The sequence below is a fragment of the Mustela putorius genome, unplaced genomic scaffold (assembly GCF_011764305.1).
Source record: "Mustela putorius furo isolate JIRA1106 unplaced genomic scaffold, ASM1176430v1.1 tig00000407_pilon_pilon_pilon, whole genome shotgun sequence".
In the NCBI taxonomy this organism is placed as follows: domain Eukaryota; kingdom Metazoa; phylum Chordata; class Mammalia; order Carnivora; family Mustelidae; genus Mustela; species Mustela putorius.
The window spans coordinates 22,865,852-22,971,773 of NW_025421373.1; the positions used below are offsets into that span (position 1 = coordinate 22,865,852).

At 55.9% G+C, this 105,922-nt stretch overlaps 3 protein-coding genes across 5 annotated transcripts; 2 read left to right on the forward strand and 1 right to left on the reverse strand.

Annotated features, from left to right (window-relative positions):
* Positions 1 to 9,873: 9,873 nt before the first annotated feature.
* On the reverse strand, positions 9,874 to 46,691 carry PDGFRB (platelet derived growth factor receptor beta). 3 transcript variants are annotated; one of them, XM_004737834.3, is made up of 23 exons: positions 46,218 to 46,691; positions 30,524 to 30,569; positions 29,151 to 29,474; positions 28,359 to 28,625; positions 27,508 to 27,635; positions 27,218 to 27,392; positions 26,431 to 26,623; positions 25,620 to 25,735; positions 24,168 to 24,291; positions 23,620 to 23,834; positions 21,110 to 21,204; positions 20,053 to 20,185; positions 19,457 to 19,561; positions 18,992 to 19,102; positions 17,834 to 17,993; positions 17,003 to 17,163; positions 16,340 to 16,458; positions 15,997 to 16,119; positions 15,162 to 15,273; positions 14,653 to 14,752; positions 14,043 to 14,148; positions 12,963 to 13,195; positions 9,874 to 11,829 (listed from the first exon to the last, which is right to left on the reverse strand). In XM_004737834.3, the coding sequence occupies exons 1-23, from the start codon at positions 46,245 to 46,247 to the stop codon at positions 11,664 to 11,666; spliced, it is 3,342 nt and encodes a 1,113-aa protein (XP_004737891.1). In that variant the 5' UTR covers positions 46,248 to 46,691; the 3' UTR covers positions 9,874 to 11,663. The 3 variants fall into 3 exon arrangements, with proteins under 3 accessions (XP_004737891.1, XP_004737892.1, XP_004737893.1); XM_004737835.3 differs by having other exon boundaries at positions 23,620 to 23,831; positions 46,218 to 46,690; XM_004737836.3 differs by lacking the exon at positions 46,218 to 46,691 and adding an exon at positions 35,293 to 35,548.
* Positions 46,692 to 56,497: 9,806 nt separating this feature from the next.
* On the forward strand, positions 56,498 to 73,118 carry CDX1 (caudal type homeobox 1). Its single transcript, XM_004737833.3, has 3 exons — positions 56,498 to 57,023; positions 71,181 to 71,326; positions 71,849 to 73,118. The coding sequence occupies exons 1-3, from the start codon at positions 56,579 to 56,581 to the stop codon at positions 72,053 to 72,055; spliced, it is 798 nt and encodes a 265-aa protein (XP_004737890.1). The 5' UTR covers positions 56,498 to 56,578; the 3' UTR covers positions 72,056 to 73,118.
* A 4,549-nt stretch (positions 73,119 to 77,667) lies between these two features.
* SLC6A7 (solute carrier family 6 member 7) lies at positions 77,668 to 96,047 on the forward strand. Its single transcript, XM_004737832.3, has 14 exons — positions 77,668 to 78,293; positions 83,395 to 83,578; positions 85,131 to 85,262; positions 85,449 to 85,683; positions 86,194 to 86,332; positions 87,067 to 87,201; positions 88,269 to 88,372; positions 88,510 to 88,634; positions 89,031 to 89,143; positions 89,381 to 89,512; positions 90,001 to 90,100; positions 90,288 to 90,388; positions 90,923 to 91,090; positions 94,353 to 96,047. Exons 1-14 carry the CDS (start codon positions 78,261 to 78,263, stop codon positions 94,560 to 94,562), a joined length of 1,911 nt encoding a protein of 636 aa, XP_004737889.1. The 5' UTR covers positions 77,668 to 78,260; the 3' UTR covers positions 94,563 to 96,047.
* Positions 96,048 to 105,922: the final 9,875 nt, after the last annotated feature.

Below are 105,922 nucleotides of genomic sequence, written 5' to 3' on the forward strand. Positions count from 1 at the left end.
GGCTCAGGCTGAAGGGCGTGCAATCCTTGAGCTCCAAGTGTTGAGTTCGAGACCCAAGCTGGGTGTATAGATTACACAAAATAAAATAAAACAAAACAAAACGTAAGTAGCACTATAGACTAAAGAACTGCAGCCTAAAAAGGGTGAATTTTACTGTTACTTAAACCTTAAACAGAACGAATGGAGAGGAAAAGTATAGGGTTGAGAATAGCCAAGACATTCTTAAAGAAGATGAAAGGAATGGAAAGCCTTGTTCTATTACGTATGAAGAAATACTATGAAGACAGTACGGTTGGGTTGGCTACTGACTCACAGACAGACAGACGGTACAAAAGGAAGATCCTAGAAAGAGATCTCTACATGCAGGCACTTGGTAAATGATGAAGGTGGCAGTGTGAGTTTGCAGGGTGGGGAAGGACAGCCTTCCCAATGGAGTAATCGGCTAGCCACACGATTTTTTAAAGTATATTTCTTCTACAGATATCTTTTGTCCATTTTTCTATGGGTTTTTGTCTTCTGTTGATATTCTCTATTATGTCTATTAACCCTAACATCATATATGTTGAGGTATCTTCCACACTCGACCGTTTCTGTTTGAACCCTCTTTTTTGGTGACTTTACGTACACGGAAGTTTTTACCTTATACGTTGTCAAATCGTTTGGTCTTTTCATTTCTGGCTTCTGGGTTTCATGTCTTGCTTAGGCAGGGTGAGCCATTTATTGTTTACAAGGCACTTTCATTTCCATGTTCTCACACAGGCCTGGGCCACCCGGACCCAGCAAGTGCATATTATCTCCACTGGAGAGATAAGAAATGGGAAGGTCACCGAGGGTAAGTGACTTACCTCGGGTCACCCAGTTACTTCGGGGAAGACTCAGAGCCAGTTTGGGGATTCTCACAGCCTTCAGTCCAAGGTCACCACTCCCTACTCCTGGGACCATTGGGCCAAGACCATTCCTCTCACCCCTCCACTCCACTCCCCAGCAGGTGACCTGTCTGCCTCCTGTTGTCGGAAAGCTGTAGCCCTTTCTTCCCTCCCTGGGGCACCTCCTGTCCCTTTTAGTGCTGCATTCTGGACTCCCTGACAGCCTTGCTCCTTGCCTCTCGATGGGCCTCCCATGGGTGGAGGCAGCCCTGTGCCCCCTGGAGGCACCGCATCTTGGGCTGGGTCTGCTGGTTCCTTAGCCATCCTCCTCGGACCTGGTCTCCAAACACATCTGGTCATCCTCATCAGATCTTCAGCATGTGCAGGGTCATGAGTGTGACATTAACTTTTTCAAGTCCAACACATTTGGAGGGAGAGACAGAGGTACGAGGGGGTAAAGATGTTGTGGAGGAAAAAGGACAGATCATCTGTGAGGGTTTAGAGGGCGCGTTGGAGAAGTCCTCCAGGCAGAAAGGGAATCTAGGAGAAGGACTGGTGTCGGGACGGAGAGGGGGGAAAGCAGGGCCAGTCAGAGGGAGGGAGTGGAGGTAGAAGTAGGAAGGGGTGAGGTCCGGGCAGAGTCCCTAACAATCCCACCTGGAGCTCAGACTTTATCCAGTTGGCCATGGCCATGGGCTCTTAATGGGAGCCTGTGGATGGGTGCCTCCAAGTATGGTCCAGGGACTCCGGCCTCAGACTCATACACATACCTGTTAAAATGTAGAATCCAAAGCCATCCCAGGCCTGCTGAATTAGGGGTGAGAGGTGGAAACCTGCACAGGAAACATCTCTGTGCACTCATGGTGGAGGCCACTGTCCTCAAAAACCCATGGATGGCTTCAGGGAAGCCTAAGAACCCTATCATGTTGGTGAAGTTTGCATCTGATCTCAGGATCTGGTGCCCGGCTTCCATGCCATTCTCACCAAGTCCCTGACTCAGGGACTTGGTAGACTCCTGACCCAGTCTAGCAGAGACCCTCTCCGGTGGAGGGAGTGAAGGTAGAGAAGGGACTTGGCCGGCGAGGTGGCTTAGATCACCTCCGCAGAACCTGTCTCTGTCGTTTCTGTCCTTCCAGCAAACACCCATCGCTCCTCACCCTCTCTGCCTCTAGGAGGGCTCCCTAGCCCTGACAGACGGGCAAGTGTCCTTCCTGTGTGTCCCAGGCTAGTCCAGTACTTTCCTCACTCGGCAAAGGTTGATCAGGACCTCACTCGGCAAAGGTTGATCAGGACCTTACTATGCGTCGGAAGCATCCCAATCCCTTTTTGAAGTTTTCTCACTGAATCCTCAGGCCTAGAGGTAGGTGTTGCTATTACCCCGAAGCTCAGAGAACTTAAGTCACTTTCCCAAGATCACCCAGCCAGTGAGGGTATTCCTGCCTCCTGAGCCCATGGTGTCCATAACCATTCTGATCCCGTGACTTTAGATATTTGGAGAATGAAAGAGTCCACGAGTAAATGCTATGTTCCCCAACTCTGCAAGCAGGACAGACTCTCCCCTCCTGGGAATGTGGCCTCAGAAGCCCCCTATTCTGAGTGTGGCTTGTGTGCAAGGCACCACGGCAGGCCCTTTGCACATTTACCCTGTTTCATCCTCTCAGCCGTGAGTCCGGTTCTAGTGATTATTCCCATTTTGCAGATGAGGAAACTAAGACTCAGGGAGGTTAGGTCACTTGCCTGAGGTCCCAGAGCCAGCAGGTGACACAGCTCTGGGGTTGGAACCAGGCAGCCTGGGTGCAGAGCCTGTGCTAATGACCACTGTGGACCCCAGCAGCAAACATGCTGGTCACAGGATGGACATGACCTGCGGTTCAGTGCAGTGATACCCAGCAAGGAAGCCGTAGTGATGCAGCCGGGAGGGGGAGGAGCAGGAATCCTGAATTGACATCACTCCTTCCTGCAGCAGAGGAACTTTAAAAAGGCTTTGCACGTCAGCCCAAGGATTAGGAAATCCCAGAGTAACTGTGTGGGACGTGTCTCGCTTCAGCACTGACTAAGGGCCTGGAATTAATCTCTCCGCCTGGCTCTTGGCCCCTGGTGCCTCCAGGCCTCACAGGAGGGACAGCTTGGCCCTCCAGATCCCTCAACCCCAGCCCCTACCCATGTCCTGGGATGCGGGAGGTTCCCCCCTCTCGGAGTGGAGGAGCCCCAGCCAGGAGCCAGGGACCCATTCTGGTCCTGCTTCTTGGTCCTGCTTCCACCCCAGGTCCTTGTCCTGCTTCCACCCTAGGCCAGAAAGGTCCAATCACCCCTCCCTCTTGCCTCTGGGGAGTCACTGGGCTCTAGCATCTGGTGTGGGACACGGTGGTGCACATTTCCAGCTCAGTTCCCTCCTCTAGCAGGGCTCACAGGAGCCCTGTGACCTGTTCACTGCTGGTATCTCTTCCTCTTGTCACCCACACTCCTTCTGTACTGCATGCTGGGATTTCAGCCCTGAACTCACTTGGCTCCTTCTTACTGCTGGAGGTGGACCTGCCTCGTCTGGACTGAGCTCCACACCCCATGCTCTCCCTGGCCCCCAAGTGCACAGCACCCCTCATGGGCCCAGCACAAGCTCTATTCTAAGGGGGTTACTGACACAGGGGCACAAAGAGGGCTCATATTCCATCACCCTGCCCCTTGGGCATGCCCTCTGTGCCCGTCTCTGCATGGCTCATCCCGTCTTACCCTCACAGCCACATGTGGGGATAGCTATAATTATCCCATGTCACAGATGAGGAAAGACAGGCTCAGAGATGGTAAGGGCCTGCCCAGGGTCACACAGCTAAGTGACGGAATGGCATTTGAACCCAGAAACTTGGTCCCAGAGCCCATGTGTTTAATCATCGGCCTTCAGCAATAGCTGGGGCTCTCAGAAAGGTCAAGGCTAGAGGGGAATGACCTGGGCTTTAGAGCCAGGGAGACCAGGAATCACATTCTCCACTCTAGGCTATGTGACGCCAGCCAGGCCCTTGGCCTCTCAAAGCCTCAGTTTCTTCACTGGTGAAGTGGGGGAAGGGTTACTGACTCAGATCCAGTGAGACCACAACGCTTGGTGCACTCGACAAATATCTAGCGTGTACTCTGTGCCCAGCCCTGGGGACACAGTGGTAAACATGGCAGTCATCATCCCCTGCTCTGGAGCTCCCAGCTTGGTGGCAGAGGCAGGAGAGGAACCAGGAGCTCAGGCGGTGGTAGGACTTCTTGGGAGCACTGAAGAGAGGAGTCAAAAAGGGGTGTGCCTAAGCCGACCAGAAACTGGGGGAGGTACAGGGAGGAGTGGGGAATATTCCAGGAAGGGGAGCTGGCATGGTTCAGGCCTGGAGACGGGAGAGTACCCTGGACATCCAGAGACTGAGGCGGTCAAACAAAGGACTGGGAAGAAAAACCACTTCCCGCTGAGTGATTGGGAAGGCTTCTTGGAGGAGGCGGCTTTGATCTGGGCTGGTTTGCCCTTTAGCCATAGTGTGCTGGGCATCCTCAGGGGTAAGGACAGCACCAGTAAAGGTACAAGGGTCAGGCTTCTGCACGGCAGAAGAAACAAAATGAGACAGCAACTACCAAATGAGAGAAAACATCTGCAAACCATCTGTCTGATAAGAGGTTGACAACCAAAATATCTAAGGAACCCCTATAACTCAACAGCAAAACAAAACAAAACAAAACAAAAACCCAAATGAACAAACAAAAACCCCACAAAGTATCTGACTTAAAAATGGGTGGAAGTAGAACGCTTGGTTGGTTGGTTGGTGGAACGCGCCTCTCTTGATCTCAGAATCGTGAGTTAGGGCCCCAAGTTGGGTGTAGAGATTACTTAAAAATAAAGCCTTTAGGGCGCCTGGGTCGCTCAGTGGGTTAAGCTGCTGCCTTCAGCTCAGGTCATGATCTGAGGGTCCTGGGATCGAGTCCCAGATCGGGCTCTCTGCTCAGCAGGGAGCCTGCTTCCTCCTCTCTCTCTCTGCCTGCCTCTCTGCCTACTTGTGATCTCTCTCTGTCAAATAAATAAATAAAATCTTAAAAAAAAAATAAAATAAAGCCTTTAAAAATATGGGCGGAGGGGCGCCTGGGTGGCTCAGTTGGTTAAGCCGCTGCCTTCGGCTCAGGTCATGATCTCAGGGTCCTGGGATCGAGTCCCGCATCGGGCTCTCTGCTCGGCAGGGAGCCTGCTTCCCTCTCTCTCTCTGCCTGCCTCTCTGTCTACTTGTGATTTCTCTCTGTCAAATAAATAAAATCTTTAAAAAAAAAAAAAAAAGGCTTAAGTTGCCCAGATTTACCATTAAAAAAATATATATATATATATATATGGGCGGAAGAACTGATTAGACATTTTTCTAAAGACGTATAAATGGCCAATGTGAAGAGATGCTCAACATCACTAATTATCAGTGAAAAGCAAATTAAAATCACACGAGGTATTACCTCACACCTGTCAGGATGGCTAGTGTCACAAAGGCAAGAGATGGCAAACATTGGCGAAGCTGAGGAGAAAAAGAACACTTACATCCAGCTGGAAGGTTGGAAAGCCTGTGGTCCACATGGGGGTAGAGAGGCCCTGGAGGATAGATGTCGGGGGCATAGCGGGAAACATTGGAACCAGGTCAGGGATGGCCTCGAAGACCACACTAGGGTGCTTAGACTTTGTGTGTTGGGCCGTGAGGAGCCCCTGAAGGTGTCTTAGCTAAAGAGAGTCCCGGTCATGGTATGCTTCAGGATGATCAATAACCTCAGACGTGGAAGCTTCCACCTTGTCCTTTCAGAAGGGGAACAAGTGCCCTTGAGAATTCTGTGATTTTCCAGAGCTCTGTTACTTCCCCATGTTTGTGACTTCTCTAGTTCCTTGCAGTGATTACCATGAAACCCGAAACCAAAAAGAGACTATGGACCTGCCCTAAGTCTGTCAGACGGAGAAGAACCCTAAGAGGGTATAAGGAGCTGCTGGAGAGGGCAGGCGGGATACCACCAGGAACCCAGAGAGAAGCGCCAGGGGGTGAAGCCAGTGGGAGGAAGTCCCAGGGAGACAGTCTGGCTTCTGTGGTGTCCCTCAGTCCCTGCTGGATCCGGAAAAGAGCCAGCCTCCTGCCCAGGCTGGGACCCCCTCATGAGGCCATCGAGGCAGCCATAGCAGATTTTATTCTGAGCTGTGGGAATCTGTGATAGCCCAGAGAAGCCCCGGGACCCCACTCCAAGAAGAGCCCCACCCAGGGATTCCGGGAACCACATCCTGAGTGGCAGCCAGCACGCTGATGCCGGGGCCCAGTCTGCTGCTCCCTCTGGGTCCGGGAAGTGGCCTTAGAAACTCCCAGAAGAAGGTGGTCGAAGGACACGGGACGGGCAGGCAAGAGCGTCCTGTGTGTGACCTTGGGCCAGCCCTCCATGGCGCTGAGCCTCAACTTCCTCCTCAGGAGCTGAGGGAGCCCTTGACTTATCTCCCAGGCTGATTGTGATCATCACATGGGACCACTGTGAGGAACAGCGAGGGACACGTGCAGGGCTCAGGTAGCCAGAGCGAGCTGGGTTTCCCAAAAAGCAGGTGCCCTCTGAATGTGGGCTGGAGGCCATCCCTAGGGGGGCCCTGAATATCAGCGTCGGAGGCAAGTTCCTGCCTTGGCCAGTCTTCTCAGCCCTCTGGTCACTCCACGGAGAAAGTCTCCACTTGGCGCCCTCCCTCTTTGTCTCTGTTCTACCCCTGGTTTGTAGCTTTTTCCTGCAAACAGAAGAGGCTCCGGACTTCCTTCAGGAAGTCAGGGCACCTGGCCAGAATTGAATAATGTTGTTTTCATCACTTTTCTGTTTGATTTTTTAGCTTCTCAGAAGCTTTATGATTTTACATAAAGGCAACGTTTGGATTCCAGTAACATTTCAAATGTTTATTCTGTTTCCTAAGCAACTCTGTGTCTAGGAATTTAACCTATGGAAATAGATACTTACAGAATGTACAAATAGAAGTATACTTTACGGGGGTATCTGGGTTAATGTCAGGTCTTGATCTCAGGATCACGAGTTCAAGCCTAGCATGGAGCCTACTTTAAAAATAATATACAAACAAGCAAACAAACAAACTTTATGAACAATGGTCATTCCAGCATAACTGAGAACCTGGAAACACTAAATGTCTATTACTAGGGGACTGGTCAAATAATGTATGGCTCAGGCATACTTTAAATTATGCGCAACTTTCACAATGAACACATTACTTTCTACACATACCACCAACCTGTGAGTATTCCCAGGATGTGTTCTTAAGGGGAAAAACAAAAAGTTGCAGAATGGTAGTGGTAGTTTTATTTAAAATTGTAATTATATATTTACACATACAGGTACAGATACAAAATGCAAATATTAGTGTAGCTGTAAGGGGGGCAGGGAGCCCCAGAAGGATATAACTGAAACATCAATGGTGAGAGGTGAATTTTCCATAAGATAAATTCCTACACACACAGTTGCTAAATGAGGAAAAGACATTTACAATGTTACTGGAGTCTAGAATACAAAATATACCAAGGAAAGACTTTCTATATTAGATATTTTGAGAGTGGATTTTTTTTTTAATTTTATATTTGACAGACAGAGATCACAAGTAGGCAAAAAGGCTGGAAGAGGTGGGGGGGAGCAGGCTCCCTGCTGAGCAGAGCCTGATGCATGGCCTCATCCCAGGACCCTGAGACCATGACCTGAGCCAAAGGCAGAGGCTTAACCCACTAAGCCACCCAGGCACCTGAGAGTGGATTTTTAAAATACCGGTGTATGTTGCATAAATAACTTTTATAGAAGTAATTTTTAATTATTATGAAGTTGAACAAAGAAATAAAAGAGAAATTTAGACCGTGTCCCCTAGGGCAGAGGAAGGACGTTGGTGGGGGTTATGAGCCGTGCATCAGCTGAAGGGTAGGGCCCCACGAGCAATGGCTCCTTCCAGTCTTTCCCTCTTTTTCCAGGAACAAGGCCCCGGCTGTGAAGAAGGCGGCGGAAGAATTGTATAGTCCAAGTGGCTCATCCGTCTGGGAGGAAAATTCCAGCTCACCGATTGCCTTGGGCCTGCCTGAGCAGCAAGGCTGGGAGGCAGGAGGCAGCAAGAGGTGACCTGCAGTTCTCCCCTCCCCCAACTCCTGCACGCCCTCCCCTAGCGCTCAGGTTCACTTTAGCTCTTTCCTCTTACCCGGCCCTTCCCTATGCTGTCTGGGCAGCACACAGGTCTGCAGTCTGGAGACAGGGGTTGGGACCCAGGCTTCTCCGGTCCCCAGCTCTGCAACCTTGGCTCTGCAACCTTACCTCCCTGAGCGCCGACCCGGGAGTCTGCCGGGATCCTGTCCCTGCCCCCCTGACCAGATGGCCTTGGGCAGTTCGCTTCCAAACCTTCTTGAACTAACTTCGAATGTAGTATGAGGACAGTAGTGGTGCCTATTCCCCTGGGTTGGTGTGAGGGTAAAATGAGAAAAGGTTCACCGACCTTTCCTCGTCCTTTCTCTCTCTGTGACATCATTAGCTCCATTTACTGCTGGAGAAATCGAGGCCTGGTGTGGTGTAATCTAGCCCAGGTCCCCTAGGGAGCAGGCCTGAAGTGAAGGGAGCCCAAGTCTCCTGACCAGGGAGGCTTTTCCCATGAGCCAGGATAATCCCCATCTGGAATGTGGGTTGTTTATTCTCTTTCCCAGGCAGATCTGGGGATTGGCTTATTCATCTTCTACCACACCCAGGGAAAGAGAAGGTCACAGGCTCGAGGCGCTCTCTGAAGCCAGGTCCCCCAGGAGGGTGGGCTTTGTGTGGCCAGGCCATGTGGCGGGTGGGGTTTTCCCCTGGCGGGTTCCACTGCCCCTGCGTTGGCGGCTGGGCCTGTGAGTCAGAGCTGCCCGAGTCTCCCCGTGGGCAGCCACAGCCCCAGACCCATGGCGGCAGTCCAGGGAAGTGTGGGCTTCCAAAGAGAGGTGCCCGTGCCCCAGAAGCAAACGGAGATGTCCCTTTCCCCACATCAGAGAGAGCAAGGGATGGCCAAGGTCACACAGTGAGGCATGATAGATAGAAACCCAGGTCTACCTTGGGTGACCCCTGCCAAAAGGCCCAAGTGAGACAGTCAGGAACCCACAACCTGGGTCTAAGACGCTTGCCCTCTGGCCCTTGCTCCCATTGGTTCTGTTGCCCTGGGGTCTGTCAGGCCTGGGCTGTGCCGTGCAGCCAACTGTGAAGATGGAGCTGGCAAGCAGGCACCAGGACGCCTGGCCTCTGCCAGCCCCATTCGACTGAACTGCTGTGGTCATGAGGGGCAAGGGGCCTGCTGGGTCTGCACCCTGCTGCCCGGCCTCGACCTCGCTAGCTCAATTGTGTCAGAGGCACAGCGGGGCCTCGCTCACTCCCCAGCCTCACCCTGGCCGCACCCACCTCCTCTCCCCGCCTACCCTCCTCTCTCTCTTCCTCTTCCTTCCCTCACTTGCCGTCTCTCCTCACTTCTTTCTGCTCCCTGACACCCATGGGTGCTTGTCTGCTCTGTTCCAACTTGAGACCCCACTGCTACTCACCCAGGCCTGGAATCTGGGCTGGAGCCGATGCTTGTCCCAAGCCACACCAGCCTCCCTCTAGCCTGCGAGTAGAATGGGGGGGAGGGCAGGGGGTGTCCGGGCTTACCAGCCAAAGCCAAAGCACATGGTGTGGCAAGGCGGGGGCCACAGGAGGGGCTCAGGCTTCTCTACAGGAGCCTGTGAACCGTCTGGCCAGCCCAGAGCCAAGCACTGTGGAGCTGGAGGGGCCTTCCCGTTTCATACCCTGGGAAGCCGTGACCCAAGGCCCAGGCTGTCCAGCCGCTAGCAAGCGGTGGAAGAGCGTACGAACCCCATTTTACAGATGGAACTGAGACTCCGAGCTAGAGGACACTGTGTGGGGACACTGTGGCTGGGCTCAGCCCCATCTGCCCCACTCCACTCCTGCCATCTCCATGGCACAGGGACTTAAACCCGCGACAGACCATGAAATCCATGAGTGAGAAGCACCAGGTTTAATATTAAAATCTTTCTCTTAAAAAAAAAAAAAAGTACACAGATAGGAAAATTTGATGGCATATAAAATAGCACTTCTGCTGTATAAATGTGAGTTAATGTGAGTCCTAAAAATACTTGTAAACCTAGGTGATTACATCTTTGGTACCGTAGTGAGAATTCCCTCCCTCTCCCGGCCTGGCAGAGGGGGCTGCCGCCCACTTCCGGCTCTCTTCCTGCCAGCAGTCTTGGCCACAGCCCTCACTCCCCTTGTTCCCCTGATGCCCACTGAGCCGGGGTGTGGTTGGCAGAGAGAATGCAGTGAGTGGACCTGGGCAAGGAGTGAGCCGTATCCCACGGGTACTCCCTCAGGAACTAGGCAGCTGCTGGGTGAGAAGGCAACCCCCAAAATACCCACCTTTTGCACCCCTCTCAGGTTCCCTAGAAAGGCTTCTTGTACTCTCTGGGGTCCCCCAGGAGCCCTCACTGTCCACGATGTCTGTGGCACAGACTTGGACAGCAGGTGCTGGACGGCCGACCGCACAAGGGGTCGGATCTGATCCTCTCTGCCTCCCTCACTCAGGATGGCTCCAGGGCTCACTGGTGGGTCTGAGTGGGGCCCCGTAGTCCTCCCATGGGGCAGCTGTTGGGGGCTTTCCAAGACACTGCCTGTCACTCCAAGTCAAGGCCTAGGCAGCTGGCCTTTTGGGGCTTGCTGGAGGTCCGGGGAAAGGGGCACGGTTCCTGGTGCCCAGAGTGTGATGCATGGTCTGGAATTTCCCCAGACCCCAGCTGACCCCTAGGATGGAAGTTTGGAGTGTTTGGCTTTGCTTCTTCTGGGCAAGTGTGCCACCCCCTGGAAGATTTGAGAGTGTTAGTGCCGCAGGCACCAGAAGTCAACGAGTCCACCTTGCTCATTTATCAACAGGGCAGACAGGCCCAGAGAGGGCGAGGGATTCCTCCAAGGTCCCACATCAGGTCCAATGAGCCTCCTGATGGACATTCCTCGCCGGCACATCTGCACGCTCCTTACAGATGCGGGGCCCGCCTGACCCTGGAGACTCTGGCGGGTGGAGTAAGACGAGCGGTGATAAGGAAGGAGACCCCGGCACTTAACGGGGCCAGGCAGACATGGACACAGGCACTTGTACAACGAGGTGTGCCCCAAGTGCCCGGGACAGGGCTGTGGGCCAGAGTGTCCTGAACTTGGCTCAGCCCCCAGCAGGGAGCATGGATGGCCCCAGACCAGCTCGGGCCTGAGAAAGTGGAAACTGGCATCAAGGAGACGTGGCTTCCCGATGAACATCACTGTCCGAGGCCAGGCCCCCGCTCAGTCAGGAGCCGGGGATGCCAGGGTCCCTTCCCCAGCTCTCTGGTGGATGAAAGTGCGAGGAGAGAGCTACAGCTCCTGGAGGAGCAGCTGTGCGACCAGAAGAACATTAATCTGTGCCTCCTGAACGCAGAGCATCTCTAGGGATTCCAGCCTCCCCACCTGTCAGCCAGGGCGAGAAGCCCAGATCGTGGGTCACCGGGCCCGGAGCTCCCATCCTGCAGATGGAGAAACGAAGCGCTCCGGGAGACCCCTGGCTCCCATCACATGGCCCCCCCAGCGGCAGAGGCCGGTCACGATCCCTGCAGCCTTCTTGCCTCCTAACCCACCCCAGTGGCTGGGGTGCCACAGGCCAGGGGCAAGAGCTTTCTAGAAAGTGACAGTAGATGGGAGGCCAGCCCAGCAGGCGGTGGGTGCTGGGAGGCAGAGGGAGAGCTTCGGGTGGGGCAGGGTGGGGCCAGCCCCCTACAGGAAGCTGTCCTCTGCCTCGGCCCGGGGCCCAGGGCAGCTTGGATCCAGTGGGGGCTGCAGCTCTGTCGGGGGCTCGGGCTGGGGCTCCGGCTCCTCTTGGGGCTCCAGGGGACTGTCACAGGAGATGGTAGAGGAGGTGTTGACTTCATTCAGGGTGGAGCTAGGAGGAGAAGGCAGGTGAGTGGGGGTCCGGGCGGGGGCCACATTAAGATAACAGCAGTGGCCCTGAGCTTTTTGTGCCTTCGAGCCCGCACCCTTTAGGTCATCCAATCCCTGTCAGGACTATGCGAAGCACCACGTCGATGGGCGCTCCTGTTTTCATCCTCAAGAGGACGAAACAGAGGCCGGGGGAGTTAGAGGCAGCTTGTGCGAGGGCGCCGGACAGGCCAGCGTTCACGCCTTAAGCTGTCTGAGCTCTGAGCTTCGCTCTTCTGTACACGGACTGCCTGTAGCCCCGCAACCTTTGCTCCTCAGGAAGGCAGAGAGGGCCTTCTAATTCTCCTGGTGCTCCGAGTGCCCAAGGAGAGATGGAGGCTTGTGGAGACAGGGCCTGGCCGGCCTCACGGCAGCTGGAGCCACAGCTGGAGCCACAGCTGGAGTTGGAAGCCTGCCTGCGGCTACTGCCACTTCACCGGAGAGTGGATCTGGTTTTGGGGGGGGCTGGTGTCTGGCCTTGTGGGGGACTCTCCTCTCCAGCTGAGGGAAGGTCCTGTCTGAACCCGAAGTCCAGGCCTTCCTGCAATCCCCGCCCACTGTAACTTCGCCACATCTCAAGGCAAAAGAAAAGCACGAATCTCCTTCCAAGTCAGAATTCTGGCCTCAACCCCTGTGGGCACCAGACCTCCTACAACCACAGCCTCCTACAGCCAGGCTCCCGGGGCCCTTGGGATGTGGTGCTGGAGCACGGAGCCCAGGCCAGGGCTGAAGTGACCCCAGAACAGTACACAGGTGCTGGGGATGCTGATTAGACTTCCTCCTTCTCTGTAGGGCCTGGATAGGGCCTCGGGAGAGGAGCGGGGACAAGGCTTATGGGGGCCACTTTCCAGGAAACTGCTACCTTGCAATTAAATCCCAGACATTCTGTCTCTTACCAGCCTGCCCTTTCCCCCTGAGCTCATCAGAAGCCAAATGAGTCCAGTCCTCCCTTCTGCTCACTGGCAGGAATCAGTACTCACCCCAGGTAATGGACTTCTAAGGCAAGCCTGGCGGCATGAAGACACACACACACACACACACACACACACACACACACTACACACACAATTGCCTTGGGCCTCAGGCCAGAGCAGCTACCTGGCAAGGCTGGGAGAACTCTCCAGTGGGCCCTCATCAGCAGCCTCGGGTTTTGGGTCAGGCAGGGGGATGATGTAGTCATTGTCACCCTCGTTGGGCTGCACAGCAGTGTAGAGGACAGAGCTGGTGTCCAGGGGCGATCGGAGGCCATGGAAGCCAGGCAAACGGGCTTGGGACCGAAGGACGGCCGGGTGGTCGCTCCTCAGAAACTCCTCATCGACCTGCTGGTACTTCTGCTCCACGGGGAGGGAGGGCCAGAGAAACAGCGAGGTCAGGCCCCAAATGCTGTGGGGTTCATGTACCATGAGACCCTGACCTGGCCCCTCCTGCCTTGTGTGAATTGGGCAACTGGTGCTCGGAGAGGAAGGGGAATTGTCCGGAGCCACACACAGCTGGCGGCTCTCCCAGGTGCCATCACACAAGACCAGGTGGGCTCGGGGGGCCCCCCAGGGAGGGGATAGTCAGCAGACTAGCGCCTGTGACCCTAACACTCCCCTTACTTCAGAACAGACAGGTGTGGGCTGTCACCTTGCTTCAACCTCCTTCACTGTGGCCTCAGCATCCCTAAGTGCTAAGTGGTGACAACCCAATCATCTCACTGGGTGCTGAGCTGTGACTAAACGTGGGTGGGAATGTGGTTAGGAATGGGTCAGGGGAAAAGGGGTGCGCACCACCCCTCCCTGTAGCTCCCTCTGGTGGACAGGCTGGGTTCTGCCTTAACTGAGCCCGAAGAGGAAATCGAAGCAGCATCAGGGCGGTCAGGCCCTTATCGGACATGCAGCCTAAGGTTGTTCAGATTTCTGAGGGAGCCCCAGGCCTGGCATGAGGAGGGATGCGGGACGAAGGGGGCTGTGGGCAGCGGCTTCCATGCAGGATTTCATTTCAAAAAATGCTGTGCTGTTAAAATAAATTCAACTCACAGCCCCAGCCCATCCCTTACTAGTACCAGCAGGGAAAATGAAGCCCGAGAAGCCCGAGAAGGTACAGGGCGGTCCCTCAAATACCAGCATGACACACAGAGCCTTGTACCCAGTGTCTGACTTCTGGACCAGAACTCTCTGTTTCGCTGCCTCAACATACCTTTTTGTACCCCTCACCCAGCAGCCTCTCGAGAAGCAGCACCAGCTGGGAGAAAGGAGGCCGGATCTCAAACTTCTCTTCCCAGCACTTCTGCATGATCTCGTAACTGGGGAGAGGCACAGAGGGGGTCAGAGTCTTTGGCTCCGGCTCTGCAGCCTCCCGGAAGGGAGTTGGGGAGGACCGGTGGAGAGGGATTGCTTTTCCTATCCCTTAGCAGTCCCTCCTCCCGCGGGCAGGTTCCGTGGGGTCGACCGCATCGGTGAGCACGTGGCCCAGGTCTGGCTGGTAGGAGTTTGCACGGTTCTCAGCTCAATGCCTGGCTCTGGATGGGCACGTGTCCCCAGCTGAGCCCTTGATGGTCAGCTTGGAGCCTTCCGCCCGAACTATGGTGAAAGCAGCAACCAGGTAGCCATCTGGCCTTAAAATGTGGCCAGCGCGAAGGGAAGCAGACCTGGGTAGAACCAGATTCCTGAGGACAGCCTCTGAACACCTAGATCCAGCTATATGGAGGTTTTTTAGATCTCTGGACAAATCCATTTTTGCCTTAAGCAAGTTAAATTGGATAACTATTGTCTGCACCGAAAAAAATCCTCGCAAAGGCTCCACTCACATCTCGTCGGAGGCGTGGGCAGGCTGGGCCATGCGGTACCCCCGCTTGATGGCATTATAGAACTGCTCGTTCATGGGCAGCTCTGGGTATGGGGTGCCACCTGCAGGGGGCAGAGACAAGAGACACACTGGCTCAGAGGTGCTGGAAGAGGGGCAGAGGGAAGCACACCAGCCCTAGAATGGACAACGGTATAATGGCCTTGGCATTGAGACTCGTGAGCCCCCTTTAGAGGCTCTGGACAGAGACGGAAACCCTCCCCAGAATCAGAGAACCAGAGAAACCAGAATCATCTAGGCTTTTAGATGTCACTTCCAAACCCATCCATAATCGGCTGGGGAAGTAAAGAGACCCAGAGAGGACAAGGGATTTGCTAAGGTCTTGTAGCCGTGAGAAAGCAGTAGAGAACTGTAACTTGCACCAGAGCCAGTCCCACAGCCCCACCAGGCTGGAGGCACACGGGGGCAGGGTAGGGGCCGTGCCCCTGACGGCTGGGGGCCAGGGGAGCGTACCCAGGGTGAAGATCTCCCAGAGTAGGATCCCAAAGGACCACACGTCGCTCAGGGTGGTATAGAGGCTGTTGAAGATGCTCTCGGGGGCCATCCACTTCAGAGGCAGGAAGGTCTGGGGGAGGGCGGCACCGCACTAAGTATAAGGAGGGCCAGGGCCCACTCCACACCTGGCAGTTTCCCCCCAGTACCTGACTCCCGGGCCCTGAGAACCCACCTCTGTAGGCATGCAGATCCCACAGGCATCCCAGTACTGGCCAGGGGACCGGAAGGCCAAGTCCCTCTACCCACAACTGGTAACATGGCAGTCCCATCCCTGAGAAAGAGCCCCAGGTCTGAGGTCCCTCTTTCTGACCCCAGTAGAGGCCCCTGGACCGGTTGGTAGAGAGCAGGAGAGCCAGAGAGAAGCCAAGGAACCCCCTGCTCTGAGCCGGCCACCTTCGATCTCTGCGGTCTAGAGTCCCTCCAGCTCTGGGATTCACCGTCCTCTTGTGGAAAATGGGAACATGAGTGGCTGACAGAATGGTCACATTTTAACCAAATACCCATTTGACCTGCTCCCTTTCCATGCTTCCCTTACGCCCCCCTGCCCCCGTCATGACTGGTGACTCTGAGTCCTGGGCTCACCTCACAACCTTAGCACTCCACTTCCCCACCCCCCACCCCATGCACAGCTGGTGGCTTCCCCTCCTGGGCCTGCACACATGGCTAGGCAGGCCAAGCCTGTCACCGCTGGACAGGGCAGGTCACGAGGCACTCAGTCCTCATCTCCCACGTGCCACAGCCACGTTGACCAGGAGAGAACCTGCTCCCAGGGTCAGAGGCACATGGTACTCACGCTGCCTTTGGAGATATAGTTCGAGTCTCGCATGATGTCACGAGCCAGGCCGAAGTCACAGATCTTGACCAGCTTGCCCTCACAGATGAGCACATTTCTGGCTGCCAGATCTCGGTGGACACACTGGGTTGGAGGAGATGGGAGCTGAGGCCTTGGGGGCAGTTGTGGAGAAAGACCTCCCCGCCAAGGGCTTGGGGAAAAAGGTATCGCCACACAGGTGAGGGTAGCCACCCAGTGAGGGCGTCCTCACCCACCACAGAGGACACAGCTGCCATACAGAGCTTTGTACTTGGAGGACCCTGGCCGGCTGGGTGTCCCACCTCCCCACAGTGACCACACGTACGTTCTTGGAGGCCAGGAACTCCATGCCATTTGCCACCTGGTAGCTGAAGCCCACGAGATCCGTGTAGCTAAGCACTGGGGACTCGTTGATCAGAGTGGCCCGACAGGTCCTCTCAGGAGCTAGGGGAGAACAGAAGTTCACCTACCACTGTGGGTCTCCACATGGCCCAAAGGACCCCTGCCCTTTTGCTCACTGAGGCCGACTCTCTGTTACAGGTAGCTACTGATCCTCTAAGTCCTCCAAAAAAAGGAAGACAATTTCCAAACATCTAATGCAAACCTCTCCTATCTCATCAGTGTGCTTTCATGGGCCAGAAAAGCCTTTGATGTTAGCCCCAGGTCACCTTTGCTCAGCCTGACCTGCCTGCTTCTCAGGGACCCTGGGTCAGCCCGGGAGCCTGGGGCCTCCTCTGGGCCCATGCCCCAGCAGGCCCAGGACTCCCTCCACCCCAACTCTTCCCGCTCTGGATCCAGATACAGAGGTTCATTCTGGGGCTCCCTCACAGAGCAGCTGTGTGCAGGTGGCTAACCCCAGTTTCCGCATCTTTGAAATGGGGACAAGCCACCTTCCTCCCCCTGTTGTTGCGAGCCTGGGCATACAAAAGGCTCTGATAGGAACACACGACTGCATAGGGGTGGGGGCCGTGCTGAGGTGAGGACCCACCGGTGGGGACGTAGTTGTCATAAGGGGCCATGTAGCTAGAGGACTCAATGTCTGCATATTTGACGCCTCCTTTCATGTCCAACATGGGCACGTAGTCTACCGACTCGTCTTTGCTCATGTCCATGTAGCCACCGTCGCTCTCCCCGGGCAGAGACACATGGCTGGGGGAGAGAGGGACGTCACAGGAGGAAGGGCCACAGGGCTTTCCTTTTGCTTCCTTTCCTGCCCCTTCTCGCCCTGAGGCCCCACAAGGCCCTGTCACTCATGGGTTTCCTCTCTCCCTCCACCACTCCTCTTCCTCTCGTCTGTCACCATTTGAATGGCCACGCAGTGCGCCCTTCCCCCCAGCCTGTGGGGTCCTAAGCTGGGCAGCGCTGTGCTGGGATAACATAAGACCCCGTGCATGTCCCCGGGGAGCTCACGCCTAGGCGTGATCACAGCACTCGAGTGCGAGGGTCAGAGGAAGGGCAGGTAGCACAGTGCCTTTCCGGGGATCTCCATTCGGCTGTGATGCCCTATGAGGGCCCAGCCACAGCCCAGAGTGGGCAAGGAGTCATCCTAATGCCTCTGCCTACAGTGCCAGCTCCCTGGAGAGCTAGGGGACCACATGCGCCCATGTCTTTAGAGGTGGACCAAGGACTAGAAGGAAATCGATCCAGTGGGGGTGGGGGGGAGGCAGGGGGCAGGGCTGAGTCTTCCTGTCTTTCGGTGACAGACCGACACCCCAGCTCCTAAACTGTATCTGCCCACCCTGGCCTCAGCTTCCGTCCTGGACAGGGAGGGAGTGAGCAGGTAGGTGCCCCGAGGGCTCCCCAAAGCCTCCTGCGGTACCTGGGCAGCGGAAGCCCGACAGGGAGGGCGTTGCTGTAGAGCTCAGCGCTGGGCGGTCGGCGCTTGTCGGAGCAGCGCTGCAGGAAAGTGTGCTTGTTGCGGTGCAGGTAGTCTACGAGGTCGCCGTAGCGGCAGTACTCGGTGATGATGTAGATGGGTCCTGTGGGGGCACAGGCTCGGGCTCAGACCTGCCGTCGGGGCCGGCGCTAGCTTGGAAAGGCAGTTTGGTAGGATGGCCAAGAGGCTTTGGCACCGGGCTAACCCCGGTTCTTTTCTGGCTTTGGTGAGCAGGAGGGAGATACTTATTCTCGCCGAGCTTTACTTTCCCCATCTGTTAAATGGGGCTAACCCCAGCCACCTCCCTGAGCACTCATAAGATAATGCCTTTGTCAGCTCGGCCCTGGGCCTGGCACAGAGCAAGGACAGGGTGGTAGATGTCACCCATAGGTTTTCAAATGACGGCGAATGCTGGAGCCCAGTATATAGAGCAAAGAAAGGCAACTATTACTTATCAGGTTACTGTTTCAACCCAAATACAGTACATTTATTTGAAGCCCGTCAGTGGGAACTTGACAATATTGATGAAGACAGACATTTTGAAATGGGTGATCTTGGGGACATAAATTGGCCTCTGTGTGCAGCTCACTTCTGTATTTTATTTTGGTTGCACAATACTGAGGAAAATCCCAAATCTCACAATAAGCTGCAAACAGTGATAATACTTCTTTTTTTTTTTTTAATGGCCTAACTTGCAGTCAGAGCTTCAAATAAACACACGGGCTGGGGAGACTTCATTCTATGATCTGAATGAAAGCAGCTCCCAGTCAGCTTGCTGGTGTTCCCCGAGTGTAGGGACAGAACTCACCTCACAGGGGCCAGGACTTAGGAGTTTGTGGAATGTATTGAGAAAATGTTAAAGAGTCAGAGGACCCCTGGGTTTGCAAACGGCTAGGTCCTTGGGCCTTGAAGGTGATGTGATTCTGTGGGTTTGTGAGTCCTGCCCCCATCTGGGTCTGTGGAATGAGGGCACTGGACGGGGTGGGTACAGACCCTCCAGCTGGAGTGTCCTGTCATCCCTGGACTGAGGAGGGGGCGGGGAGGGGCCAGGCTTGGGCGGTTGGCGTTTTCTGGAGCCCTCTGGGGGAGTGGTTTTGGTACCTCCTTTGGTGCAGGCCCCCAGCAAGTTGACCACGTTCAGATGGGGCCCGAGGTGACTCATGATCTTCAGCTCTGACATGAGGGCCTGCTTCTCGCTGCTGCGGGCTGTGGCTGAGGAGGGAGATGGGGCCTCAGGCCTGCCCTGTCCCTGAGGCCCCAAGGAGGCTGTTCTGCTCCATAACCTACTGTAAGACCCAGATGGCCTAGGGGCAGTGAGGACCCACGAGTAGGGGGAGGAGAAAGTGGGTGGGAGGAAGGTTAGGGAGAGAAGGAGATGCCAGGAGTCCGGGGCAGAGTGAGGAAGATTCTTGGCCAAAGCAGAGCCTGCAGCGGTGCTGGCCCACAGGTGACTGTACTGCTTGCGTCCAGCAAATGAGAGCCGGGGAGTGCCTGACTGTGTGGGGCCGGTGGCAGGGGACACGAGGGGGCCCAGATTTGATGGAGGGGCAGGCTCCCAGGACTCACATTTCAGCATCTTGACTGCCACTTTCATCGTGGCCTGCGAGTGACTCAGGCCGTGAGCCGTGGCCTCCACCACCTGCCCAAAGGCTCCGGAGCCCAGGGTGCGTCCTGGGGTAGAGACAATCCCTTAGCTCCTGGCCCACCACGGAACTACATACCCTGCTCTCTCAGAGGTCAACCCCTCCAGCCAACCGGGACTTAAGGTGTTCCCCTCCAGGAGTCTCCCATAGTGCTTTGCAGCCCTTCCTGATGTCTCATCTAAGTCCTGCCAGCTTTCTGGTCCATCTTTCGTCCCTGGAAGCCTTCCTCCCATCCCCAAAGGGAGTTCAGCTCCTCTGCACACCTTGGCCTTCCCAGCTAGACTAAGCATGGGCCTGACATGCAGCCTGTCCTCAATCCCTACTTCCCCTCTTGCCCACAAGGGGTCCGATCTCACGTAGTCATGGGATCACAGGACCTCAGCGCTGAACCCTCCCTGGGGTATCACCTTGCCCCATTGTATGGAGAGGGGCACTGAGGGCCCAAGAAGGCAAGACCTCAGACAGTCTTGCCACCCTCCGAAAGTGCCCAGACTGCCCTCGAGAGTGCTCTCGACTGACCGAGCACAAGCTGGTCCCTTGGCAGCTCCCAGGTGGAGTCATAGGGCAGCTGCATAGGATCTACATAGATGTACTCATGGCCGTCGGAGCTCACGGATTCAATCACCTTCCACCGGATCTCGTAACGTGGCTTCTGCAAGACCAATACCAGGGATAGCTCATCAGAGGAGGTCTGAGCTTTAAGACCCACCCGCCATGGCCCCTTATGAGCAGATGGAGCAGGAGACCCTGAGGCCCAGAGAGGGACAGAGGCCTATTTGAAGTCACACAGCAAGTTATTGATAAGGCTCAGGTTCACGGGCTCAGTGAGAACAGGTGTCAAGAGGCCCCAGCTTGGTGCTGGCTGAGGAGCAGCTAATAGCCCAGGGCCCGGCTCATCAGGACCTCCTTGCCAGCTTCTCCCAGAGCACTAGCTGCTTCCCAGATAGAAGTAGCGGGACAGGCAGTCCTGGGAAGTGACACAAGCTAGGAGCATTCAGCTAGATGTGGACAGCCCATTCTCCAAGCTGGGTCATTTGCAGTGGGAATCTCGGAAAGATGGAAGCACACGATGTTGAAATCATAGGATGTGAGAATCACAGGATTGGGCTCTTAGAATGATAAAATCATGGGTGCTGCAATCCTAACTCAAGAATCTTAAAACATTGGGATTGCAGAATGGTGAAGCCTCGGAACAAAATATTGAAATGACACGTTGGTAGGATTAGAATGCATTTCAGTAGAAGCCTGGGATCCTCTGGAGGTGAGACCTGGGAGAATCCTGGGACTCATGTAGTCCCCCCAGAAAGTGCCTTGCCCTGTGGCTGGGAGGGGCAGGGCTGAGGTCCAGGCAACACCCAGGAAGGCACAGCAATGGCAAGGGACACTAGCTGGCCTGGACCAGGCCCAAGATGGTCCTTGCTGTTGGGGGTAGAGGCAGCTCTCCATCGTTTTACACCAGTGCTCTGTGCCAGGCTAGGCCATGACTGGATCCTACAACGTTCAAGGGCAGCTGGGGGCTCCATGTAGAAAGAATAGTGTGCCCATGTGCACCCACCAGGCAAGGGTGGGAGCTTACCTTCTGCCACAGCATGATAAGGATGATGAGGGAGATGACTGTGAGGACCACCAAGGCCAGGATGGCCGAGATCACCACCACCTTGAAGGGCAGAGCTGCAGGCAGAGACAAGAGCCAGCCATAAGCAAACGGGGAGCTTGGCAGCTCCCTGGCAGTCCTCCCGTGTCCCCACTGCTGGTCCGGCAAATCCTCTCTGCCTGTCCTGCCCTCCACCAGCCATGGCCTGTGACGTCAGACTGCCCCGTGGTGGGACAGGTGGGGGTTTCATCCCTTATCTCATTCCCACTCCCATGCATGCACATGCACCCCTGAACCAGTGGGCGCCGGCAGACCAGCCCAGAGCAAGACAGAAGTAAAGCTTTTGTGTGCTGCCTGTAAGAACCCACACCCCTCAGTAACAATGGCACTCAGCTCCCTCTGGGCTTCCATATGCCTTCAGCCTTTGCTGGGCTCAGTCTGGCCTGTCTGCCATACCCCAGACTGGATACCAGCTCCTGATGACTGCGCTCACCTCGCCTCTGAATCCATGCCCTTGCCAGGGTGGTCACAGCTAGGACAGAGCCTAACTGAGTTCCCAGAGCCTGACGAATCCAGTCCATTTCCTACCCTGTTTCACCCGGAGTCGCCAGCAGCGTCGGGGTAGTGACGACAGTTATAAGGTACACCCCCCAGGGAACAGGGGTAACCAAGTGGGGCTAACTCAGGGCCCCCAAGTCCCAAGTCTCCTCCCTAATGCCTCAGCCTCTTTGCTGTACAATTTCCCATTCTCTTCCCCTCCCTCTGCATTCACTCTGGCCAGACCCTCACCTCCCCTACCCTGCCCCACTGGCCACCCATGGGGTCCCCCACAAACTTGTTCCCTCTTCTTCTGTCCCATACTTGCCCCTCTCAGTGCCCCTGGAGGCCCTGTCCCTCCTCCTCAAGGTCCCAGACCAACATCACTCTTCTCCTCCCTCTCCCCACAAGGTCACACATCTCAGGCCTGGGAAGGAAGTCTGAATCTTCTAAGGAGCAATCTGAGTAAAAAGAAGAGGCTTCGTCCAGCCATGGTAGTTTCCCTGTGCGTTGGTACGTGGCTTCCCCCTCGGGCAGTCTTGCTCTGGGCTGGTCTGCAGGCGCCCACCAGCTCAGGGGTACGTGCGCATGCGTGGGAGTGGGAGTGAGATAAGGGATGAAACCCCCCACCTGTCCCACCACGGGGCAGCGGGCTGGGAACAGCTCTGTGCACAGAGAGGCTCGTGTGTGTGTGCCAGACCAACCTGCCAACGCCTCCCACAGCCTTCAAAGCTCTGTTTGCCCTGGCTTCTGCCTAACCCAAGCCCCTCCTTTACCAGTCCTTTCCCTTTCTCTTGTTATCTCCCTGCTCCAGCCCCTAAACACACACATACTCTGGGCTCAAGCCACGCTGAATGCCTTTGAGTTCTCTGATCCCACTTTGCCTCTGGGTTCTTGCAAAAGCTATTCGCTTTGACTCGAACCCCATTCCTTACCAGCCTAACTTCCAGGTATCTTTCAGGTTTTGACCTAAAGATTTCTTTTTCCAGGACACTTTCCTGAATCCCCCAGCTGGACACAGAGCCCCTCCTCCCTCTAGGCTTCCTCGCCCCCACAAAGTACTGCCCCCTGCAGTGGGATTGCCTAGTTCCTTGGCTGCCTTCTCTCTGGACTGAGGGCACTAGAAGTGCCGGAGGGCTGGGCCTTCTCCAGGGAGAAAGAGGAAATGAATGAACAAATGGAGACCAGCACAAGGGGAAACGCACGCTCAGGGACTGGCAGGTAGCATGGGCACCCAAGCGCTGGCTGACACTATTCCCGTGGACAAGAGTTGTGCCTTTGTGTGTGTGTGTGAACCTGCTCACAGACATGCATGGGATAGCAGGCATCTGGGTGCAGAGGCTGTGTCTGCACGCTTTCAGGGGGAGGGGCTGCTGCTGCTCCATGTTCTGAGCCAGTTTGCACACATGCACAGGAATTACACATGCACTATCCACACCCTTGTGTGGGGATCGTGCATCTGCACATACACGCATACAGACACACCCCTGTGGGTTTATATACACGTCTGGGGATTGGGCATAGCCATATCCACGGCTTTATGCATGTACTCGGTGTAGTCCCCCAAAGGCAGGCAGCATGCGTGCTTGTGCACAAGCCTGTAGACATACACTCCAGCTTGACACGTGTATCTGGGGCTTGGGCAGTCTTCATGATGTGGTTTACAAATCTACACTGGGAGGGTCTGCCCTGTGTCCAAGGGTCAAGCCTGCTCCTGCTTATGGCTTAGAATGCACACAGAACATGCGTACACCCAGCCATGGCCTAGACACGTACACTCATGGGTGTACGCACGTGTGCCAGTCCTGCGTTGTTGCATAAGTGCACAGGGGCGCACGCTGGTGGGCTTGGCGAGGCCCCAAGGCACAGCTGGGCTCCCAGGCACAGCTCCAAGGATGGCAGGGTGGAGGTGGGGATGGAGGGTCTCCAGGAGCCACTCGGGCTGGAGGACTCACAATGCGGCACCACGGTGACCTCCTGCATGTCGTGTCCCAGCAGGTTGTGCAGAGTGCAGCGCACAGACAGCGGTTGGTCCACACGGCGCAGGCGCAGTGTGCTCACCACCTCGAACTCCTGGTCCTCGGGCCAGTATGTCACGTTAGTCTCCAGCTGGCTCTCCTCCTCCGAACTGTTCCCCAGCGGCGTGGGCGGCAGCTCGCGTGGACATCTGCTGAGGAAAGCCAGTCCGGTCAGCTTCCAGTCCTTGACTGGTCCTGAGCTCATTCCTCCTGTGCCCCCTCCACTGACCGGCAGGGGGCGCTCCAAACCCAGAACTGAGAGCCCGCGATCGCAAAATCCACTCCCTTCATTTGATCGCCTGAGTCAAGGTAAGGAAATGGGACATTGAGGTCATGCAGAGCATCTCCAAGAAGCCACATCTTCTAGAACGAGGCTCTAGCCTGGAACTTGGTGCCCAGAGAAGGGGCTGGAGGAGATGACCTCCACTGGGTCCTTCCAGGCCGCTGTGGTTACTCTGGGAGAGGGAGGCCAGGGGTCTGCTCACCTTTTGAGGTCGCTGCAGGTAGACCAAGTGAGGTGTGGCTGGGGCATGCCGCGACCGCGACAGCGGACCGTCTGCTCCCCGCTGGCAGGGTGGCTTTCACTCAGCTCCAGCACACGGACAGGCACTATGTGGAGAGGGCAGGAGGCCAGGAGGTGGGGAGGTCAGGAAGGAGACAGTGAGAAAGGCCCTCCAGGAGGATCTGGCCCAGGGTCTGGGGGTAAGGGGGGGGGGAGGGGAGCCTCAGGCTGCAGGTGAACATCAAATACCAGGAATCCCCGTGTGAAAACTGACAGGTTCCCCTTCTGGGCACTTCAAAGGGAAAGCCTCAGTAGGGTGCCAGTCTGTCTCTAACACCTCTCTGAGACTGCTAATCTGCCCTTTTAACAAAGACAGAGCAGGTCTCAGGGTCAGAGAAAGCCCTGGGAAAGCGAGAGCAGGAGAGCACGGAGGTAGAATTTAATAGCATCGCTTTGTTTTCCCAGAGTTTATTTTAGTGGTTGCTTTATATTTATGACATGTGATGCTGATTTTCCATCTACAATTGAGAGGTTAAATTCTCTTTCAAAATACATTTATTTTTAGAAAGTCAATTGACAAAACAGTAAGTCATTCGTGTGTCATTCCCCTGCTCAAAACCCTGCCGTGGCTCTGTCATCTCCGTCACAGTAAAAGCCAAAGTCCATACAAGGGCCCAAGGGGACCCATGCAATCTGTCCCCCCCACCCACTCCACGACCAGGCCTCAGCTCTGACCTCATCTCCACCACTCTCTCCCTTCTCGGTTCCTGCCACACCGGCTTTCTGGTGTTGTCCTGCCTTGCCACTGCCTGGTGGGCCCTTGCCCCCCAGAATCTCCCTGGTGAACACCCTCACGTTCTTTTAAGTCTTCACACAAATGTCGCCTCCTCGAGGCCAACTTGATCAGGCCGCTCCAAATCGCAACGCTCACCGCCCCATGCCTCATGAACCCTCTGTCCTCCCTACCCAGCTTTTCTCCTCCTTCAACGGCACTTGTTACCTTCTAACCTTCTGTGTCATTTGCTGGTTCTCTGCCCTACCGTGGAGTGCTTGTCCTCCCCCAGCAGGAGACAAGCAGCACAAAGGCAGGGCAGACTGGTGTGTTGGTGTTGCTCAGTGACTACCTAAGTAGTAGTCCAGTATGAGGGCATGTGAGAAGGACAAATCATGGCACTGGCACATGAAGGCCTGAGGTGTTAGGGACACCAGTGTAGCCCAGGCGCCTCCGTGGACAGCTTGAAGCCCAAGGAGGAGACATGCCAAGTTCACAGAGGAGCGGAAATGTTGGAGCTCGGCCTCGAGGCCAGCCTCCTGAGTCCTCCGCTCCCTCTCCTGCTCCCTCTCCTCCTGTGGGTGGGTGGACAGGGTAGGAAGGGAGAGGGAAGCAGTGGAGGGGGGGTTGGTGTGCAGGGAGGCAGGGTGCAGGGCTCCTCACCGTTGACCTGCAGCTGGAAGGAGAGCTGGGCCTCCGCGTCCTCATGGAAGACCCGCACGGTGTAGCAGCCAGCCTCCGCCACCTTCACCCGCACCAGCGTCAGTTCCGACACGTACCTGCGGAGCACAACGGGCCCAGCTGCCGGCGCTGGAAGAACTCCCACAGTCCCCCCACCCAGCCCTCCTTGGATGGACCTGAGAAACCAGGCCCAGGGAGGGGCAGGGCCTTCCCAACATCACACAGGTGTCGCTAGCAGATGCGACTCACGATGCCAGTCTCCTGAATCCCCCACCCATCGGCAGCTGGCTCCCCAGAGCTCAGAGGCGGTTGGGGAGGGGTGAAGAAGGTGGGGCAAGCACCCCTTCCCTCCCCCTCCACATCTCACTCCTGCAGAAAAGCCTGACAGGGCTTTATTCGCAAGGACGGCCCCTCATTGTCGGCCTGCTGGCCTCCTGCCTCCGGGCCACCATCCATGCATGGGTGGTCATGGCCCGTCCGGCACCCTCCTCCCTGATCATTTGGCCTTCTTCTCCTCAGCTGCTCCCAGCTGGCCCCACCCATCACAAGGACAACTGAACATCTGGGTGATCATCTGACCGGCGTCTGTTTCCCCCTCTAGACAGGAGACTCTAGGAGGGCTGGAACAGTCTGCTTGGAGCTCTGCAGCCTCCCCAGTGCCTGGTACGGTGCCTCGCACGTAGTAGGCTCTCAAGAAAAGTGTCTCTAGATGTGTCCCGTGGCTGAAGGCTGTGAGCTGCCGGGCAGCTGCAGAGAATAACGTCAAGAATGGAGCGGATGGGCTGCTGCTCACCGGGTCTCAGACACGTTGCGTGTGGACAGGGAGATCTCGCCAGCGCTGGAGTCGCCTAGCGTGCGGTTGTCCTTGAGCCACAGGACAGTGGGCGGCGGGTAGGCCTCGAACACGACCTGCAGAGTCCGGCTGCGGTGCAGCTCAGCGAATTGTAGGGCGTCCAGCTCTCCCAGCAGCCTCACGTAGCCACTCTCTGCAAGGGGCGGCCGTCAGGGGGCGGGCCCCAGGGGTGGGGCCCGGCCCGGCTACCAATAGGACAGCGCCTCCTGGGGGCGGGTCTCCCGGAGGCAGGGCATCCACCGAATGCAAAGGAGCCCAGCATTCTGGGCTTCAGGCTTTAGGACCTGAACCAATGATGGAAGTACGGGATCTGGGGTTGAAGTCGCGGCTGAGCCTGGACCAGGGACCGAACTGGGGGCTGATATTGATTTGGGGACCGGGTTTAAGATTGGGACTGGAGTTGTCATTCTCACTGAGCGTATTCTGGCTCAGGATTGTGGCTGAGGTGAGCTGCAGCATAGTTGAAGTTGAGGATGGGGCGGCCTGGGCCGGGATGACAGGTGGGTTTAGAAATCGGGTTGGGCCTGAGGTTCTGGCTAGGCAGAAAGTCCACCCTGGGAACAGAGTTGGATTTGGCCAACCCTGCGTGCTGGTTTATCCTGGAAATGGGCATTGGTTGGTACTGAAGCTAGAGCTGTACTGAAATGCAGCTGACAGGACCCTGGGGCCATGATAGGTCTAGGTCCAGCTCAGAAGGAGGGTCAGGGCTGAGCCCCAGGACACGCACCAACCACAGTGACATTGATGGACTTTTCATCCCGATGCTCATTCACACTTTCTGATACATTGCAGATGTAGGTCCCTGAATCGCCAAGCTCAGCAGCAGGGATGTGCAGGATGGAGCGTATGTGCGAGGGTATATTGAAGAGGAAGTCAGTCACTGGCTCCACCAGCCGCCCACTCTGTAGGGACAGGTGGGGGAAGCCCCCCCATCAGGCAGAGTCCAAGAAGTTAGGCTACAAGGCAAGATACCCATCCTTCCCTGGCCGTTCCTCCAACCCCCCAGCCCAGCACTACCTCCATGCGTGGGTAGGTCCATTCAAAGTTGACCACCTCATTTCCGGTCACGATGCACATGATGGTGATGTTCTCGCCCTGACGGACCACAGTTTGAACTGCATTCACTGAGACGTTGATGGATGACACTGGTGGGGAAGAGATCAGTTTAGGGCCAAGGAAGTCACCACCAGCCATCACACCAGCCCTGCGGCTTGGGGATAGGGTGGGGATTCAGAGATGGAAGGGATGACTCATGCAGAAGATCCATTAATTCAACAAATATTTGTTAACTATGTTCTGTACGCCAAGTACTATGCTGGGCACTGGGACTTTAGCAATAAACACAACAGACAAAATTCCTGTCCTCATGGATCCGACATTCTAAAATCTTGAATCAGTGTATTCTCTGGGACTCTAAGTACCAGAGAAAGGTATGGAGCACAAACCATGTACCAGGGAGCCTCTGTCTTTAATCCTCCTAATAATCCCACCAGGTGGGCCATCATTATGGTCCTCATTTTCCAGAGGACGAAGCAGACCCAGAGAGATTAAATACCTGGCGCAAACTCTCTCATATGGGAAGTGCACAGCTAGGACTCAAACCCAACCAGCTCCGAGGCCTGTGCCTTTGCCCACAACAGTGTGCAGCCCAGCCCTGCCCCTCACCCTCCCCATGACCTTGGGCATACTCCCTTCTCTGAGTTTCAGGCTTCTCACCCGTAAAATGGGGAAACACTACCTGCCTTCCAAGACTACAGTGAGAATGTGATGAAAAAAGGAATAGCCCACTTCATAAGCAGGGAAGGGCTCTACCCCTGCGGAGGGCCGTACTTGCCTCTGCTAAACATCAGGCCAGAAAGGGGGCTTACCCTGGAGGCTGTAGACATAGTAGGCTTCAGAATCCACTTCCCTGTCCCCAACGGTGGTTTTGCAGACATAGGTCTTATCCTCGAATGTACCAGAGAAGCCACGTTGGTGGTCGTAGGGGATGGGTAGTGGGATATCCACTTTCTTCTCATGCAGTGTCACCACGAGCTTCGGATCCGTCACTCGGCACGGAATCGTGATCTCAGTTATTTCCGTGAGGAAAATGAATAGCTCCTCGGGGTCAACCGGGAGAAAGCCCATCGTGGGATCTGCCAGGTGTGAGGGCCAAGAATGAGGGTCAGGGGAGCTGGTTTTCTGGCTATCCCCTGAATTTCTATGTGACCTTGAGCCGGTGTCTTCTCTCTGCCCCTCAGTTTTCTCATTACAGAATAAGGATGCTCTCAGAGGTCCCTTCCAGCTTTAACATTGGATACAGTCAGCACCAGGGTGGGAAAGAAGATAAGCTACAAGTCAAAGGGCAGCTGGTACCCAGAGCTTGCAGGATAGGAAAGATGAGATGTGGAGGCCCAAGGGAGAGCATATTGGAACCTGCTGAGAAGCCAAAATTCTGGGGAGCCAGGAATGGGGTGGGCAGGGAGCTGTCAGATCTCCCTGATCTGACTCAGGGGGCCAGGGGAGTGATCGTACTCCTGGCCCAAGCCAGGCTGGATCCCGTGATTCATCTGCATGTCAGAGCTGGCGGTGGCTCACAGTGTCACTAAGCACTCTCTGCTCCCCCCAGACACCTGCAGCTGACAGAAGTCAGAGAGTGAGCAGGCAGGTGGGGTGCTTACCGGGCACAAAGATGTAGAGCCGTTTTCGCTCACCAGGCTCCAGCCCATCGGAGCCTTTGTAGGCGCAGAAGTATTCTCCTGTGTCTATCCCAGTGACATTGGTCAGTGTCAGTGTGCTGGAGAAGGTGCCATCCTGGGTCTTGGCCATTTTCTGTGGGAGCTCCTGGGACATCCGTTCCCACACCACTGGAGCGGGGCCCGAGCAGGTCAGAACGAAGTTGCTGGAGACATTGAGGACAAGCTCTGGCCCCGGGGGTGTGATGACCAGGCCCCATGAGGACTGTGGGCCCAGCAGCAACAGCAGGGGCAGCAACAGCACCTGGCCTTTGGGAGAAAAGGCGTCAGATGTCAGCACAGGAACATCAGCCCTTCTCCTCTCGGCTGACCCTGGAGGAAGCCATGTCTGCACAGTCCTTGAAGACCATGCCGCCCTAATCTGACACAGACTGGAAGCCATGGCTTTGAGGCCAGCTTGCCCAGGACTCCTAATCTTAGTGCCTCTAGTTCCCAGACCTTAGAGTCTCCAGCTATGCTGTGTTCAGGCTGCGGGCATGTTCACCCAAAGGCATCAGGAAATCCGTGGGAAGCAATTCCCAGGCCTCCAGTTCCTGCATTACTTCCCAGGTCACTTTCCAAGCCCCTTCCCTGCAGCTGGCCCAGTTGTCCAGGTTCCACCCCACCCCAGGGGTGGCCTTGATTAGGGAGAGTGGGGCAAGGTAGCTCAGAGTAGGGCACACAGGACAGGAGAGACTCAGGGGCCCCCCTCCTGGGGCCTGGAGGGAACTGGGGTTGGATGCCAGTGTCAAGTGATTGGTTCCTCCTCTCCCTGCTAATGTCCCCTGGGCAGGATTCTGTAAGCCGCGTCCCCCAGACCTGCAGGTGCTCAGCCAGCCAGCCAGGCACCTGTCCTTGGTAGGCTGTCGGCTGGTCCCTCAGGACCCCCTGGTGGCCGGTGACCGTTCACTGCCTGGTTGGCCACCCAGCCCCCGGAGCACCGACAGCATAGAACAGGCAGTAGTGAGGGAAGGGTGTGCTCACAGAAGCCCAGCCAGGACTTGGGCACTCATAGCCAGTGAGGGATCGAGGCATGGGAGGGGAGCCCCAGACCGGAAGCAGACCAGCCAGTACTGAGAAGAGGTGGGACACAGGGGTGACTGAGCTGAGTGAACAGTAGAAGGAGGCCTCCACTGAGCACCGCAGGAAAGGCAGGAAATCGAGGCTCACGAGCACAACAGTGTCCCTGGGCTCCCAGGCCCCGGTGCTAGTTTAACAGCCTCGGCCAGCTCCAGGGTTCTGCTCAGTGCCTCCTGGGGGTCCCCTACCCCTTTGACAACAGGAGCTGGCATGACACTTGGAAGCCACAGTGTACCTACCTTTAAGGACAGGAGCTGGCCTGGTGCTCGGAAGCTGCATGGTGTCCTGCAGAGTTAAATATAGGGGTAAGGGCTGAGTGGGCACAGTCATTGCAAAATTGGACTTAGCACCTGGGTCCTGCAGAAGAAAACCCCAGCCCAGACCACCAAGCCTCCATGTCTATGGGGCTGAAGTCAAAAGCCACCCATGTCCCCTGATCAAGAGGACACTCGCCTGAATTCCCACCCCCTGCATGGGGCTGGGCCTCAGGGCGAATGGATCAAACTTCGCCTCTGCCTTTACTTCTCCAGTAGCCTTGGCTGAACCCAGGCCTCTCTGGGCCTTAGTTTCTCTTTATGTGCAGTGGGAGTGGGGGACTCGGGCTGGATGGTGTCCAGGGGCCCGCCAGCTCTAACAGCCAGTCATCTGGGTGACAGTTCCAATACCAAGCTCTTATCTGCCGGGACAAATATTTGGGAAAGCGTGATGAAAGGCCTGGGGGAGCAGGAGGGGAAAGCCAGAACCCAGAGAACTCCCACAGGCTCCAAAAGCACAACAGGAAGTGGAGGCGGCTGTGGGAAGGGAAGCGGGGGAGTCAGGACTGTGGAATGTGGGGGGGCACCCCCATGCCTGGGCCCCCTTTACTCAGCCCCAAGCTGCACAGGGAGGCCTAGGGGAGAGGGGCCAGGGGATGAGCCCAGGGGCAGCCCCACTGCACGGGAAGTCTTCAGAGGTCCTTGGAGACTGCTGAATCCAAGCTCCCCCACCTTCACCCCCAGGGTCCAGACAGGGAAACCAAGGCTCCAGATGGAAAAGAAGTTCATGCAGGATGACCCAGCAGAACATGTTCAGGAGGGAGACAAAGAGATCTGGAATGATAGAGGCAGAAAGAGACAGACACAGAGACCAAGAAGGAGGATGCACATGGTAAAGGAGGCAGCCAGAGACAGAAGAAGGACCACAGAGAGACAGATCGACTCAGGTGGGATTCTGCTCCATCCCTGCCCTTAGCAGCTCCATCTGCGGATTCCAGACAACCACCAATAGCTAAGCTGGCAAGGGTCTGCCTGCAGCATCGATAAGAAGGTGACCAGAAGGAGACAGGGGTCACAGAGCAAGAAACGTGGGAAGAGACCGCGTGACCAGGCACAGGGCGCCTCCCGGGCTGCGGGTCTGCTGACTTCCCTGAGTGGCTGCCGGGCCAGGCCTGGCTCTTCAGGCCACGCCCAGATGGCTCTTTACTTCCCAGTCTAGGGCTGGGCTCCAGGTCTGAGCCCCATGGGGGCTGCCTCCTGTGCCATCGCTCTCGCGGTGTCCTCAGTTGCCAGCTCAAAATGGGACGATGGGGAGTGGGCCACTTATGGGGGCAGCATTTACTCCTACTGCCCAGCCCCCCAGGAAGCTCTCTGAGCAACTCTGCTTTGCCCTTCCTCCTCCTCCCCATCCCTTCCACCAGCCTGCCTGAGGGTCTCCTCATTCCTCCCCATTCCTCTCTCTTGACTCTTCCAGAGACAAAGCCCAGCCCTCCCACAGCACCCCCACTCCCGTCCCTCCTGCCCCAACCTCTCCAGCTGGATGCCAGTCTTCCACCAGCAAGAGGGCTCAGTGCAGAGGCAGAGCCAGCAGCCCCCACAGAGGCCCATGTGCCCCTAGCTGGGTGCCCCTCTTGCTCCCCCCTTCCTGCCTGAGATCCCAGCCAAAGAAAATCATTAGCAGCCCAGGCTGGGGGAGGGGGTCATCTCAGCCTCCCTGCCGCTCCCCTCCCAGCCTCCCTGGCTGGCCACACTGTTTATTATTCTAAAGGAGGAATTTGGTCGGCTGGCCTGGAGATGGGAGGTCACTGCGACCAGGGCTGGCCTGGCTCTGGAAGGCTGGGCCTTGCAGGCTGGGCCCCCAACTCCCCTGACCCTGGCTCCTCTCCTGCTGGGCGTGGGGCCGGGGGCAGCTCAGAGTTTCTGAGACTCTGAGCCAAGAGGGGCCCTCTTGAACAGGCAGCGGCCCAGAGAGGGACAGAATTGTGGCCTAATCACACAGCAAAAAGGCAGAATCAGGCTAAGGAGAGGATAGTCTGGGCAGAAGCGCTCAGGGCCAGTGTAGATGCGCCAGGGATCTTGGACCGACTTCTCACTCTAGGAAATGAACATTTTGGCTCCAGTCACAAGGGATCTCAGACTCACCGTGAGACTCAGCAAGTCTCCTGCCTTCTCTGGGACTCAGTTTCCCCCCCATGAATACAAGGAGAAGTTTGGAAGGGGCAACTCAAAGAGCTACCCTTGTTCTAAAACTGTGCTTTTCATTTGCTAGAGAGAAGGTTCTGGTCACTGTTATTCTTGCTGGGGTGGTTTAGGGAGGTGAGGCCGATGAGAAAGAGGGGGCTACGTTACCGAGGCTGGAGTCACGTCAATCCACAACCCATCTCATTCCACAGGTTGAATTTCCCTGACCATTTGGTCACAGACACGCTGTGTGGACTTGGACAAATCGTTTCCCTCTCTGGGCCCCACTTTTCCCATATCTACAATTGGGAGTTAGCCGGCCTTTCAGGGGACTTTGAGACAAATAAACAGGTGATCTGGAAACCCAGGAGGTGGCAAAAGAAAAGGTAGTGTGGACAACAGAAGGACTGGGAAGAACAAGAGTACAGTTTGGGGGCCCCAGACTCAACCTCCCAGGCCCATTTTAGATGACTCCCTGATACCCCCAGTTATTTACCCAATGCCTTATGGACCTCTATGCTTCTCAGAGGCTGCTGTAGGGCCAGCCAACCCCACAGAGGCCCAAGCAGCTAATTCGGAGGTTGTGGGCTTGCCTGTGACAACTCCCCCTTCTTCAGGGGGAGAGCTGCTCTCCAGGGAGGAGTCACCTGGGACAAGATGGATGTCACAGTCAGGATGCAGGCACCCTCCTACCTGCCTGGGGAGGCCCCTGAAGCAGAGAGAGGGCGGGGACTCTCAGGGATCCCCTCTTTGCCCATGAGGAGGGTGCTGAGGGCCAGGAAGACCTCATGATTCCTCTTACTGGTGGAGGCAGAGGTCCAAAGATGGAGTCATTGTCCCGCTCCTCCCAGTGAATTAGAAGGACCCGTTTGGGGGAGCAGAATGTGGACCCCAAATCTGGGAAGCAGGCATGCTTGGGGAACCACTCTGAGCCTAGACTTATGTCTTTCCAGCTCCTGTGATTCTTTCCCACCACCTTAATCTAAATAAATCCAGTCCTCTGGGCCACATCCGCCAGCAGTAGCTTCCCTCCCTCGGGGTCCCGAGACTCCCACGACACAGGGAGGCCAGGGAGGAGGGCTCCCTGGCTGCCGGCGGTGGGGGAGGCTTGCACACGGCCAGCATGCTCTCACACACCCCAGAGCCCCACCCACGCACTCACACGCTGCTCGGAAACACACCCGTGTGCACCAGGCCATGTGTGTGCCCAGCCCTCAACGCAGGCACTGCACATGTGCGTGCCCACACAAATCCCACGTGCACACAGCTCCCCGGCACCCGGCACACATGGCCGCACACGCGCTCTCGGCGCAGACTGCTGCCTGTGCCCTCTCCCACACACCCATGGGCGGGGTGCACACGTGCCACAGATCACATGTGCACCCGGCCCCAGCCAAGCTGCACACGTGCAGGGGGGCCTGTGTGCATGCAGGCCTCAACACATCCGAACACACAGCCACAACACCCAATACAAGCCAGTGCTCACCAGCCGACTCTGTGGGCTACATCCAAGGGTCACTCCTGTTTTGGATGGGGAAACCAAGGCAGTGAACCGGTAGGGAACTTGCCTAGGAATGCAGAGCAGAGACCGAACCTCTGTCTGCAGAGTGCTCTCGGCCAGCCCGTGCCACCGCCGCCTTCTGTGTTTGGGCTGGGGACAGAGTGGGACTGGTTTAGCTGAGAGGCGATGGGACCTGGTGATAGAGGCTGGAGGGGCTGGAGTGAGAGGTAGCTTGCACGAGCCCCTACTCCTGATTCTGACTTGGAACATTGAGGGGGGACAGGAGTGTGTGTGTGTGTGTGTGTGTGTGTGTGTGTGTGTGTGTTGGGGATGCAGTGTCATTTCCTGAGAATGAGGCAAAGGGCCAGGATTGAGAGCTGCCATCAAGCTGCTTCAGGGTTTGGAGGGGCTGTAGGCTCCCGAGTGGATGGAGGGACCCTCTGTCTGGAGGCAGGGAATGGGCAGAAATAGCAGGGAGGTGAGGATGGGAGGCAGCCCTGCTGTAAGGAGGAGGGGGTGTTGGGGCGGGCAGTCTCAGGCCAGGGATGCTCTGAATAAACAAGATGCCAGAGGGAGGAGGAGGCCTAGCCAAGGAGTCACGGGGTTAGAGTCACAGAATATCAGAGCTTCACGGCCCTCGGGGATCATCTCTCCAAACCAACCCTCTTCCTGTGCCCATTGTACAGGTGGGGAAACTGAGGCTTAGAGAAAAACAGGGACAGGTGTCAGTGTTTTGCCCTAGGCAAGCCAGGCTCAGGTAGGTAGCTGATGGGGCGCTGGAACACACCTGACTGGGCAGCCCTGGCTCCAGCCCTATCCCCGATGTGAGGCCGGTAGCTCAAGACCCAAGGTTCAGGCTACCTTCATGGCCCACTCTGTGGGCAGTCACTCTTCCTGTCCTGTCCTCAGAGAAAGTGGCTAAGTTGCAAGCAGAAGTGGGGACACTGCTGGCAGCCTCCTCCTCTCTTCTGTACACCCCTCTCCACTCTGCGTCCCCGGGGACAAACCAGGACAGATTCCTGGCTGACGGGAATAAGGTTATGTGGGTTCTTGCCCCAGCTCTGTCACCCACCTGTCGTGCTGTCGTGCCCCTCACTGAGCCGTGGACTTCCCATCTGTACACAGGGTGCACTTCCAGGGCTGCCTGTGGCTCTCAGGACCCCACTCGCTCGGGGAAGGCAGCTGTGCAGAGCTGGAATGCTGGGATGGGGGTGGGGACCCGGGGAGGCGCCCTGGCCTGGATGTCATGACTCAGCTCAGGGAAGGCAGCCCGCCTGAGGCCTAGGAGTGTGTGGGGGCAAGAGGCATCTGGAGCCAGGGATGGAGTCCTCCCTCCAGCAGCTGCGAGAGCACATGAGTGAGGGCCGCATCGGCTGGACCTGGCAGAGGGCGGCCCAGGGGGCCTTACTCCAAGGAGGCTGAGATGTAGGTGTGCTCTGGCAGCATGGGTGGGGGGCCTTCATCCCAGGAGCCAAGGAGGACTGCAGACTCCCCTGGGTAGGGAGACAGTCGGGGTAGAAGCCTCGGAAGGGGCTGAGGCTGGGGGGCTCCCACCTGCCACCCTCAAAGCTAAGCCCCCCTCCTATCTGTTGGTGAGGGCTCAGCACTCCACCTCTACACAGTGAATCTCCCCACAAGCCAGAAGAGCCCCTCAGGGCCAGAGAGAGAGCAACCTGGCCCAAATCGCACAGTGATGTAGCTTGACATTCAGGCCTCATTCTGCCATGTGGCTCCAGACCTACAGGAACTTCTGGTTTCTGGGTACCTATGAGGTCCCCCAAACAAAGCAGCAGAAAAAAGCTAAGTTGGGGCCTGACCCAACTTCAGACGTTGGGCTTCAGACGTTCTGGAAGTCCAGGTGGGTAGAATAACAGTGCCCATTCCATGGGCTGGCATTCTGATCCCCCCACCCCCGCCCCCTTCAGCACAAGCTTGGTCACCTCTGGCTGTCCCATGGCACGGCCACTCTTCTGTCTCACCAGCTGCAGGCTGTCCCCTCCAAACCAGGGGAGCCTTTCTGAAATACCTGTCTAACCACCTTCTTCCCTGGCATGTCCGTGGCCCCTCACTACCCCCAGGACTGGGCTGGCTTCTTAACTCAGCCTCTAAGAAACTAGGCGCCCCGGCGGCGCTGCCGACAGCTTGTCATGACTGAGGAAGGGAGGTCGCTGCCCTCCCGGCTCCCTGGGGCCCAAGTGAGGCCCCCACGCTCTCGTCACTCACTGTGCGCTCCTCTCCCCAGGAGGCCTCCCCAGGGACACAATGGAAAGAAATGACCTATTTTCTGGAAGTTCAAAATAAAACGAAACATCTGTCTGGATCCAAGCCAGGCTGATAAAGAACGGACTGATTCCCCCCAAGCCTGAGCACCCCCCCCTGCCACACATCCCCTCCCCCGCCAGGGTGTGTGCACGTGGGGGTGGGGGATAACGCAGGCCCGGGACTTGGAACAGCTCGTGGGAAAGCACTCAGTGTGTGCTTCACGGCCACTGGGGGCCCAGGGGAGGGGGCCTTGGTCCGCACACAGGCTGGGAACCCGTCCTGAGAAGGAGGTCAGTGAGGGAGGGAGGCCTGCAGTGTGCTCCTGTCCCCCGCCCCCGGCCTCCCAAGCAAACGCTTCCTGCCTTCTCTGGTGCCATGCTGGCCTCCCTGCTGGTCCCCCCACGGCTGCCCACCCTACCCCCAGGGCTCTACGCAGGCCCCGTGGATCCCCCGACTGGAGTCCTCTGGATCCCATCTGGACCCCCCAGAGCCCCTGTGAGTTGGAACAAGGAGCTAGCTGGCCTTGAAAACAACAGGGATAACAATAGGTCTCTCTGAATTCTTTCGGGCCTCCCCCAGTACCTGGGCTGATGTCAGCGGAACAACCCATGACCTCTAGGTGGCGGCCCCCTTTCACAGAGGAGGAAAGCAAGGCACAGAGGGGTTAAATCATTTGCCCTTGGGCACGGGGCTTGCCAGTGGTGGAACCGGTGCTCCAGTGCTGGGCCGACTGACCACCAAGCACCCTGGCTCCACACCCGCAACACAGCCTCCCTGAGGCAGGAGGTAAAGATGACAAAGCCATGCCTGGCACCCAGCACAGGCTCCGTCCACGAGCCACACCCGCCTTGTTCTTTCCGCTCTGCTTCCAGACCTCGTCTGTCGGTCCAGGCCCTCCTTATAACGGGGTGAGCCTGAAGCCGAAGAACAAGGCGGGAGTCATACCACCTCTCACAGAGCCCTACGGCCCTGGGGCTGGGAGGGGCCCCAAACACTCGCCCCCACACGCCTCCCTCTTCCTCTCTGCAAACCAAGGGGTGGTCCTGTCCACAATGGCACACCTCCCATGGCCAGGGGCTCACCCCCTCATCCGTAAACCCAGGCCATCCTTGGAAGGCTCGGGACCCTCAGAGGTCAGGCTACTCAGAAATGTTCATTACACTGGGAATCTTGTTTTGTCCTCACAACAGTCTGTGACAATTGTTATTCTCCTTTCATGAGGAGGAAACTGAGTCTCAGAGAAGTCTGGTAACTTGCCCAAGGTGACACATTCAGTAAGCCATGAAGCCGGGGTGCAAATTCAGACCAGTCGGACTTCAAACCTGTCTTCTTAACCTTTCTGATGGGCGGCCCTGTCTCCCGCCCAGAAACAGGTCTGTCCATAGGGAAACAGGACTACACAAGGTTACCCTAATGGGGTCTGTACAGAATCCAGGCTCCCAAGGACTGAAGGATCCTGCAGTCTGAGAGTCCTTAGCCTTCCCTTGCTGCGGGGCCGAGTGAGCACGGGGCGTGCCCCAGCTCACCCAGCAATTTGAAAGTAAAAGCTAGGGATAGAGCTCAGACCCTTCCAGCAACTTCCCTGCAGAGCCTGAGGGTCAGCTCATGGGTGGGGAGAGGAGTCCTTGCTGAGGACAGCCTGGGTCTGGCACAGGCCGTGCCCCAGCAGTAACTGGCCTGCTCCGAGGCCCCTCATGAGGGCCTCCAGCTGGAGCACCCTGGCAGTCGGGCTAGGTGTGTGGCCGGCTCCAGCACAGGCCCAGGCCCGCTGTGCTTGGGGTCCAGGCCTACCCCTGCTGGGGCCCCAGCACCTCGGCAGCTGCAGAGTTCTGGGCCTCCACCATCCCTCGCTGCTCTCCCTGCACTGCCTTCCCTGCCCTCCCCCGGCCCCCCTGAGCCTCATCTCCGGCCGGTGCCATGGCAACGGAGAGCCCAGATCCTGGCAGCCAAAGGAGCCCCTGAGAGGGGTCCCAAGCTGAGGCTGGGGAGGGGGGTGCAGCAGACGCAGACAAGCAAACCTTCTGTTCCCCGGGCTGCTGCCAGCTCGGGATCAGCCCCGGGCCGGGGTGGGGGCCGCAAATAGAATGGGTTCTCAGAGCCAAGTGGGCAGGGGGCAGGCAGGCCTCAGGCCGTTTGTCCTGACCCACCAGCACGTGGCCTGCCCCCACCAGCCTCGAGCCCAAGCCCACAGGCGGGCGGAGCGAGGGCTCAGAGAAACCCTGCCATTAATTGGAGCCAACGTGGAGCATTGAGATTCCCCTCAGAGCCCTTGGGGCGGCAGAGCCAGAGGGGAGAAAACGCCCACATTTTGCTTCCCTCTCCCTTTCTCAGCGTCTGTCTCTCATCCTTCCCTCTCCAGTCCTGCACCCCGACTCTCCCACAGACAGTTACTCTGCTTTTCTGTGCCTCAGCGTTCCCATCTGGAAGTCGGGGCTCGTCACTGAGCTGGGGAGGCCACTGAATGAGTTCATACAAGTAAAATGCTTAGAACAGGGCCTGGCACACAGCCCTGTGCCAAGTCAGGGGCCTCGTTCTTCCTGCACTCACGGGAGAATAAGTCACTTACTCACTCACCCGGCCAGTGAGTGCATAGCTCAGGCCCCCTGGCCGGGCCTGTCAGTGAAGGGATGCCTGTGATAAATGAGATGGGAAAGGCCCTTCCAGAAGGACTTCTTAGGAAGTGTAGCTGCCTGTTATTGGTACAGCTGGCAGTCTCGGCGGGCAGGGGGTGTCCCTTAGCAGAGCTGGGAATTTAAAGGCCCACCGGGGACCAGAACCCAGGCCTTAATCCCAGGTCTGCCAACCACCCTTCCTGTACCTTTGCCTTAGTTCCTTCACTTGATTCCCCACAAACGAGGAAACACCTAAAATTTTTTCAGATGCCCCCAAATTCCTAATACAGAATTGGGCTTATAGTAGATGCTTAATAGATGCTTACACACCATAAGGGATCACACAGCCTTGTAGGGGTTGGCCCTTCTGGTCTTCAGGCATGTCCTCTAATGGCTTGGGGCTCACTAGGCTGGAGAGCTGACATGGGCAGACGATGGTGACTCTTTCCCTCCAGGGTGGTGATGGGATGGGCTAGGTTGGAGGGCAAAAGGGGACCCTGAAGCCAGCAAGCTGTGCCTGGTGCCACCCAGGGCACCAAAAGCACACAGGAGCCCAGCCAGGTCAGGTGCAGTAGTCCTGCTCTGAAGCCACTTAATCCAGGTCCAAGTTAAGTGCCAGTTCTCCTCCCTCATAACGGTGTGACCTCTCTGACTTTAACTTCCCTGAGTTCCAATTTCCAAGAAAATGACACAAGAGACTTCCTTTTCCAGACTTCCTTTTCCATTGCTCTGAGGGGCAGCAATGATGATGAAAAGCACCTGTCACAAAACAGGTGCTCAGTAAATGGCAAGTGTCCTGAATATGGGATTCTTCTAGCAGGGGAGGGGGTGTCCTCCACCTTGGCCTCCGGGATTTAGCCAGTTTCTTTGGTGGATGATGCCAGGGAAGGGTATCCCACAGTGGCTCTGTGTGGGAAATGGGAGATCTCAGGGCATCTGGGAGCACAGCAGGGGAAGAGCTCTGACATCAGAAATTAGGGCTCTTTAGCAAAGAGGTAGGGAAGGGCTCATGTCTGATACCAGAAAGAAAGGCAGAGGTCACTCTGGGTCCTGGGTGAGGATTCAGGCTTTGTTCCGGAGGCACCAGGACATTAACAGTGGGATAGGGGGTGGCTGGCTGCTGGCTGGGCAGCGGTAACAGGCCAGCTCCAAGCACTGCGGGAGGAGGGAGCTCCCCATCCTCAAACGGGAGTGACAGGGGCAGGTTAGCATCTGTGAGAGGGTATGGCAGCAAGGCCAGTTTTGGATATGAAACCATCTCAAACCCCCCACGGAGGCCCCGGGATCGAACCAGCTATGTAATTTGTGGAGCCAAGTGCAAAATGGACACACGGAACCCCGGTTCCAAAATCATTAAGAATTGCAGGGGTGTCTGGGTGGCTCAGTGGGTTAAGCCTCTGCCTTCGGCTCAGGTCATGATCTCGGAGTCCTGGGATCGAGCCCCTGCTCAACAGGGAGTCTGCTTCCCTCTCTCTCTCTGCCTGCCTCTCTGCCTACTTATGATTTCTGTCTGTCAAATAAATACATAAAATCTAAAAAAAAAAAAATTGCAAATGTGGGGGTGCCTGGGTGGCTCAGTGGGTTAAAGCCTCTGCCTTTGACTCAGGTCATGATCTCAGGGTCGTGGGATTGAGCCCCGCATCAGGCTCTCTGCTCAGCAGGGAGCCTGTTTCCTCCTCTCTGTCTGGCTGCTTGTGATCTCTGTCTGTCAAATAAATAAAAGAATCTTTAAAAAAAAAAAAAAGAAGAAGAAGAAGAAGAAGAATTGCAAGCATGAGGGGCGCCTGGTTGGCTCAGTGGGTTAAGCCTCTGCCTTCAGCTCAGGTCACAATCTCAGGGTCCTGGGATGAAGCCGCACATCGGAGTCTCTGCTCAGCAGGGAGCCTGCTTACCCCCCACCCTGCCTGCCTCTCTGCCTACTTGTGATCTCCGTCAAATAAGTAAATAAAAATCTTAAAAAAAAAAAAAAAGAAAAGAAAGAAAAGAATTTTAAGTGTGGAGCATCAGCCTTGCTCCCTGGACTCAAAGGGAGGCCAGCTGTCCAACCAGGCAGCAGTGTGTCTATCCGTCTCTCCCACGCATTATTTATCCATTCCGCAGACAGGTCGCAGAGTGAGAAAGGATAAGGGTGCAAATACAGGTTGAGGGGTGGGGTAACTCACCGTCTACTGGGTCAGAGCAAGCCTTTTCCTTCAAGCTCCATTCCCTGAGCTACGGCTGTGACGGGTTCCTAAAGCTGAGCCTCGCCCTATGGACTGACCCTGGAATCCCCCCATGCCTAAATGAGGCTCAGTTTCAAGCGAGGAGACCCTGAGCCGCCAGCTGGTTCAACTTCTGGGAAGGAAGGCTACTAAGGGCGGCAATGAGGATTTGAAACAGCCACAGAAGCCTGACAGAGGCTAAGGGCAAAGCGGGATGGAACATCTGGGGTCACTGAGTGGCACCCTAGGTCACCCCTTTTCTCATATAAAAGGAAATTTTGGCCAGAATAGAGAAGTGACGTGGGGAGAGCTCTGGGTCCACAAAACTCTACTCATGGAAATGGCATTTCCTCTTTAGCCCAAACTCTGCCTTGTGACCTCAGCCAGGGAGAACTGAGGCTGAGGGAGTCCCCCAGATGGCAGAGGTGATGGACAGCATGTACTTGGCTGGGTCCCAGGCTCAGTGCTACCACTGACCGTCCATACGACTGGACCTCTCTTCTGGACCAGCTCTTCTCTGGACCTCAGCTTCCCACCTGTACAACAAGGAAGTCAAACCAGGTGACTCCCGGAGTCTTTTCCATTTCTGACCCTCAGGGACTGACTCCCTGACCCTGCTGCCCTCACTTCCCAAGAGAAGCTGGTACCTCTGGCAGATGGAAGGTTTCAGGCTCCTGAGACATCAAAGAGCCCTGACCTGAAGAGAGAAGAAAGGGTACTAATGGTGCAGCTAAAGCAATACACTTTGATCTGCAGCCTCCTGAACTAGGCTGGGGGCAGGGTGCCCCAGAAAGCATCCAGGAAGGGGGTGGTCCCTGGGGTGAGGGTCTGGGGGTTTACAAAGCCATTGGCTCTGAGTCTGAAGTCTTGGGAGGGTCTTAAGGTGGCTCTTAAACTGGAAGCCACAAGTGTGTAAATTGCACACCCACTCCCATCAGGACCCCGCATCGCTTCCCTCACTTCTGGACCCCACCATTCATCCACGCACCATTGAGCCAAAGCCCTTCTTCCTCTTGAAGAAACCTGCAGCAGTGGGCCCTCGCCCTTGGAATGCAGGGAGATCTTCCTCCATTGTTTTCCATAGGCCTTCCTGAGGGTCCCCCAGGACACAGAGTTCATAGCCCCTATGCTGGGGAGCAGTGGGGACAGGGAGCACATGAGATTTGAAAAATCAGCCTCAGAAGGAGCCTAAAGGCTCACAGCATCCACCCATACACACCCCAACAGGCGTATATTCTGACTTCCTCCCTCTGTACCCCAGGAAAATGGGCACAGGGGCTCTGCAGGTACACACCCTTGGAGCTCCCCAAGAAACCGAGTACATTAACGAATGGGCTGTTCTAACTCTGGAAAGAGTTAGAAACCTCCTCTTTATAGCAGGTTACAGTTTTCCATTAGTGAACATCGATCCTGACCTCTTTCTCTAATGGGTGAAGAAAGAGTAAGAAAATATCCTTTCACTGTGAAGTTAAAGATACAGGATGCCTGTGTATCCAACAGGCTGTGTGGCTGGTTGGGGGCTTGGAATCCTGGAATTGTTTTCGGCCTGGAAGGAGCTCAGAGATCATCTCGTTCAACCTCCTGGGTCTTACTGATAGAAAACTGAGGCCCGGCTTAGGACTGACTCAGCCACCGTCACACAGGATGGGTTCCAGGGTCTGAGGACCACCTCTGGAACTCTGAGGGGTCCCCACAGCTCAGGCCCATTGTCAGAGTTTATGCTGGTTCCCCAGGGGTGGCCCGCACCCCACCCAGCCTCTCTCGGGCTCTGGGGTCACAAACACCCAGACGAAAACCCCAGCTCTCCCACTTCCTAGCTGTGGGAACTTGGGCAACTGATTTAACCTCTCTGGGCATTTCCTCATCTGTTAAACAGAGAGAGTTTATATCTACTGCTGGAGGTTGCTGTGACGATTATATTAGTTTGGCAAATATTTATTAAGCACTTTCTGAATGCTGGGCCTGTTCGAAGCCCCAAGGACCACAGCAGTGAACATCACAGTAATGGGATGGGAGGCACTATGAAAGCACTCAGGGATTGCTGGTCCCTGTTATCTCACCCTGTCCCCACTGCTCCCCAGCATAGGGGCTATGAACTCTGCCTCCTGGGCAGCCCCCAGGAAGGCCTATGGAAAACAATGGAGGAAGATCTCCCTGCATTCTGAGGGGAGGGCGAGGGCCCACTGCCTGCAGGCTTCTGAAATGTACAAGGACACAAGGTGGGCACAGAGGGCATTTCAGGGCAGTCAAAGGACCCTCTGCTTCCTTCTTCTTTCTCCACCACACTCAGCAGCCCATCCTGAGCAAAACACGAAGCCCCCTCCTCTAGTCCAGAAGGCAGCTGGTCTCAGAGCCAGACCATGCCTGGAAGGTGGAAGGGGCCTTTACAATACCTATGGTGTCCAGGTCCCTCCCGTGGGCATGGTCCTTTGTGGATCCCAGACTAATTCACCGCCGAGTCCCATGCAGGAGAAGGGAGAGCAGTGGCCCTCTCTCAGCCCATGACCATTAGGTCCAGCCCTGTGAGAGCCCAGCAAGAGCTGCTCAGCACCTTACCTATGTTACACTCGCAGGGCTTACGTGCCCCTGCTGCTCGCAGAGGAGGGAACTGATGCCAAGAGTTACAGAGCGCTGGCCTGGGGTCACACAGCCAGCCAGGAGCCAACTAGGGATTAATGCACAGTCCCCTGATGCCCAAACCTGATGTGGTTTACCCATGGTGTCCACTGCCTTCCGGATGTAGATGCCATCCCGATAAAGGACACGGGGACCTGGGGCTGGCCAAGCAATGGACTTGAGTTGAGCCAGGGCCAACGCCAGGTCTCCTGACTCTGAATCCATGGTGCTTTCTGCTGTCCCACATCTGTGGGCAATTACAAGTCTCAGCTCTTCTTCCCACACAGGAGGGAGGGCCGCCTGGTCACCAGTGAAGGGAAGGTGCTGGTCAGATGGTCTCCTTCCTCACTCAGGACCCGGCCAGACTCCAGGTGGACCCGGGAGCAGGTGGGGCCTGATGCTGAACTTCCTGCTGTGGAAGGTGCTGGAGCCAGGAGTAGCCTCTGTGGGAGGATGGAGAGTCTCTCCCTTCTGACCTGGGCCTCTGTGGGTAGGTAGCAGGGGGTTAAGTCTTTGGTTTCAAGCAGACCTGGGCCTAAGGACCAACTCTAACTGTGTGATACTGGAAAAGTCAGGTAGCCTCTCTGGGCCTTGGTTTTTCCTTTTCTGCCAAACAGGGTAACAGCCGTATGGATTCCCAAGAGCTGCTGCGGGGGTTACAAGGGGCATGGAGTCCTGGGCTCTGCACCTGGCACAGAGCAAGCGCTCTATGACAGTGAGCAACACGGCCCTCCATCCCTGAGCGTTGTGGACCCAGAGCCTCCTGCTCAGAGGCAGGGGAGGCCTGCACGACTTCAGACATCTGGCTAGAGGCCTTTGTGCACTCTGGGATTGCAGAGACAGGCCGGGGCTCTCCCCCCTGTTTGACATAGTAAAATGCCATTGGGAGGAACAACGTGATGTTCTGGGAGGGCACCTGAGGGAACCGAAGGGCTTGGTTCTGGTCTCACATTTAGGAACAGAAAGTCTTCAGTGAGCCCCCTCCTACCTTTGATCAGCACATTTGCCCCCTGCCCATGCTGGGGACAGAACACAAGATGGGGGAACCTAGGGCCCAAATGATCTCTGATGTACACACAGGAAGAGAAGGCCAAGCAACCAGGGAAAGGGCATGGCAAGCACTTGGAAGACTTGAAGAGCCTGGAAGGCTGCCTGGAGGAGGTGAAGTCGGGAAGGTCCATGAAGGAAAATGGAGGTGATGAGGAAGGGCATTCTCATGGGCAGGATTGTGCATACTCTTCCTGGGAACCCTAGGATCTGACTGGCAGGAACACAAGCCCCAAGTTTGGAGAAACAGGGCAGGGAGCTTATTATCTCCCGAGCTCTGCCACTTACTAGCACTGTGATAACAGTTTTGTAGCTGCCTTGAACCTCACACGCAAAACCAACATAAAATCCGTGCCCACCTCGGAGCTGCTAGTGAGTTACGTGAGATCAGGCCCATAAAGCTCTCCGAGGGGTCCTGGCATGCAGTAGGTGCCAATCAATGCAATGGCAGCTACTGTTAGGAGTTGGGGCTTTCTACACAGGAGAATCAAAGACGGGATCAAGATCAGATTCATGTTGTAGGACAGAGTCAAAGCAGCGTCCGGAAGGAGGGAGGCAGCAAGGCGACCCAAGAAGCTGCCTGGGTCCAGAAGGAAGGACCCAACAACCGACTCCACCCTTCTTCACAGAGGGGCCCCCCACATCTTTCGGCCAGGCCCAGGCCCCCAGCCGCACGGCCCCAGCTGCGTGACTGCTTGGCTAGGCCTGCCACGGCCCCCTTGTCTTCATGCTTTCCCAGCCACTGGGGGTTTAGAAGGACATCTTAGGAATCTGGAAAATCTGCAAATCCATTTAAATCCCCAGAGGTTGCCTGGCGGCCGACTGGCCTAGGGCCAGACAGATTCTTAAGGACAAGGCTTGGGCCCAGAGACAGGGGCCATGGTTCCGAGGTCCCCAAACCCCGGCTAGATCCCCTTTCCGTGGACCCCGCTTGCCGCGTCCCAACTCCCCTCTCAAGCTTCTTCCAGCTCTCCCAGCCCCCTCAGGCCCTCAGTCTGCACCCAGAAACTTCTGAGGTTCCTTTGATGAAAGCAGGGGGCAGCAGGGCTCTGGAGACCAGGGCCACCCACCCCAGATGCAGCCTGAGCAGGAGAGGAGAAAGCTGGCTCCTTCAGCCCTGACGTCGCCCACAGCCTCCCGGCCTCCTCCCATCTGGTTTTGTTAAAAATATTTTCCATTTTTTGACCTACCCAAGAAGGCGCAGACTGGATCAAGGGGAATGGGCAAGGGACTGGGGATCCCCTTCTCCCAGCACTTACCTTGCTGCTAATGCCTTCAGGGGTGGGCATAGTCCTGAGCTGTGGGCTGTCACCCCCTCCAGGAAGTCCTCCTCACTGACCTCTCATTAACAGAAAGACTTTGTTGGACCCCAAATGGGGCAGGAGCTGGGCAGGAGAGCAGGGAGGACAGCTGTAGTCTCCGGGAGCCTTGGGAGAATGGAGCGAGTGAGGGGCTGCCGGGGTGAGGAGTGGCCTCACTCCCAAAGCATCCTTCTGGAGGAGCAGGGCTGCCAGGAGGGGCCGCCCTGGGTCTGGCCGACTGGGCTGCGCTGCCCGGCACAGGCTGCTGCCCCGCGCCGCTAGTCAGAGGGGCCGCTTCTCTCCTTGCTGTCCTCCTCCTCTCTGCTCCCAACTTGTTCACAGAGGGATCCTGGGTTCCAGACGGGATGGGAAGGGACTGCGGGCGCTGGCAGCCCCACGAGCTCACACCACTGTGGGCTTCCTTGCCCCCCCCCACCACTTTGGGGGAAAGGCTGCAGGGCCGTCGCTGATTGGCTCCGCTGGAAGAAGGGGGGGCGAGGGGGCGGGGAAGGAGGACGCGTGTGTCTGTTTTCAATTTCAGTTTCTTCCCCCCCTCTCTTTCTTTTCCCCCAAGTTTCTTGTTTTTCTTCCTTTTTTCCCCTCTGCTTTCTCCCTCCGTCGCCTGCTCTCTCAGGATGTGAGGGGATGTTTAGAAACTCCGCAGCCCACGCCAACCGCTGAGTCACTTTTATTAAAAAGTGGCCTGGCCTCCCCTCCCTGATGCCTTGCTGTGGCACCTGGGGCGGGCTCCCTTCTCCGAGCCTATTTCCCCACGTATAAATGCAGCTCTCATAACCCATATAATTGATTCAATCAACATCCATTTATTGAACAAGCATGTTGAGCACCTACTATGTGACAGGTGTTGGGAACATGGTAGTGAGTAAGACACAGTCCCTGACTCCAGGCCTGCCCAGGCTCGTGAGAGATACAAGGAGGCACAGGCAGGTCCCCAAAGAAGGACAGGAGGCTGAGAGTGCCTTTAACTGATGCTTTTTGAATATCAGTCACTTTTTGGAAGAAGAAACCCAAGGCGGGTGTGCATTGGCGCAGAGAGGGAAGAGAGACCTGCTCCATGTCACCGGTGTGCTTCAGATTTCCAAACATATTCCTGCCTGTCCTCTCACAGGCCCTGGAGCATCAGGAAAGGATTATTTCCCCATTTCATAGACAATGAAACAGAAGCCCAGAGGCATGAATGGAGCGTCCCAAACTCACACAGCAAGGGCAGAACTGGCATGGAATCAGGCCTCCTGAGTTCCATGATGGAGCAGACACAGGGGATCTGACCCCACATTGCAGACCCGACTGGGGCTCCTGTCCCACCTTCTTCCTGGGGACCCTGTCCCTGCTCTCGCTCAGTCCCCCAACACAGATTTTTGAGGACCGGATGTTCCATTGCCAGCCTCTTGCCATTCCTTCCCTGCTAAGGTCTGCTGAAGCCCCTCCAAAACCTGGTTGGACCTCTTGTCCCACCCAATTAGTCCGCCCTCATTTCCTCAGACCAGAAGACATCTCTGGTCATAGACTCCTGGCCCTTAGATGCCCAAGGGCATCATTTTAAAAGGGTTTAGAGAGTTGAGGCAAATTGCCTTTTGCCCTGACACTGTATACATGGGGAAACTGAGTCCCAGAGAGGGAAAGAAAGGTATCCCAGGTCACACAAGTAGAGCCTGACTCTACCCAGGGCTCCTTCTGTCCTACCTAGTGCACCTCTGTCTACTCCCTTCTTCTCCTGGGCCTCACCTTGGGCCCCAGTTCATGAGCAGGAGTGTTTGCCTGAGCTGGGATTTTATGCCATCACAACAGCACATCCATCTTGAGGTCCCTTCTTGGTCTTATCTGAGTGGGGATTGAGAGGGGTCCCAGACCAGTGTGGTAGCAGTGGGGTCATGGGGGGAGTAGGGGGACTCCAAAGACCACAGGGTCAAGCCTACGCTAATATTTCTTACGCCCGAAGACTGTATGAGTCTTTGCAACTCTTAGCATTTGCCTTGGCCATTCGCTTCCAGAGCCTTGACCCAACGGCTAGGACCAGAACAGCTCCAGGGGTGGTAGGGGGTGGGGGATCAAGGAGGCATTTCATACGCCTAACTCCCAACCCCCAAACAAGTCTGGGAGTGAGGAGACCCAGCTGTGGAGTTGCTGTGTAGCTTTGGATAGATATCTTCTCCTCTCTGAGCCTCAGTTTCCCATCTGTACCTAACAGGGTTGAACCCACTGTGCTGGGAGGCCCTTGGGATGCTTTGTTTACAAGTGGCTTAGAGTTGGGTTCTGGCTAGAGAGAGGAGGCTGGTGGGCCCCAGGGCAAGGGGACAGCTGGGGGCCAGAGATGCAGCACAGAGGGGAGGGGGTGGCTGGTGGCGGCTCCCCCGGGAAGCTGGCGGCGGCCGGTTTCCGGCCAGCCCAGCCGTCCGGCTGGCCCATCTGGAATCACTTAGCCCCTACCACCATTAACCCTTGGCAGGCACCAGGGCTGCTAAGCCTCCTCTCAGCTGAGATGGGGCTGGGGGATGCAGAGCCCCACGGAACACCACAGGGAACGCACCAAGAGCTGGACAGATGACGCAGGGGGGGCGGTCATGATGGAAAGGGCAGAGTCCAGAGCCAGAAACAGAGCTGGGTTCAAATTCCAGCTTCTGCAAGGCCAAGCTGCATGACCTTGGGCAAGTCACTGAGACTTCCAAGCCTTAATTTCATCCTCTGGTAAATGGAGATGGTTTGAGGGATGATTTGAAAGACTACTGCAATTTGTACCACACTTAAAGGACTCAGTACAGTGTCTGGAAGTATTACCGACATACGGAGTTTCCCTCTTTCCAGCTGCAGCCCATCGCTGTGTGCCCCTGAGCTGAGCTCTTCCTTCTCTGGGCTTCGGTTTCCTCTGTGCACAGAGGGCAGTGCGGTACCATCAAGCTTGGGGGGTGGGGGATCCATATGGCCCCCAGCCCCACCGTGGACAGGGCAGGCACTGCCAAGATGCAGGGAGCCTGGTCCAGCCTGGGACAATGCTGACTTGGAAAAGCTGGGCTCACAGTGGGTGAACAGAGCATCCTGCCTGAGGTGGAGCGAATGGGGTCTAGAGGGAGAAGGGAGCTCTGGACCTTGGGGTTCAGCACCCCTCCTCCCCACTGCATGGAGGCAGGTCAAGAGCCTGAGCTCTGACATTGGAAGTTCCAGCCCAGCTCCTCCACTTCCTAGCTGCGTGGCCTGGATAAATGACACTACCTGAGCTCTAGGAGCCTCAGTGTTTTCAGCTGTAAAGTGGGGATGCATGTGTCTCCCTTGCAGAGTGGTTGAGAGGTCCACATAAGTGACACACCTGGTGTTTTATGCAAGGACTGGAGCAGAGCAAGGGGGCCCCACCGAAGGTGACAATTCTCAGGCGTCTCCAGGAGCCACTGTCACAGAAGTCCACCATCCGGGCTTCAGGGGAGCCCATCCAAATGCTCATCTTACAGCCCAGATGATGGCAGCCCGCGCTGGAGAGTGACTGAGCAAGGCTTCGTCATGTTCCCGTCCCAGAACGGAACTGCTCTTCCCTGAAGGAGGGAATCAGGCTGAACTGAACCCCCACCTCCCAGACCCCCACCCACGCTTGTCAGAGCCGGAAGCCGCAGCTCTCAGTGGGGCAGGGGGAGGGGGGCCCGGAAAGGGCTCCTGAGTGGGAGAATTCCCAGTAGGCCAGCTCAGCTCTCACTCAGGCAGGGCCAGCAGCCACCACATCTGGCTCTCCCACGCTCCCAGCACTGCCCCCCTCCCAGGCTCTCCAGGCCTGGGGCAAGGAAGCAGCACACATGTCCCAGGCATCAGCACTGTCATCCTGGATATCTGGGCGGGAAGAGTCCTAAGAGTGTGCCCATAGGACAGGCATGGAAACTGAGGCCCAGAGAGTGGAGAAGACTTCCCAAACTTAGCAGAGAGAGAGAGGTCCTGGGATGCAAGGATCCTGACGTCTAGCCCAGTGTCCTTCCACCCTGCATACTCTGAGCAGGTGTTACCTTGTACCTGCAGCTAAGGAGGCAGAACAGGTACACAGTGGGAATTGCCCCTTCCCACCCTGGACACTCAGCATGCTAGCTGTCCGGTTGCACAGACAAACCAAGGGGGGGGGGTGGACTTTGGGCCACATTCCTCCCCTAGATTTCTAGGACTGTTCTTACTAGGCCAAACTATAGCCACTAAAGTCTGCCAAGGTCCCAGGAGATAGGGCTTTGAGGCCCTGCCTGGCTTGGCCTCTCTCAGCATCCCACTGACCTCAGGCTCAGTACCCTAGAAATCAAGGGTGTGCTCTGGCACCCAGATGCTCAAGGATCCTCAAAACAGTGGGGCCATCAGAGGCCACCTATCTCCCCAACACTGGACATGCTGGGTCCCAGAGAAGGCTCAAACCTGCATGAAGGCACACAGCAAGTCTGGAATGGGATCTCTGACTCACAGGCCATGCTGTCCCTCTTGCCACTTATCCACGCAATGGAAATTAATTGAGCACCTGCTGTGTGCCCCACCCTCATGGATCTCACGAACACCAAAGGAAAGCACAAATTAATAATATCAAATTGTGTTTAGTGTGAAGAGATGAAGAATAATGGTAGGGCAGTTGGAGGTTCTTGTTTAGGTCAATTAAGGCCTCTCTGGGGAAGAAATATATCAACTGAGACCTGAGGTTAAGACACAGCACGAAGGTGGGAACAGTGTTCTAGGCAGAGGGAACAGCATATGCAAAAACTTGGAAGCCAAAAGGAGCTTGGTGTGTTTGAGCAGAAGGAAAAGAGTGGTGAGGTGCAGAAAGGAGACATTCAGGGTTATAGGCTGGAGAGGAAGCCAAGAGGCTAGGTCTCAGGGCCTTGTGGCCCCAAGAGGAGCCTGGCTTTATCCTGAAGGTCAGGAAGGTCCATGCCTGATCTTAAACAGTGACAGATAAGACCAAGTCTCTGTGGTGCACTCCGGAGGATGGGCTAACACAAGTGAGGTGGGGGACTAGCATGGAGGCTATCATGGTCGACCTTGGACTGACTGCCCTCCCCACAGCACTAGGTCCTTCTGAGAGGCTGCAGGAGTGCCCCGGCCAGGGAGCTGGGACTTCTGGGCCCCAGTCCTTGTGACATTCCTTTCCTTCCCTGGCTCTACTGTGTCTCCTCTGAACAATGGGTCAGACACAGTGATTCTTCGGCACTCTACCCCTATGCCTTTGATTCTAGCATCCCTTCTGAACCCTCAGCGGCTATGTACTGGGGGACTGCCTCCCTCCTCCACAGGGAGCAGGAAGAGAACCCACAAGTCTGTCCAGGGGTCACGACTGACAGCAGCCCGCGAGCCCTCTGGCAGTACCCTGCAGTCCCAGCAGGTGGCGCCCCAGCCTCTGGAGGGTGAGAGGAAAGGTGATGGAGGGGTCCAGAAGAAAAGGACACCTCCACAGGAGCCCCAGCACCCACCTGTAAGCCTCCCGTCTGCCCCCTGGAGGTGGGAAGGGCAGGAATTACCAGCCCCTCTTCCAGCCCAGAAAGCACTCAGCCAGGGAGCGTTCCTGGCCCAAGGTCACAGAGTGAGTCAAAGCCCTTGGGCTGGGACCTGGGTAGGCTGAAAGTTAGCCCACCAGCTTCTCTTAAGCAAACTATTTCCAGCAGAAAGCTCAGCCCAGGATCTTTCCTCTTTCAGGGCCATAAACCTGTTTAAAAACTAAGTTATCACCAAGATCTTTATGAGACTGTGCCTCTGCACTCCACCCCAGGAGGCCGTGGTCAGGCCCGAGGAGAGAGGGGCCACCACAGGAGCCAGAGGGAAGGAGGGTCCAATTAACAGCCTCTCCTGGAGATAAGAGGCAGTCAGAGGAAGAGGGAGGCTGTGACATGGACGGAAGCTTCTCCATACACACAGTCCCAGTACCATGCTGGGCCACTGTCCGACACATCCCAGTGGGGATACGGGGACACTGAGACCCAGGTGGGAAAGTGCTCAAGGTCACATAGCAAGTCTGAGGCTAAGGTGAAGCAGACTAGCCATCCCCAATGCCCAGCCCGGGACTTCTGAACAAAGTTGCAGTGTCCTAGGGAGGGGGGAGCTGGGGTGTCATATCAGGGCTGTCTAGGGTCTCTGGTTGCTGGGGGGCGTCCATCTAAAGGTGAGGCTAAGGGGAGAAGAGCTGAGGCTCTTTTGCATGAGCCAGAGAAGGAAGAGGAAGCAGATATTTGTATAAGCAAAATCCCAGGTTTAGGAGAGAGACACTCACACGGGTGCACTATCTTCCCAGGCTGGCTTGGCTGGAGAAGAAAGAAAAACTTCCAGACAGGCCACTCTCCTGCTCTGTGGCCTCAGGTGGGTGACTTCACTTTTCTGAGCTCCAGCTGCTTCATTGGCAAGATGGGGATAACAGGACCTTAGCTCACCCTACGGGAAAGAATACGCGCAAATGTCTTGGCCCTGCTCCCAGCACTTAGTGAACGTGTGCTCTCTCTCTCTTTCTCTCTCTCTCTCTCCCTTGGTAGTAGTGCTATTGTTATCATTGTCACTCGGGCACCAGGCGGAGGGCCAAACCCTGCATTCTCAGAGAGGTGGGATGAAGGGGCACTGAGCTGGCAGTCAGAAGACCGAGGTTTTCCACGAAAGCACTGTCCTGCTGTGGGACTTGGCAAAAATCCCTTCTCCCTTAGGCTTCCAGGCCTCAGTTACCCCATCTGTAGAATGAGTAAGTTGGCTCTCCAAGTGTCTTCCGTGAATGGGATGCTGTGAAGTCTCCTATCCCTGCTCTCCTACTCTAGGTGGACCAGGGGTGGGTTTGGAGGCTTAGCAGGGCTGGGTTGAGGACCCCTTGGGCACTCTGGTTAGGCACCAAGAAAGGCTGTTGGCATCAGGAGATCCAGCTTCTGTACCCAGCACTGTCCCTCTGTGCCCTTGCCTAGATCCCTGAACCTCTCTGTGCTTCCTCAACCAGCAATGAGGTGAATTTGCCTCACCCTCCCCAACAACAGGGCACAAGAAAGAGCAGGCCTAGGGCAGGGGGGAAATAGAGGTTTACCCCAGCACCTGTCTGTGGAGAGGGAGGCCTGTCCCAGCCCCTATCCTGGGGGAGGACAACACTGAGGGGATTAGGGAGAAGCTGGCATGGCTCCCCCAGGCCCTCCCCCATCTCCCAGCCACCATCCAATCCTGGGCACCATCTTCTATCATTCCTGGACCTGTCCACAGCTTCGCCGCTGCTCTAGAGCTCCCCGCCTGTCCTCTGGCTCATTCTCCACCGTCTTTCAGCTCCCATCTCCACCACTCAAAGCTCTCAAGAAAGCCTTCCCACACCTCTCAACAGGCCTTTCCCCAGGCCTTGCTCTGCCCTCATCAGACTGATCTCCTGCCTCCCATCACTGCGCTCCAGGTCCGGTTCTACAGACCAGGTGTCTCCTTGGGCCTCAGCACCTCTGTTGACACTGTCGCTCTGCCTGAAATGCCCTTCCCTATTCCAAGGGACCCTGACTCCTATGTCACTTCCTCTTGCAAGACTTCCATGTCTCCTGCCTTTGGGTCAAACATCCCCATTCTTGGGACCCTTACCAAGATGTCATTTTACCTTTGTTTGTGATTATTTGATTCATGCATGCTTCTCCCTGCCCTGCCCCCCCCACTGTGAAAACCCCAAGGGCCAGGCCTCACCCACTATCAAACACAATGTCAACACAAAGGAGGAGTGTTAATATGCCTCAAATGAATGAACACGCAAACAAAAGAATTCCTATACCTACTCCCAACCTTTGTGCTTTTAAAAGGCACCTAAAAAGCACCAATCCCTCACCCCCCAGATAGGCACGATTTCTGTAGCATCCTAGACCAGAGCCCTCCAGCAATCACTTGCATACTTCCTGTGACAATCAGCTCACTCTCTATTTCTTGACAGCCTATTTCGTGCTGGATGGCCTTTTAGGGAACACTTTATTATGGAGGGGTTGAAATCTATGTCTGTGCCTACAGCTTTCTCTGGGAGGTCCCAGGTGTGCCCTGCAGCCCTCCCCAAGCTCAGTCCTTCAGTCCAGATTTTTCTCTTCCTGGTCTGAGCAGGAAGAGAACTCAGAGAACTCAACTCAGAGAGAGAGAGAGAGTTGAGAGAACTCAACTCAAAGAGAGAACCCAGTCCTCCTGGGCCTCTTCTCCCTTCTCTGTGTACTTCCCATTTTTTACTGACCCTTCAAAAAGGTCAGTCCTCTGCGGAGCCCTCACTCCAGATGATTTCTGAGGAAATCTCACTAACATGTCCCCTTTTCAACCTGGGAAAGGGAGACTTTCCTGCAGAGGCAGCCCCGTGCACCTCCATGTGAGTGACAACCCAGGCAGCAGCCCCTCCCCCACCCCAGCCAGCCTTCATTTTCCTGCATAAACTTGGGCATGGTCCATTTCCTTTCTGGGCCTCAATGCTTCCATCTGTACATGAGCCCGAAGGGGAGCCCTGTCTTTACTGCCCCCATTCTGTTAGAGTACCATACCATCAGAACCCAGAAGTGCAAGAAACTGGCCAGGGCCAGCTTCCTGGGGTGGGGGTGGGGAGGTGTCACCTGTACAGTCACACAGGGTCCCGTGTTTAGAAGGGCCCCTTACATGGTTGAATTCTCTCCTGTCACCATCTTGAATTTCTTAATACTTTTTGAACAAGGGACCTCACACTGTTATTTTGCACTGGACCCTGTAAATTGTATCCAGATCCTAACACATCTGTCTAGTCTTGAACTGATGCCGACCTGCCCTATCCCATGCAGTGATCTGGGGAAGGGACAGGTCAAATAGATAAGACCCTGATTCTGCCCACCTTTGGGGGGCCTCATGTCCCTGCACATTTAGGGTGTCCTCAGGAAATGTTGGAGGATCAAACAAAATGGGGGGCTCTGTGCAGCTTATGGACACTGAACCCCCCCCCACTGGGGAAAAGAAACCCAGCACCCCAAGACTTCTTGACCCAGAGTCTTGTCCTTCACGAATCCTTCCCCAGATCTCTCAACCTTGCTACACACTCCCAGCTCCTCACCTGTTTTAGGCACATCCCCTTGGATAGCTAGGAAATGTTTACCAGTCTTTAACAGGGTAAGGGGATTCAAGACTCACTTAAAATACCAGTGGGCCCCAGCTATGATAAATGAATCAGGGCGTTTAGATCCTGATTCACCCAATGCAACTGTTACAAAGACATGTTTGAATCATCTGGAGTATTTGGCCTATGAACGGAGTGTTAGATAATACTCAAGAATTCGTGTAAATTTTGTTAGATGTGTTAATGGCATATTATGTAAGGAAGCGTCCGTGTGTTTTAGAGATGCATGCTGAAGTATGTAGGGGTAAAATGAGATGATGTTGGGGATTTGTTTTAAAATACTGTAGCAAAAAAGGGAGGGGAGTGATGAAATAACTTAGGAAATCTTGCTAACGGTTGGAGCTGGGTGATGGCTATCTTAGTGGTTCACTACACACTCCGCTTCTGTGTCTGTTTCAAACTTCTCATTAAAATAAAGGGCAGGTTTGGGGAGCTAAAAGGGTTCACCGAGAGAATTGTGAAAAATTCCCTAGAAGTTCCCGCAAAGACGCACATACACTTCCTCTTAAAGAGCTTTCTCAGGAGAGTCAACTCAGGAAAACGAATGCAGTCGAATGCAGCCTCGTGTATGTGCATATGTGCATTTCCCCGGGAAAAACATCCACAGCTTTCTTTGGCGGCTCCAAGGGGTCGTGACCCCTACCCCCCCCCCCCCCCCACCAAGATTAAGGACCTGTTACCTTCCAGAGGGAACCCTGTTTGAAGTCAGGTTGACCGGTCACCTCGAGCTGATCACTGCGGAGTGCAACACGGGGCCCAAGCAGTTGTGCGACGCTGGCCTGGGGTCCCCCCGCGCCGCCCCTCGGATCCCTTTTCTCCACCTGTAAAATGGGGCCACGGGCGGTGCACGCGGCCGGCCCGGCGAGGACGAAGCGTTGGTGGCGCTCGGCGGTCCGGCCCCCAGGAGACTCCCGCACCTAGCGAAGCCTCGGACTCCCGCCCGGGACGCGCCCTCCGCGCCCCCACCCCCTCCAGGCCCCGGCCAGTCCGCCTCCCGCTTGGGGCGGCAATTTGTCTCCTTTTGAACCCCCCGCCCCCGACGGGTTTCCCCCTTTGATTCGCGGCCCTGAGGCTCCCCCCGCTTTGAAATGCAAACCCGCCGGGGCTGGGGCCGCGGGCGCCCGGAGCTATAAAAGGCCTGGGTGGGGCGGGCGCGGCGGCCGGGCCCGCGAGTTCAGGTGAGCAGTCTGCTCGTCGGGGCGGCCGGCAGCGGCGGCTCCAGGGCCCAGCATGCGCGCGGGCCCCCGCGGCCACCATGTACGTGGGCTATGTGCTGGACAAGGATTCTCCGGTCTACCCCGGCCCCGCCAGGCCTGCGAGCCTCGGCCTGGGCGCGCAAGCCTACGGCCCCCCGCCTGCGCCCCAGGGACCCCCGCAGTACCCCGACTTCACCGGCTACTCTCACGTGGAGCCTGCCCCGGCACCCTCTGCGGCCTGGAGCGCGCCCTTCTCCGCGCCCAAGGACGACTGGGCCGCCGCCTACGGCCCAGGCCCCGCGGCCCCCGCCGCCAGCCCAGCCCCGCTGGCATTCGGGCCCCCTCCGGACTTTAGCCCGGTGCCCGCGCCCCCTGGGCCGGGCCCAAGCCTCCTAGCGCAGCCCCTCGGCGGCCCGGGCGCACCGTCGTCGCCCGGAGCGCAAAGGCGGACGCCCTACGAGTGGATGCGGCGCAGCGTGGCGGCTGGAGGCGGCGGTGGCAGCGGTAAGGACCCCTCCCTCGCCCGGCGCCTCCGGACCGTTCCCTTGAGCACCGGCAGGTGCTAGGGCGAGGCCCAGTCGCCCCCTATCTAACCCCTGCCCCGGCTCCGAAAGGGTTCCCACTGGGGCCTCCCTGACCATTCTGGTCCTGGGGTGCTTGTCCCTCAGCCTGCCCCTTCCGAATCCCAGCCTGCTGAGCCTCGGTAAGCGCGGCCCGTGTCTCTGTGTAGATTAAGGGAGCAGAGACCACGAGACGTGAAGAAACGCGCCTGTGGTCGCCTGGCCAGGCGGGAGCTAGAGCGCAGCTCCCAGACTGAGCCCAGGGCCCTTGAGCATCCCTGGCCCCCGCTCGTCATCCGCAGCTTCCACCCCTGTCCCAGCCCCAAGAGGAAGCTGCCAACCGTCCCCAGAAGGGGCGACCTGCTGACACAGGCCGGCCACTTTCCTGTCCAGGTCTCAGCACCCCCATCGGTGCTGGGGAGAGACTGTGGCTCCTAGCCTTTGGACTGCAAAAGAGCCCTCTTTGGTTACACTGGTGTGGGGGGTCCCTACCTTACCATCCCAGGGCCCTCCCTGAACTCTTGACCCTGGGGGAGGGGCAAGCAGGAGCAGTTGGGAAGGTGGCTACTGTTTGGCTCCTGAGACTGTGAGCCTCCTGCCCCCAGGCAGGCCTCTCTGATCCACCCTCTTCAAAGGCAGAGGAGGGGGCAGGACAAAGGGCTGGCTTTAATGAGGGGCGGCCTGACCTCCTTTATAGGTCCCCCCTTTGTCATGTAACAGACTGCGCCTTAGCTCGGTAGTGACTCCTGTTGGCCGGAAAGTGAACACGATACCCCATTGTCCTGACTGTGTCCGGCCTGTCCTGACAAAGGCCACCTGGCTTTAGGGGCGGGAAGTCGGCCTGCCCACCCTTTGATGTCCGCCCCCTCCCCCTCTTCCCCCAGCTGGGAGGGAGCCTGGGACTTCCCCCACCTCCTCTCTCTCTTCCATCCCGTGTCCCCATACACACTCCTCACTCCTGGGGCAGATGCTGGGGAGGTCTGGCCATAATCAGAGCACCTTCTTGGGAGTCCCGGGGACACAGAGGCTCCTGTCGGCCTCCGGAGGTCTCTTCTTTGCGTGACCTTGGCTAAATAAGGACAGCTAATGTTATGGCACTTACTAACGGGCCAGGCACTGCTGTGATTTCTCACAGCACTATTGTAGGTACCATTATCATAGCCATTTTTAATGTGAAAAATCTGTGGCCTAGAGAGGTTAAACCCTTGAGGATGTAACCTAGAGAGGTTAAATCCTTGCACGAAGCCATATGACCGGTAAATGAGGGTGGGGCTGGGACTCGAACCCCAGCAGACTGATAGCCAAGCTTGTGTTCTCACCCTCTCAACAATAGCTTCTCTTTAATTGATCATCTTTCCTGGGTCTCAGTTTTACCCTCTGTGACATGATAGGGAAGGGTCTTATACTTTTGCTGAAGTTATAGAAGGAGCTTTTGAAAAATCTGGTGGAGAAAATACAAGTCTTCTGTCTAGAAAGGAAGTGTTACCTAATTCTGCAGACAATGTGAGGGGTTCTAGAAGCTTCTGAAAAACTTTCCATTAACTCTGGTTGAGAACCCTGCATGAGATTAAATGAGAGAAGGTGTCTGGGGCCACTGACCCCCCCACCCCCCTGGTTCTGTGTCCGTCCCCTGGAGAGGGAAGCCTGCTTTTCCTGCACCTCTATTCCAGTGTTGTGCCTGCTGATCAGGCAACTTTGGAGATGGGGATGAGTCCCAGATGCAGGAGGAGTTCCTCAGGAGCGAGGACCTGGAGAGAGTGCGCCAGTGGACCTCAGAGGACTGGTGGGAGCCGTGGGGGAGTTTTTAGGCTATGTGACTATGTGACGTCAGCCAAAAAACTTTTTCTTTCTGGATACAGGAGCCACTTGCAAACACCGCCCAGCCTCTAGTCTCAAAAGTCATTTGGAAACTGTTGTCCCCAGGCAGATGGGGGCCTAGCAGTTTGTCTGCCCAAACGCCAAAAAAACCTTTCCCCCTTTATTTCCAGAAAGTAGAAAGAGAGAGCCCAGGGAAGTCTGCAGGCTCCCAAGGAAAGGGGCTGCCCCAGAAACCAGGTTAGACCATTCTGCCAAGAACTCAGGACCATCAGCTTTCTAGAAGCTAGAAGCTGCTGCCTGTCTGCCCAGGGCCATCTGATGTATGCGCAGTTTACAGGAGGTTGTGCCCCCCCCCCAACTTTGGCCTCAGTTTCTCCTTCTGGGCAATGAAGATCCCAGGGTCTCTAGGATGGTGCTTGTGTAATGCTGTTCTAGGATGGCAAAGAGAAGGTCAGTACACGCCAGTGCCCACCCTGTGCCCCTGCTCCCCACAGCAAGTGTTGCCGGCCACCTGGTCTTGCGGTACCAGGTCTTCTTACCTGCTGCTTTTCCCTCTTCCTGGAAGCTCCTGTGCCCTAACTCTTTGCAGGCCTACCTTGTTCTCACCCTTCAGGTCTTAGCTTAATGGCTGTCTCCTCAGAGAGGTCCTCCATGATTTCTCAAGGAAAGCTCCCCCATACATATCGATAACCTTCGCTGTGTTTCCTTCAGAGCACCAGCCCTGATTTCAACTTACTTCCTTATCTGTGTGTCTGTGCGCTGTCTACTTCCCCACCCACCCACCCATTTGACCCATCACTACCTTCCAGGAACCACTGTAGTGCATGACATTTAGTAGGGACTCAGTACATTTTGTTGAATGAATGAACAGGACAAGTGTGAGGAACAGCAATGACAACCAAGAGAAAAAGGAAGAGATGAGATCTTGGCTTTGACATGTTTCTGTGGTCCCAGCCCTAGGGATGGGACCCCTGACCGTTGAGCTGAGCAAGTTCATGCCAGAGATGGAAGACTGGTTGCTCCCCTCTCCCTCCTCGGATGATCCTCCCGTCCCAGCTGAGGACTCGGTGTAGCTGAGGCCAGGGCTGGAACTATGACCTGTGGTTTCCACCCCCGCCTCCAAGATTCTATTTATTTATTTATTTATTTGACACGGGGGAAGAGAGAGAGAGACCGAGAGAGAAAGCGCACATGCAGGGGGAGCGGCACGCAAAAGGAGAGGGAGAAGCAGGCTCCCCGTGGAGCAGGGAGCCTGATGCAGGATTTGATCCCAGCTGAGCCAAAGTCGGATGCTTAACTGACTGAGCCACCCAGGTGCCCCTATGACACAGGTTTATCCTAAGGAGGGACAATGAGAACCAGAAAGATGAGAGAGAGGCTCTTAGGCTTCAGCCCGTCATCAAAATATTACCCAGTTCTGAGGGATTACTGTCACCTGGCTGAGGCCAGGATAGGAAAAGACTACAAGGGGTTCTCCTCCGTGGTCCTCCCTGTTTGCATCTACAAATAGCATCATTTTCATTAAGAGGGTCAGACATCAGGGTGCCTGGGTGACTCAGTGGGCTAAGCCTCAGCCTTCAGCTCAGGTCATGATCTCGGGGTCCTGGGATCAAGCCCTGCATTGGGCTCTCTGCTCAGCAGGGAGTCTGCTTCCCACCCCCCAACCCCCACCCCCCGCCAGTCTCTGCCTGCTCGTGATCTCTCGCTGTCAAATAAATTAAAAAAAAAAAATCTAAAAAAAAAAAAAGAGGGTCAGACATCATCCTGTCAAAAGCCCAGCATCCCTTCCTTATGAATAAAGAGTACTTCCCAGGTCCGTGGCCTCTGGGGTAGGCCGAGGTCCCACACAACGAGGAAGATGCTTGTTGAGATGATGAGACTATAGCAGTAGGGTTCAGGTCTTGGTCCAGTCCCTTCAGCTTTCAGATGGAGACACTGAGGCCCAGGGAGGGGAGGAGCCCTGCCCTCTCCCCCCACATTCTAGACCCTCTCCCTTGGCCCATTGCCACAACCACCAGCCTGGCCTCTCTCCTTCAGCCTCTCTCTGATGCCCCAGCTATCTTCACAGTCATCACCAGATTTGCCTTTTCAAGGCACATCTCCTGCTCAAGAGCATTCCATGGCTCCCCATGCTATGGAATTCCCATTTTGTTATATGCCCTTACACTGCTGTCAGATCCAGCCCCATTTCTGTGGTACTTGAGAACTGGCTCCAACCCACTATTGAAGCCACTGTCCCACTAGTTTGTCTAGATATGGAAGTGCTTACTGGGGATGGCTAAGGGCTGAGCTTCGGAGCCTCAGGCCTGGGAGTGCATTTCTGTGAGAAGCTGCATAGCCTTGGGCTAGTTAACCTAGATCATTTCCCCGAGCCTCAGTTTCTTTAGGATAACAATAGGATTGTTTGAAGCCATGGTGCCCATCAAGCCCAGCCACTATGCTTGGGGCACGTTAGGTAGGTAGGTAGGTAGATAGGAAGAGCGTCTGTGCCTAAGACCTTCTCTGCCAGTCCTTAGCAGGTGCGTGGAAACACACCTCACACTCTGCCTCTCCAGTCTGGTTCCCTCCATTGAAACTACCCTTCCTGCCCTCCTACATCTTCACCAGCTCAAATGCTGTGCCTTCACCAAGGCCACCTCCTCTAAAAAGCTCTCCTGGGTTTCCTCCCCTCCAAGCACTGTGTTAGGTTCTTGTTGTAACAACGCTCACCACTATCTTGTTTATCGCTTCCATCTACCTCAAGGACTTGTGGTCAGCCCCATCTTTCTCACCAGGCCTCGCGCCAAGTAGGAGCCCATGATAAAGCTGGGAACTGTGGTGCTGGCTGAGTCCTTACCGCATGCCAGGCAGTGTGCCAAGAACCTCACACGGGTCTTCTCACTCAAGCTTCATAACAACTAACAACGCTCAGAGGTGTGAGGATCTATTATTGGCCTCATCTTACAGATAAAGTTAATAAGGCTCAGAGAGGGTAGGGTGCCTCCTGCAGCTCACACAGCCAGGATGCTGAAGCATGGGGTCCAGACCCAGACTCTACCGCCTAAGGAGCCTCTGTCAAATAAAGCAACACACACAGCAGCCCCAGACCCCTCCCCATGCGCATCCCAGCTCAGGGTGGGGGAGGGGGGTTGTGGGGGGAGAAGGCTGGTTAGGGAAGAGCCAGGAGAAGATGATGGGGGAGGGTGGGCCCAGCAGGGGCCAGGCTGTTTAAAACTGGTTCTCTAAGCAGAAGCTGCGTTTGACACCTCATCTCTCAGATGTAGCTGGGAAGGGGAATGACCCAGTTAGAAGGTGGCAGAAGGCTTTTTTTGGTTGGGTGTTTTATCCACCACCACCACCCCTCCCACCCCGGCTTTGGCAGCTATTGCGGCTGAGAGCTTAGGGAATCACTGTGAAGGTCCAAAATGGCTTTGTTAACGGTAGGGTCTGGCTTGTCAGTAGCAAGTTATCTTAATGCGCTGGCCCTCTAGTTTCTGTCCTGGAACTCCTGGGATTTGGAAACACCGTGTGCATTTAGAGTCAATATGGGTTAACCTGTCAAACACTCCCTACGCCATGCTCAGCCCCCAAGCTTGTAGGGGTGCATAGGTCCATCTGCATCAACACAGATGAGCGAGCAGACGTTAGTGAAAGCCAAGATTGATGCTCCAAGCTCAGCACCTACTGGTGACTTCCCATTGCTCTTGAAATCAAATTCAAACCCCTCATCCCAGGGCAGAGAGCTCTGCTGGTCTCTCCAGGCTGATCACGTGCCTCTCTCATTCATTCATTCATTCAGGCAGGCTGGGGATTCAGGCCAGAATGAGGCAGACAGGCCCTCTCAGGGAGCTGGCACTGCTGCTCCTTCCTCTGCTACTCTCTGCCATAGGGCCTTTGCACACGCCGTTCCTGGAACATACCCTTCACTGGTAACACAGAAACCTCTTCAACCTTCAGGTTCCAGCTTAGATGTTGCCTCCTGGAGGAGATAAGCTAATTAGAGTAGGTCCCCCCAGCCCCTGCCCCTGCCACTTAATCTAGCTCTCAGCTCTAGGCTTACTTTCCTTCATGCTAATCCGTTTGTGATGATTTTCTTAGTTTGTTTTTAATCTGTGCCCCACCACAAAAGGGGGGAATGAACTATTTAACAAGTCCTGAGCACCCAGCATAGCAATAAGGATATAACCTGGATCTACTGAGTACTCAGCCCGTGCCCAGCATTTTCTCAAGTGTAGATATTTCTGACCCCAGGATCTCATGCACACCTCTGCATTAGATTCATGGCTTTGCGAAAGCTTCCAGGAAGATGTCCTTTGGAGATTGAGCTGACCAGCTGATGGATTGGCTGTGGGAGCCGGACGTGCCACCTCGGCTTTTGGCCCGAGTATCAGGAAGGTGGTGGCCATTTAACTGAGAGGAGGCCCCGCTGGGAAGCAGGAAGTCTGTGTCATGTTCTGCAAGGACTCATCCAGTACTCCCTGTGTGTCAGGCACCATCTTGAGACTGGGTGAGCAGCAGACCGGGAGCAGGGCACTGAGGGGAGTAGATTTGCAAAGATCACCTAGGGAGCTAGGAGAGGGCTGGAGTCCAGAGCCCCTCCCTGGACCTCACCCAGAAGGGGAGACCTCGGGACCCGGGCCGAGGATGACCGTGTAAGGCAAGGCTGGAACACACCCTGGGAAACAGCTAAGGGGGGCCTCAGGCTGTTCAGGCCAGGGAGAAACTTGAAGGGACACAGTTGCTGTTTGCTAGTCTTGGAAGGGCTATTCTGGGCCAAGGGTGCCCCTTGGGTTTTGTTTTTTTTTGTTTGTTTTTTGTTTTTTGTTTTTTGTTTTTTTTAATGGAAAAATACAAGCAGGTGGTCTCTGGGAGACCAGGCTGCTTTGTGGAGAGGACAGGCACAGTCTGGTTAGGACGTGATGCCGCTGTGGGCATCTGGCTCAGCGGGGGAGCTTGGGTTAGCGGGGCTGTCCAGTAGAACTTTTCTGTGATGGAGGAAATGCTCTGAATCTGTTTGGTCCAGGGTTCCAACCACCAGCAGCACGAGTCTCTCTGGCCCTTGGAAGATGGCTCACATGACTCAAGAGCTGAATTCTTAATTCTGTTTGGTTAATTTCAATTTAAGTAGCCACACGTGGCTTGAAGCTGTCATTTGGGACAATGCAGGACTGGCCTTCTCAAGAGTTCTTAGAATAGTCATCTGTTCCCGATGGGCTCCTTATTCTCCACCGAGGGGCCTCTCAGGCCTCTTCTGTCTCTATGGTCATCTTCATCATTGACTAGCTTTTATTAATAATTACCTTGTTCAATAGGTTCCCATACCTCAACTCTACGTCCCTCTGAGGGACCATGTCCTCAGTTGACAGGTGAATATCCTGGGATCCAAAGAGGGGCGGGGCCTTGCTGGGTCCACACCAGTGGCCTGTGGCCAGGCTGGGGTAGAACAGACAGGTCTACCTGCCCCTGCGGTTTCTGTCCTCTTTGCTGCCTCCCACAGCCAAGCCAGACCATGGGCCTCCATGGAGAAGACGAGGCAGGGGACAGACGACAATGGCCAGGTGGCCCGGAAGGAGAGGGCGCAGTGCCGACTGAGCGCTGTGCCTGGAAAGGAGAGCAGTGGTGGGAAGGAGAAGCTTGCCTAAGGCTGCAGAACTCCTCACCCCCATGCCAGCCTCACCCCTGCTCCAGGGCTTGAATGAGGAACCATGAAGAAACCACCTGGAACTGGCAACTCAGCTGGAACAAGGATCCAGTCAGGGCCCAGTAGACAGCTTCATGATCCAGGAAGGGACAGCCATTCAGCATCTAACTGGCTGGGTCCGGGCGGCCCCGCGCAGAAGAAGTCCACCTCCTGCCAGTGGGACGGGGAATCTAGTCCAAACTGAACATGGCCTGTCCAGCTGGTGGCTGGGCCAGGTCTCTCCACTCCCAGGCCAGTGTGTTCCTTGCCCTGCAGCTCCCTATCAGGCGGCATTCCTCACTCTCCCAAGGGACTCCTCTAACATCCGCTTCTGCAAATAGCTCAGCTCTCCTTGACATCCCCTTAGCTCTTTGCCCTCTACAAACTGCTTTCACGTCCAAAGCCTAAAGAAGTTCAGTCTCTCGTCAAGTCCATTAGCTAAGGATTGGTCATATCCGGGCCCAAGGCCTGAGAGGAGGGCTCTGAGCTACACAGAACTTCAGAATCTCCAGGCCCTCGGGGCTGCCCCTCTTCTGAGGTCCCGAACTGGAACCAAGACCTACTGACATCAGCTAGTGGTTCAGAAACCCCAAGGGCTGTTAAAGAAGGCGGGAGAGCAGAATGCAGTGGGTCTGGGAGGGAGTCTTTCGGACAAGCCGGCATGCGTGCCTGTGTGCACACTGCATGTGTGTTTGTGTGTTGGGGGGGGGGGTCAGGATGCACAGTCAGGCTGGGGCTGGACCACACAGAGAGGGGACATGGAGGGTTGAGGCGGGAAGGGTGTTCCAGTCCCCAGGGCCAGAGCTGGTGGTGTCCTCCCCCAGGGCTGCGGGGACCCAGCAGGAAGAGAGCAGAGGAAGTGCTGACCCAGAAGCCATGTGACTTTCTTGGAGCCACCCCACCCCGCCCTGGGGGCAAAGGCTGAACCCTGTCCTCCCCTGGCCCAGGCTGGATGGGGAGGCCCCACCACCAGCCACTGTGCCTCCTGCCCCCTCTCCTCCAGTTTGGCAGGCCCGGTATCTAGGCTCTCAGACAGGGAAATCAGTCTTAGAATTCTTTCAGCAAAAATAACAAACCCAACCAGAGAATCAACAAACATTAGGAGCTTCGTGTTTCCAAGTTGGAAGGGACCTTATAAATAAACAGTCTCATCCAACACATCACCCATCGCCCAGATCCATTTCCCAGCCTTTCTGCCCCATGGCTGGCCCACCGCTGTTGGGGATGAGTAAGACCTTCCCATCCATGTGTGCCATTTTTCTGGAGTGATCCCCGCGCCCCTGGAGGTTGGAGGTAATGACGGGAAACCTCACACTGTGTGAGAGGTTCTAGAGCTGTTTCTGAGGCTGGACAGACCCGAGTTGAAATCCCACCCTCCAGATGTGTGGACCACTCAGAGCCTCAGTCGGAAAAAGGGGTACCAGCTACCCAGCTTCAGAAGTTGTTGAGAGATGTATACAAATACCTGCCACAAGGAGAGGCTGGCCACTATCAGAATAATAGTGACCCCCACTTTATAGATACAGAGAATGAAGCCCAGGAAGATGGGGTGACCAGTCCTCGGTCACCTAGCCAGTGAGAAGCTGTCCCGTCCAATCCTAGAGGTCCGTTTGTCCCAACAACCACGTGTCAGGGTCCCAGGACAGCCAATCAAGTAGCAAATCCATGAGTCTCATTTTAGCCTCACTGAATCTGAATTTCTGGCCTAGAATCTGTGCTTTTGAAAAGCTTTCCAGGACCTCCACTGTGCATGCTTTAGAAGAAGGGAAATGTGCTCTCTTCCCAGCAGCCTGATACATGTGGATGGGCCATTACTCGAATCCCAAAGCCAGAGCAAAGAGGGAGTCTCTCCTTCGGGTGAGTTATCCAAGCATCTTCCCTGCTGCACTCACCACTGAAGAGCCAGAGGGGGCTCCCCACCCACCATCCTGCCCCCTTGCACTGGCATCTGGCCCAGAGGGTTATTCATTAGGTGGCTGGGAGGGGCTGGCCCCCATCAGACACCTGTTGCAGGAGCCCGGACTTCCCTCTCCACACCAGCGTCCCAGGGGCCTGTAAATCATTCATCCTGGGGCCCTCTTCCTACCCGCTGCTCTCACGCACCTCCCTGTCCTCTCCCTCCTAGGCTCCTGGGGAGGCACAGGTGCTCACAGAAGGGGGAAGGGAGGGTGGCTTGGAGCAGCTGAGAGTTCTGGCTCAGAGGCTAGAGCCCAGGGCTCCTGACTGTCATTAAAATACAAGCTCAGGGGCACCTGGGTGGCTCAGTGGGTGAAGTGCCCGACTCTTGATTTCGGCCCAGGTCATGATCTCAGGGTCATGAGATCGAGCCCCACTCCAGGTTCAGTGCTGGGCATGGAGCCTACTCTCTCTCTTAAAAAAAAAAAATCATAAAAAATACAAATTCACCTCGCACACAGTAAAAAAAAAAAAAAGAAAGAGAGAGAGGGGGAAGGAAAGGAAAGGAAAGGAAATAAATAAATAAATAAATAAATAAATGAAAGAAAGAAAAAGAAATAAATGAAAGAAGAAAGAAAGGGTCATCCCAAAGACTCTCACTTACCTGTGGCCCCACAGCTTCTGGTTCCTTCTCCAGAGGCTTGTTATTGATTTATATTTTCTTTCAGAAATAACTCTACCTACACATGTATGAGTGTGTGTGTGTATGTGTGTGTCGATCTGTTACACAAAAAGCGTAACATACAATTCACAGCATTCTGTCTTTCTTTTTTTTTTTAACTCAATATATCTTAGAAATTGCTGCATATCAGTATGTGGGAAGCTTTATAATTTCTTTTTAATGACTGCATAATGTTGCTCTCCATGAATGTGCCATCTTTTATTTAACTTTTTTTTTTTTTTTAGGATTTTATTTATTTATTTTTTGAAATGAAAGAGAGCCTGAGCTGGGGGGAGGGGCAGAGGGAGAGGGACAAGCAGACTCCCCACTGAGCATGGAGCCTGATGTGGCACCCTGAGATCTTGACCTGAACTGAAGGCAGCCGCTTAACCCGCTGAGCCCCACAGGCACCCCTAACAAGTACCCTACTTGTAGACATGTACATTGCTTTTAGTCCTGTGCCTTTTGAAACAGCGATGGCCTGTGAGATCACTTCCTGGAAGTGGGATTAATGGGTCAGAGGGTGCGAGCGTATTAAACGAGGCTAGATGTTACCAAGTTGGGCTCCAAGGAGGATGTTGCCTTATTACCCCCTGGATAGCATATGGGATTTCTTGGTTCCTGGACCACAGCAAGATGCCACATGTTTTGTTCTTTGGCAGAGCCATTTTCTTAGCAATGAAATGGTGTGATTTGAGAGCTCCACTAGGAAAAAGTTACCAGTGGTTCCTAAGCCCACCAGCCCATCTCCTGGGCCCAGCAAGAAGGCAACGGGACCTGTGGGCTGGGACCTCCCTGGCAGCCCCGCTAGAACAGAGAGAAATAATTATGCAGCTAGAGTCCTATCCCCTGTCCAGGTCCCCGCTCCTCAAATCTGGGAGGAGTCAGGCTACAGTTGGTTTCACTTGAGCTCAGGGTTGATAGCAATACCAGGCAGGATGGCCCTCAAGAAGGATGGGTCCCTTTCTGAGCCCCCATTTCCCCATCTATGAAAATGGGTGTGATGGAGCCCCACTTGCTCATCAGAAAAGATGGGAGTGAGTACTGGGTGCCTGAGGAAAAGGGTCTTTCATAAGCACTACTTGTAATCTCTCAGGCTGTTTGGGGGGAAGGGAGATTCGTCCCCCCACTTCAGACTGTGACTGTTCTGGGCATTTCCAAGGGCCCACCCAGCCTGCAGACCATATAGCCCCGGCCCAGAGCTCTCTGGGGCCTGCCTTCCCCATGATCTGGGCCCTCCCTTCCCACAAGTACAAATAGACAGGTGGTCTGCTGTTTGAGCTTCTGTTGCTTAGGCTCAGGAGACTTCTTGGGGGTGCTTTATGGACTCTAAGCCTGATGGGGTGAAGAGTTGTGCCAAGAGTAGGGAGTGGAACTCTAGACCAGGTGACGTGGCTTTGGGCAGGTCCACACTTGTCCAGGGCTTTGTGACCCTAACTGTGCAGGGGAGCTTGGACTTGAAGGATTTACAAAGCCTCTCTTACCTGGACCTCCAGCATCTGTATTAGTTGCCTGAACCTCCGTCCCTTCATCTGTAAAATGGGAGGAGACTAAACTGAGCTCTTTTGGCTTTAGCCCAGTGAAGATTCAGAGCTCTGCTGGGCTCTGGGGGTGGCGCATTAGGCAGAACTGTTTTTGAGTCGGCATTGAATTTTCTAGGCCAAGGAAGGACCCATCTGGAGCCAAGGCCTCAGCAGCCACTCCCTTGTCCCTTTCCTGGGCCAGGCCTGGCCAAGGGCCGATGTTGTCTCGTGCTACATCGGGTGGTGGGCTGAGGTCAGTGGATGTGGAAGTGTCCAGTGAAGTTCTGCTGCTCTGGCAGGAAATCCAAGGAAAAAAGCCCAGAAACATCTGTTGTCTCCCATTTTCTGCAAAACCATTTGGCTCTTGGGGAGCCCAGCGGCTGTCCTGCCAAGCTGCGTGGGCTTGATAGTGGGGAAGGAGCTGGAAGAGGGGGTCGGTGGTTAGCACGGGGGTGCCACGGGACAGGCAGAGCCAGAGCCGTGACCCTGGGAGGCGAAGGCCAGGCTGCGTGGGGGCAATTGATTGAGGTAGAACAGGGTCCTCGGTTATTCCAAGACCTGCCATGCCCTGGTGGACATGTGCAGGTCTGAAAGTGCTTGCGTGTGCCTCCTATTTATAGCCGAGTACTCAGCTTCTTACGAAGGAAACTGGTGTTTAGTCAGGCCCCCGCACCAGCCCGGGCCAAGCATGACTCTTAATATGCTCTCCAGACAGACCTCTGATCCCAGCCCCAAAGAGTCCTGACTTTAACCCTGGACAGTCCTCAAATCCCACTCCTGCCCTCAGTCTGAGCCCTGTAGAGAAGCCAAGCCACAGCCTTCTCTCTCCTGGGTTGTTGCAAGCCTTTCTGTGCTTCCACCTTCTTGCCAGTCTGTCCTCCATGCAGCAGCCAGAGCCAGATTAAAACCTACATCAGACCTGCTTTCTCTTGGGCTCAGAAGCCTGCAATGGCTCCCATCCTAGACAGAGTAAAACCTGGAGTCCTTTCCATGGCCAGCAAGGCCCTGGACAACCTGCCCCCCTGTCCTTGCTCACTGTACTCTGGCTATACCAGCCTGTGCACTGTTCCTCACACATCAGGTGTCAGGCATGGTCCCACCACAGGGCCTTTGCACTCGCTGTTCCCTGCACCTTCAGCCCTCTTCACCAGATACCTGCATGACCCTTTCCCTGACCTTCTTCAGATCTTTGCCTAAATTTCCCTTCTTAGTAAGCCCTTCGTGAACTACTCTTCTTAAAATCGCATAATCTCTCCTCCCCCAAATTCCCAGTCCTCTCTTCCCGCCTCCTTCTTCTCAGGAATACTTATCAATTAACATATCAAATACTTAGCATTAACATATCAAAGTATTTGGATCTCTGATTATTTTGACTAGGCTCCACAAGGACCTAATTTCACTGAGAGTAGGGACTTTTTTAAGTTTGGCTGGCTGGTGTACCTTCAGTGATTGGCCCACACCAGGAGCTCAGTAAATATTTGTCGCCTGAGCCTGAGTCATGCCTCTGTGTCCGCAAAAGAGGCAGTGGAGTGGATGGCTCTGGGCAGACCCGGGGCTTGGTGTCCAGGGCCCAGGCCTTTGCAGGTAGCTGACAGGCCCTCGTTTTTTCTGTTGGACCAGCAGCCTCCAGGCATTTGACAGGAAGTGAGGAGCACCCAGCCCAGGACTGAGTGGCAAGCTTCCACCTCTGCTCGTGGTGGCTCTTCCCCACTCTCCCCCCTGCCCTGGAGAGAGGAGCCACTGACTTGTCCTTGGTCTCTATCTGCCCTGGGCTGCCCGGTGTCCCTCTGTGTCTCTGGTGTGAGGACCCATGGTCTCAGGATCCTGCATCAGAACCACCCGGGGAGCTTGTTAAAAACGCAGATTCTAGGGGGGCCTGGGTGGCTCAGTTGGCAGAACATGCGACTCTATCTCAGGGTTGTGAGTTCTATCTCCACGTGGGGTGTAGAGATTGCTTTAAAAATAAATAAATAAAATCTAAAAAAATAAAAGAAAATGCCGCCTCAGACTCCCCAGGCTTTCTGGCTCACAGGGTAAGGGGTGCCCAGAAAGCTGTGTTTTTCCCAAGCCCCCCACGTGTCTGCTGCCCTGCTGCACCTGGAAACTGCGGGGGTGAAGTGGGGTGGGGAGAGCTGGTGGAGCTGGCGGATACGAGGAGGGCTCTGGGTCAGGGGAGCTGGATTGAAACCCTGACTCCACCAGCAGTTTGCTGTGGGTCCCTGAGCAGACTGCTTCTCCTCTCTGAGCCTCGTGCTTCCCCGAACAGGCATGAGAGCAGTGCTTACCTCTCAGGTTGGGGGTCTCCGAGCCTGACCCCGGGGGGGGAATGATCGTTACCCCCAGGACCGAGTGGGCGTCCCTCCCCACCTCAGGGTCCTGCTTTCAGGGATCTGGATTGTGTCCTCCCTGCGGCCCTGCTTGAAATTTGCAGAAACCCCCCCACCCCACCCACTCACCTCCCCTCCTGGCCCCTCTGCTTCTCAGGGAAGACTCGGACCAAGGACAAGTACCGCGTGGTCTACACGGACCACCAGCGCCTGGAACTGGAGAAGGAGTTCCACTATAGCCGTTACATCACCATCCGGCGGAAGTCAGAGCTCGCTGCCAACCTGGGGCTCACTGAGCGGCAGGTGTGTGGGCCCCACCCCCACCCCCCGCCAGCCCCTTCACCACGGGAGCAGTACTGGGAGTCTGGCCTCCAGGGTGTCAGGCAGATTATAGACTCCGGGAGGAGAAAAGAGAGGTTGAGTTTCCTGACCATGGTCACACAGCACAGCAGAAACTGAGTTGCTGCCAAATCCTCCCACTTGAAACAAAACCCAATATCCCCAACCCCAGTAGGGGGATGGATGATCTAATTAGCTATAAACTACAGCTGCTAAGATGATGGCTGTTTAAATCCCAAGGAGGGGAGCAGTTACAGGGAACAAAGGGAAGTCTTCCTGGAGGAGGCGTCTTACAAAATGGGGACAGAGAAATTGTCTTTAGGGTCCGGGAGCAGCGGGGGAGGATGTGAGTTGTCTGGGTGGTGAGGTGGGAGGGAGGCCATAAACCCCACAAGGGGAAATAAGAGCCTAGCTGTCCCTCCTCTCTTCCTCGTGCCCTGCCATTTGGTCTCCCCCGCCACCCATCTCTGCTCTCCCACACTGCAGGTGAAGATCTGGTTCCAGAACCGGCGGGCCAAGGAGCGCAAAGTGAATAAGAAGCAGCAGCAGCAGCAGCCCCCACCCCCCCAGCCCCCAGCCCATGAAGTACCCCCTGCCACAGCTGCGCCGCCCCTGGGGGGCCTGTGCCCCAGCTCTGCCAGCCTCCTGGGAGCCGCCTCCCCAATGCCTGTTAAGGAGGAGTATCTGCCCTAGCCCTGTGCCCGGCCTTGTGGGTGGGGGGGGGGGGTGAGGTGGGGGTGGGAGCCCTGTGGCTTAGGGCCTAGGAGGCCTTGTCTGGGTCCCAGCCCTGCTGCTGATCTCCTGGGTAACCTTGGACAAGTTGCCACCCAGCCCCTGCATCCCCTTGGCCCATCTATGCCTAGAGGCTGTGGGGTAAGGACCTTTCCAGCTCCTGTGTTCTGGGCCTCAGGGGGGAGGTCTCCATCCCTAGAGGGCTAAGTGAGGTGCCATGATAAATCCCCAGGCCTTACCTCCTCCTCCATGGGTTCAAGGGTGGGAGGTCGCTGGAGGGACTGGGCTGACTCAGGGGGAAGGAGTTAGAGCCCAGCGAAGATGGAATGTTGCAGCCCATGACCCCAGGGGAAGGGGTGAGGTCAGCTTCCACCTGCCCCTTCCTGCAGCTTTACCTCTAGCTGTCTCCATCACATGTCCCCATCATAAGTTACCCTGACCCCTCTCTAGGCTGGATGCAAAGCACAAAGCCCATAAGCCTGGGCCAGAGCAAGAGGCTCTGATGACTGTCCCCTCTGGGTTGCAAAGTCATATGCCCCCACTAGCATTCTCTGTGGGGTCTCTAGACTGGGACAGGCGAGGGGCCGGGGGGGAGGGGTCCACCTGCCTAGTTCCTATACCCCTCGGCTGTCCCTTAGGCCCCAGGCCCCAGGCCCCAGGGAGTCCCCGGGGGACTTTTTCTGGACCAAACAGAGCTCACAACTGGGCAAGTTTTGTACATAGAGTGGAACCTCTTGGATGCAGCTTCAAGAATAAATTTTTTCTCTTTTCAAAAAAAAGGTATAAAAATTATTATACCCAGCCTTAAAAAAAAATGCTAAAGAAGTATAAACCATCCTCACCCTCCCCTAATAATTGCATAATCCCCTCCAGTCTCTGTATTTCTCTAGCAAGGTCACCTTTAAAATGTGTTTGAAAGATCCAAACAGGACATTGTTAGAGTAAGTCTATGAGACTACGTAAGATTGTAAGTCCATTTTGTAAGCAGATTCATCAGAGGCAATATATCAATTTTTGAATTTTTCAAGCACTTTCAGCTCACATTTTTCTCTCTACAACTGATATTCCCTGGGTACCCCTATGGGCCAGGCTTGGCCAAGCATAGGGAATGCACAGTCCTTGCCTCACAGCAGTTCCCAGTCGGAGCTCTGCTCTGGGCATCAAAGGAACAGAGCCTCCAGGGAGCCCAGAGTGGGTTCCCATCTTAGGGCAGAAGGTCTGGAAGGCTTCCCGGAAGAGGTGATATTTGGATTGAGGCCTAAAGATCTAGTAGGTGCTGTCAGGGCAAGAAAAGAGGAATGGTAAAAAAAAGAATATGAACAATAGGAACTTAAAGTATGATGTTTTAAAACTCCTGAGAAAAGCTCTTGTTCTCATATCCCGTCCAGAGGTAGGCAGAAGTCTGCCACCTGGGGCCTTTTCTCCCTAGAAGGCTCTGGTGCCAGTGACCTGCCCCTCTGTTTACTGTTCTGGGATGTGGCCCAGCCATAAAAAAGTGTGCATAGCCTGCTGCCCTTTGCTCCTGGGACCCATGACAACAACGCACGAGGTGGATCCAGCCCCACACTAGACCCTGAAAAGCAGCAGGCACGTCCCTCTCTCCTCCTGCTGGTGGCCTGGAGGAGAAGATGGTGGACGTCTAAGGCATGGGAGCAAGGTGGTGCCTGGAAAAGGACTATGGTTCCAAGATCAGAGGAAGAGGGTTGGTGTGACGGTGGTTGACAGTGAGTGGATATACTTTTCTGATCTTCAGAAATATTTGCTGTGTGACCCCGGCTTAACTTCTTCCCCTCTCTGGTCCTCATTTCCCCATCTGTAAAACTAAGGAGTTTGTTTACCAAAAGGATATATGACTCAGGTCCAGTAAGTTTGAAAAGTCCTGAAGATTCGACCCTTCTGGGGGAGGCCCAGCGGCAGGTTAACACATCAAAGGCTCTGACAAGCCCTACAGCAAAGAAACCCCTTGAATTTTCTTTAATCTGACATTCTCTATGCTTTGCTACCCAGGCACCCCCTACTAGTGCCTGCTAGCACCCCACTGCACTCCACACACTCCACACTCTGGAGTGTGGGGATGCTGTGGCCTGGGGGGACTCGACTGGCAGCAGGCTCCAGTGTAAGATGGCCTGGCCTCCGGTTTACTGCCTCCCAGCTCAGACTTCAGGCAAGTCACTAAGCTTCTCTGAGCCTTGGCCTCCTCATTCATCAAATGGAAATAAAGTCCTTGAGCCTATCTCAGAATTGTGCCTAGGATAGATGCTTTGTTTTAGCCACCCGCTCACGGCCAGTCACATCCCTGGTGTGTGATGCTGGCAGGCCTGCCCAATGTTCAACACCCCCACCTCCCGCCCCCCAGTGCTGAGGGCAGATGGCAGCCTGGGAGGTCTGAGGCAGGACAAGCCTGTCCCTAGCCACAGAAAAACCTCTGTCTGGCTGGAGGTCGGTGGCCAGGCCTGGCAGGCTGGGTCAGCTGTGGCTGCTGCCCACGTGGGAGGTCGGGGGGCCGGGTGGGGCCCACAAGTTGGTTGGTGATCACCTGTCAATGGGTGTCGGAGCTCCAGGAAGATGGAAATTTGATTTCAAATGACTTCTAAGCAGTGTCCTGGCTGCCTTGTGAAGAGTGATTTCCCTATCACTCAAGAGAGTTCCACCAGAGCCTGGGGTGTCATGGCTCAGGAAAGGGACCCTCCGTGTCCCGTCAGACCCTGCAGCCCACTGGAATGCCTGAGAGGTATTCCAGCCTTCCTGCCAGAAACAGCTGCTGTGGCCTCTATCGTGAGTACCGCAATTTAATGCCATCCTCTCCCAGGTGGTGAGCCCTGAGCTGGTGCTGGAGACCGGGGGTCTGGACAAACCTCAGAGATAGCTTGGCCTGGTCATGGCCTCTAGCAAATCAGAAGCAGGCACGATATTTTGCATGCAACTTCCCCTATGGCCCCCTAATCCTGTGCCGAGAGCCATGGTCTGTGGAGGGGCCAGTCCCACTGACTGCCAAGGGATCGCAGTGAGCAGAGCAGAGAGGGCTGCAGCTTAGCTCGAGGGGAGGACTCAGCCCAGCATGAGGAACAGAGGTGGTCTCCTGCCGCCCAGGATATGTGTGTGCATGCGTGTGTAATGTGTTATGATGGGGAGGGGTGAGGCAGGAGGACTGCGGAGCTCCAAGGAAGCTGCCCCAGCTCTGGGTGCACGGGGTACGCAGGCCTCAGCCAGGGCGGCCTTGGAGGGCAATCCCATCTCAGAGCTGCTGCTCCGGAGCCACTTTCTCTGAATCATCCCAGATGGACCAGCAGTCTGATTCCTCATCTCTCGCAGTCGCCGCTCGGTGGTGTAACAAAACACATGCTCGGCAGCGATAAAGTCTGAACATTTTAGCAAATTAAAAATGTTTATTTATATGCATTTAAAAATATCTCCCTATATAATAAAAGGAAGCACATTTTCATCTAACACTTTCCTTAAATCAGCACACATCTCCATTCTGGTTTGATGTGAGACCAGGAGAAACAGAGAGAGAGGTGGGAAGCGGGGGAAGGGAGATAGATTATTTACTGGTTAGGATTCCTAAGTAGTTATACTGCCCAGGAGTACCCAAAGTTGCTCTGGGATAAGGCAGAAGGAATGGCATCAAATGTGCTTGGTACCTGAACTCGTGGCCAGTTGTGTGATCATAAGACTGGGGCTTCAGTGGGCAGGTGGGCTTATGTGGACAATAGCTTCTAGAAGATATTGCAGTTTTGTTTATTTGTTTGCAGAAGACTAGACTTTTCCAACAAGGGCTGTGGTAGAACCTGAGTGGGGTCAGATTCCTAGATGTCAGAAATAACCCCACCTCTGCTTCATGCAGTGATTGTGCAAGGTTTTTTTTTTCTTGCCTTTTCTGGGCCTCAGTTTCCTCATTTGAAAAGTGTGAGCCTGGACCCATTTGCACTCACAGCCCCAGTGACTGCCACTGACGTTCAGGTTCAGTGGTCACCCCATGATGTGTTTGCTTCAAGAAAGTTAAAGGAAAGATTCAGTCCTAGTCCCTCCCAGGACCCCAAGACTGGCTCCCCCAAAGGCTGAATCTGGGGAAAGCAGGTGCAACTGGGAAGGCGCCATAAAGAGGCCAGGCTCCCAGGGTTCTTGAGCAAATGCCTCCCCTCTATTCCCTCTTCCTGGGGTTCTCTGGACCTTCCCATGTGTCTAATGATGAGGTTGTTCAGCAAAGCTGCAGCCTGTCCTGTGACAGAAGTGGTGACAGGTCCTGGGGGAGAGGCAGGAGGTCCTGTCTGGGCCTTCTTGGATTCAGGAGCCATGGGCTTTTGCTCTCTCCCAAGCCCAGAGATGCTGCGTTCCATGTGACCTTGGGTATACAACTTCCCTCCTCTGGGATGGTTTCCTAAGGTGCAGAATGGGGGTGCAGAAACCGTCTTCCCAGGCTGTTGGAAAGAATTATAAATCCGATATTGGATGTAAGCCATCATCCAATGAACACAGTAGGGTTTCCTGAATGCTCCTTCCCTTCACATTCATGCCCAAAGGGCTCCTTCGTCCTGCTTCTGGAGAGCCCCTGGCCTGTCCTTTGAGGCCTGGCTTAAAGCAAGGAGCAGCTGGGTGGGGCCTTGGAAGGAGAGGTGGCTCCAGGACCCAGCCCGGCCCTTTTTCCAAGCCTGTGCTTCAATTTAAGCCCTTCTTGGCTCCTTCCAGGCTCCAGGGGTATGAGAGGCAGCAGGCCCTTATCCTCAACTCTCCCCAAAGGCTTCCCCGTGTGGGTTAATGGCAGGGCAACGCTATGATTTAGTGTCTGAACTGTGACACTTGTGGGTGAAAGGTGCATGATTTATAATAAATATGCTGGGTCCACTAGCATGTACCAGACCAAGGGGTATGAACACCCCAGCTAATAATTTCCCCTCCTAGTCACAGGCTCACACAGACAGACCGTCACAACATTCAGAGAGGTCGGTCAGACATGGCATCGCTGATGTAAATTCATTTTAGAGATGTAAAATTATAATATTCCTGAGATCTTACCGCTGGCAGAGAGGAACCCAGGTGCTCATGATTTAAGTCACAAGCCATCACAACACACAGTGACACGTGCCCTGTCTATTCTTGCCCAAACCTCCTTGCCTCTCTTTCATCCCAGCAAAAGGATAAATGTTGCACACCACCCAAAAGTTCCATGAGGCCTGACTGTCACTGGTGTCACTCACTAGCTCTATGACCTTGAGCGAGGAACTTAACCTCTCTGACTTCAGTTTCCTCATCTGTAAAGTAGGGATGACGCGGTCTCTCTCTCTGGGTCGCTGTGTTGAGACAATAAGACCTAGCCTGGGATCTGGCATAATAAATATTGGGCACTTGGACGACTGACTACATACGGGATTCATGGCCGCCGTTCCTCTGAGGCAGGAGTGGGCAACTCATATTGTCAGCTGAGCCCTACTACGTGCCAGGCCCTGTACTATGTGTTTTCTATGCACAATCTCTCCGGATTCCTCACATCACCGTAAGGGACACAAGATTCTTATCCCCATTTTCCAGATGAAAAGGCAGCTTTCATCTGGAAAAGCGCGGCGAGCTTGAGTCACGTGGGCAAGGTCACACAGCAAAGAAGAGGCGGCACTGGATCGCTGGAACCCAGGACCCGTCCCTTGGTGTCCAGGCACGTGGCCTGCCTGTCATCGCCCAACTAGGGAAAGGGAGGCCCAGAGAGGGCAGGTTACCTGCCCAAGGTCACGCAGGAGACGGTGGCCGAGGCCTCCAGACCTCTGAGGGTTTCCGTCGCAGACCCCCCTCCTCCCGCGATCGGGGCCCCTCCAATCCGCAGCTCTGCGTGCGGGGGCGCGCGCATTCCCCCGGCTGTCCGTCCGTCAGCCAGACTGTCTGGGTGTTTCCGCGGGCACAGCCGTGCACCCCTCCCCAGGCCCGGGCACTGCGCAGGGAGAAGCAGAGCGTTGGCAGCGCCCGGCCCGCGCCCCACGCCCCACGCCCGCAGCCGACAGACGGCAGCGCCTGCGCCCGCGCCCGCGCCCCCGCCCCCCCCCCCCGCCCCAGCCGGTGCGCGGGAGCCGCCGGGGCAAAGTCGCGGCGGCCGGCCGGCGGCGCGATCTCGGGCTCCCTCGCTCGCTCTCTGCTCTCAGGGGAAGCCAAGCCGGGAAGCCCCGGCAACCCGCCCTCCAAGATGAAGAAGCTCCAGGGAGCTCACCAGCGCAAGGTAGGGCAGGAAGACCCGGGCGCACACGGGGGCGGGGGCACACCTGAGGGAGGGGTGCAGGGGCCCGCCCCCATTCAGGACGGGGGAGGGTAAGAGAGAGCACCTGGACCGACTCAGGGCTCTGGGGGAGGCCGGGCTGAGCTAGGTGGCAGGGAGGGGCGGGGTCACGGCCTGCAGAGGTGGAGTGGAGGGTGGCGACATGGCCTTCCCCATCTGGGGGTCGGGGTGTTGTGTGATGGGGCTGAGGTTCATTGGGCCAGGTCCTTCGAACAGGTGTCTGCAACCCCAGGAGGCATGAGGTAGGGGTGGCTGGGGCCAGGCGCCTGCCCCTTCCCAGCCCCCCACCCATTTCCCCCAGGGCCTGATTGGGTTTGGGGGTGTTAGAATAACTGAGCGCCAGCCTTGAGGGGGACTAATTTCGGGGGTGGGGGAGGGGAGCCGCTCTGGCCCTCAGCCGCGCGCTCTACACTGAAGCAACCTCCGAGAACCAGCAGGGGGAAAGCGCTCTTTCCTGCCCGAGCTTTTGCCCTGCGGGGGCCGCCACCTGCTCCCTCGAACCAGCTTTAGCTTCCCTGCTAAGACCCCGGGCAGCAGGGCTGACTGGAGGCAAAGGCGGAGGCAAAGGCGGGGACCCAGGGGATATGGGGGTGGGGTGGAAGCTGGCTGGAGAGAGGGGGCCAAATTTGTGTTTCTGGAGCCCCTCCCCACCCTTCCTGTGGGGTTAGACCTCCCAGCCTGCGGAGGAGTGGGGAGGGAGAGTATTGGGTGAAGTTTTCTGGCTTTTGACTCCTAGCCAAGGAGTCAGAACTCCTGGGCACTATTTCTGCAGATACCACTTACCCTGTGACTTTGGGCAAGTCCATTCTCCTTATAAACTGGACTGTCATTTGCCAATCCAGCTCCAGTATCAAGGCACCAAAGCAAGCCCCACTGTCCCTGAATGGGGTTTGGGGGATGTAGTGACCCCACAGGGGCTGGCAGATGTAGATGGGAGAGAGAGCTCACCGGCTGCTGTTATTGACCATCCCCTGCCCCATTCAAGCCTTCTGCCCCTGTGCAGCTGGGCGTGGAGCGGCTAAGTGGGTCTTTTTATTCACTGCCACGAATGACTTCTTGGGGCCATTTGTGGCTCTCTTGGGTCTTTGGGTCCTGCTTGCCATTCATTTCCATTCTCTTACTCTCTCCTCTTTCCACTCTCCCCACAAGAGCTCCTGCTCCTCATTGCCATGGTGCCACAGGGTGTGTAAACAGCCATATTCCGTAAAGCCTTATCTCATGTAAGCCTCCAAAAATTCTAGGGGCTGCGTCTTGTTATCCCCATTTTATAGACAAGGGGAAACAGACATGGGGGATGCAGTTTGCTGCTTTCCTAAAGATGGACCGAGTGACCCAGGGGCCCACAGGGCAGGGGTGGGGCCACCTGGCTTCAATGTCCTTTCCCTTGGTCTCAAGGTGAAGGGGACAGGGAGGGAGGAAATGCCAGGTATCAGCAAAGGAGCCATGTTGTTCAGAGATGAGCACTGGGCTGAAAGTCAGGGGTGTGGATTCTGGTCTTGCTCTGCCCTTGTTATTTGACCTTGGGCTCATCCCTTCCCCTCCTTGAAACTTAGTTTCCTCTTCTGCACAGCAGTAAAGTTGGACTCCAGATTTCTATTGTTTTTCTCATCCTGAAGAAGGTATGAGAGCCTTGGTTCAGGGCAGGCTAACCTCTCCCAGCACCTGCCACTGCTGGTGACCTACATCTGTTGGTCCCTAAAAGAGGGGATGCAGGTCTGGCAAACTCAGGATTATGTTTCTGCGGGACTCGGGATAGGCGGTGGGGGAATCGGGGGTGGGATCTTCACACCCAGGCGTAAGTGTGAAGCGACTCATTAAGCTTCCTTCCAACCCTGCCCCATTGACTAGGGTGCTTGTCTCCCAGCCAGTCGCATCCTGTCCGTGCTGTCCTTCTGGGATTTATCCCATGGTTGGGGGCTCCAGGTGGTCTTGGGATTGGCTCATCTTTGGAGGACCCAATCCCCTGTGCCTGGAGCAGGATCAGGCTTCCCTCTGATTGGGGGAGGAGGGGGACAGGAGAGCTGGCAGCATCCTGCTCTTGGAACTCTTGTCACCATGGAAACAGAGAGCCGGGACTGCTCTGTGAGCAGAGAAAGGGCAGCAGCTTCTCAGGAGGGATCAGAGGAACCTCATTACTGGGCCCTCCTGCCAGCTGGCCTGAACAGGGCTGGGGGCTCACAGGGCGACCAGCCTGCCACACTACCCCATTTCAGGGGTCAGTGTCAACAGGCTGGTCCTCCATTCCTCCCGGAGCTCACCTGGCAGGGAGTGATTCTAGGGGGCCAGTGCTCACCCCGCTGGGAAGGAGCCTCATAGAAAGTGGCATCAGAGGCTGGGGGTGGGTTTCAGATAGGTCTGGGGGCTGCCGCTACTCTCAGCCCAGGATGTCTGAGATCACGGCAAGCCCAATGACCGCAAGCCCACGTTCATTATCACCAGCATCGCCATCACCCACAATAAAGCCAGACTGTCCTTGTTACCACTGCCCCTCTGGCCAATAGCCAGCCTAGGGCAGGATCGTTGCCATGGTCGCCACTGTGACTGAGAGCCAACCCAAGACTATTCCTCCTTTCTGCACCCACAAACTCACTGCCCCGACCCTATCATTGTCCTGAGACACCTCCAGTCCTATGACACCTGCACCCTGCTTTCACTACCTTTATCCCGGCAATGCTCATAGGACAAATTCCCCGCAAAGCCTCCTGCTACCACCCAATCTGTGTATAGACACCTACCTGACTCGTGTCAGGAAGGGCAGTTTTAGGAGAAAAAAATATCTGATCAGTAGACAATCACCAAGTCCCTGTGCTAGGATCTGATCTGGTCTTCATCCACTGCCAAATGTCTTTAGGGGAGTCTCTGGTAAAGCTTTCCTCACAACCATTACAGCCAGAAGATGAACAGATAGACGTACATTTCTCTGAGTAAATCTCAGCATACTAGCTTCTTAAAACCCTTTTCTTAAATAGAATTGCAGAATACTGTCTATTCTAGGCAGTCATCGTGGGTATTGATGCATTAAAGGATCTGACAAGTCCTGCAGCAAAGAAAACTATTTTGCTTTGTGTTAACTTGGAGTTCCCCAAACTTCTTTGACTCCAGATTCCTTTTCTTGGGGCACCTGGGTGGCTCAGTGTGTTAAAGCCTCTGCCTTCGGCTCAGGTCATGATCCCAGGGTCATGGGATCAAGCCCCGTATCAGGCTTTCTGCTCATCAGGGAGCCTGCTTCCTCCTCTCTCTCTCTGCCTGCCTCTCCGCCTACTTGAGACCTCTGTCTGTCAAATAAATAAATAAAATCTTAAAAAAAAAATAGAATCCGTTTCTTTCTTTCTTTTTTTTTTTTTTTAAGATTTAATTTACTTACTTAACACACAGAGAGAGAGATCCCAAGTAGGCAGAGAGGCAGGCAGAGAGAGAGGGGGAAGCAGGCTCCCCGCTGAGCAGAGAGCCTGATGTGGGACTCAATCCCAGGACCCTGGGATCATGACCTGAGCTGAAGGCAGAGGCTTTAACTCACTGAGCCACCCAGGTGCCCCAAGAATCCGTTTCTTACACTGAGCACCTATGAACATCATAAGGGATGTATTTTTGGACACCCTGATTTATTCAGTCCCCTCAGTGTAGAGATGGGGAACTGAGGCTCAGAAAACTCTTTTCTCTAGTCACACCATGAAGGGGCACAGTCCTGGGAAGAGAATTGTAGTCTCTTGACACTTAGTCCAGAGGTATCACTGTTTTCTCATAACCATTCCCCTGCAGAAGCAGGGGGTCCTTTCTCTCTCTCTCAGAACCATGACGTTATTAGACAGCTGGCCTTCTTTGCTTCTCCATCCTTCTCTGTTATGGGTATGAATTTCGGAGGCAAGTGGGAAGGGCGTGGCTGTCCTTTCCTTTTGACCCATTCTAGGAGACACTTTGGGGGAATCGCTCTCTGAATTTTAGGTGGTTATCCTGGTATCTTTGGGATTCCTTGCAGACCCTCAGCTTGGGCAGCTCCTGGATGTACCAACGCATCCCCTCAGCCAGCATTTCAAGCAGTTGGAGGAGGCCCTCACTTTTCCAGCCCCAGTCTGGAGGGAGAAGGCCCAGTGGACTTCCCCAGCCTCCCTGAATGGCAGACAGGGATCTTAGGCACAGCTGGCTTCCCTTCCCCTCTGTGCCTGCATCTCTCCAGCAGTGACAAGAAGATTATGACTTTTGTGAGATAGATCCGAACTCAGTAGCCTCTTCCTGCTCATGAACTATATGATTCACAGTCCTCTGTAGGCCTCCTTGAGCCACCAGAGCATAAATCAAATTCCTCCCTCAGGAGAGGCCGTGTTCCCTCCAAGTCCTCTTCTTTCTGTGCTGAGAGCCCCCACTCCTTCCCCTGTCCTCCTGTTATCGCTTCTCCTGAAACCCTCCTGTCTGGCCACCTGCCCTGTAAACATGCTCCGAGCTATCTGCGTGTTTCTCAAAATACAGTGCCTGGAATGGAGTAGCCAAAAGGCCACCACTGGAGGCTGAAGATGCAGGCTTCAAGGCTGGGAAGCTCTGGGCATGAGACCTAGTTCTCCACCCCTCCAACTTGTAAAACCTCGTGTGTGTCATGACTCCTCTCTGAGCCTCAGTGGGCCTCATGATTGAAACAGCACTTAGACAAGTTCTTGGCTCATAGGGTTGTTTTGAGAATGAAGTCAGGTAAAACATTTAATGCACTGAGCATGTAGTAAGAGCTCAAGACAGGGTAAATGTTATGAAGATCATTGTCATCATCATCATCAAATCAAGGACCATCCCTTGATTTGACCTCTGTGTTCACCGAACTAAGATGAAGGTGGTTTTCTTAGCGCCCGAGCCACCTTGCAGGCCTCCTAAGTTTGTAGTGACCAGCCACCCCAAGAAGCTCCTGCAAATATTAGCCCAGGTAAGAGCAGTGGATTTTCTCAACCCATAGAGTATCTCTCATCAGCCCTGTTTGATTTCATCTTCTTATTTTGGGGGTGGAGTGGGCTGTGTCACAGTTCCAACCTGGCCTCACCTCTTTGGTCTCTTTTACCGGTAGCCCATTACCCCAGACCTGCTGATGACCCCCAGTGACCAGGGCGATGTAGACCTGGACGTGGATTTCGCCGCAGACCGGGGCAACTGGACCGGCAAGCTGGACTTCCTGTTGTCCTGCATTGGCTACTGCGTGGGCCTGGGCAATGTCTGGCGTTTCCCCTACCGCGCCTACACCAACGGAGGAGGTAGGGGCCAGGGGGCCTGCTGGAGGGACATCTAGGCTCGTAGGCCAAGGCTTGGGGAGGAGTGAGGTTTTAGCGGCCTTGGCTAGCATCTCCTATGTGGCCTTGAGCAGAATTCACTGAAAGCAGTGAACTGGGGCTGGGAGAAGACAGCTCTCTCTGCCTTGTCTTTTTTCATCACCCAAATATCTCCCCCGAGCCTGGGCATTTCCGGGGCTCTGAGTGATGGGCAGAGAAGTTGCCTCTGCTTCAGGAAGGCAGACTGTACCTGTTTGGCAGCAATCACGTGCTCTCACAGTTGTCCCCACCCTCTCCTCCCCTACCCCCTCTGGGACCTCACCCCAGCAGAACTTCCTGCTTGTGAATCTTCCGTCTGTCCTCCTCTCCTGGTTCCTTCTGTTCAGACTACAAATGCAAAGCCTGTCCCATCTTAAACAAATCCTCTATTGACCCTGCTTCACCATCAAGTCACTGTTCTGGGTCTCGTTAATGAGAGCTGGGGTGAGCACTCACCATCTGCCAGCCCAGGCATTTAACCCTGATGACAACCCTCCTGGGCGGGCATGGTTGTCCTGATGTGACAACCGGGGCTTGGAGAGGCCAGGTTCCTTGTCCAAGGTCACCTGGTGGCCGACCCAACATTCCACCTCCAGGACTACCTTCTCCAGAGCCCGTGTGCTCCTGCCCACCCTTGAAGCCTCCTCCTGTCTCAGCCAGACTCGTGGAAGAGGCACCTATTGGTGGAGTGGCAGAAATCCAAACAGGAGGGGATGGGTGAGGACAAGATGAATTGCCGTGACCGGGAAGTGTGGGACTGGAGCCCGTCTCTGACACTCTAGGAACTCCTTAATGGCCACAGTTCTATGGGCTCTCCCTTTCCCTGGCTCCTAAATCTGTTTTTCTCCAGCACACCTCCAGGTGCTGACCCCCTTTTCTCCTGGGACAATGACTTCATTCCCAGAGCTCTTCTCTCTGGGAGGGGCTATAGAGGGCCACAGGGAAGGTCTCTAACTGGCCTGCCTTGGGACCCAAGCCCCTGAAGGGGTGAGTTTGGGGGGGCAGCTGGCGTGATTGACGGCCCTTCTGAAGCCCTACAGTGGTAGGCAGTCTTCTAAAGGAGCTGGCTGTCAACAGAGGAAGCAAATGGGGAAGGATATTGGGTACTTGGGACCAATGGTGGCAGCTGGAAGCACCCCAGGTGGCCTGGCAGAGAGGACTTGGGGAAGTAGACTGAGACCAAATCCCGAGGACATTCATTTCCTACTGAGGCGTTTGCACCTTCTCTGGCAGGGAGTTCACTCATATATCCCTTCATTCCCTTTGTGTTTGCCCTGAGCCCAGCCCTGCTCAGGGCACCGGGGCTGCAGAGGTGAGTAAATCCCCACCAGCCCCCGAAGCCCTCAGTGATCTGGTGTGAAAAGTCATCCCCATCCGCAGGAGAGGCACTCCCTGGGGTCGCAGGTGTTTGCCATCAGGGAGGGGCGGGGCTTGAGGAGAGGGATCCACGCACCCACCCGCCGGAGACCCTCCCTGACCGCCCTCCCCCTCCGCTTAGGTGCCTTCCTCGTGCCCTACTTCCTCATGCTGGCCATCTGTGGCATCCCTCTCTTCTTCCTTGAGCTCTCTCTGGGCCAGTTCTCCAGCCTGGGACCCCTGGCCGTCTGGAAAATCAGCCCCCTCTTCAAAGGTGAGCCCTCCTAGTCCCCGCAGGGGCCGGGGCCCCGAGGAGGCAGGGAGGCTGACCCCCTCCCATGCCCCCAGCCTCTAGGCAGAGACAGAAGTGAAGCCCAGAGAGGGGCTGGCTGCCGGAGGCCACATGGCCTGGCCTCAGGAAGGCTTCACCTGAGGGCCGCCCCCTGTCCCTCACGTCCAGGTGCCGGTGCGGCCATGCTGCTCATCGTAGGCCTGGTGGCCATCTACTACAACATGATCATCGCCTACGTGCTCTTCTACCTCTTCGCCTCCCTCACCAGCAACCTGCCCTGGGAGCACTGTGGCAACTGGTGGAACACGGACCTCTGCCTCGAGCACAGAGGCTCCAAGGACGGCAACGGGGCCCTGCCCCTCAACCTCACGAGCACCGTCAGCCCCAGCGAGGAGTACTGGAGGTCAGGCCACTGCGGGCCTGCAGCTGGTTGGGAGGGCCCGAGCTGCCGGGGGGCAGTGGGGGCAGTGTGGGAGGTGGGGAATGGGTGGCGGGAGGGGCCCCAAGCTGCTGGGGGTGATGGGTGGAGGGGCAAGAATGGGCCAGCATCCCCAGGGGGCTCAGCGTGCACCTGGAAGGCCGAGTCCAGGTGCTGGTGTTAGGTGGGTCCTGGGTTCTAATCCCAGCTCTTTGCTGACCAGCCCTTTGACTTTATACAACGTCCTTGGCTTCTGGGGCTTCGTCTATGAAGTGGGTGTGATCACGGCATTCGGAGGGTTGTTGTGAGGATTAAAGGAAGGAAAGTAGAGAATGTGCCACCAGCCTGTTGGGTAACCCTGCTCAGTAGAGCCTGGCTAATTGTAATCGTGATGGTGATGACACTGGTAAGAGTGACCTTGCTGGACACAGCTTTCCTGCATACCCGTGGAGTATGGCAGGGTGACCTGAGGACCTTCAAATCTTCTCCCCACAGCCGCTACGTCCTCCACATCCAAGGCAGCCAGGGCATTGGAAGTCCTGGGGAGATCCGCTGGAACCTCTGCCTCTGTCTGCTGCTGGCCTGGGTCATCGTGTTCCTCTGTATCCTCAAGGGGGTCAAGTCTTCGGGCAAGGTGAGGAAGTCCTAGAGGCCCGAGGGGCTGGGAGGTGGGAGGTCTTCCTGGGAGGCGGCAGGGCACGGACTGAGTCGGAGAGGATGAACAGACATCAATGGGGCAGAGGTTGAGGGTAGGGGTGGGGAGTAGGCATCCAAGGCACTGCCTGAAGAAAGATGTGGAGGTAAGGATGGACAGTGGCCAGGCTGGTTCACCAGGCTGGAAACTTTCCAAGGACAGGACCTACCAGTGACTCAGGTTTGTATCCTAACCAAGTGCTTGGCACTTTGAAGAGGCTCCTCATGGTGAATGTTTGGAAGGTGGGTCTGTGAGTCAGGATGGGGAGGGGGCTTTAGGAATGTGCCATGGCAGATAACCACACAGGGAGGGAGGGGTTGCATGGGCAGGGAGCAGGGGTGGGGAACGGAAGGGGGAGACTCTCATCAGCCCCAGGCAAGACCTCCAGGCAAAGGCCCAGGGTGGCCTGGAGAGGGGTGCAGCAGGGCTGGAGGGGGTGGGTGGGCTGGGGACACCTTGGGAAGCAGCGACAGAACTTTAATGAGGGATCCATGTGTGGAGCGAGGGAGGGAGACGGGAAGGGAAAGAGAAGCATTATGGATAATGGCTGTTCTCAGCTCAGCCTCCCCAAATATTGGGGAGGCAAGTGAGGTAAGATGGAGATTTCTAGAAGAGGAGCAAGGTGGAAGGAAGTTCACCCCTGCTTTCCATCCCCATTTACCATGTCGTCTCAGGTGGTGTATTTCACGGCCACGTTCCCCTACCTCATTCTGCTCATGCTGCTGGTCCGAGGAGTCACCCTCCCAGGGGCCTGGAAGGGCATCCAGTTCTATCTCACCCCCCAGTTCCACCACCTGCTGTCTTCCAAGGTGAGGTGCTCGGGGCTGGGGTGCTGAGGGAGGGGTCAGGCCTGAGCCAGGGAGTAGAAGGAGGAGGGCTCCCTGGGGAAAAGAAGGGCAATGGTTAGGAATCCTCCCTGTGGAGGGTCCCCCAGTACCAGACCCTGTGCTTGGTGCTGCACTCAACAGTGTATGTCCTTTTCATTTCTCATTCTTCACTGTCCTACAAAGTAGACATTATTCTGGGGGCCCCAGGTGGCTCAGCTAGAGGAGGTAAGGCTCTTGATCTCAAGGTCATGAGTTTGAACCCCATGTGGGGTGTAGAGATTACTATATATATATATATATATTAAAAAAAGGTAGACATTTTTCTCCCATTTTATAGATGAAGAAACTGAGGCCCGAAAGAGTGATAAGCTTAAGGTCACACAGCTAAGGGGAAGCAGAGTTGGAATTCCAACCCACAGCTCTCTGATTCCAAACCCCAAAGAGGTCATTGGTAATGACAGAAACAGTGGTGCTGACAGTTGACATTTCTTACTTATTAATTGCCGACTGCTTGACCCTGCCCTGGGACTTCACACATATGCAGTCATTAACCCTTACCACAACCCTGTAAGGGAGCTAGTGTTCCTATTCCTGCATTACAGAGGTGGGACCCGAGGCTCAGAGAGGTGATGTGGCTTGCATACAGGCCCAAAATAGGGGAGCTGGAATCAAATCCCGGTCCCTCCAACTCCAGGGAGGAAGTAAAGGGGTTCCATGGGCTTGTTGTCAATATGGATCTACTGGAAATTTACACAAGACACTGCTTCCTTCAGAATTGGACCAAGCATAGCCATCACCTAGATCCTGGATGGGGAAACTGAGGCCCAGAGAGGGAAAGGGACTTACCCGAGTCCCGCCGTGTAAGTGCTGGAACGGGGTTTGCTCCCGGCCCACATCACCTGGAGCCAGGCTCTCCACCACGCCGTCCCTGGACTTGTGGACTAGCTCCCGCCCCACCTCCTCCCTCCTCTTTCCGTGGCCCTCTGGACAGGGCCGTGATGTGCCAGCCCCTTCTCTCTGCTGTCCATCTGCATCCTTCCCTGCTACAGGTATGGATCGAAGCTGCTCTTCAGATCTTCTACTCCCTGGGTGTGGGCTTCGGGGGTCTCCTCACCTTCGCCTCCTATAACACGTTTCACCAGAACATCTACAGGTCAGTGCAGCCTCCCAGACCCCGGGGCTGGGGTGAGGAGGAGAGTGGCCAGTCAGGGCAGGCCCTGTTGTGGGGGCAGGGCCAGCTCACTCTGTTCTGCTCCTGTGTACCTGTACTTCCCCCCGCCCCCCCGGCAGAGACACCTTCATCGTCACTCTGGGCAATGCCATCACCAGCATCCTAGCTGGCTTCGCCATCTTCTCTGTGCTGGGCTACATGTCTCAGGAGCTGGGTGTGCCTGTGGACCAAGTAGCCAAAGCAGGTGGGCAGACAGGCCAGCCTCGGGGTGGGCGGCAGGGGGTGGACAATGATGTGAATCAGTGTCTTGTGCTGGAGGACGAGTCCACGTCTGTGTGTTAGCGGGATTGTTTGTGTGGATGATGGTATACGGAAGTGTATTCAAATGAGGTTTTATATTGTCTTATGTTTCTTCCTGCACTCCTTATCAGTTCATTTATCTTGTCAAGCTGTGTTCATTGAGCACGGCATCCTGGCCGGGGTTTAGGGGTTCAGTGTTGGAAGTATACAGTAGGGTACTTGTCTGGATCTGACTAAATGAGTGTGCCCACGGGGGTGGAAGCGACCATGTGTGTTTGAGTGTGCCTGTGAGGGCCTGCCTTGTGCCCCAGTCTGCTGACTCTTTGTGCGCCTGGCCCAGGCCCTGGCCTGGCCTTTGTCGTCTACCCACAGGCCATGACCATGCTGCCTCTGTCGCCCTTCTGGTCCTTCCTTTTCTTCTTTATGCTCCTGACTCTGGGCTTGGATAGTCAGGTGAGCCTGGTCTGTGCCAGCGGGCACCTTGTGGGGGGTGTGTTCATTTGTGTGTGTGTGTCCGTCCACGTGGGATGTGCATCTGTGTATCTGTGTATGTAGCTGTGTGTGTGTGATGTAGCTCTGTGTGTCTGTGTGACGTGTGTATCTCTGTGTGAGTGTGAGTGTCCATGCACATGTGTACAGGTGTGTGGTGGGGGGCCGAATTCTGACCTCCCCCCTCCTGTCCTCCCCCAGTTTGCCTTCCTGGAGACCATTGTGACAGCTGTGACAGATGAGTTCCCCTATTACCTGCGGCCCAAGAAGGCTGTGTTCTCGGGGCTCATCTGCGTGGCCATGTACCTGATGGGGCTGGTCCTCACCACCGATGTGAGTGCTGCTGTGAGGAGGGAGGGCAGCCCACGGGTGGGGTGGTGCGGGTATGGGCGGAGGGGTGGTGCAAGGCCAGGCAGCTGGGGTGGGGGCAGGTGACTCTGCCCCGGGGCTCCGTGCTGCTGCTTTGGGAGGCCACCCAGGTCCACTCCCCAAGGGCAGCGTGGCCTATGGCCCGGGGTCCTGGCTTCAAAGTACAGAGAAGCCCCAGCTTCCAGCCTGGGTCCTACACTTGCTGGATGACCTCAGGACAAGAGGCTTCACCTTCTCCAGCCTGCGTTCCCACCAATAAAATGGGCTCTACAACTAGGGTTGTTGTGAAGCTCCAGTAAGAGGGCGTGTGGGAAGGGCTCAGCGTAGGCAGTGGTCACATGGCCACCGTCTTGCCATCACCACTGGCCGGGCTGCTCCCCGCCTTGAAAAGGGGCTGCACCAGGGAGCAAGACTGGGCTGAGGGAAGCCCAGAGCTGTGACTTGTGTTCTAGGGAGGCATGTACTGGCTGGTGCTTCTGGATGACTACAGCGCCAGCTTCGGGCTCATGGTGGTGGTGATCACCACATGCCTGGCCGTCACTCGGGTGTATGGTGAGAGGCGATGAGGGAGAGGGGGTTGAAGCTCCCCACGGTGGGAGGCTGGGGGTCTGCTCTGGAGCCCCCCCTATACTGGGTCCCAGGTCCCAAGGGCCAGGGTCTCCCATGGGGGCAGCGGGGGTGGAGGAGGAGGGGCTGCTGGTGCTGGTGGGGCCATCCTCCTCCCCCCTCCCCCGCACAGGCATCCAGAGGTTCTGCCGGGACATCCACATGATGCTGGGCTTCAAGCCGGGCCTCTACTTCAGGGCCTGCTGGCTGTTCCTGTCCCCGGCCACGCTCCTGGTAACTGGGGGAGGGGAGGGGGAGGGCTGGGGCCCAGATTTGAGAGGAGGGGCCCCCTCTGGACATTGAGTCCAGCAGGGCTGTCCTGGCCCAGAGTGGACCTCTGTCAGGGCTGACAGGTAGTGGGCACCAGGATGTGGGTCTCCTCCCCTCCGCCTCAATGCCCCCAGCTTTTGGAGCGGTGCTGGGTCTAGCTTCCCATGCAGCTAGCCAAATGAGTGCGGCTTTCCCAGGCCTCAGGGCCTTTCCTCAGGGCCCTTTCGGCTAGGGCGTTAGACTGGTTTGTTGGTGAGTTGGAGGCCAGGCCCAGGCTGTCTTAGAAACTGGATGCTTCCAAGCTGGGCTGTCTCAGGCCTCACAAAGGCCCGGAGGAGGGACCGTCTCAGGTTCTATACAGCTTAGGATGGGGTTCTCTTCAACACCGGGTGGCTCTGGGCTGGGCTGTCCCGGGCCTTCAGGTAGCTCAGATCTGGGCTGCCCTAAGCCCCGGGGCCTGCCCAAAGCCCACCGTGATGCCGGGGCCCCTGCCTGCAGGCCCTGTTGGTGTACAGCATCGTCAAGTACCAACCCTCAGAGTACGGCAGCTACCGGTTCCCAGCCTGGGCGGAGCTGCTGGGCATCCTGATGGGTCTGCTGTCCTGCCTCATGATCCCAGCGGGCATGCTGGTGGCTGTGCTTCGGGAGGAGGGATCGCTCTGGGAGGTAAGTCTGGGCCGCCTTGTCTGCCCCAGGCCCACCTGCTAGGACAGGAAACATCTGCCACAGCACCTTACTGAGGGCCTCACAGGCCTTTCCAGACAGTAGCCTGAGCTCTGAATCCTCTCAGACCTGCTGGGGGTGAGGTAGGCTCAGGTGGCTTAGGGTCCGGCCCCGTGGTCCCTGGTACCACATGGGGTCTCTGATGGGGGGACGTCCCACTGCCCACATGTCATAGGGAGAGGACAAGTGTCCCACTGCAAGTTGGTCAGGGGTCCAGACTGGAACTCTGGTCACCAGCCCAGAGCTTCCTCTGACTCAGGGTCAGAAGGCAGGACTGAGGGACACTAGAGGGTGGGCGGCAGCCCATGGGTGACCTGGGAATGGGCTGATGGTGGGAACCCTGCCCATGCCAGGCTTTGTGAAGAGATTCAGGAAGTATAGAGAATGCAAGCTGTTTGGGCATGGGGGTCTGCAGGTCTCAGAAGGGGGGAGTGGGTGTGCAGTGATGCCGTGTGACCATGGCAATGTTCTACCCCTCTCTGAGCCTCCCCGCACTCTGTCCTTCTAAGGCTATGGAATGTGGAGCCCCTTTGGTGGGAAGAGGCTGTCACAGTGAGCAGAGCTGAGTGAGCCTGCTAGGGCCTGGAGAGAGCCTTGGGACCCCCATACATACCTCACATATCCCATCAAGTGTATGGTAGAACCAGCTGGTATTGGTTCATGAGAGCTAGTTGTTATATATTCAGGGACGTTGTGAGCTGGTTGTTAACTCATCGATAACTTGACATCGACTTTGGTGGGAATATTTATACCACTGGAACTGGCTACTTATCAAGCCTCCTGCACCCCTCCAACCATTGCTCCCACTTCGCAGACTGTGCCACTGTGTCCTCAGCTGTCCCTCACCCCATTTTCATATCTGCACCTGGAAGGAGGCTCTGACCCCGTTCCCAGCACGAGTGGGTCGTGGCCACAGCGCCCAGACCACAGGGGCAGTCCTGGACCCAGGCCCTGCTCTGGATCCAGCTGCTGGTGGACAGGGAGCAAACTCCCAGCCTTCTTTCAGCGTCGGGGGGCCTCACCTGTGCTGCCAAGGGCAATGTGTCTCCTTGCTTGAGAGCTGAGGTATCTGCAAAGGAAAGGAAGAGAAGGGTGTCGCTCAGGATAGAGGGCTCCAGTCCCCTGGAAATTCATGGTTCCCAAGCCTTGCTACTCTTCCCTCTTGCCTTATCGCCACAGCCACCAACAGCCAGGCCGAGGGCCATGTTGTTGGGTGGGGAGCACTGCAAGAGGAGTCCTTGCCCGGCTCTGGAGGGCTTCCAGCACTGTCACATTAGGAGGAATTCGGGCTCTGCTTTTTGCCAGCTGTGTGACCCTAAGTGAGTTAACGCCCCTCTCTGAACCTTGCTTTTCTCTGTCCTTCAAGTGAGGACAAAGATTCCTCCCCTAAGGGTTGCTCTGAGAAGAAAAGAAGCTTATCCATGTTGTCAGAACTGTGAAGGGCAGGAAAAGCAGAGTATTTTAAAAAGTTTAGGATGGAGTCAGACTGCCCAGGTTCAAATAGCATCACCACTTGTCTCCCGTGTGACCTTGGCCAAGTTGGCTCACCTCGCTGAACTTTGCTTCCAGATAATATCTGTGGGGGTGGAGGGTGAAAGTCCTAATGGCCCTCTCCTGGGGAAACTGAGGACTGAAGAAGCCCACACAACTTAGAGCTGGAGCACGGGGAATGTTTTGTTCCACTTCGGGGATCCTCATGGGAGTGATTCTGCTCTCAGAGGCCATTTGGTAGTGTCTGGAGGCATTTTGCTTGTCATAAAAGGATCGTGTGCACAGGGGATGGTACTGGCTTCCAGTGGGAAGAGAGCAGGGATTCTGTCAAACTCTCCTCAGTGTGCAGAGAGCTCTTACACGGGGTCTCTTCAGCCAAAGTGTTCCGAGTACTCAGGTCGAAAAGCATCAGTCTAGGTTCTAGTGTTCAGCTGGGAACAAATCTAAGTGCTTGTTCTCAAGGAGCTTGAATTTTAATGTGGGAGATAGACAATAAACAAATACATAAAGGTAGTAGTAAGTGCTACATTTAAAAAATAATTTAAAAAAAAAAACTGAAACAAAAGCAAAGTTTAGGACTAGAGAATGAAGGGAAAATATTTTGGCTAGGGTGGCCAGGAAGACCTTGGTGAGGGGGTGACAGACATCTGACTGAAACCCACAAGGTGATCAATAGATATCTAAGGGGAGAGCATTCCAAGCAGAAGGACAATCAGTGCAAAGGTCCTGGGGCAGGAGGGGATGGCATGTCTGAAGGCAGCAAGGAGGTTGGCAAGACTGGATCAGAGTGGGGGTGGGTGGAGGGAGAGTAGCAGGAGGTGAGGTCAGGGAGGTAGATGGGCAGGTAGGCTGTGGTGGGCAAGTTGGGTCTTATTCCAAGTGCAAAGATAAGCCATAGGCAGGTTTCTGGGCAGGAGGTACGGTGCTCTACAACAGTTCAGTAAGTGTCCCCAGGCTTTGAGTGTGGGGCCAAGCTGAGCCCTGGGCTAAGGGCTCTGCACACATTATCCTCCTTGAATCTACACTCAGTAGGCTCCACTTAATGTTGGTCGCCTATCCTCCTTCAAGGGTCTGGGCCTCTTCTCCATGCAGGCTAGGCAGAGGACTTTGGGAATGTGGTTTGGGAGGGGAGGAACTCTAGAATGTCCAGACTTAGTCATTATCTTAGTCACCTCTCTCCTTCCATGGAAACTGGGGCTGCAGAGGGAAAGGTCAGACAATCAGAGTCAGGACAAAGCAAGTGGGAAACACTTGGAGGATCAGTGACACACCCTGCCTCAGTGCTCCTGGCTCCTGGCTCTTCCCCAAAGCTCCCGGCTGTTTAGGACTCAGCATTTAGGGGAAGGGGCCCAGAGTGGGCTCCTGAATTGGCTGGCATGTAATTGTAGCCTGTCCCCAGCGCCCCTGCTAAATGCTCCATCTTGGTGCCTGCTGACGGGGTTCAGAGTGGCAGGAATGGCAGGATCCCCAAGTGACAGAGAAGGAAACCAAGTCCCAAAAGCTTAAATCCCATGTCCCCACCCAGCTTGTGAGTAGCCAAGTGGGACTTACTCCCCTGGGGAAGTGCCACTGCCCTTCACCCCCGCCCCCCAGGATTGTCTCCAGGGCTGACACCAGGGACATGGTGAGGTCTTTGCCCGGTGCCCAGCTGCAGGAAGCACTCCACGAGCACCGGCCGCCCACCGTTTTCACCGCTGTCCTTGCTCTACCACAGCGGCTCCAGCAGGCCAGCCGACCGGCCATGGACTGGGGCCCGTCGCTGGAGGAGAACCGGACTGGCATGTACGTGGCCACGCTAGCGGGGAGCCAGTCACCAAAGCCACTGATGGTGCACATGCGCAAATACGGGGGCATCACCAGTTTTGAGAACACGGCCATCGAGGTGGACCGCGAGATCGCCGAAGAGGAGGAGTCTATGATGTGAGACAGGAGGCTGGCGGCCTGGAGGACCTGCCCAGCTGCGGAGGAGTAGCCCTGCCCTGTGGGGTCCTGAGAGGCCTGAGGCCCTGGGCAGTCGCCACAGTGATGCCGGTCCCCAAGGCTAGTCCTTTCTCGTGGCCTCTGCCTCTCCTCTGTCTCCTTTCTCCCCACACGCACACAGACCCACTCTAAGCTCAGTCCTCGTTGTGCAGTTGGATAAACTGAGGCCAGGGAGGTGGGACCTGACCAAGGTCACGTGGTGGAGGGCGCTGGACCCCAGACCTCCTGGCCAACCAGTTCCCTTTCTTATGTGGCAGCTGGCATCATTCTCTCCTCTGTTCAGGGCCCAGACTCCTCTCTTTTCTAGGGGAGCCTGCCCCCCACATACTGAAAACAGCCAGAATCTTGAGCTGGGCCAGGACACTCAGGGTGTGGCAAGGGCCACAAGGCCCCAGGCCTCGAGGGTTAGCAAGTGAAATGGGACAAAAACCCCTAGGTCAGGTCTCCTGAAAGAGGCGGGGTCTGAGGGCCCTGGAGGATGGGCAAGTTGGGAGGGAGAGAGGAAGAGGAGGGCAGGGTGTGGAGGCCCCCATGGATCCCCTGTGTCCCCCATAGAGCCCAGGGCCGGGCCCGCGGTGTTACCAGGCTATAGCAGGGGCCCGCGGGAAGGACAGAGGGCCAGGGGAGCATGGGACTAGGGGCGGGCCGGGGTTTGCATGATCTGGTTGTGCTTTAGATAGACTAGCTTTCAGGATCGGTGGACAGGGTGGATTAGAGGGGATAGGGTGGAGGTAGGAGGCCTGTGGAGGGCAGCAAGGGGGGCTGGTGGCCTCAGTGAGGTGGTGGGGGTGGGGAAAGGAGGAGGTCCCCACATTTTCCACCTCCCAGAGAAACTAATGTATTTTATTTTGACCCCACGCTTCTGAGAAGGGCCCACAGCTTCCCTCACTGGACTTTATGCCCTCCCATGTCGGGAGCCGTGGGCATTGTTAGGACAGAGCAAACAGGTGGAGAGATGGGCGTGAGGGCCCCTAGCGGGACCTGAGGCCCCTCTGTTCCCTTCTCCCTGTTCTGGTGGCCCTCACTGTCTCCTCCAGCTCCAGGCACTGCTGGGAAACTGACCTTGGCTGTGGGCCACCGAGGCAACCAAGAGACTTGGAGGTGGTCCGCTCACGTGGCTGTCTGTCCTGATGCAGCCCCCTCTGGGCCCAGGCATGAGGGTGGAGGCAGGGAGCCAAGGGCAGCCACCAGCTCAGGCCTGTGGCCAGAGGCCTCAGCGTCTTCAGTCCCAAGCACAAGGGGGGGCTGCCCTGGGATCCCTCCTTCCCTGAGAGACGAGGGTGGAGTGTGAAAGTGTGCCCCAGCGTGACAGGCCACCCTCATGCAGCTGGGCCGGGCTGCGTGCTCTCTTTCTCTCCTGCTGTCCCCTCAACCCACCCATGTCCTATTGGTTTATTGTTAATAAACACCAGTGAGGTCATCCTTCTTACCCCTTCTCCTTACTGCTGAGAACCAGGGGGTGGACAGCGCAGGGGTGTCCAGCTTCCGTTGGACGGACGAGGAAACTGAGGCTCAACTGTTCGCTTTCCTGGCTCTCCCAGCTTCTGACACTTCCTGTCCCGTTTCTCTGTGGCAGTGGTGGGGGGTAGTGGGGTTGAGGAAGGGTGGCGAAGACAAGGAAGCCAATTCACCCCCCTTATATGTATGGGCAAACTGAGGCCCAGCGGAGGCAGGCACACCTGGGCAGCTGGCCCTCCCCTCCCCGGCTGCTCTCCGGCCTTACCAGCAGGTGTAGCTGAGGCTGGAAGTCCGGGGGTTGGGAGAAGCCCTGAGTTTCCCAGGCTGGAAGAATTTCCTGGTGCTAACCACCCCCTCCTGGCAGGACCTGGCCACTTTAAAAGAGCCTCAGGGCCTTTCAAATGCGAGGCCCAGGTGTTTGTGAAGGCTTTGATGGGGGGTTGGAGAGGAAGGGCTGCTGCATCTTTTAGATATTAATAAATTTCCCCTAACAAAAGGCCAGGCCCCCTCCTGCCCCTCTTTGTTTGGGGCTCTAGATGGAGGAAGAGCATGGGATTGCTAATTTGCTGTAGGCTCAGGAATGGCCTTCACAATTCAAGGTGCCTCTTCCCACACCCTGGGGGCAGGCTCCTCCAGCCTTGTTCACAGAGCCCCTGGCGCCAGCTCCGTGGTCCCAAAGGGGAGTGTGGGGTGGGGGAGAACCCTCTCCAGGCCCTCCCCGCTCCTTCTAGGACAGGTCCCAGGCCCCAGCCATCGTCCTGTGCAGACTCCTTGCCCAACCTCTTAGCTGCAGCCTGGGGTCCTGGGCATCCAGAATGGGTGATCCTAGAAGTCTGGCCTTCTCTTCAACCAGATTCCCAGTTGGCCATTGCAGGCCTCTAGGAGGCCAGGGAGCCCACCAGCTTCACCTCCCCACCCCACCCCCCACTTCCCCTGCCTTGCTGTCTCTGGCTACCCTTGCACTTGCTCACTACCCTGGCCCCCGGGGCCCGAGATTCCTGGTCTGTCCTCCCTGGGCCCCAGCTTCCTATTTGTCCTGCTTTTCCCGTTCCTGCTGCTCCCAGACAGGCTGTCCTGCCACCTCACCCTTCTCCCGCCTCTGCCACCTCCCAATAGCCCCCGCCCCTCCCTTTATTGACCTTTGGTGGCCCTCGCTCAGAGCAATCCCCAGCCAGGCCTGACGGCAGTGGGAGCAGATCAGAGGAACTCATGGCCGCATGGTGGACAGTCCACGGAACACCTCAGCCCTGTTTGGAATAGAACCCTAGCCTGGAATGCTAGAATGGCCTAGCAGGGGACAAGCCCAGTGCCTGCAGAACCAGGCTGAGCGGCCAGGGGAGCAAATTTGTAGGAGTGAGCGGGAGAGCAGGTGGTGACTGGTCCCCAGAGAGGGTGGCCGTGATGAGTCAGTGGTGGGGACCTGGCGCACTAGAGAAGAAAGCCTGCCTCTCTTCCAGGGAGGCCGTCCCCTGCAAGCATGGACCCAGGTTGCCAGATAGCCCAGCTTTTTAAGAGAAGTTGGAAGTTTGGATTTCTGTGAGAAATGTCTCATTTTTCTGGCTCTGCAGAGACTGGGGATTAGCAGGGCTGTGGCCCGTGGTGACAACGTATGGGAGCTGGGGCCAGGCCCGGGGTCCCCACCCCTAATCAGTGTTTTGCTCTCCTTCTCAGCTGATCTCTGTGTCCGTGGCCCCCTGACCTGGGGAGACTCAGGGCGGGTGGAGTGGCAGCGAAGGGCTGGGAGGCAGCATCTGTGCCTGGCTCAGGTATGGAGAGGGTGTCCTGGGGCCCTTCATTCCTCTTCTAGGAATGTTCTAGGACTCACGAGAGATGGTGTGCTCTTGGGGGTCCCTGGGAAGCGCTGAGATGGGGCACTGATCATCCGCAGTCCCTTCTAGCCTATGATCCGTGAGAGCAAACATCTGGGAGGCCGAAGGTGGAAGGGGAGCAGGAGAGGGCAGGGGAGAGGGCCCCACACCATTAGGGTCAGCCATATTCCCAAGGTCAAGTCAGGGTCAACAGCACCAGGGTCACACAGTCACCTGTGTTTGGTTCTCAGTAGGTCCTGCCCCCTGTGTTCCCTCCTGCCACCCCAGCCAAGTTCACCTTTTGTGGTGCCCTGAGCAGGCCCAGGCTTCCTGTTCCAGTGTCTTCCCCATTCATCCATGGGACCCCAAGCCATCCTTTTAGGTCTGTCCTCCACATGCCCTCCATTCCCCATCAGGTATGGGCTCCTGGAGTGTTCAGGGAGCCGGCTCAGCCCTACATTTGGGGAGCTGTGACAGCCCAGAGACAACCCCCTTCATTTCTGTGCAGTTAAGACACTTACAGTGCTCTCCCCAGTCCCCCAGCCCCTGGGACCATGGCAGGGCATCAAGGAGGGGGCTCAGACAGGACTCAGCGACACAGGCCTGGCTTCATTCCCAGCTTTGCCCCTCCCTGGCCGTGTGGCCCTGGGGACCCACAGCGCCTGCTCACAACTTTACCCAACACAGCAGCAACTGAAAGCAGTGTGCTGGTGGCTCTAGCGACAGCCAGCAAAGAGTTAAGACAGCCCCGGGCCCTCTGAATTTCACGTGACCTTGGGTTGCTGAGCCTACGGTTTTGCGGTGGACACTCTTCTCCAGACTCATTTTTTGCCGGTGGCTCATGGAAAGTTTGGCTCCTTGAGCTCCAGGCCACTCCCTCTGGGGCCTGAGGCCTTGTTGACGCTGGTCCTGCCCTGGAAGGGCGTCCAGGGCTGCCTGCCCGCCCGTGGATCCTTGGCCAGCACTCCACCCGTCGTCCCCCTCCCCGCCCCCCTTCTGTCTCCGCCTGACTTCCTGCAGCCTGACCTTCTGCCCCAGGACAGGGTAGCAGTCCACCCCCTTTGGCCATACTGAGGCCTCTTCCCAGTGCCCCATCCAGGGTTGCTTTCTATTTGAGGGAAAGAAAGCCTCTGCCCCTGATGTCCATGGCATCTGCGAGCAGCCTCCCTTTGGGAACAAGAGCCAACAGGAGCCAAGGCAAGCTTGGACTCTGCTTGTCAGAGCAGAGCTGGATCTGCTGCTTCACCTCTGACCCCCAGCATCCTCAAATGGAAGATGTGGACAATAGCCTTCCCCCTTTCAGGGAATAAAGTGGGATAATACAGGTGTTCAGTGCATAGTTAAAAAAAAAAAAAAAATCAGGGTGCAGTGCAAACCGTGGCAGGTAGAAGCCCTGTAATGGGATGGTTCTCACGAGCCTCCTGTCCCTTGTGCAGATCAAGAAACTGAGGCCCAGCTCCTGCCTCCAACCAGTAAAGGGGGAAGGAGGGCGGGGACGGGTGTGCTCAGAGCCAGGGTCAGGCAATGATGGCAGGCAGAGGATGAGCTGCACCTTCCCGTTCCATGGCAGAGTGCCTTGGAGGCGGGGCCTTGGTGTCCCCATCTGTAAAATGGATGGGTTGGAGAGCCACAGAGGGGAACAGTGTCCATTCCTCAAAGCTGGGTTCTGGGATCGCCCACTCTTGCTGGATGGAGTTAATGATTAAGGGCTCTAATGGCTTCTGTGATGGACGGGGAGCTCCTGCCAAGGCCACAGGAGGTGTTGATGAAATGTAGTAGGGCAGCCCTAAAATCCTCCAGGCCCCAAGGCTGGCTTTGACCCTGACTCCACTGACCCAAGGTCAGGGTCTCACAGAGTTTTAGGAATTGGGGTGGCAGGAGGCAGGGGCAGGGGAGGGGCCAATGGTCAATATTGATCTAGCTGCGTCAGGGGAGTGGGTGGGGAAGCGGGAAGCCTGGGGTGGGGCTCGCTGATAACTGGTCTTCCAGCTCCCAGTGTGGCTGTGGGAACTGGGAATGGGGTGCTTGGTGCAGAATTCCCGAACTGACTGCTTACTGAACTACAGCTGCCTGGAGACCAGCCCAGTCTTCCTGCATCCTGTCCCCTGAGGGTAGGGTCTAAACATCTGTATTTTTAGCCTATTCCCTGGGGGATCCTGCAACAGCCAGCACAGTTCCCGTATTTGGGGAACCACAGGTTCAACCCCCTTATTGTAACGTGAAGAATCTGAGGTCCCGAGAGGAAAAGGAACTCACTCAGGGTCACACCGGGAGAAAATGATGGTAATTCTCCTTTTTTCCTTGGGTGAAAGTAGTCAACTTCTAGATCATTCCATCTATCCCCTGGCTGTGGCCCAAAGCCCAGGAAAGGATGGTAAGGCCAGGATGCCCAGAGGAAGGTGGCTTCTGAGACCTTGGTAGGTCCAGATGGAGGAGGGAGGGTAGGGCTTATCCCAGGAGGAAGGACAAGGAGCAGGGGCCATTCCCACAGGTCTGGTCCTGCCCTACCCTGCCCTGTACAAACACTCCCAGCACCTGCTGGGGGATGTTTCCTAAAGGATTTAGGGTCTGGGGAAGGCCATTTCCATTGCTGGGGACCTACCTGTGCCCCAGAAAAGCACATCCACAACAAAGGAAATTTGGGACCCACTCTGACACTCTGGCCTCCCACAGCCTCCTCCCTAGCCTCATCTCTCCCCACCCCTACCTGATCCACTGTTCTGGGCTCTCAGACTTTGCCTTGTCTCCACCCCACCCCCCATTTCACCCTGTTGAGCATGGGCACAAGGCCTCCCCAGCACCTCCAGTCATTGCCATGCTTCTGCTCCTTCCTCTGGCTCTGATAGACCTCGCATCTCCAGGCCCAGCCCCCACCCCAGCCCACCGTGCACTCTGGGTCACCGCGTGGCTCATTCTCTGGGGTGGCCTCTCTGGGGACAAGAGACAGGTCCCACTCATCACTGAGTTTTACTTAGAGCCCAGCTGGTGGCAGCAGACCCCAGCAGGTGTTTGGAGGGGCTAAAATTCTGAAACCCATCCCCCTTCCTCACACCCTGGGCCATCCCAGCCAGGTTCCCTCCCTCTGCCCTACAACGTGGAATGAACAGAAGAGAAACGCAGTGGCCGGTGGATGGGCGAACTGAGGACTGTGCGAGCACACACCAAAGCGTAGGGGTGCGTAGTCGTTGGCGTGAAGGAAGAGTTAGCTCAAGGGAGTCAGTGGGTTTCGTAGTAAATGGGCAGTGGGGAGGTAGGGACTGCGGGCGGTCGCTGGAAGGAATGGAGGGTCAAAGAGAGGAGATTCCTAAGAACCCCAGTCACACTTTGCTGGCTGTTCAGAGACAGGAAGTCAAGCTCTGGGACACTGGAGGCCCTGGAGGGACCCCTGGTTCCGTCTGGCAGGAAGCCTCTTTGCCTCTGAGTCTTATTGTCTTCCTTTTCAAGGTAGGGCTGTTCTGACACAAGAGGTATTGTGAAAGTACTCCGTGAACACTAAGGGGTCATACTCCTGTCAGGTAACAGTAGCGTTTTGGGTGGAGTTGGTACTTTCTGAGAGTCAAAGGTACTTCTGGACGTTCACTGGGAGCTGGAGCCTCAGGGCCCACGGCCTGCCTGTAACCTGTTCCTGCGCTGCCACCTGCTGGTCGGTATCTGCAATAGCAGCACGAACCCTTGGCCCGCCCTCAGGCCCTTCCTCCCGCCCAAGTAGGGGTCTCTAGTCCGCGGGAAGGCGGAGCTGGGAGAAGTCCGGGCGCTAAGGCGTAGCAAGCATCCCAATTCCAGGCCCCACATCCCTTTGAAACCCACCCTCTGGCCCTTCGCATCCTTGGCCTCTGTTCTCGCTGTGAAGACCGTCCTGTGTGTGCAAAGGGCGCACGCCTCGCGGCCCTTCTGCACACCAGCAGTGGGGATGGACTCTGGAAGTGGCTGGTGCAGGAATCTGGAGTCCCAGACACCCCGAGCATGGTCTAGAGGGGACTGTGGGCTCCAGAAGGCACATCCCCCTGGCGCTGTGGAATCCAGGTAACTTAGGGGGCTGCGTGGCTAAGTGACCAGCTCACCTGCTTTGCCTGGGACTGTCCTGTGTCAGCAAACCAGGATGGGTGGTCACCTCGCCGTGGCCCAAGGGCCAAGACCTCTGCATCCACACGTTGGCTCCACTTGACAGCCTGGACGCAGAGAACCACACTGGCCTCTGCTGTGGCAGGGGCCGCCCCTTGGCCAGTGGAGTCTCTCGTCCTGTCCCTCTCTCCAGCCCCAGGGCCCCTGTCCCAGGCACTCAGTCCAGTGTGTGGGTTTTGAGGGACCTCTCCCCTTACCCCTTTCTCCAAACTAGTCTCCAGGAGTTCTGAGGCCTGGCGGCTTGTCTGTGAGGTTGGGCTGAGGGAGGAGAATAAGTGTGGAGGGACTTCTGGAAAAAACTCTCATTTTACAAGGAATCCAAGGCCTAGAGGAAAAGAGCCTTACCCCCAGGACCCCTTCGAGAGACTTTGCTGCTGGCCAACTGTTTGCGGCAACCCGTGTCAACCTCCCCCTTCTTCTGGATACAGGGCCCCTGGTGTGGCTGAGAGAAAGCCAGCCTCGTCCCTGGTTCTAAGGCCAGACCACAGGGTCCAGGCATAATCCCACTGTAATTGGTTCAGTCTTGAGCATGAGACCCAGTTGGCCCAATCAGAAAGGAGACCTTGGCTTTTATTTTGCAAATAGCGAGATCTGGAACAGGAAACAAACACCCCCCCCCCACCCCAACCCAGTGTGGTTGCTTGGCGGAGACTGAGAGACAGCAAGTGCGCAGAAGTTGGTAGCTATTTATTGCACTGAAAACACCAGTAAAACAGACACCCCTTCTTCCCCCCTCCCACCCAATAGCAGAAGTTTTGAGCAGTGGTCATTCAAGTTCACAGCCACATATTTTTAAAAAAAGAAAAAAAAAATAGAAGAAGAAGAAGAAGAAAGAAAGGAAAGGAAGAACTGAAACAAATCCCCAAACAAATAGTAACAAAGAAACCAGCACGGGGAGTCTGGCAAACACATCCCCCAAAGGGTCTCCCCTTGGGTGACAGGAGGCCAGGATTAGTGCCCAGGGGGCGCACAGTCCTGGGAGAATACTTTCCTATAGAGGTGTTGGCATGCTGGAGCCTAGGTCTGGTCTTGGGTCTGGATTGATTGATTGATTGACTAATTGATTTTGCATCTACAGGATGTTTTAGAGAAGCAGAGTTTCACTGTCTGGTGGGGGTGGGCTCTGGGCCGCTGTGTCTGCCAGCCTCCCCTGCCTGGGCCTCAGGATGGCACCAATGCCCTGTGGTCCACGCTGACTGACTTCCTACCCACCGGAGTGGCCTTCCTCTGGGGGAGCCGTCTCCTCCTGGGGTAGGGACCTGCCTCCATTTCTCTGGCACTTGGAATGGGACACAGTGGATAGGAGGCATGAGGCGTGCCAGCAAATAAGAATCAGGACACTGAGGTCCTCCAGCTCATTTCCCCCTGGTGGAAAAACCCAGGGCCAGAGCAAGAAAAGGACTTGCCCAAGGTCACATAGCAAGTCTGGTAAGACCAGGGAATGGAATCCTAATCCTACTAACCCCCAAAGCATGGCTCTTTGCCCGCAGTCCACTGCTAATGAGCAGTTGACAGGCACCAAAGAGGGGAATGAGGGGCAGGACCGGGAGTGGTAGGCTGGCCAGGCTCAGAACGAAGCAGGAGTCTAGCCAGTGACTAACCCTGTCAGTTCTCACAGGTACATTGGGTTTCACCTCACTGTCCCGTTGGATTCCCCAATCAGTCCTGCAGCATAGGCTGGGCAGGAATATTTAACCCTTTAACTGATGGGGAAACTGAGGCTGAGAAGGGGACCAGACTTGGTCTTGCATCCCCTGTGAAGGCCACACCTTCACGTTGGGCTTGGGGCTTGCTGTGGGAGCTGGCAGCTCACAAGGGAGGCAGGCGGTTTTACTGCTGGGACGCTGGGATCACTGGGCCTTAGTGGGAAGCCCTCTGGACCCGGAGCAGGCTAAGTCCCTACACCCTGGGCCTCGGCAGCAGGGTGTCTGCCAAGGATAGAGGCCAGTGATCAACCAATTTGGAGAGCAGGAAGCCCAGGCAGCCTCTTTCCTGGCCTGCAGCCCCAGTCCAGCCTGCCTCACCTGTCCCTAGGGCAGCAGCTATGGAGAAAAGGACCCAGCAGACATCTCATGATCAGGGAAGACTCAAAAAGTCCCAGATCAAACATCCCCACCAGTCCTCCAGTCAACACCCAGGACTCCCCAGAGGTTCGGGGGAACCAGAGCCTCCTCCAGATCCCCGGGGGGATGTGGCTCTTCCTCCCCTAAAATCCTCCAGAGGGGACAGTATCTCATGCTGGCAGAACACGGCCACACAGAGGCCAAAAAGCACAGAGAGGCGGCAACATAATTCCGAGTTGGACACTGAGAATACAACCTCTTTTTTTTTTTTTTTTTTGTCCAAAACATGTAGATTGGTTTTGCTGAATGTTTTTCTTCTTTTCTTTTTTTTTTTTTTTGAACATACTTACTGCATATAAAGTCATGCAAAGAAAACAGTGCAGACAGTAGATCCTAGTGGACGTGCCAAGGCATTCCACATCAGAGTCAATCCCGGGGAAGAGGGAAAGAGAAAAGAAAAGAAAGAGATTCGAACCCATGGCTGCAGGACGAGGTGTGAAGAGGAGAAATTCCAGTGCTCTGCTTGAGCCAGCAGATGAGGAGGGGAGAGGCAATGAAGACACATGCTCGTGAACCCCCAAAGTCTGGGGAGTGCGGGGGGGTGGCACACACGGATGCGGTGGGATGAAATCCTGGGAAGTTGGGAAGCGTCCTAGTAGGAACTTCAGTTTGGGAGGCAAGCAAAAAAAAAAAAAGATATTTCTGTCCTGACAACCTCCCCCACTCTCTCTGCCCTGATTTGCTGTTTCTTAGCACTAACATCTGGTGTTTCTAGAGTCCTGAAAGGAACCTTGGGACCAAAATGTCAGCGAGGCGCTCCACCCCACCCAGGGCTGAGTCCACCTCGGACCCAGATAACCACAGGTGACAGAGTGAATCTCAGAGATGACATGAAAACAAAAACAAAACAAAGCAAAAAAACAAAACAAAAAAAAAAACACACAAAAAAAAAAAAAGAAGAAGAAGAAGAAGAAGAAGAAAAAAAGACCTAGAACAGAAAAAATCTACCCCTCACCCCTCTTCCCACACCCCTTCCCAACCCGGCCCGACCCTCCTCACAATAATTTGAGAGGTTTAGTTATTACATAAATATCCATGAACGCAAAATCCATTTACGAAACACACAGGAGTTTGGCTATAAAAAGGCATGCGGTCCAAGTAGGAGTGGTACCTAAACGTGCCTTCTTTGCCCCCGAAAAGCAATCAGATTCTCTCCCTCTGGGGGGACGAAGCTGGAATTCTCCGGGACTGGTGGAAGGGTGGAATGGGCGTTACTGTTGGAGGTAAACATCAGCCGAAGGCAGAAGGAAAGAGTGGGGGCACCCTGAGAGGATCGCACTCCACACACACGGAGGGAGAAGGGTCCGCATGGACAGGAGGACGAGCAGGACTGGAGAAGGAGGAGCTAGGGAGGCAGTGTGAGGTGGGGGCTCCTGGCGTCGGCGCCTCTCTCACCCTCTCCCACAGGGGAGGCTGGCTCACGGGGCTGGGGGGACCCTGGAAGGGAGAGACAGGGAGATGGGGGGCGGATGCCACATTCCTCCTGATTCCGCCCCTCCTTCTCAGCAGCTCGGGGGACACACAGCTGGGCATTCTGGCCTACAGCCAAGGTAAGACCAGGCCGACGACAGCCAGGAGGGGGAGCCCTCGGAGCCAGCACCCAGAGGGGAGCCCCCCCCCCATACCACCCTCGGGGGCACCCAGTCCTGAGGAGGACCTGCCCTGGCAGGTGACACAGAGCGAAAGGGACAGGGGGTGGCAGGGAGATGTGCCATTTGCTCGGAAGTCGTGATAGCTTTTGTGAGCAGGCAGGATTTTTTTGACGTAGCTCTGACGGTGATGGTGATGGTGGT

What these genes read in the sequence shown, in the direction of transcription:
- PDGFRB (XM_004737834.3), bottom strand. Translation starts at nt 46,247, where the DNA reads ATGCCCACCCCTGAAGGCATTAGCAGCAAG. An exon ending in AAGGGACCAGCTTGTGCTCG is followed by an intron (nt 19,562 to 20,052) that starts GTCAGTCGAGAG and finishes TCTCTACCCCAG; the next exon opens with GACGCACCCTGGGCTCCGGA. An exon ending in ACTATATCTCCAAAGGCAGC is followed by an intron (nt 15,274 to 15,996) that starts GTGAGTACCATG and finishes GCCCTCCCCCAG; the next exon opens with ACCTTCCTGCCTCTGAAGTG.
- CDX1 (XM_004737833.3), top strand. Translation starts at nt 56,579, where the DNA reads ATGTACGTGGGCTATGTGCTGGACAAGGATTCTCCGGTCTACCCCGGC. An exon ending in TGGAGGCGGCGGTGGCAGCG is followed by an intron (nt 57,024 to 71,180) that starts GTAAGGACCCCT and finishes TCTGCTTCTCAG; the next exon opens with GGAAGACTCGGACCAAGGAC. An exon ending in TGGGGCTCACTGAGCGGCAG is followed by an intron (nt 71,327 to 71,848) that starts GTGTGTGGGCCC and finishes CCCACACTGCAG; the next exon opens with GTGAAGATCTGGTTCCAGAA.
- SLC6A7 (XM_004737832.3), top strand. Translation starts at nt 78,261, where the DNA reads ATGAAGAAGCTCCAGGGAGCTCACCAGCGCAAG. An exon ending in CGCCTACACCAACGGAGGAG is followed by an intron (nt 83,579 to 85,130) that starts GTAGGGGCCAGG and finishes CCCTCCGCTTAG; the next exon opens with GTGCCTTCCTCGTGCCCTAC. An exon ending in TTTCACCAGAACATCTACAG is followed by an intron (nt 88,373 to 88,509) that starts GTCAGTGCAGCC and finishes CCCCCCCGGCAG; the next exon opens with AGACACCTTCATCGTCACTC.